The sequence below is a fragment of the Thermobia domestica genome, chromosome 11 (genome assembly GCF_964235325.1).
Source record: "Thermobia domestica chromosome 11, izTheDome1.hap1.1, whole genome shotgun sequence".
In the NCBI taxonomy this organism is placed as follows: Eukaryota; Metazoa; Arthropoda; class Insecta; order Zygentoma; family Lepismatidae; genus Thermobia; species Thermobia domestica.
The window spans coordinates 177,386,347-177,530,525 of record NC_137464.1 but is presented as its reverse complement, the minus strand read 5'-3'; the positions used below and the strand labels follow the sequence as shown (position 1 = coordinate 177,530,525).

At 35.9% G+C, this 144,179-nt stretch overlaps 1 protein-coding gene across 3 annotated transcripts; it reads left to right on the top strand.

Annotated features, from left to right (window-relative positions):
• The first annotated feature begins 78,454 nt into the window (after positions 1-78,454).
• LOC145664576 (uncharacterized) lies at positions 78,455-125,041 on the top strand. 3 transcript variants are annotated; one of them, XM_081731357.1, is made up of 5 exons: positions 78,455-78,589; positions 78,942-79,597; positions 90,751-90,890; positions 98,199-98,281; positions 121,001-125,041. In XM_081731357.1, exons 2-4 carry the CDS (start codon positions 79,190-79,192, stop codon positions 98,275-98,277), a joined length of 627 nt encoding a protein of 208 aa, XP_081587483.1. In that variant the 5' UTR covers positions 78,455-78,589; positions 78,942-79,189; the 3' UTR covers positions 98,278-98,281; positions 121,001-125,041. The 3 variants fall into 3 exon arrangements, with proteins under 3 accessions (XP_081587483.1, XP_081587482.1, XP_081587481.1); XM_081731356.1 differs by having other exon boundaries at positions 78,526-78,629; XM_081731355.1 differs by having other exon boundaries at positions 78,549-78,656.
• The last annotated feature ends 19,138 nt before the right edge of the window (positions 125,042-144,179 follow it).

Genomic DNA, 144,179 nt, shown 5'->3' with positions numbered 1-144,179 from the left:
ACCAGTGTCTTGAGATAATTGACCATTCAAGTGTCCATAACGTAGAAATCCTTTGTTAGCTCATCATAGCTAAATCTAACCGTATTTATATGCAACCCACATGACCGTGTCACTCGGCGGGTTAACATAAATGACAGGCGATATAATGTTAACATTTACTGCAATCTTCTATGGTTTTTATCATATCACTTGAAAGCGAAAAAGTAAAAATTATCTAAGTAACAACGTTTATTGCGTTCCGGGGTGACCGCAGCGAAGCGGGGCGGGTTAACATAAATGACAGGCGATATAATGTTAACATTTACTGCAATCTTCTATGGTTTTTATCATATCACTTGAAAGCGAAAAAGTAAAAATTATCTAAGTAACAAAGTTTATTGCGTTCCGGGGTGACCGCAGCGAAGCGGGGTGAACGCTGCTAGTAAGTAAATAAATAAAAAAAAATTAAAAAATAAAATCTGTATATCTAGTGATAATTCTTGCGGAAGTGGAGAAGAGCATGCTAACGCACTACGTTTGCCCGACCGTAACCAACATACGTACCTATTTGATCAGTGTTACGATCTCAGCGATCACTACACTAAATCTCTTATAAAGCAGTGCATTCACAATGTAAGTGGTTAGCGTAAGCTGTATTGAGAAAAGCTTTCTGTCACCCCTCTAATAAACAAGTAGCAGTGTCATGTGTACACCACGTGAAGGAGTTTGGTTTGTTTGGCGTGATATTTTTCAGCTAATATTGAAGCCAGAAGTTGTATTAGATTTAGTGAAGAGATTAGAGTGTAAAATGGAATATAGTCTTGGAAGACTTACTTAATTTCAGGAAACAATTTCTCGCTATAGTTTTACTGTATTACTGTTTTCACTCTATAGTGATCAACGTTAAAACTGGAAATGATTGATTCCTATCACTTCCTGTGTTTGGATCACCTCCATCAATAAACGGAATCCTAACTTTTCAGCCTCTACATCCTGGCCAAAATTGATGGTGAACCATCAAATAGTTCTGTAGATTTATTAATTTTTATTTATTTATTTATTGGCCTTTTGGACGGAGATAGATAGAGCAAATGCATAAAACAGATGTGATAAACTAAACTCGTTAGAAAATCAATTTTATTTCTCGTGCATGATTTTTAATTTTGCTATACTGTTGTTTCTTCAGCAACACTGAAGACTTACATCACATGATACTACGTATATAACCTATTTATTTATTTATTTATTTATTTGAACAATACTTTCCACATCTGTTGATTAATATTTCCGTTTGATGAAGTTCTATTCAGGTATCAAACACTAGTTAGCGATGAATGATATACAGGACTGAAATGCACCTACGACGCAACTATATTTCTCCTTTGTTAACATGCTACTTAGCAACACTTTTCCGTTAAAAAAAAAAAAAAAAAGGAAAAGGAAAGAAATGTGCTTAGCAGATTCGCAGGAACTCTTCCGTTCAGTGCACCAAATAAATAAATAAATAAATAAATAAATAAATAAATAAATAAATAAATAAATAAAAACGCTAATCATCAGTTGCACAGGGTCAACTTCGAAAAGGGCAAATATAATTTTCGTATACGTACGTCATGTTCACTTTTAGACCTTGAATTATAATAATTAAGTGAATAAACATTATAGTTTTACGCCAATAATTCTCATATGTAAGCTAATGGAAACAATGAAGAAACAATGAAATAGTTAAAAGGAGTGATAATATTGAACCATGAAAACCCACACACATTTGAATTGTGGAACTAAATGCGTATTTGCATGTATTAAGTTCTTCTTTACTATTGTTCTTGACACACAGAGCGCATCTGATTATTTGATTGAAGATTGCAATATTATATATATATATATATATATATATATATATATATATATATATATATATATATATATATATATATAAGTTAAAAATTATTCTGGTATCTTTGATTTACTTGATATTATTATTATTATTATTATTATTATTATTATTATTATTATTATTATTATTATTATTTCGAGTTATCTTTTAGTAGCTTGTACTGTTAACTTTTGAGTTTCGCTATTTCTGAACCTGATTTCCTCACTTTTCCTTGTAATGTGTGACATGTATCACAAATGAGCAAAGTCAAGTTTCCCTTGACCCAAACAGCTGTAGTGTGCATGTAGGTAGAAGAGCTGACGCTGAGTGAGTAACCTCATTCATATGTAGCTTGTTAATGTAACGTTGCATTCATCTCTGTTAGTGTAAACCTGTTCCGTGTTCACAAGAAGTAAGAGAAAGACATCCGCCTACTTTTATCCAGATTTATCATCGTTCGTGGGGCGCCACATTGAAGGCAAGTTACAATACTAACAAATAGCAATATCGCATGTATACCACGTGAAGAACTTTGGTTTGTATGATTAAATTAAATACTTTCTCAATTAATATTGAAACGGGAAGTGGTAATAGATTTTTACCACTTTCGGTTATAGTAGAGAGATTTGAGTGCACATGTATTTTATTCTTGGGATGCTTAATTGATTACACAAGATAGATTTGCGCTATCTATTACCGTTTTTTCTCTACAGCGATCAACGTTAAAACTAAAAGTGGTTGATTTTTGCCACTTCCGGTTTTAAATAGGGATGCGCACGAGACAAGATTTGTGGCTGTCTCGTCTCGAAAATGTGCTGTAAAAGTGATGTCTCGACTCGAAAAATGTATATTTTTCTATTGGAAGAGCCGTATCTCGACTCGAATTTTGCCAGGAAAATCCTGTCTCGACTCGTCTTGTGCGCATCCCTAGTTGTAAAAGATGGAACGCTAAATATATTCCAAAAAGCGGCTTCTCGTTTCTTTTATCATTTTTTTTCTGTAAGTAGATAAATATCGAAATTGTAAGTTGTAGAAGATTTGTATCGCTCCTGGTCTCGATCTAGATCATTAAAGTTGAAGATGAAATGTATTCTTGAGACGTTAATCGATTACAAGGAAATCGCTTCTCGCTATCTATCACCAGCAATCGTTTCGCTTTTGCTCTGTAGTGATCAACGTTAAAACCGGAAATGGTTTAATTCTGCCACTTGCGGTTTGACTATCGCTTAAATCCATGGGCGCACCCCCCCCGGGGGAAGGAGGGAAGAAAGTCCACCGGATACGAATCCTTTCCAAAACTTCGTAACTCAATCTACATTTCTACATTTTCTCAATAAAATTATACTTGTTTGAAAGGGGGGAAAAATAATTGATGTAGCATGAAAATTTGATCTTACACTTCATCTGTACTTTTTCTCGTATAAAAGCAATTTAGTTCTTTCATTTTCATTTCTGCAAATATATGTGGAAGTATTTTACAATTACTTATCGTCTTTTCTGATGCAGAATAATACCCGTTCAATTATGTTGGATTACTTCCAAAGCTTGGACCTCCCCCAACAAAAAATTTCTAGATGCGCATCTACCTCCATCAACGAACTCAATTCCTAATTTCTGACCCTAGACATCTGACCAAAATTGATTGGATCTATTCAGTAATTCTTGAGTTTTTTTATCTGTCTCCCGGATGGACAAATAACGGACAGACATTTTCTTGTCTCCCGAACGGATAGTTGGACGGACATAGACACACACGCATGGGCACCGATTTCTCTGTAAATTTCGGGGGCGGGCATTCAGATGCTGAAGGTATATATATGAGGATTTTAAGAAAAAAATGCATTCAAATTATTCCAAATATTGTATATTCATAAATACAATAGGGGGCCCATATGAGCTTTGCTCCCCCCCCCCCAGGATCGGCGCCCTTGTACACACGGGTAGACAGGGTAAAACTCCTTTAGAGTGGTGTCTATTGTATTGCAATATACATTCGTTTATTTGGCACTAGAGTAGCCTACGAGACATATGAGCCTGAGTTACGTCAGAAAGGTGTCGTGAAATTGATGTTTCCTGTCGTCACGAAAATTCTATTTTTGTATCGCTTAGTGTGGAATTCTAGTATTTTTTTGTTTTTATTTTAGCCCATTAATTTATATAGGGGATAATTTTTTTTTCATCGTTTTCTCTGAAACGAATTGGAATTATAATGGTATGATTATACTACTTTTCTCTTCAAATGCGTTTAAATGTTCCTTATTCTGTGAAAAATTAAAGTTTGTGACACATAATTTTAAAATTAAATAATGACATTTAATTTAAATTTATAGATAGAATACATACGCTTTGGAAAACAAGCGACACTATATAAAATTGAAGAGAACAATTCAGTAAAATCTCATCATTAAATTTCCAATTACAGTAGAGCGTCGATTATCCGAAATAATTGGGGGACATGGGTGTTCGGAAATCTGGTTTGTTCGGATAATCGAACTGTACTGTACTGTACTTCTACAGCCAGTGCCAAACCGACAGAAGTGTGCTGATTGTTGAAACACAGTGACTGGCGGCTTGGCCGGTCAGCAGCGCCTTATGAAGGCTCCATTAGAAGCAATGTTCCGCCAGCGGTGGCTCAGTGCGGCGACTACTGTGGGAAACTTGGTTTGGGAGTGAGGGGGATGATGGACGGTAGGGTGGGAGAGTAATAGGTGCGAGCGAGTACACAGTTCGGTTAAGCGGTCGTTCGGTTGACCGACGTTCGAATAATCGACGCTCTACTGTAATTCAAAAAGAAAACAATAAATAATTTCTCCCGAGTAACACGGACGGATTAACTTTCTGTCTGTTTAGTGTTAGTTATTCATTATACGTATGTTGATAATCGTCGTTCTTGCCTCATATTTCCAACATATTCCATTGTTGGTCATCCACGTGTCATGGTCTTTCATGAACTTTTCCTTGTAGGAACAAATGTGAAATTGTGAGATTTTTATACTAATTTTGTATTTAATGTTATAAACCTTTTCATCTTATAATCGTGTATTTGTGAGTAGATTTCTGTTGCCTTAAAATTAACTTGTCTATTAATGGCAGAAATTACGAATTTATACACCTAAATACTAGTATCTATCTATTAAAATGTGTGGCGGGCCGGCGGTATGCGTTTGCGTAGACCGGCACCCACACAAGAGAGTTTTGTAATTTACCAAAATACTTCTAATTAGTCAACCAAAGTTTCTGCAAAACACCAACTATAACTCGAGCGGCAAAGTTATACTGGAAACAGGAACTCAGCTAACAAAACAGTCTGAAGAATCTTAGTATTACACGGTAGCGTTGGCCTGGGCCAAGACTTAACTTCTAGTGGAAACAATGGAATCGTTATCCTGATTAAGGTTTGATAACCAAACAATCCTTTGGGATATCTCTTGAAACAAAACTCGACAAATATGTTCCTTGCAGTAAGCCTGCAGTTTATTGGCTCTAAGCAAATTACAAGAACCAGAGCCGGGGCGATACTGTAAGTACTGTGTGTATTTATAAAAGAGTTTAACTTACGTGGCGGTGTTCCAAAAGATAGTTCTCAAAAAATAAACTCACTAAATAACTTCACTGATAAAAAAAAAGTTCACAAATAAAACAAAACTGCACTAGACTGGGAGGGCACGAATCAGTCCTAGTGGGTAGGTAGGTAAGAGGTATACTATTTGATCTACCGGTCTGCAGAACAGACATCAAATAGGGTAGGCTACCAGAGGTTAGGAACAGGTTACCGTTTGATCTACCGGTCTGCGAATAGACATCAAACAAGGAAGGTGTAAGGGTTTACCGTTTGATCTACCGGTCTGCGTACAGACATCAAACAGGGTGTAACTATTTGATTACCCGTGTGTTTAGGCCAGCTAAGCAATAAACTTAGAGTCTGTCAAAACACACATCAAATAGGGGTGCGACAGAACTTTAGCCGTCAACTTCCTAAGCTTGCCAGCAGTTTCTGGAGCGAGTCCGGGCTGAAGCGAAACTTGCGGAAGTAGATTGCCAAGTTCGGAAGGAGGTAACTTTAGCCGTCAGTTTCCTAAGCAGACCAGCAATTATGGGAGAACCTTGGCTGAACCGTCTTGCTTTCAGAAACAGATTGCCAAGTTACCGTGAGGATTAGGTAGGGTAGTACTTTGACCGTCAGTTTCCTAAGCCGACCAGCAATTATGGGAGAACCCTGGCTGAGCCATCGAGCTTTCAGAAACAGATTGCCAAGTACTGGGTAAACCAAGAGAGTGAGGTAGGTAACCAAGAGAGTGAGTAGGCAGGCCTCCGTGGAGGCAGAGAGGTTGGAAGGCAGAGGGATGGACAACTAGAGACTTCTTCGTGATAAGTTCCTGAACTGAGACGTACCTAACGAATTGCGTACTCCTTGTAGGCCGCACGTCTCTGAGGGGTTCAGGAGAGGGACGTTGTCCGATGAGAGAGCTCAAAACATGCGTTTTTAAGGGTCTCGATCGGAGGGGCAACCGGCACCAATTTACGGTCTGTGTACAAAATAGTAACGTGAGCAAACGTTGCACCAAGACCGTAAGGTCAGAGGTTGAGCATGCGTGGAGATCTAGAAAGTACCTAGGGCGGAGCCCGAGGGGGACCAGTATCCTGAAAAGGAAGATTATTGGTTTTGCACACGATTTCGGGTGCATAAGAGCTTGGAAGAGTTCCACTCTGAGGGGCGGAGATACTAGCTATTGGAACAAGCCATGCCATTAACATCTAGATTGACTAGAACAAGGTGCCTTGGGCGGAGCCAGGCAAAAGATAAGATTTTGTGTGTGTGCATGTGTTTGCGTGTGATGTGTAGTCGTTGAGTTTAGGTGTGTGATCCCCTTTCTCTGGAAGAATGATTTTACATCGAGATTTTACAGAGAATTGTACAAACAGTATCTTAAACTATAAAACAGATACTAAACATAAAAGATTTCAAGTAATAAACTTGAAAGGTTTTATACATAATGAACTCAAGACCCTTCGACAATTTATCTGCTTGTTTTCTACCAAAGACATACATATATATTTAATGTTTCGAAGAACGAAAAAGAATCTTCTTTTAGAAACAGAAAATGACATTTAAAAGATACACAAAACTATATGGGTTTTCTTAACAGTATTCTACCACTAATAATAATAATAATCTAACTTGTTAAAAGACTACATCAATATAGGTAAAGAACCAGACTTCTGTATAGAACCAAAAAGGGGAGAATGTTTATCTTAACTGCTCTTGACCTACAGGTCAGAAAGGGGGAACTCAAATGCGAGACTTGAAGGCAGACCGGCTGTCTGGCTTCCAGCTAGGAAAGATAGCAGCGAAACTTCCCAACAGAATTCGGAGTTTAAAAGAAGTGAATGAGACGCGAATTCTGTTGCAATGAAATGCAAAGAAAAGAAAAAAATGGGGGGGGGCAGATGTTGAATGATATTTGTGGACGCTACAAATGCTACAAAAGCTATAACAATGCTTTCTTTTAAAGGGTTATGGGAATAGGGTAGCCTATTGAAATCTTTATTGACCAGTTGAGTTTTATCATGAAGAGAAATAATTTCCTACTCCTAGCCATTATAGGGTTACGCCCTCTCTTTGATATGGCTTATAATACCGGTATTTCTATTGATTACAAGATAATGGTATATGGGCAAAGTGCAGTAATCATAAACACAAAGATTAGTAAATGCGTAATAAATTCATAAATTAATATAAAAAATATATATAACAGAAAAGTGCAATATATGTTTGAGGTGCAAAGATACTAATATAAATCACAATACATAATAAATATAATAGAATAAAGAATAATGATGACTATGAAAAATGAGATGAAGTGCTTACACGTCACAAACAGATTTATATTAGCAAGACAGATGCAGGGTTAAATATTCTGTCCCGGGCGGCTCGGGACTAATGAACACATTGGAAAGCCCTTGTTAGTGATGAGGATCTCTGTGCTAAGATGGAAAGATATGAGGAAGATGATAATGAATGACATAAACTTCATATATTTCCCTTTCAGCCGCAGGAAGATGTTCGTGTTTCACATACATATATACGAAAATATTTAAAGATGAGTGTTTGTATCGATATGCTGCGTCGGTGTGAAGAATATTCAAGAATAGTGGATGGCCTGTTTGGATGCGAGAGGTTATGTACCTAAGGCGAAGTTGTGCAAGATGCTCGGTGATCTTTGGAAAGTCTATATATTCATACGTGAGCCACGTTGGGTATGGAAGTTTAATTCGGTATGCCAGTCGAATAGCATGTCGTTCCAGTATGCTGAGCTTTTCATAGAAAGAAACGGAAGCATTGCACCAAGCGGTATTCCCAAAAGTAAAGATCGGACGGAGGAATGCTTTGTAAGTATGAAGCAAAATATCAGCTTTTAGTCCCCAAGTTGTTCCTGTGAGACGTCGCAAAAGATTTAATCTAAAATTGGCCTTGTCCGTTAGTTTTTTCAAGTGAGCATTCCAGGTGAGCTTTGAATCGAAAACCACGCCTAGATAGGTAGCAGTGGTGGAAGAGCGTACAAGGTACATATCAACAGTTAGTCGTAAGAGAGTTGGGTTTCTATGGACTTTGGAACGACGCTTAGGCGTAGAAATACTAGAGCTTGTGTTTTCTCGGAGTTGATCACTAAGTGCCATTTCTTACACCACTTGACGAAATTATCGAGTGTTGCTTGCAAAGCAATGTTAAGCTGCTGCACAGTTTTGCCGAGTGCAAGAAAAGCTGTATCGTCAGCATATTGAAAAATAAAGACGTTGCGTGGTACAGAAGGGATATCGGACGCATAAAGAATATATAATAAAGGACTAAGAGCTGATCCTTGTGGTACACCAGTTAGAGGAAAAATCGTCCAGGAGAGTGCTGTACCAACTGTAACATAAGCAATGCGATTTGAAATGAAAGAATATGTTAACCTGAGATAGCACACGGGAAGTTTGAACGAGTGTAGTTTTTTAATAAGTCCATAATAATATATGATGATGATGATAATGCCAAACCTTATCGAACGCCTTCTCTAAATCCATGAGAATAAGACATGATGGTAAAGCTTTGTTATATTGGTTAGTAATTATTGTGCTGAGACGAAGTAGCTGGTCATTTATGGAAAATCCAGGACGAAAGCCCGCCTGATGGATAGGTAACAGAGAAGTTGTGTCAAGGTACTTATGGAGTCGGCTAACGAAATTTTTTTCCAGTAACTTACTGAATATTGAGGTGAGCTGGATGGGTCTGTAAGAGGTTACTGAATGTACAGGTTTATTCGGTTTGTGAAACATACAAATTTTGGAGTCTTTCCAATCTGAAGGGTAGAAACCAGTTTTAAGTATGAAATTGTATATTGTTACTAGGAATGATGGCGGGGCTTCTTTGATATGTCGGTAAGATATCAAATCGATCCCAGGTGCTGTATTTCTTTTCCGCGCTAGTGCCGTATGGAGTTCATCGACTATGATGGGTGAAGTAAGAGGATGATCTGGGTCAATGACATGCTCCGTGGAAGGTTGTAAGGCAGGAAGACAAGATATATCTGTCCGTTCACAACGTTTGGAACCAGCTGATGGTGTAAAAACGGCCTGTAACTGAGCAACAAATGCATTTGCTTTTTCTGCGTCAGAATAGAGAGGAGTACCGTCAGCTATTAGAGGGTAGGTTATTGCAGTGCTTTTGCCAACAAGTTGATGAAACCGCTTCCAATAGCGAGAAGGATGAGCTTCCTCGGATAAGTTGTTACAAGTTTTTATCCAGTTTCTACGTTTATACGCAACAAGATAGTTACGAACCGCTCTTTGCCATTGGTGATGTAGGCGTAAATATGCATCATTTCCGTTTCTGTAATATTCTCGAAGATATTTTCGCTGCTGTATAAGTGGAATGTAGGTTGGTGGTAATTTCGGTCTGTGCGGATGCACTTGTTCTGTCGGAATATGGTCCTGAGCACTAATTTGTATGGCTTTAGTGATAGTTGTAACACAGGAAACCAACTCAGTGTCATTAGTTGGAAGCGTTTCACAATGAAGAATGTGTTCAAGATCCTGCCGGAAAAGAGGCCAGTTAGCCTTATCATATCTCGGGATATGACGAGGGGCGATTTCTTGGCGTGGTCGTTGTCCTCGAGTTAGTGTGAGTTTTACTGGATTGTGATCGCTCCCAACTGAGTCCAAAACTTCTAGCTGACAGTCTGAAAAAAGATTCAGAGAAGTAATAACAACGTCCGGCGTGGTCTGACTAACAGGTCTAGTGTGCGAAGAAAGGGCATGAAGATGAAGATGGAGATTTTCAGTTAAATACTGTTGAAAATCTGCTTTTTCACGATCACTTCTACTATGGATATTAATGTCCACCATGATAATAATATTTCGATAATTATTGACGATGTATCGGAAATATTCTAGCGGGATAGGTTGACGTGGTCGAATATAAATCGTACTAAAATTGATGATTATAGACGGAAAGTATATGGAGTAAAGAAGATATTCCGGGAAAGTACTGAAAGCTGGCGGATTGTACGCTCTAACTGGATATTTTGGAGAAATGCCTATTGCAACTCCGCCTTGTGCACGAGCCAAGTAATCATGATAGTCTTGGCGTTGTAGTTGATAGCCCGGAATGCGAGCTGGCATGTTTGGTTTTAAAGCGGTTTCGTTAAGTGCAAAGACATTCATATGTTCCTCCAACAACAGTGCTTCTAATAATAGTTTATGTTGCGAAAATGATCGAATGTTAACAAATAAGAAAGTAATACCCATAATGAAGAATACTATGCGGATTGTATTTAACAGGAGTTTCCAGTGATCCAATGTAAAAATGAACATGATTGTTAGAATAAGTTGCATGTAGATTGATGTGAAAGATGGATTTTGCGGCTGAGATAATGTGGTGAAGGATATTGGCTCGCTGAAAGGGAAAGATATTTTGAAGCACCAAACTGATGTAGCGAAGAAGATCTTCGACTGTTAGCGGTGGTAAGATTGATTGGTTAGATTGAATTGTTGTATCGGTCGTTTTTAGTGGTACTGTTAGCTCCGGGTGCTCTGGTTTCGGTACTGGTTTTGCTTTGCAATAATAGCTATATGTAGGGTGATCAACATTGCCACAGGTGTTATATTTAGGTGGTCCTCGTAAGTTGGGACATGCTTTGGTTTCATGTAGGCCCGAGCAATAACCGCACTTAGATGGATTGGAACAAGCTGCTGTTCTATGGTCATTGTATGTCTGACATTTTTCGCAGCGAATAGGTGATGGTCCTTGTGTTTTAGATGGTTCGACGCGATGTATTTTCTTGTAAATGGGTCCACCGAAACGTAACAGGTAATCAGTATGTCCTGTTGCTTAGAAAGTACACGGACCATATACGTCGGACCATTATTATTAATAATACGAATGCATTTATCCACTGAGATCCCTTCATGCTTTAATTCCTCTTGAATTTCCGCATCGGTAAGCTCTGGAGAAACACCTCTAATAACAACTGATATAAATGATGGTTTTCCAGGTGGTGGTGGTTGTTTCTGCCGCTTATCCGTCAGTTTTGTTAGTTTTGCGTTTTTACCGAAGATTTCGTAGGAGGCTTTGTTGCGAATAGTAATTCCAAAATTCCGATCTTTAAATTTCAGAATGTAGCCGTTTTTAGTGGAAACAATTTGAACCAGAGTATCCCGTACCCGTGGAACGTATTTCATAATTTGCAGAAAAATCAGTTTGGGATTAGTGTACTTTGTGTCGTAGTCTGAGAGTATGAAACGATAGAGAGGATCGACATTCGATTGTATTGAGGATGTATCTTGAACCCCAGTAGCAATATTTTTATGCCGTGGAATGAGTTCTACATCCATTGAGACAGTTAGGGACCGTGACCGTATGCGTTTTGCTGACTGTGTTGAATCATTAGATGGATGTCTTTCTCTAGATGCAGACGGTAGTGGTTGACTTCCCCAAGAAAAGTGCCGAGTGCGGTTAGAAGGTGCCTAGATTTGAAGGAACCGTAGCAGGTATTTCCAAATGTTTGCCGAGATTCGATTGCTGGTTAGTGTTGCTAGAGTCCACCATCGTAGTGAAGCAGCCGAGGGCAGAAGCCCAGACGAAGATGAAAGAGATGAACAAGATGATGAGATGAGGTTCAAAAAGCAAGGTTGCCCTTCGAAAGTGAAAACTTCCATCAACCCTCTAAGTGGTGAATGTGTGCTTTGCTTCCAAATGCGTATTGCAACACTTGATCCTCGCTGGTATACTAACTAGCACAAGAGAGGTTAGGCTCCTTGATTCAGTATGTATAACAATGCTTTTTTTTTTGTCGTCTACCCGGTTAACGGGTTGCGCCCTTTCTTCGGGATATATAACAATGCCTGAACTCCAACCTCTAACTTTGGATTTCAAACCTTTGATTTACGGTTATTTGTGATTTCACGTTTAACAAAGACAATATTTTAAAGTATGTGTACTTTAAATAAATTATTATTTAAATACATCTTTTTTATATAAAGTTTATGTTTTAAAGCTATTGTTCAAAGCCTTCGTATTTTAATAAGCCTGTTCCAAAATCAATGCAAATGAATTGTGCTGTCATCTTTGGAGTCCTTTTAAGCTATAAGTTTGTGGGCGTTTATATGTTTGTCGCCAATCCTTTCGACAATGAGATCTCGGAAACTACAGGCTCTAGAAAGATGACGTTTTCACTGATCGATTGCAAATTTTGTGTAGATTGTCCAGTTTTAATTGAATATTTAAAAACATGACAGTTATTTCCTTATTACATTTTTACGGGTACACCGGGAGTGATGAGATAAAAAAAAAAAAACTAAAGCATCACATCCTACGCATTCCAAACACCATACTGTTCCATACTGTATATAGAGGTTGTATATATCTCAGGCGTTTGTTTCATGGCCAAATAATAATGAAAAAGAAAGGATAACCATTTATTTCTCCAGTCTAAGATGAATCTTTATTTTTGGAGTGTTTTGCCCAATGAACACCATATATCACTGACATTATGATTAATTGTGTGCGTAGTGTGTTTGCTTATTACATACTTCATGCAAGAAGAAAGGAAACACTGATCATACATGAATTAAAAACTGCAACCGGAAGTAGGCTCAAATCTTGCAAACGGTGCGAGATATTGAAAAAAAAATAATCGAAAAAATCTCCCTTTTATAGTATCCTTTGCCAATTTTTAGCACGACGTCTTTAACTTTAGTCTGTAAAGGGACATGTATAGATGTTGTGAGGAATGAGGAGAGCTCATATACGAATGATGCGCTGTGTAGAGAGCGCAGGTTCAGCTAGTATTTTATAATTAAAAAAAAAAACTGTACGAAAAGTCAGACGACATATTTTAATTATTAGAATCATACAGTTGAACTATTAGTACGTTCCGTACGTCCGTTACTTCACACGACAACTCTTGAACGAAAAGCGAATTTTTGGATTATGTTTTTTGCAATAGATAGTTGAAGAGATTATCTTGGATGAGTTTTTAATGGGGTCAATCCATTAACACTTTCTCAGATAACAGTGACTTTTATCTGTGGCTATTAATTATGGCTTTCCATATTCCTTTTAACATCTATAGGTAACATTTCCTTAGTTTTTATGCAAATTGCAAAGTAGCAAGAAATGTTTGATGCCAATACTAAAAGAATATGAAATCATATACTATCTTTAGCAGAGTTTAATCCTGTCTTATTTTCCGAGTCTGCTCTACTTGCGATTGTAAAAAATAAATAGTATATATTGTGAGACTTCCCAATAGGCTTTTGAATACTCGGTTTTACACACACACACGAAAATAAAACGAAGGTGAGATGAAATTAAAAGGAAGAAAAGAAGGAAGAAAACATTAATACAATAAATAATAGGTTACAGCAGCGTTTCCCAACCGGTGTGCCGCGGCACACTGGTGTGCCGCGAATGGACCGATGGTGTGCCGCGAGGAAATCGAAACAAAATTATTAATTCTATAGCAACCAAATTGCAAGCCATACGAAAAAATGTATATTTTTGTATTTCACATTACTATGAATTTCTACCATGGAAAAAATTTCTGTAATTGTAATATATTATTCTACATCTATTACTATGTAGCAGGCAGTATTTCTGCTCGTACACATTTCTACGGTTAGCTGCTATGTTACGCTTCAATTGAGAGTTATACTAACACCGAGAAATGAAAGCACTTGTACGGCACGCGTCAAGTGAACGTTCGTAGAACACTCATTCGCACGTGAATGACAGAACAACAGTTTATTCAACAGGTGTTCTGACTTTGAAGTATCGCAAGCTGTGTGATTGCAATAATATGCACCGATTTTGGTAAAAACAGCAAAGTTAAAAGTATAAGACATTTGTTTGTTCGTTCGTTATTTAGTGATCTTCGTTCTTAGATAAAGGTTGGATACAGTTTTCGAAGAAGAAAGCGTATTTTTAAAAATCTGAGTTCTATATTTCATTGCAATTCTTTGCTATTTTAAAATTAGAATAAAAAAATCATCATAATGAATTAGCATAGGGGAAAACCAGTGATCAAGCTTTCATCTCTGTGAGAAGATGATCAGTAATCACAGAAAAGAATTACCATGGTATTTTATATTTGCAAATAATAATAATAATAATAATAATAATAATAATAATAATAATAATAATAATAATAATAATAATAATAATAATAATAATAATAATAATAATCATAATAATAATATCTATGATTGTGCCGCGAGAATTCAAGTTACACCCGTAGTGTGCCGCAAGTTGAAAATGGTTGGGAAACGCTGGGTTACAGTATATGTTTCGGCAAGGTGATAGATATTCCTCGTAACTAACTACAACTAGTTAGTATTCTCGTACATACATACATTAAGAATATGATCCTCCTTTCAACTTCGACATAGTTTAGTGAGAATGATGATGATCTGTTCAACAGTGTTTGTGGTAAATCATCTAAAGAAACGCCGAAGTGACAGCATAAGAGTGTTGTGTATGCTTAATTTAATAATATGACCGTTATTCCTTTGTTATGTAAAATGTTGCTTGACTGATAATAAAAGCATAGCAGGCAAAACAGCACGTGAGCCGAAGCATGATTCCGTCACGCAAATTGCATCACTGTATGATTGTTTTATCTTAAACGTGAGGAAATAACTTTCATTTTTAATAGTCTATTGCTATCCAACTATTTCACGTTCTAGACGTTTCCAGTAAACTTAAATAGACAGAGAAAATGGTTATTTGTAGTTTCTAATTTTAACTTCTAATGGTTTAATTTTATATAATAATAATAATAATAATAATAATAATAATAATAATAATAATAATAATAATAATAATAATAATAATAATAATAATAATAATAATAATAATAATGGGTATGTTTAGTACAAGGGGTCCAGAAGCACGTAAAAAACACAAAATTTACAGGAGAAATGAGTGATGCAAGTACTTACACGTAACAGAACGTAACCAAATGTAACCTAACCTAACATAAACTAACATAAGCTAACCTGAACTAACCTAAACTAACGTAATATTAGTAGAAATAAGTGAAATTCTATCATTTTCTTAGAAAATTATGCGGGACTCCTACACTAATATAACATAAATTAAACTAACCTAACGTAACCTAAACTAGCCTAACTTAACTTAAACTAACCTACCCTACCCTAAACTAACCGAATATAAACAGAAATCAACAAAATTGTAACTTTTTAGAGAAAAGGGCTGGACCCCTTCTCCTAAACATAGGTCAATAATAATAATAATAATCAGGGGTGTAGCCACGGGGGGGCCATCGGGGCCGGGCCCCCCCAAATGATTTCCTGCCCCCCCCCCCAAATGACCAGCTTTTAAAACATTATTGTAAGATTACCTCGCTTCAGTCACTTAAAAATAAGAACGTTTACATATAATTAATAATTTACGGTAAAATAGTATGAAAAAATACTATTTTACCATACTAATCGAAAAATGTATGATATCTGCTCCTTATACCTATCGGAAAACAGTTTTTTTTTTTCAGCAGATTACACAATTTATTGCGATTTATATTTGACACTTTGAAGACAAACGATTCAACAAGTTACTGTAAATACTACCATAAAACAATGGTACTAAACTGATTTGTAAGTAGGCCTGCATCACATTTTTTATATGCTGTAACTAGTATTTTTAAAAAAATCATATTTATATCAGATGAAAAATTTGGTGAAAAACAACGTTTTTCAATATGGATTTCAATTAATCGGTAATTTTCAATTATTTTTACATGTCACCATCCCCCGTAGGAGTACTAATTGGGACTGAATTTGGATTTAAACGGCATCGGAAGTGGCACTGTTCATATCAGCCACTCCGAAAACTATGATTTGACATTAATATTGGTCATTTTCGATCATTTTTGTATACCTTCCCCTTCTCTTCAAAGTGCACCTTCAAAGTGAAGCTATAAAAAATATTCCAGGCTTGAACCTCATCTACGTTGAAAATTTAATCGAAAGCAGTCGGGTGCCTCAAGAGTTGTTACAAATGTAGTCATTTCATTATATATACAGGGTGAACGGTAACTACGTGGACAAATTTGGACGGGTGATAGTACATCTAACAAGAAGCACAAAAAAAAAAAAAATGTCGTAGTGAACATGGGACAAACTTCGGCCCGTTCAGGAGTGACAGAGTGTCGAAAGCGTGAGAACATGAACTTCAAAGACCAACAGCTTAAAAACAATACATCATAGAGAGTGCGGTTAAAAACGTCACTTAGAAAGTCATACCTACTCTGTTGAAAAATGCATGTTTGGAAACGCAGCTATGGGTGCGCACGGGATTCCCCAAAGGAACGGAGGGATTCCCGGACATGCTGTAAAGGAAAGAAGTGTCACACGTTGTTAATCTCGTGCGCACACGTAGCTGCGTTTTCAAATATGCATTTTTCAATAGAGTAGGTATGACTTTCTAAGTGACGTTTTTAACCGCACTCTCCACGATGTATTGTTTTTAAGCTGTCGGCCTCTGAAGTTCATGCTCCCACGCTTTCAACACTGTCATTCCTAAACAGGACGGAATTTCCTCCATGTTCACTAGGACTTTTTTGCTTTTTTTAAGATGTACTATCACCCGTCCAAGTTCGTCCACATAGTTACCGTTCACCCTGTATATATAGATAGATAAATAAATAATTATATTATTTCGGAAAGTTGCGAACTATAGCCTATATAAATTGAATCATACAAAAGTTATTCGAAGAGGCACTAGACACCAGCATGACTGGTGAAGAACCCTGTGTGTATTACAATACAATAAAACTCCGTTTATCGGCTATCGTAGCATTGCATTTACGTCACACGCTTTTCTGGAGTTAGTTGTTAGTGATCGTAACTACCGCTTTAAAATTCCTTCGCGTTCCCACTTGTATCGCTATTTCTGAGAATGTTATTTAAAACTTCTGATTCGAATCATTACCCACTCTTTTCTTCGAAGAAGTTTCGCATGTGAAACAGAAGAAACTTTTTTTTTGTGTGTGAAATATTTTCCGCGACGGAACAATGCACGATTTGCAAACCTAAAGATATTAAAAACCTAATTCGTCGGATATTAATGTCGTACTACTTTTTTATTATTATTTTTGGATTTGAATATTTCAGAAGAAATTGAGTTTATTCGCATTCTGGCACTGGTTTACGAAAAAAGAATTTGTAAAGTGGTAAACTGAAGTCCTAAGTCCAAAGAAGATGCTCAAAAGCTTGTTTACGAACGAGATGTTCCTGTTTCTTCACGTGTGCAGCCAGTTCGAATCTGTGATCGACGAAGAACAGAACTCTGCATCGTTAACACTGGCGAACTTCAAATGCACGAAGCATCCTGGATCTCGGAAGAAGAGGTCGATGTTATTTCTTTAAATTCTGTTTTAACTGCATCTTCCGCAGTACTTTCTCCTTGCCAATCACCGTTGACCTAAAATGATGGATGCGATCTCCTTGGGGAAACGACAGTAGTTTTGAAGAATTAGGATTGGTTAATTAAACAACCTTATGGGGATAAAAGATTATTATGAGTCTACCATTTTCTAATAGTTTGATTTGTTGGCGAAAAACGCTACAAATATATTCACAATAATATAAGCATTTTGTAATAAAAAGTTCTACCATTAAAAATAGTTTTTTTATTGTAATAACCCCTAAAATAATCAAAATAATGAAAAAAAAACAAAGATCAAAAAGTGCTACATAACAAAGGGGAGGGGTTCGACCTTGCGTTACGAAGTGTGACAAGCAGGAGGGAGGGGGTAAAAACTAGTCAAAAATAGCGTTACGTAATATGTGGACGGCCCCTAGAACAGGAAATGAGACATGGATGTTAATAAGATAATTATGTTTTTTTTTAAGTCACAAATAATAACAAATTATTTTTGTCAGGAAATCTTAAAGAAAATAAGTGAAATTTCAAAGAAAATCAGCCTTATGTAGATAGGTTCTGTGTACAAGGGCTTAAACTAAAATAGTTATGCACAAAGGTATAACGTTTGGTCCGGGACAGTAATTATTGGTTAAACATAATAAAAACTACCTGCAATACAATTTATGGTCAAAAAGCAAATAATAATAATAATAATAATAATAATAATAATAATAATAATAATAATAATAATAATAATAATAATAATAATAATAATAATAATAATCTAGAAACCAGTGTTTTTTAGTTTCCCGGAAGGAAACAAAAATTTGCCGGTTTTTTCAGGCCTCAAAAAAACTAGCTGCAACATAATTCCTTTTGGCTTTGTAGCTGGCCCCCCCTCAAAAACGACGGGCCCCCCCTACATAAACCTGCTGGCTACACCCCTGATAATAATAATAATAATAATAATAATAATAATAATAATAATAATAATAATAATAATAATAATAATAATAATAATAATAATAATAATAATAATAATAAAGGCAGTTGCCACTTGCACTCGAGCTTACCGAAAAAAAAAATCCATGTGGAGTTGAGACGTCCACGCGTGTGTACGCCAGGAATTAATCGAGCAGATTTAACGAAACGATCAGGAAAATTTGTGCACAAATGTGCACATAGGGACCGAAGGGGCTAAAATTATCCAGAAAGAACAAGTTTCTACATGTTGCCACACAAAAAAGGAAATGATACCACACGATACAGACCGTAGGAAATGATATCATAAGATACAGACCAGTTTCCTTAATAACATATAATATTTCTACAAGTTATTGTTCCACACTAGAGAAATATTATGATATTTGAAAAGGTTCTTTTTCTAATCCTTATTAATGAACATAAGACTAAAATAAATGTAACAAGTGGTTAAAGATCTAAAATAAAACTTAACTTTATATTTTGGGTATAGACAAATGAATCAGCAGAAAATCAGACGATATTAGAAACTCTTGGGAACTGGCTCTAAAAACAACAATTAAGTAGAGTATTATTGATAGGGTTGCCATAATTTTTTGATCCAAAATACGGACAAGCCTTAAAATGACGACCCATCAAAGATACTGTGCCCAAACGCAGAACAAATAATTTGAAATTTCTTACCTAAAAATCACATTTTTAGACTATCGCACAATTGTTTACTGTAATACTTAACACACTATTGGAAACCAACATGTTTTATATTTTTTCATTAACACAAACATAATAAATAATGCAATTAAATTACGTATATTAAATCTAAACAAAAACCCTGGAATGAAAAAAATGAGACACTTTTTAAAAACAGAACCTACTTTATTAATAGTGACTAAAATATAAGTTATATGATGAAAACACAATTCTTTTCGCCCGAGATTTTAGCGATTCCCGACTCGGAACTTTTCGGGCAACTCCAAAAACTGACATTTTCCTATTTCATGCTTTGTACGATACGGAACAGACACGGACACAAAAATACAAACAGTCCGTACAAAATACGGACATATGGCAACCCTAATTATTGAGTGATTTAGAGTGTAATAGAAATTACGCCACTGGCGTCCCAAATAAATCATCAATGAATAAGGTTAAAAAAAAAAAAAGAAGTGCATGAAATTTTATTGAAGTTCTCACTCGGCTTAAAGCTTTTATAGATGAATATGAAGAAGACCCTTCTTTTAAGAGATTAAACTAAATTTATGGTTTTAGGTCTCATAATTGTGCCTTTTTGCAAAAGTAGACAAATGATCCATGAAAGTGAAAACTTCTGAAAGAACTGGTGGAATGATAATGTGCAACGAAACGGAAGAATATCGAGAAAACTCACGGTCACAGTGTTGTCTATTACAAATTCACATGGTACTATTGGGATCGAACCAGGGGTCCCTTGCAGCCGCGATAAGAGCTCACTAAGCTAATCTGCCTATTGTTGGTTAAGATTTATAAGTTAGAAATTAATCATAGAACTTTTAGACACACACACACACACACACACACACACATATATATATATATATATATATATATATATATATATATATATATATATATATATATATATATATATATATTGTTGAGGCATGTCATTGATTTTATTCAAAAAGATATTATTTTGGTAAAGGAAAGTATATTTAATAAAATTGAATGTTAAGAAACTAAGTGTTATCACGTAATGTAAACACGTGTGTGTGTTTATGTGTTGACATCAATGTTGTGTGTATGTAATGAATGTTCTACGGCTAGACGCTTGGTTGTCAATTTGTAAGATATTGTAATTTGTATTTGTAATGTTTTGAATTGTCATCAGATTGTCACATTGTAACATTGACACACTTTGACTGTGATATAATCGTTGAGTTCGCAGAAATTTGTAAGTCTGAGAATTTGATCACGATGTAATTCGGGTGAAACCAACGTTTTACCAATAGCTGAGATATACAGAAAGTCGACGAGAATGAATTCCAAGATGTCTGGAATCTTCGTATAAAACCTTATAGTTTTTAGAGATTGGGAGCAGTCTCAAGGATCAGTCTCTGAGGAGTAATCTTCGAGCATTTGTCTCAGAGTTCAGTCTAAGAGATCATAGTACGTCGAGTAGTAACATAGTTGCCCATGTCACAGTAGTCACTTCTCTGTGATTCTACGTCCAGTATTAGATCAGGAGATCTAATAGTTCAGCAGACCATTATAGTGGATCATGGTACACAATAGTCAACCATTCTAGACTATTGGCAGCAATATAGAGATCGTCCAGAACATCGATAGCAGTTCCAGTCATCAGCTGTATAAAGGTACGTGTATCTCAGCTATGTTTGAGTTCATCGTGGTTAACTTCCTAGCTGCTTAAAGATATGTGATCTTGCGATTATATTCAGTCGACGATCAATCACAACAATACACAAGCTTAATGAAAATACAAAGTTTTAGTTTAAAGTCAATTAATGTGGTTTCTTTCCGTCATCCTGTACCTACTCATTCTAGATGGTGAGTAGCAGCGATCTTCGACCGTCATTTTACATTTCATCCCCATGCTATATAGGCACGACGGTGGAAGTTTGTTATGGTGGAGATGCTTTCGGTTCGAGACCCGGGATGTGTATTGTAGAGTAGTTCGCACCAGTTTTATGGTGAAGATATTTTGGTTCGATTCCCAAATAGTGCTAAAAGTAGGTCGCACCAAACTTATGGTGAAAATAGCTATGACTCGAATCCCGAAACGGAATAATTTTAGATTTAAGAATATATTTTATTAGGTTATGGTTAAGTTCGGTTTATATTTAGGTAATTTAGTATGTTAAGAGTTTGTATTATAATCGTTCACCACTCAAAGACGAGATATGGTTCGGATCTCGAATGACTAAAGGCAAATTGACTCAAGTAGAATAAGTAATACGTTAACCCTCACCACCCACCCTCACTTCGTAAATTAAAGTTGAATTAAGTATTAAGTTAAATGAATGAAAGAACTGTGTTGACTAGAGCACAGAAAGCGAGTAAGGGAATAAATATTGATGTGAATTTATTTGGTGTGAGGACACCAGAAAGACAAAATACTGCTTGTAGTCACGATAAAGTCGCGAGTCCTAAAATTGTTTTGAGTAAAGAACCAGTTTTTAATTTCCCAAGTAGTCCGGTGACGAAATCTGTATCGGAAGACTTTCCGTCAATCATAACTTTAGATCCGAAATTAGTAAATAGTGAAAATAAGAATTTTACTATGGCGTCTAACATTACGTTTTACGCAGATATTAATAAATTGCCTAAATTTGATCTCAAGAACGATAATGACATCGTGTCGTTTTTCGATGAATTCGACGATGCTTGTCAAATGGCAGGCATCGCCGAAAGCAAACGAAAGGAGTTACTGCCTAATATTTTCAAAGGAGTAGGGAGGCAATGGATGAAGTTGTTCCTGAAACGGAGAAACATGGCAGAAATACAGTATAAACAATTGCAGTCTGAAATAGTAGACGAGTTTACGAAATCTAATGTAACTATAGACATTGAAGATAGAATTAAGGAGCGGTTACAGCATGAAGACGAAGCTGTAATTAATTACGTTTATGACATGCTCGTTCTTTGTGAACGACTAGATTCAAAAATGAATGATACCAAGAAGATAGGTATTATAGTTGGAGGTCTACATCCATACTATATGGAAAAGGTAGGAACGCGTGAATATTCTAGCTTAGACAAATTCGTGGAGGATTTGCAAAAGATAGAAAAGAATAAGTGTAAAATAGCAAAGCGTGTGAAAAAGGAATCCGGCAAAGTTACAATTAAAGATCTTGTAAAGAAAATTAGAGAGCAGGTAGAAGATGAGGAGAGCGGATCTGATTCAGATCATGTGGTTGTAAGAAAACATAAAGAAGAAAGTAAGATTAAACAGGAACCTCCGAGTATTACACAAATCGCGGAATTAGAAAAGAAAATAGACAAATTACAGTTAGCATTGTCGGCAAAAACACAAGACGACGAGAAACAAGAGAATAACGCGAGAAAACAAGGGAAAAATCAGTATTATAGGAATAATAAGCAGAATAGAGGTGGTTATCGAAATAATTACCGTGGAAATGGAAATAGGAATAAGAATTGGCACAGTAATAGTGATAGGAATCAAAACAACAATAGAGGTAATAACCGTTATTACAGTAAGCGTGGTAATCGAGGAAATTTTTGGAGAAACAATAGAGGACGTGGTCAGCAAGGAAACTGGCAAGGGAATTGTCAGAATTCGTGTTGTCACCAGTCTTATAATTTCGAAAACCCGAATCAGCAGAGATTTGTGCAAGTGGTACCGGCACAAGTAAATGGTACTACTTATTATCAAACACCAGGCTCGAGTACTTTAAACGGAACACATCTGTAAATGGGAGAGGCGCATTTACAGGCAATCGAAATGTCCGAATAAGAGAAATAATTGCCTCAGTGAATTTAGACAACAACATGGTATATTTACCATTAGAAATAGATGATAGGAAGATCAAAGCGTTACTCGATAGTGGGTCGCAAATTTCAATTATAAACGAGAAATTAGTGCCACCGAGTGCAAAAATAATCCCACAGCAAACTAAGATCAAAGGGATCACGCAGAACACGCTTGTAATTAACAAATTAGCCATAATTAAGTTCAAAATTTTAAATCAAACGTTTCATCAGGCTTTTAGAATAATAAAAGACTTCCCATATCAAATGTTGATTGGGAATGACTTTTTGCAAACACAAAATTGTAGAATTGATTATGGAGCTAGTAAAGTTATTGTTCAAAGATTTGGGAAACCAATTAAACATTGTCGAAACGATCAGGAAACCAGAACAGTTTCTGATAATGTTGCAATTAGCATTAAATCAAGTTTAAAGCCGAAATGGGTTCTTGGTCATAGGGTGAAGTTGTTACCAAGAACTAGGACAACTGTCGAGGTTAACCTAGTTCATTCTTGGGAGAACAATGAATTTCTATTAGAGCCAGATAAGCTATTAGAGTCTCAATATAACATATTTGTACCTAGAGTAATTTTGTCGAATGAAAATAAGTGTTTAGAAGTTATCAATCCGTCAAATAAGACGATCATGTTGACAAAAAATTTAAAAATTGGAGATGCAGAAGCATGCATGAATGAATCGGAATTAAGAAAAGAAGGATTATCAGAAGATGAAATTGAAGAGGTGTTAGAGGCGAGAAAAAACTACGATAAATCACGGTTAAAATTTGGCAATAATACTAAACCAGAAATCAAAAAGAAATTAGAGAAATTGTGCTATGATTACGCAGATGTTTTTGCGTGGCGAGAAAACGAATTAGGAAGAGTCAAGGGAGTAGAACACAAGATAGAGTTGGAAACGGAAGTTCCGTTTCGACGTCAACAGTATCCAATACCGATAGCTATGAAAGATAAAGTGAAAGAACAGATAAACATTTTACTCGAACAAAACATCATCGAGGAAAGTAATAGCTCGTATAACTCACCTATGTTGTTCGTAAAGAAGCCAAACGGATTGATTAGGGCCTGTTTGGACTGTAGAATGCTGAATCGGCACGTACGGTTCCATTCCGTGGCGTTGCCGCCTATCCATCAAATTCTTACAAGTATGGGTGGTCACAAATACTTTAGTGTATTGGACATTAAGAGTGCCTATCATACGGTAACAATTTCTAAGGATTCTAGGAAGTATACTGCATTCAATATTCCTGGCGTAGGAGCGTATCAATACTCGAAATTACCGATGGGATACGTCCAATCTCCCGCTATATATACAAAGATCATGGCAATGACATTAGCTAATGTTCATCCGGAGGCGGTGTCATTTTACATGGATGATATATTTATATATTTAAATAATCAGGAGAAAATGGTATCTGTGTTACACTCAGTCTTTCAAAGGTTAAGGAAATATGGGTTAAAGTTATCTGTAGAGAAGTGTCATTTCATGGAAGAGAAGGTAATGGCTTTAGGTCACATTGTGAGCGAAGCTGGTTACGAAATCAGTCCTAAAGTGATTCAAGCGATAAAAGCTTGTAAGCCACCTACAAGCGCGAAAGAGTTGAAATCATTCCTTGGTTTGACTAATTATGTGAGGAAATTTTGTAAAAACTACGCGGAAATGACATCTAATTTTCAACAATTATTAAGAAAAAACCATAAATTTGTGTGGACGGAAGAACACCAACTTAGTTTTGAAAAACTAAAAGAATCGTTGATGAGTGCACCTTTATTGGCACCTTTCCGTGAAGAGTTGGGAACTAGAGTGTATACGGATGCATCTACAAAATCAATAGGGGCAGTATTAATGCAGAAACAATTGAATGGAGAGTGGACACCTATAGCGTATTATAGCAGAGTATTGAGACCAAACGAAACACGAAGACATATAGTGGAACTAGAAATTTTGGCCGTGGTTAGTGCTTTCAAAGCATTTAACTATTATTTATACAATAAAGAGTTTGAGCTATACACTGATTGCAGGTGTATAAAATACCTTCAAACAACGCCAAAATTGTCGCCGAAACTGTTGCGGTATAGTCTAGAAATGGCGCAGTACCAGTACACGCCAGTACATTGTCCAGGAGAGAAAAATCCTAGCGATGTATTATCAAGAAACACGAACATCCAACCAACTGATGAAGACATCGATTTAGATGCATTACCAGTCAAGATGGAAGACCTTGAAGTCAACATCACGTTCGACGAAGATGTGAATGTGGCTGAGTTGCAACGGAAAGACCCTTTCTTCGGTTCGATAATGAAGGCTATAGAACATCCGGAAGAAGCAGATGAAAAAGCAGAAAAACAGGCACGCTGGTATGAAATTAAGGACGGAAAACTTTTCAGAACTCAGAAAATGGCTAATGGGAAGAAATTCCTATTATGCATTCCTTTTTCTTTGAGGGAACAAGTTTTCAAAAACTTGCATTGTTCGATATACGGAGGAGGACATTATTCCTACACGAAGTGTTATAATCGAGCATTGAAATCCATCTATTTCCCAAACATGAAAAGATTTTTTCAAGAGAAGGTCAGCCAGTGCATCAGTTGCCAAATCCAGAAACGTAAAGCTGGTAGGACACCACTGCATCCGCAAACATACCCAAGTTATATGCCATTCCAGCATGTAACTATGGATGAGATTGGGCCATTCAAAAGATCGAAGAATCACAGGAATAAATATGTTATTGTATTTGTTGACAGCGCTACTCGATACGTAATTGCAAGAGCAGTTCCTGCTATAACTTCTGAAATTATAGCAGAAGCAATTTTTGAAGAATTAATTACAAAACATGGGATTCCTGAAATTCTTGCGATGGACCGGCATAGCACACACCGGAGCCGAGTGATGGAAGAGATGGCTGAACGGTTTGGTATGCGGTTAAATTTCGCCAATACAGATGCCCATTACCAGATTGGAACATCGGAGAGAGCCATCGGGTCAATTCAACAAATTATGAAGCACTATATAGACCGAGAGTTTACAAACTGGGACGAGATCTTACCTTCAATTGTGTTTACCATGAATACACAGATTCATGACGGGACAAAACACTCGCCTTACTATTTGCTTACAGGGCGTGAACCCAGAACGTTCTTGGAACAGGATCTGGACATACCTTGTGAGTATGTGGAAAACGAAGAGCGGATACGAAATGTGAAGGAAGCAAGGAAGGTCGCGTACCAGAATTTGCAGAAGCTGTTTAAATCCCAAAAGAAACAAATTGAGAAGAAATTCTCTCAACCAAACTTCGACGTGGGACAAAAAGTTTGGATTCGTGAAATGCCAAGAGCAGGCATTCCAGCTTGTTTTGGAAAGCGATATAACATTCGAGGAGTAATAGTGCAAAAGTTGAATAATAACTCATATAAAGTGAGATACGAGACTAAGAAAGGACAAGAGAAGACAGATTCTGTTGACATAAGACGTTTGAAACCATTTGTAAGTGCAAATGACGAAGATTCGGATAGACCAGAAGAAGAATCGGATTTAGACAGTGATGTCTAATAAAAAAAAAAAAAGAACAACGCGTGGGAAAAACCAAAAAGTTTTCAAAAGGACTACATCACGACGGAAAAAAAAACAATTTTTTTTGCAACTACGAAAACACGAATAATTTTTTAGTAAAAGTTTAATATTTTTTTGTTAGGTATCTGCAAACAAGATGTTTTTGTCAGTGAAACAGCGAGGTGGACCGCTGTTTATCAACAAAAGTCCGTGTGCCCGAAATCAAAGTAAATGTTGATTTCCATCAAAAAATCCCTTAACTGGCAAAAGTATATTGTTTACAGAGCATAAAGTGACTAGGAAATTAGAGAATTTTTTTTTTAAATTAGAGAGATATCTAGTAAATATATTTAAATTGGTAAAATAATCCAAGGTACACATACACAGTAAAATAAATAAATGAAAACATAACTGTAAAAAAAAATAATAAGAGATATAGAAATAATTAAAATAAATAAGTAAAATTCAGAATAGTAATTCTAAGTTTTAATTGTTACAGTTATCATCATGTTCAAGATTGTCGTTTGTCTACTACTATTGATTCGTATTGGGGTAGCATTGACACAGAATGCTTATGCTGTTCATGCGACGAACATGGTGTTTACGACCGTTAAAATGCATTTAAATTTTCAAGAATCGGTGCCAGTACACGACAAATGTACTGACGCATATGAGATTTTAAATGATTATGCAGTAAAAGTGAGAGAGTTTAGACAGAATATAGTAAATTTATTGCCATGCCATTTTGTTTATGAAAATGGTATAACAAGATGTAATAATAATCACAGAAATAAAAGGTTTATATTTTCGTGGTTACTGGGATTGTCGTCCATTGGTTTATCGACGTATAATTTAATTCATAATAAACAATTGTCTCAGTCTATTGATAAGTTAAGTAAGCATGAGAATGTATTAACTAATGAAATTAAAAATCTAAAAGAATCATTTAATAATGAGATAACAGTAGTTCACGGGATAGTCGTAAAAGTACAACAGGTGTTGCACGATTTTAAAAATAAAATTCAGGAGCTATACTGTTATTTACATCAATCCCAACGCAGGATAATGGCAAACTTGTTTGTTCATCTTGTACAGGAGAGAGTAAATAAAATAGTAAATAGCATTTTAAATAATGAGTTAACATATCATATATTATCTAATGCTGACGTTAAAAAGTTAATTAATTTTCATGATGTTTTGAAAAATACTATTTATAGGTCAGACATTGGAATGTTCTACCAAATGTCTAGCGTATATTTAGTAAAATACCATTACGAAGATGATAATGTTGATTTAATAATAAAGACTCCGATAATATATGATAATAGCATTTCAATAATGTATGACGTTACATCAATGGGCTACTTAATAAATAACACAAGAATATTTTATCAATTACCAGAAGCAGTCTATTTGGCTGAAGGTAAATTTCACTCATTGGATAAAAGTAAATGCGAGTTTAAAAGTTTTCTATATTTTTGTGAAAGTATAACTATGGACCATGAATCGAGATGTTTGAATAATATTATTTTAAATAAATCTCTAGGAGGATGCCAGCAAAATTCGGAAAAATTTTTGGGGAATGTAATATTCAGATATACACACGCTGGTGTGATGTATTCTTCTATTGAAGAAGCGTACATGACAAAAGTGGGTGTACATCAAGAAGTTACTTCAACAAAACTAGATCAAACCAAAGCTAAATCAAATTTCATAAACTATGATAAATTTGATAATATAATAATTGGAGAGCTGGTCATTCCATCTAAACGGATAATTCAGATTCAAAATAAACACATTAAATTGATCGGTAATTGGACTGAGAGACAAATAAATTTCACCTTGCATACGCAAGAGCTAAATGGTTTAACTGAAAAATTGTTAAAATTGAAAGTCGATACTTCGATCCCAGAACTACATTTAAAAACTGACTATATCATGTATGTAATTTTTGGAGTAATAATATCATTAATTTTGACAACAATATTGTTATTAGTACTGTATTGTAAGCTGTATAGAGCAATACGGAAGTATAAAATTCAAAATCAGGAATAATAATAATAATAATAATAATAATAATAATAATAATAATAATAATAATCAAAAAGTAATAATAAAGAAAGCGTAGTATGTAAATGAGTATTGTATGTGCCTTGGGTTATGAAAAAAAAAAGTTTTTACATTTATGGATATGGAGAAGAATGGAGTTTATGTTGGAAAAAAAAATATCTAAGTTGCAATAAAACCTGAAAAGGAATATTGAATTAACATTTAAAACAATTGGTAATATGTAGACATACTTACCTACAGCATGAGGTAGTTGTGAGTTGAAAAGTCTTTTGGTTGTCATCCTAGATAAAACTAGGATTGGTCTAGTTGAGTCGGTGAAAACGATTAAATCGTTGAATGAGAAATGAAAATGGTTACGTAGAGCTAGTACGACAAAACTCTTTGTTTTTGGTAGAAAAGAAGCAATAGAAAATAAGCATAGATAATAGATCATCATAGACAAGCATAGATAAAAGCATGTAAATAAATAATAGCTAAGTTAAATAACATCAGAATATTAGTGAAATCAGTAGCTTCAAGCTATAGAAAACAAAAGCGAAAAGAAGAAAAATAGAAAAGTTGTCTATTAGTAAAGCTAGATAAATAGACAAATCATAGATAAAGTAGATACTAGTGGTATAAACTAGTTCAAGTAAGCTTACAAATCTACAATAATAAGTCGTTAAAAGTACGGAAAAAGTACGAAAAGTAGGAAAAAGTCGTTGAAAAGAAGTAAATAGTTTTAATAGAAGAGTAGGAAAATCATAGATAAGACACGAGAAATAGTCACAAATAGAATACAATCATAATGCATCATATCAGTAATTATCATTAAGTTGTATGAAAACACATTATTTTTATCAAAATTCATTTTCTAAATTCACGTTTTTTTAAAATGAGAGAGGAATTATTGATTTATTATTATTATCAAATGATCAATTGGTATATAGATTATTTGTATTATAATAAGTTATTGTATTTATGTTATGAGTATCTGTGATATTCATTAAAATACTGTAATCCGTTGAGTAGTTTTCTGTTTACTACTTATGATACGATTGCATCCTGGCGAGGATCCGCGCGCTCAGGCAGCAGAGAGAGGTTGCTAAGGGGCGTGGTTTACGAGAAGATGGCCGCCAGCGTAGCAACAAGTCCCACCCACGGGAGACTAGCTACTTGTATTCACAATGATTTTGATGCTTTATGAATGGATTCTAAGGACAGAGAGTGTTGGAATGTTAAAATAAGATAGATTAAACATCAATAAAGATAACTGTACCTACAAAAAACGTTAAAACTAGTAATAAAGTGTATTTAAGAGCTGAAATATGCACGAAAATGTATGATTTTACGACTTTAAAAAAAAATGACAATAACAGCGTCAAACGAATGAAAATGTAACAAGGATAGCAGTTTTGTATCCGAATAGGTTACATAGTGATTAGAACACTATTCATTATTTAGAATATGCATCGATTATGCATTTTAAAGAAAATAATGAACGATTAATGAACACTAACATTAGGCCTAGGCTGGAAGTATGAGCATATTGTTCAGAAGAGAGTCATAGACCGCGGTATAGTTATATAAGTTTTTAAGAAAAATAAAAACACGATTTCACACTTAGTTATATATTTACAGGTATTATGGAAAAGAAGTTTACCGTAATGGCTATTGCTTTAACAGCGTTAATGACCTTAGTACTAGCAACGTCTATAATTATCATTTATTTAATTATTAAATTACGTAGATTTAGTGGAAAGAAAAGACAGGAAGGAAGAGTAGAGGATAAAAAAGTATATGACGATATTAGTAATGTAGAAAACTGCGGATTATTTCCAATCTATGCAGAAATAAATAAAAACCACACTAAGCACACTATTTGCACAAAACACAAAGTAGATCACTATCTTGAGCAGAAAAAGGAACCACAAGGTAACTTAAACATTACTGGTATGCACTGCACCAAAACCAAAGAGGGATGTAACACAAATCACGAATTATCCGGTTTTGAAGCAGAAAAAACGGATCAACATTTGGTCACAAACTTGAAACACGAAAAACTGTACATGCGTCCTTGCGACATTTTGGTCCTGTGAACATTTTGCCGAAATTTTCACGAACAATGCGGAGCACGTATTCAAAGTTAACTTTATCCATCGAAGCAACGCGGCAAACAGGATGAAGACGTGGAAGTTTGTTCAAGTTCAGTGTCAAAACGTTTGCTGAATTAACATTTTGCGGAAGGAAGTGTATCCAGAGTTGCTAACTCTATAGAGAGCAAACTTACCAAAAGTGAAGTGAAGAATATTTTTAAATTTTATTTTTGTGTTTCAAAAAATCATGCAGCGATAGGAGACGTTGTTCATTAGTGTATTAGTGGTTTACAACAACAAATCTAGTGTATAATGAAGTGCATTATTTTTATGGAAAGCATCAGTGATATGGTCACTGATATTAGTGGAAACTATGCAGAGTCAATAAACACTGAGTTGAACTTTGCGACTAACTTCAGTGGAAAGTTTTCAAGAACGAGAACGGAAAAGTATATATATGAGTAATTCCGAGCACAGGAAATGCAACACAACTTCAAGTAGTTATATATGAAACTCAATAGATGGCAGGAGCTCATACTCTGATGAGGACTCTTGAAAAGTATTTTTTTTTAAAACGAAAACAATGATTGTAAATAAATAATGTTTTGATGATTTCTTTCGAATGTAAAAATGAATATAAAGATATATACAGGGTGATGGTTGAATATATATGATTATTTTATGTAATATATGTAATTCGTTTCGGTCAATTTCAAGGAAGAAATTGAGTCGAGAACGGAGTTCTCTTATTTTAAAGGAGGGGCATGTTGAGGCATGTCATTGATTTTATTCAAAAAGATATTATTTTGGTAAAGGAAAGTATATTTAATAAAATTGAATGTTAAGAAACTAAGTGTTATCACGTAATGTAAACACGTGTGTGTGTTTATGTGTTGACATCAATGTTGTGTGTATGTAATGAATGTTCTACGGCTAGACGCTTGGTTGTCAATTTGTAAGATATTGTAATTTGTATTTGTAATGTTTTGAATTGTCATCAGATTGTCACATTGTAACATTGACACACTTTGACTGTGATATAATCGTTGAGTTCGCAGAAATTTGTAAGTCTGAGAATTTGATCACGATGTAATTCGGGTGAAACCAACGTTTTACCAATAGCTGAGATATACAGAAAGTCGACGAGAATGAATTCCAAGATGTCTGGAATCTTCGTATAAAACCTTATAGTTTTTAGAGATTGGGAGCAGTCTCAAGGATCAGTCTCTGAGGAGTAATCTTCGAGCATTTGTCTCAGAGTTCAGTCTAAGAGATCATAGTACGTCGAGTAGTAACATAGTTGCCCATGTCACAGTAGTCACTTCTCTGTGATTCTACGTCCAGTATTAGATCAGGAGATCTAATAGTTCAGCAGACCATTATAGTGGATCATGGTACACAATAGTCAACCATTCTAGACTATTGGCAGCAATATAGAGATCGTCCAGAACATCGATAGCAGTTCCAGTCATCAGCTGTATAAAGGTACGTGTATCTCAGCTATGTTTGAGTTCATCGTGGTTAACTTCCTAGCTGCTTAAAGATATGTGATCTTGCGATTATATTCAGTCGACGATCAATCACAACAATACACAAGCTTAATGAAAATACAAAGTTTTAGTTTAAAGTCAATTAATGTGGTTTCTTTCCGTCATCCTGTACCTACTCATTCTAGATGGTGAGTAGCAGCGATCTTCGACCGTCATTTTACATTTCATCCCCATGCTATATAGGCACGACGGTGGAAGGTTGTTAATATAGATAGATAGATAGATAGATAGATAGATAGATAGATAGATATAGATATAGATATAGATATAGATATATAGATATATATACTTCTTATTTACTCAACAGTTTGTTCGTAGTGTAAAATAAGGTTATAGTTTATAGTTAATACAAGAAATTATTTCTACTGTAGATTACGTAACTTTTAGATACAAAGAGAATCCCTGTATGCATTTATAGCTCTACCAATGCAAATAGAATCTCTGCTCATTGCTCTGGCTCTACTGTTTGGAATTGGGCTGAACTGAGCATCCGTGAAGGCCCAAATCACTCGTTCAAGAGAGCTGCTTCAAGTAAGCGGCACTGAATCACATACGATGTAACCGAACCGAGTTGATTGACATCACTTGCGCCGTCCTTCCTTATTTATTATGTATTTGCTTTTCCCGTCACTTCAAACAAATGCCCGGTCAATGATCTCTCCCACGCGCTCTTCATTCTATGTATATGGTATTGAATCTACAGAGAGCATTGCACAAGGCTGAATAATAACCTGAAAGTGCTACAATACATATAACCAAGCTTAGTGAAATTAATAACTCATACAGATATCGGCACAAAACATTCAAAAATTCGAAAGATTTATAGATATTTCTTATTTGTTTACAATCTATTTTGTGCTTTCTGGTGTATATACAGTCATTTACAAAAGTATCTCCACTTTTGACTGTTATAACTTCGTTACGTCGTACATTTGCCTTGAGAGATGCAATTCAACGTACGTGTAACAAGTCTAGCAACCTAAGGCAGTCGGTAGACCTAGGGAACAGAGAAACTGGTTTTCGCAATGGAATTGATGATGCAAGGAAAATTGTTTCATTTTAAAATTATCTCTCTTGTTTGGAGTGTGTTGTCCAATTTGCACCTTATATCAATTATAATGTATATTTCACTAAGTACCGGTACTGGATGTAAAGAAAAACACTGATCATACATAAGTTAGGAAATAAACTGAAAATATCGAATCTGGAACAACAAAAGGAAATAAGTTCGTAAACCTCAGTCTCTATTCATTGACCTACTCCAAAAACCGTCATTCTTATATTTGATTTCTTCTCTACAGGAGATCTTGTTTGGCACATTGGGTATCGATTCAAATTCAAATTAAAGCCATTTAAAAAGTTTCGACCTTCCAGTATTTGAATCTGCGTTTGCTGAGTAGACTTTCAATGCAGTAACCACTTATCTACACCAATCAGTGACTTGTAGCACAAAAGCTATCAGCGATTTTAAAAGCCTTTCATATAAATTTAGACGAGATACTGAGACCCATATGAAGAGACGATCATTTGTTGAGTTAATTCATTACCTTCATCAAATTTTATTGTTTAGGTAATTGTTATTGCAATTCTATTATTGTTTTATTATTAGCAATCATTCCAACCTCATAATTTCACAAACTCAACCTGTTTTACATCAGTTATTGTGACGTAGAAGAAAATGTGACTTATGTGAAAAATACTTTTATGCATTACAACAGATATAACTTCCAATTGTTCACCATAAACTCAGTCGTATCTGGCTGTAAACAAAACCTAGTATGGAATACAAAACTACTTTATACAGAGTCAAAAGCTGGATTAAGGTAGGGTAAGAAATAGTTGGTTGAATAGTTTGTTAATCATGTGGTCGTGTGTTCAAATCGCTGGAGTATATTAAGTGTTTTTTAATTGCGTGCCCTTAACCCAGAAACTGAGAACATTTCATAATAGTTTGGCAACTCTCCTTTTTCATTTTCCATTAGAAAACATTATACAAATTGTACGTGTAAAACTTCATAGTTGAAAATAATTTCATATTCCATAGCTGGCTATAAGTATGTTTAGTATTGTATTATTATCCTTTCGAAAACGGGAGATTTGAATCCGATTCTCGGTAGGAGCTTATGAGGTGCAGGTCCCACATTGAGCTGTCATTTTACGCCTCATATAGGCTCGCTCCTGAAGGGAACAATTAACTCTAATTAACCAACAATTATGCTCAGATGTGTAACAAAATCATGCCGCAAGGTTTTCTTAACAAATAGAATACTTCATTTATTTCTTGTTATACATTTTCTAACGTTATTTCTTCTGTTACATTCCCTGGTTCCAAATATATTGAATATTTATAAAGTACACGAGATTACAATGAATCACAGAGCACATTTATGCACTTTTGGATACATACACTTTTCAACATATACCGTGTTTGTTACATTAAAATAATATACATCCAATTCTAACAATATGGTTTTTCGTTCTACCTTTTTCTAGTTACCTTAACAACAAGATAAACAAGTTGTCATAGCAACGAAAACAAGAAATATAGCAATATAATATAAAATATTTAAATTATTTTATATACTTTCTCCTTCTTAATAGCTTGTGCCTTCTAATAGCACTTTTGCCCGTAAATAGAAACAATACTTACAAGTACATATACAATATACATTATTGTTGTATGTATGGCTCCCGAACTATAGGACTTCTTGAGTTGATTACAATTAAAGAAAGAATCCTGGACCGTTAAACAGTTCATATACCTGGTTACCTATATATATATATATATATATATATATATATATATATATATATATATTACAATTCATGAAATAATATATTATTTTCATCTTATCTCAATATCATTCTTATATTTGTCCAATAATCAATTTTATTTTAATTTTATAAAATTATCGATGAGAAAAGACATATTCAAAATATGATAAGTTGGTTGATTATTTAGGTCCTAAATAAATTTTAATCCAATACCATTTATGCTTTTTAACAATAAAGTTGGTGCAAGTTAAAATACAACATAACCTGTTTTGTTTATTCGGATATAATTAGCATGAATTTGATAGATAATATTTTGTATTGATGCATAGATGTGATTGCATAGAATGTGAACGAAGTAAAAATTACAATGAAATCATAACAATATTCAAAGTGAAACAAAGCAAAAACTAATCGATATCACAAAATAATCATACAATAAAGAAATTATTACATTAAGAATTAATCTGAAAACTCGACATTAATATAATTGTAATTAAAACGAAAAAGGTGATTATTATCATTTAAAGGATTTGAAGCATTATTATAAAAGTTTAAATCATTGTTCTTATATTCTTGAGAATAAATGGCTAACGTGGCTTTAATCCTATCCACGTCAACCACATTTAAGTGACATTACCAAATGATTCAATTAAGTTGCATTGAATGGCGCAATCTTGAGTACAGTCCTGTGTTATTTATTTCACCAGTTCTTTGTGTTCTATTTTGGAAAAATCTGCCACCTATGTAATTACTACGAAATCTGGGAGTACGTGAAGAATGAGATCGATTATTTACATTATTTCTAAAAGCTGTATTATTATTATTTCTGTTTCTTCTAAAATTAGGTTTGGTCGTATTGCCATTACGAGAAAATCTAACATTACCTCTCGCATTATGATTACAATCTTCTCTAACATTGATATTTCGAACAAGAATATGACTAGCTTGATTTCTGTTATTACTACCTTGTAACCTAGACTGACTCTCATAATTTTGAACTATCATTATTAAGTGATTAAAGTTAATACACTGCGAAGAGATCAATACTTGCTGTAGCCTAAACGGTAATAATATTCTTATTGATGCAATAATGCGTGATTCCTGCTTATATGGATTGATCTGTTTCACGTCATTATATGCTGAAATTACAAAATCTGTAAGACTTTTGTCCACTTTAGGATCAAAACGTCGGTTTCTAATTTGGGCATCCCGGTCTGCTAACATAAAATCGTTTTCAAAATTTGCTAAAAGCGCATTTTAAAATCTGAATAATTACGCAGACTATCTCTGATCGCTTTATACCATACCGAACAAGGTGGTAACAAAATATGTGGCAATATTTTGAGGAAATTAGCCTTATCTATACCAATTACTTCACATTCTTCTTCATTTTTTCTAAAAAGGTACTCGCTGGGATGTCCTCAGATCTACCGCTGAATTTAGCTAAGGATTTTATTTCATTAAATTTCACGCGATTATTAGTACTAAAATACCTTAGATGCCTAGTTTTTATGTGTGTATGGTTCCTTCGACGTGGTCTTCTTTCTTCGTCCTCGATATTGGAGATGGTGTCCTCCCTTTCAGAATATCCTTCTGATGACTTGCTGTCTTCTTCACAGGGTCTTGATTCAGTTCCCCTATGTTCCTCATACACTACGTTGAGGGCAGGATCAGGATTACACTTTGCTGTTCTGATTTTCTCTTTGATGGTATGTACCTCTTCTTGCAGTCTCCGAATTTGGTTTGTATGTTCATTGGCTTGCATTTCTACTACATCAACGGTACTTTTCACCACTGCAAAACTATGAATAATTTGCTCTATCCTATTGTCGGTTATTTCCAGTTTGGCATTTATCTGCTGCGTTACTTGCTTCAATTTGGAATCCATCTGCTGTCCTATTTGTAGTTTTACTTGTTCCAGTTTGGAATCCAAATTTTGTGTTACTTGTTCCAATCTGGAATCCAAATTTTGTATTACTTGTTCTAATCTGGAATCCAATTTGGAATCCATCTGTTCCAAATTTTGTGTCATGGAATTTATTTGCTGTGTCATGGAATTCATCTGCTGTCCTAGCCGTCGTAAAAGATCCATCACATCCGTTGAAGTCTCAGTTGCTGGAATATTGACATCTTCAACTCCTGTACTGGTGTTCATTTTAGTTCTTCGATATATTTTTCTTTTATTACGTTGTAAAATGTAATCCGTGACGTTGAGATAGTTTACTAAAACTTCTAACTAATCTCAAGGTCTCCACGGTTTCGGCACCATATAAATATGTAACGTTATTTCTTCCGTTACGTTCCCTGGCTCCAAATATATTGAATATTTATAAAGTACACGAGATTACAATGAATCACACAGCACAGTTATGCATTTTTGGATATGTATATTTTTCAACATATACCGTATTTGTCCCATTAATATAATATACATCCAATTCTAACAATATGGTTCTTCGTTCTATCTTTTTCTAGTTACCTTAACAACAAGAAAACAAGTTGTCATAGCAACGAAAACAAGAAATATATCAATATAATACAAAATATTTAAATGATTTCTTTATATACTTTCTTCTTCTTCTTAATAGCTTGTGCCTTTTAAATAGCACTTTTGCCCGTAAATAGAAACAATGCTTATGTTAGAAGTACATACAAAATATACATCATCGTTGTAATTTGAAAATGACAAAATCATAATTTTTGTGGGAATGAATGAAGAAATATGTACGTTGTTTCTATTATAATTATCGTGTATGATATAGATTTTCGTGGAGGGAAAGGAAACTTGAATTAAAACTCGGCTTCTGATTCGTATTATACTTTAAAGTAAGTTCCTTCTTACATAAAACTGGTGCTTTAAACACCCAGTAATCCTAACTAATTAATCAATCGAGTATCCTAACAACGATCATATCGTAACAAATATGCAGGAGTGCCCACAAGGGGGGCTATGACGCAAACTGCGTCATTGAAATATTTGGGGGGGTTAAAAATCTATATAAATATGTTTGAGGGGGTGTAAAAATTAATCGAAAAGTTTTTTTTCATTGTAGAACATCTACGGATAGACGATTGAGGGGGGTGCGTCATGGACATGAGGGGGATGGGCACCACTGAAATATGATACAGAACGTCGTAGAAAAACAAAAGCAATATCGAGTATATGTGAGGTAGGATTTAGGTAGAAGGCGTTAAAAAATATTGAGCCTTTCGAGATCAAAATTGAGCTGAGTCGAGTTGATTTTGAGTTTAATGTCCCTTCCAGCAACGAGGATATATGAGAGGGGACCTACTGATTAACGTGGAACCCGAACCACGAGCTCCCGCCGCGAATCTAATCCGGGTTTCCCATGCTAAAGGAGCGTATGCTAACCGCTTAGCCACGAATGAGATCCTGAGGTCAGAATTGAGAAGGCATTTATTGCTATTTGAAAATAAAATTATAAAACATGAAATGACATATGCACCATTTTGTTGATGATCTGCCATTTTTTCAACAACAGGGTAATCCTGTTGCTGTAGAACTTTTGTTGTTTCTGGTCAAAAATTATGGCACATAGTTCGAATTAACACGAACAAGTATCAGGGTTTTCTCTCACCTTTATAGTTACACTAATACAATGTCGTTGCTGAAGTCCATGAGTGTACGAGTTTCGCTTTGAGGAGAATCTGGAGGTTGGATTGCAGTTCTTTATATAAGAGTTTACGGATATAAGTAGGGGGAGTTAAATAAATTGGGACTCTTGGAATTCGTATTTATTTTACAGATACGAATACAAAATATGAAAGACAAATATGGTCATTGGATACAATCGACATTGTACTAAAATCACATATAAATATTTTTGTACCAAAGAAATGCCAAATGTGCAAAATCATAGTTTGAGACAAAGTCTGTAAATGTCCCATCTTATGAAGCAAGTCGTATAAATTGGTATGCAAGTAATGTATTTCGTGCAAGTAATGAATCTTAAGATAGAATAAGATCTTTACTCCGTGTCGTCTTACTGTACATAAAAGTAAACGTACCCAATTGCATCGGAACACGATAAGTGTGACCAACCTTCACACTGCAAGCACTGAATCCATTTTTCTGTTGAAGTACTGTACGGTTCGCTACACACTAAACAACACCATTCCTCAGATGCGTCAAATTTATCATTTCCGTGGCATTTACGAAGCTTAACTTGAGATGAAGCTTCATGAAAGATAATCTTTCTTTTTCACGCTGTGTTTTTGGAGTAGGTGTTGGTTAATACGCACATGTAGATGATGATGTTTTAACACGAAGACTAGTTTTGTACGGCGATGCAGTTAATACTTGTGCTTCCATTTTCTTTCTACGATCAGTCCTCGTCCCTATTTCTGTAACTTGAGAATAACTTGGAAATGGACTTATCTGCTCAACGCTGAGGTGTGATGATTCAGGCGTAGGGCTAACGCATTTTGGTGTGGATGGTAATTCAATACTATCAACTTTTTGTGATGTCGACACTATCACAACATGATAACCGCGTTACTTGTAGACTGTGTCACAGCAAAGTTACTTTTATGAAGTGATTATGGATTTTAAGAACAGCTGTTGCGGAAATCATTCTCTGAAGTGTTAGTAGAGATACTACGCGAAGATCCACCAAAAGGAGCAAAGAAATCGTGGTCTGCGAAAACAGCACGATCAATAGGACAAATGTTTGTTTTGCGGAAACCACTTGGAGGAATGTCTACCGTAGCTACCTTGCCATATTGAAAGCTTCTGCCTACCAGGATGTTGGTGCTGCCGCATTTGAATGAAAGAGAATATCCTAGTAGCAGTTTATGTTATATATTTTCTTGAAATAGTACATTTTCCCTCTCAGTTTTCGAGATTCACTTTGACTCACTGTATTTTTTTCAGACATATCTGCACGTTCGATGTCAGTAAATCATTCAGTAATGTATTATTGAAACTCTTATAGTCTACCTGTTACAACAATTACATTACCCGGGAATTACTAATAGCGCATATGGCAGAGCAAGGAGTATCACAATTTTAAAAATATTTTTTATTGCAATGCTCTTTATTAGATCACTAACTTCTTCTTCTTCTTCTTCTTCTTATTATTATTATTATTATTATTATTATTATTATTATTATTATTATTATTATTATTATTATTATTATTATTATTATACTTCCAAACTACGCTATGTATAAGTGTCGGAAGTCTTAAAGAACGGCTATGTCCCTCCGTTCCACTGACTCTATCGACAGGTATCAGAGCAAAAACTGTAAGAGATATCGAGAAGCGGTTTTATGCAATTCAGCATCCCAAGAATATCTTCTATCTCCTCCATTAATCCTCTATTCAAAGCAGAAGTTGATCAAATTAATTAGCAATTTTTGGTTTCAACATTAATCACAGTAGAACAAGATTAGTAATTGATAGCAACAAGCTGTCTTCTGCAATCGATTCAGCGTCTGAAGGTAACGTGCTGTCACAACCTTCAACACTTTATCGAAACCGTAAGTGGTTAAAACTTACTCCCGGTTTCAATATTCATTTTCATAAAGTGAAAAACGTAAAAGATATCGAGAAGTGTTTTTATTTATTTATTTATTTATTTTATATTATTTTATTTTATTTTGCATTCTATTCAGCGTCCTAAAAATATGTTCCTTTCCCTCTGTTAACCCTATGCAAACTAAATTGTTCAAATTAACCGTTCTTGGCTCCAATGTTTATCGTCATAGAACAAAAATGGTAATACACAGAGACAAACAGTTTTCTACAGTCGATTCACAGTCTCAAGAGAAAATATCGTCACAACCCAACACACTTTTCCGAAACCGGAAATGCTTGAAGTTTACTAGTACTTCTGGTTTCAATGCTAATTTACATAGAATAAAAACGGTTAATGATATTGAGAATTATTTTTTTTTCAGTCGATTCAACGTCCCAAAAATAGGTTCCTTCCCCTCCATTAACCCTGTATTCAAACCAAAAGTTGTAGAAATCAACTATTTTCGGTTTCAACTTCGTTCAGTATAGAACAGAAACGGTAATAGACGGCAACAAACGACTTCTAACAACCGATTCACCGTCTCAAGAGAACACATAATCAACACTCACAACAATCTACGGAAACCGGTTGAAATTTACTAGTGCCTTCTGATTGCCTATTGATTTGCATTAAGTGAAAACGATAAGAGATATCGAATAATGGGTTTTTGATATGAATTAAGCAGATGAGGAACAGGCTCTATCTTGATCTTATTCCGCAGTTGCAACCAGTAGTTCCAGGTTAATTACTTCAGTATTGAATTCGTAAACTCGATACAGCAATACAAGTTTCGCCCTAGTTTATCATTTTACTGAAAATTATTTCAGTTATTATTTTGCACCCCCAGAATAAGGCTATTATAGCTCCTCTAAAATGTCCATTTTAGGTAAGCCTAAGAGATCTCTGTATCTGAAGATACTTGATTATCTTTCATGTTCTGGGGAATAATAACTACATCCTAACTATATATAAACTACATGAACTGAATAAAATAAAGCGATACTTCCGGTTGACGTGCAAAGTTGAAATTTGGCATAATTATGATTTTCCGGGACTAACCGACAGGAAAATTGCCAAAAGTTAATATTTTTAATTTTTAGAGGGTCTAAAGGGGCGATGAAGAAATTTCCCATGTTATTTAAATTGGCCTTCTTTGGACCTATAATCTCATATTTTAGGTACTTGGAATTGAAATAAAAACGTTTCAATGTATAATTATTGTACGGTAGTAATATTTTCGGAGAGCAAATTGTTCTCTACTAACTATACATCCTATTCCATTATGCAACCAAAAATACTCTGCAGTTGACATGTGCAGTATAACATCCAGGAGACGGAGATTTAGTTTTGTTTCACGTGTGTTTGAACGTGAAAACATATAAACTACAAAATAAGAACCTACAAAGAAAACTCCAGAAAAAAATGACTATAAAATCCACAAGAGAGGACAATATCATTTTTAGTAGAGGCTCAATGAAGAAATGAGTATAAAATAATTATAATGGTTTATAGGGAAGCACTTAGAGCGTCTAGTGCTTTTATAGTCTTACAATTAGCCCCGTTTTTCTTTATTTCATCATTCAAAAACAAAATTCCTACGGTTATTTTCTGTAAGTCTGTAGAGTACTGAATCATGTTGGTTTTTCAGCCATACATTTGTATGGAGAGGCATTCTACTTTTCTTCTTCTCTTAAATAAAACGTGGATTTTAATGGTTTGATATTATTCGATTCTTCCCAAAGTGTATTTAACAGTCTTTTATAATATGAATTTGTTTTTATATATAAGTTCAATTTTTCGAAAATGAAATGAGACTTATAAATAGTACAATTATACACATTTTTTAATTCTCACTAATTAGAGTAGAGGGGGGCAAGAGTACGTGGGGGGTAAGGATACGATTCCCTAAAATTAGGTGAATATATTCGCGTATGACAATAATGCGTCACGTGAAGTTTGATGCTAATGGCGTCTAGAACCTAAACAAGTTTGAGTGTGCTGCGGCAAACTACATGCTTTCTAGGTAATTATTTATGTTTTTTCTAATAGCTTGATATAATATTGGGACATAAGTAGTTAATGAATAACTTACAAATTTTTTTAACGATTTCAAAGTACTATAAAGCGTTAGTTTCTAACATATCCATTGTTTGACAGGATGGAGTAAATTGCCTTTTTTCCAACAGTTGGCTGTACAACATCACGGGAAAGTCAATTGTGTAGTGAGGGGGCAAGGGTATGCATATACCGACGGGGCAAGGGTACGCGTGCGTACTCTTGCCCCTTCTGTTCTATGAAAAAGAATCAAATTTGATTTAGATCTAACAATCAAAAAAGAATGTAGATTCTGTTGTAATAGAGAGTGACGGCAAACTTTACGAATACTGGTTCCCATATGCAGCCTCTAACGTTGAGAATTCTAAAGAATCCTGATATTTTCTTATGTACGAGGGATAAATTTTTATTCTAAATACCACTCCTTACATAAAATATCTAAGGTGGTGTTTGAGTTTTCGAAACAGATAAACGTGTGAGATAGTTAAATCTGCAGTTATTGAATAACATTACGCTTGCTTATTTTATTCAGGTTTCAGAAATGCTACGCTTTGTCCTCTTTTATCTTAAATGTCAGTAGTTTTCAGTAATAAATTTCAATAGGCCTTATGCAGAGTCGTTCTAACGCGTGATTAGTGTCATACTAAAAAGTTCGACTACCATATGTTTCCTGTAGTAGTCAGTCCTTTAGTAATCATACGTTAAAATGACTCTGCATAAGGGGGTACCAGTCCAATGATTGGTATGGGATCCTATAAAGATATATGAAGCTAACCTAACCTAACATTTGACAATATGTAGCTTTATCAAAGATAGGTCGAGAAGTTTTCAAGTTATCCTCGTAGGTGACAAGCATTCTGTAACTGATGGAATAAGCCGAATTTGGAAATATATTTTTATAAAGGGTCTAAATAATATCTGATTTTTATGTATCCTATGCATTCCCATTACTGATATAAGGAGAATTAAGGATTTTTCTTTTCTTTTTTTAAATGAGAATCTGCAACGTCTTTAGGCACAATAAAGCCAGTAGGCCTATTTACTGAAGAAATGGAGAACGAATTAGTGGAATATATCACATTACTGCATCAATTCTTCTATGACTTAATTTTAAAAGATCTAAGAAGAATGACATACAATTTTGCTGAACGTAACTAGTTGCCCCATATCCTTTAGCCATGCGAATCGAATGGCAGGAAGAGATTGGACAGAGTCTTTCCGTCGTAGACATTTAACTATTGCTTTGCGACAGCCTTCAAAGGCTGGTCTGGGGAGAGCTTGTGGGTTTATCAAGTTGAATGTTTTTTTTTTCTTATAATTGTCTAAAAGATCTTGTAAGAGAAAACGGCTTTTCTCTACGGGATATCTACAATATGTACGAAACTGGCATAAATACAGTTCGTTCCTCATAAAGTTCCAAAAGTCGACTGAAAATCAGTTGTGAATAAAACTGTATCTAGTGATTTTGGAGTTAACATAACAGCTGTTTCCTGGTGAGTGTATTTGGTTCCTTTATTCCCCAGATATTTCCCAGAAAACGAATGAAACAAGAATTATTCGATGGCTCGCCGCCGGGTTCCGTGGGAATATCTAATTCTGATTCATCACCTCACAGTTTTTCGTAGAATGGTTATATTACTTACACCAACATGTGCGATCAAATTCGGTTACGAAAAAGGTATTGTTACTTGTTGACAATCAGACCTCTCACATTTCAATCGAGGCGATTGATTTCTGCAGGCAAAATGGGATAGTGATGTTGAGTTTTCCACCGCATACCAGCTATAATTTGAAACCATTAGATCGCTCCTGTTTTTGACCCGCTGAAATCCTGGAATTCAACAGTGTGTGATAAATGGATGATGAATCATCCATCCCGCCTAATTCCAAGTTGCGAGTTTGTTTACTGAGGCTTACTACAAAGCTGCAACCATTGGTATCCAGCTTTCAAGGATCTGCAGTTGTCCCACTCAATCCAGATGTGTTCACTGAAGATGATTTTCTTCCCTCTATTGTGGATGTGGTAGACTTAAATGTAGAATCCAGCTCTGAAGATGGAAGCATTCCTGAAGCAACAAATCAAGCATCAGACCTGAATAGAGCCCATAATCGTTCATCGGATGATTCACTGGAAGTGAAAAGGGGTCCATGCGGCGCATCCAGATCAAGCACTGCTTTCAAAGTTGCTCGTCCTCCTCCATTTGCTACCAAACCTTCAATCAGTAACGCTAGATCCTCACTAGAAACAAGCAAGAGCTCATGCGGACTGTCCACTTCAAACACTCTTCAGCCGGTTGCTCGTTCTCATTCATTTGTTACCAAACCTTCAACCAGTAACGCTGGATTCTCAGTAGAAGCAAGCAGGAGCTCATGCAGATTGTCCACATCAAACACTCCTCTGCCGGCTGCTCGTTCATCTGTTACCAAACCTCCAACCAGTAAACCTGGATCTTCACTGGAGGTAAGCAGGGGCCCATGTAGACCGTCCACATCATGCACTCCTTTGGTGGTTGTCAGTTCTCCTCCGACTACCACCAAGCTCACAACCAAAAATCTTGATCTTCTCAAGGTCAATCAGAGATCCTGACATCCTCTCTTTTCAAGCAGAACTTACTTCTGAAACGGCGCCCTCCAAAGAGCAAAGGCAAACATCAACTTGATCCAAGAAAGCTACAGCCGAAGGTAACTCCTCAGGTCAGTGAGGAAGTAGTGTACGAGTGTTCATTATGCAATATCATCTACAGTGATCCACTAATAGAAGACTGGATCAAGTGCGCAAGATGCCATGAATGGTGGCATGAACAATGCATATCATATGAAGGAGTAGGCACCTTCATCTGTGATAATTGTTAATACTTCTTTTGGGTGCGTACTCTTGCCTCTTTGATTTCGTACTCTTGCCCCACATATAGGGGCAAGAGTACGAATTTGAATGTTTTCATTTTATGCATTATAGTTTCTCCAAGGACAGAGGTATATGGAAGTTGAGTTCACATTTCGTAAAGGAGAGTTCAAGTTTTGTGTTCCATGTAAAAGTTTTCCGTTGTAACTATTTTTTACCAAAATATATAAGTTTAATTGAATTTTGCGTACTCTTGCCCCCCTTTCCTATAAATAGTAGTTTTAGTGATAAAATAAAACCATTAAAATCCTCGTTCACTTCAGAGAAAGAAAGAAAAAGAATATTTTCTCGTGGAAATCAACGACTAAGAAACCAAGATGGCACAGATACTCAACAACCTTAATTCTTTTGATTATACCATTTTTTTAAAAATGAAATGAGCCGAATTAACTGACTTTAGGTGCGATAGCACGATTTAACGGGTCTCCATTGTATATGAGAAAAGAGGGAGACATATCTGGAATTCCAGCGAACTTCATCAACAAGTTCTTCGATACCAAGGCAAATCAGAGAACATATAGGGCATTGAGAATACAAGGAAATTGAGTCCAGTGGCCAAAGTTGTGAGAAATACGGACATAAAGTTTGCACGGAACGATTAAATATATGGAAAATTTATTGTTTTTTACTTATTCAAAAGCAGACTTGATCTGCTTGTGTGTTTTACATTAAATTTATCATCATTTCAGTAAATAAGTAAATAAATTTCTCTCAGAAAGTATACCACAAAGTTAATCACATAAGTTTTAAAGCCCTTATATACATGTGAGGGGGGGGGTAAGACGGGCTTTATGAAACTTTACGCAGAAATAGGTAGAGAAATTAAAATTTTCTAATCCGTCACTAGTTTCCAATAGTATTAAGTATTTATTTATTTATTTGCAAATCATTTGGTTAATCACCAACTCCTTTTAGAGAGTCCCCTTCTGCAGTTCGCTCTGCTTCTTTCTATTTGCGCCATCATTTTGGTGGAGTATGACTTTCTTTACATTCTTTCGACCCGACGTCCATATCTCTATTTGTTTGGCAGATGTTGCACTTAGAAAAAGGAAGCCGGTGAAGCGTCGCGCGACTGCTGCTTGTAAACGACGACGCATTGGAGTTGGATCTATGTTTATTTGAACTTTTTTTCTTGTTTTTAGCTGTAGAATCACCTCCCTAAATTTTTCGGTCTTGTTTCCTTACACCCTGTATATTGGATCAGAGAACACGACTGTGTCGTTTATCAGTATAATGTATGATCTCGAAGAGCAATAGAGGGTACAGTGCTCAGTGGCAGAGACCTCATCCCGAATGTGAGGGATCTCTGGTTTGATTCGAGGCCATATGTGTTTGTGGTGGACAACTCTGCGTCCCTATTCTTTTTCGGACTCTCGTTTCCTCCCACATTCTGGTTCTAGCAATATTCCATACTCATTCACTTTCATTAATCTCTTTTAACGTAAAATGCATAAACAGGGGATTTAAAATTAAAAATGTCATGATTTTGCACAACGTGCTATAGTTCAAAAATCAAGTATGATTAAGATGAAGAGTCATCTACGTATATTATAGAAGTCTGAATTAGCTATCATATTTAGGGTTCTTGTTCATTCAGTCGGACTCGGTTCGGGAGAGTGGTTTAGCCTGATCTGTGGCCGAAGTAAGTGGAACGGTTTATTGAGACACCATTTTTACGGACGTTCATTGGCTGTTTCACCAAATGATCTTAAAAATTAACATAGATTAAATAATATTTGGGTGTTTTAGTAGCGCATCACGTCACTGGTCATCATAGAATTATTTATTTAGTTCAGTAAATCTTTAAAATTTTAGGGATGCTTATTAGTTGAATAATTGTTAGGCATATTGCTGAATGTTAGTGAAACCGGCACGCAATATAGACCTATTTGTAAAATTTTGACTGATATCCTAATGCAGCGTTTCCCAACCTTTTTCAACTTGCGGCACACTTCAGGGTAACTTGAATTCTCGCGGCACACATATTATTATTATTATTATTATTATTATTATTATTATTATTATTATTATTATTATTATTATTATTATTATTATTATTATTATTATTATTATTATTTGAAAATATAAAATACTGTAGTATTTTTTTTCTGATTACTGACATCCTTCTCACAGAGAAGAAAGCTAGACCACTGTTTTTTCCCCGTGGTAAATCATTATGCTTATTTTTCATTTTAATTTAAAAATAGATAACAATTACAATCATATATAGGGCTCAAGTTGTTAAAAATACACTTTTTTTTTTTTTTTTTCGAAAACTGTATCCAACCTTTCATTAAGAAGGAGGATCACTAAATAACGAACGAACAAACGAATCTCTTTTACTTTTAAAACACAAATATAGGTAATTCGTATGCATGTTTACTTTGCCGGAAGGATTGAATAATATTTTAAAATTTCAAGTTACGAAATAGTCTGCAACAATAAAGAAGCAATAATGGTCATAACAATGATAACAAATACTTTTTTTTCAAAATTAGAAATGTACAGAAAAATGTTCTACAGAAAAGTAACACAGTATGAAACTTTAAATTTTAGATTCATAGTAGTAATTTGAAATACAAATATACCTTTTTCTGTATGTCTTGCAATTTGATTGCTATAGAATTAATAATTTTGTTCCGATTTCCTCGCGGCACACCAGCGACCCATTCGCGGCACACCGGTTGGGAAACGCTGTCCTAATGGATTAACTTCTTAGGTCTTTCCAAAGGAAGTTCAGAACTGCCTCTACAAAATTTGCTTTAGTGATTTGCATTCTCTCGTTTATAGCAGATTCTAAATAGTTATTTTAGTTCATAATGAAATTTTCTGAATATGTATTGGCCATATCCGTAGAGTATAGTAGGTATAATAATATTTCTTCTAAAACAATATTTTATGTAGATAACCTATTATGTTTATAATTTGCCTTATGATAGATGTGAGATAGTTTACAAGTTTGTCTGATTCATTATGTAAGAGAAAGATAATCAAATAAATGATCGATTCACTGATTCAATAACGCGTAAAATCACTCAGAGCACTCGTGATAATGTGCACATAAATCGTTTTCCTACACAATACCATGATTTCTCCATGTGTATCGCCTCGTCGCACCGAAGGTGAAAGTTATCATGTATGCGAGCAGTGTTTTGGAGGGAGGAAAAAAGTAAGAAGAAAAATAGGGGGAAATGTGGCAACATTGCAGACTCAGGATGAGTCATCTGTCATTAGAATTCACACAACTCTTTCGTTTACTCGCAGGATTTCTCTCTTTTTTCTTCAATTTCTCTTGTTACCTGGGCCTGCTGTTGTCGCCTGCTCCAAACGTTAGAGACTGATTTATAAAGAGAGGTCTTCGCACTCGAAAACAAATGTAGAGGTTATTGCACAGTACCGTACAATATATGCACACATAAAGCATGTTATTTATGCATCAGTAGACAGCAGTACATAAAGATGACATCGCATTAAAAACATATATTCCAGTCGCATGAGAACGTGTTATTGCCAGCTTCTGAATTTCGTTTTCTTCCATTATTTTTAACCCAGAAGGGACTTCAGTTATTTATAACAAAAGTTTTCATTAGGGATTTTATAAATAAATTAGCAATGCTGTTCGTGCTCTTCATATATCTATTTTCATGCTTAAAAAAAAAATCGTATTTATAAAGTGCAAAAATACGCAATAAATTTGATTTCCGAAATGCGATTTATATCGTATTTGTAGCGTACATGAGTTACTTCTCTAGCTGCCCTTCCTGCTGGTCTAATGGCTAGCCCGGTAGCATGTACACGTGATGCCCGGTTCGATTCCTGGTCAGAGAGCTCTAAAGTTTGAACGCATTACGGTGGTTCGAGTTACACCTAAGGAATTACACTCCAGCGAAATTAAACTACCGCTAATTTAAAAGTTTTTCTGTAATATCTTCAAAATGAATAAAAATATTCGAAAAACAGAAACGTAGTGAACTAGACAATACAATTTTGCATGTGATACCTTTACCACAATTCACCTATCTGCTTTTGGTATTCCGCTATTTACAGAATCCGCAAAAAATGCTAAATCTATCTACAGTTGCAAATCGAAAAGGGATAGATGAGTTGTGATAACGATATAATATGCAAAATTGTATTGTCTAGTTCACTAAGTTTCTGCTTTTCGAATATTTTTATTTGTTTTGAAGATAGTACAGAAAAACTCTAAAATTAGTGGTAGTTTAATTTCGCTGTAGTGAAGACCCTTAAACTGTAAATCTAAGTCTCATACAGCCTCGGGGCTAAAAAAGAGACGATAGACTTTAAAAGTTACTTCTCTTTCCACCAAAGTTAATGTAAAATTTCCGCAGACCACACGAAATATATGTAAATACACAGCATGGAAACCGAAGGGTCAGTATTATCATCTGCTGAGAAGAGAATGAAAAAATCCACAATATTTCAAATAATAAAGGTTAATAAAAGAAAATTCTACCTCAGATTTTTAGTATCACGTAATGCTATAACTGACAATTATCACTTATAAAGCAATATCCACATTTGTGGGCCTTTCCCTTCAAACTTACGCTTTAATTCCCTCTTCAACTAGCTAGCATTTGGACTGAACCAAGCTTTTATTATATCGGTATGTTCCAAATAGATATCATACGGAGGGGAGGAAGAGTATCGGAGTTCAAATTGTTTGCCAAGTAGTTTTACCAGGGGCGGCTTTAGGATTTTAATTTTGGGTAGGCCCATTTCCTCGCTTATGGATACTTATACACAATTGACTGATTAATGGCAGTAGGAAATTACTATTACAGTGGTTGATGCTATTTGTTAAATAATTATCTACCACTAATATAAATAATGGAAAATATATTTACTCTTTATTGTATCTTTTAGCGTTTATATATTTTTCAAAATTTTTGGGTAGGCCCGTGCTTACCCGGCCTACCCGCTAAAACCACCACTGAGAGTTACCAACAGGACGAGAAACAGTCCTGTCATTCAACCGATTTGCATCGATTCGTTTAAAACCGATTGTTAAAAAGTTTCTCAAGTCTATTCACGTCTTTCGAAAAAAAAAATCTGTAGTACTATTTTTGAATATCAATATGCAAAATAAAGATATTATATGACTTAATCCTAGACACTATACTAGTATCATTGTATCCTTGAAATAATAATGATAGTATTCATAGTAATAATAACAGTAATAATATTAATACTAAGTCAACTTCTATACTGATCATATGATAGAACCCATTGTTAAATACCAATAATAGAACTATAATCTGTTTCACATAACCTGATAGGAAAAAGAAGTAGTTTTTCCCCCCACCACGCTCAAGTGCAGGTGAATGTTGGTGTTCGTCTTCCACCATTAGCCCCGCACGCGGAAGTATAAAGTGTATCTAAATATCTCTAACTAATAAATTAAACTTTCATAATAACATACGTATTGGTGGGAGGTAGAGGAGTTTCCTATCAGTTTGCCTGAAACAGACTTTAGTTGCTTTATACTATTCATAGAACCGGTTATTAAATATTAATCATACAACTGGTTGTTAAATACTAATCATAGAACTGCTTATTAAATACTAATCATAGAACCGATTATTAAATACTAATTATAGAACCCCTTATTAAATACTAATCATAGAACTAGTCATGGGCGTCGATAGGGGGGCAAAGGGGGCAGTTGTCCCGCACTTTTTTGAAGTAATCCATTAATATATATAGTATCATTTGGAAATGTAAAGTTTTTGTATGCATTACTGATTCATAGAAAAAATGGTACCATATAATATTTGCCATTGCCTGTAAGTATTGGTTGTCTTCCCGTGGAGTTAAGAAAGGTACATACAAGATTTGCGTTTTAATTGCCACGGAAAATGGCCCAAAAATTAACCTATTGACGGGCAACAATTCCAGCGTACTTTTATTTCATTTCTTCTTACAGGGGTCGTTGTGTTAGTCAGCCGCTTTGAAATTAATTGAGAGAACATTTCGTAAAAAAAGAAAAAAAAACTTCAAAAGTTCTTTAATTGTACAAAAATTGACAGTTCCTAAAATGTCTTTTCCTTTTTCTAATAGTAAGGAATATTGATTAAAAAGACAGTAATAAACAAGTTCTACCTTTTCCATTGTTTTGCAGTGTAATATAGAGTGAAGTGTTGTGTTTAGGGGTGTACGAGTGTGTATACAATTAAATTTAGTGAATTCAGCATAATTATAGGTTTTAGGATTATTTTGTATAACTGAAATATGAAATGATTCTAAGTATTGTGTTTTGATGTGTTTCAAGAAAGTGAAAACGGCACCTAATGCCAACGAACATGTTTTGGGAAGCTGCAAAAACGAATATTTAAATGTCATAGCATATGCTTGTAGTATGTACTGTCTTTCAGTGTCTAAGAGTAATAACGTACATTAAATGGCATGTGTGAAATTAAAAATTAAGTTGTTCATTAATTCCCAGTTTCAATATAACTTCTACAAAACAAGCCTCATTATTCATTACTATAATCAATACTACGCTTCCTATTTTTTTGTTTTGCAAATTTGTTATTAAATAATCTGATCACACAATTTTCCAGACAGAATTTTAAGATGTTCATGAGCAAGGAATCGAATCTCTTCTTACACCGTCGTTGTTTAAGAGTACAAAGGGCTAGTACTTACTTGCGTAGCTTTTGTCAATTTACTTAATAAAATATGAAATACGATATAATGTATTTTAACCGAAAAAAATATAGTATCCTATAAGTTATACAACCTTTCGTTAAACAAAGTGTTAGAAACAACCAGGGAAACTAAGATTGATATGCAAATATTCAGATCATGTCTTACCCCTGCACTTTCAACGTCCAATCGCCGCCACTGGACGTAGTTGTTATATACTACGTATTCATAGAACCGATTATTAAATACTAATCATACAACCGATTGTTAAATACTAATCATAGAACCGGTTATTAAATACTAATCACAAAACCGGTTGTTATATGATTTGAATGCTGACACTGATGAGAAGTGTACAGTATTTTCAAATTCGAGACAAGACAACAAATTTGACAATTCTCGTCTCGTTTACAACATGAGAATCAAGACGAAACTAGAAGTATCATTAAAAAATTCTTGCCTCAACTTCAAAAATTTATGTTCATTTTTTAATCAAAAATTGCTCTGTAGACTAGGTATAATATAACGCTTTATTTTTCGAAGCTCATCGAATATCTAAAGGAGAGAAGGAAATCAGGTAATTGTTTTCTTTGTTGTGTACGTACACTGAGTTTTTTTCTTCTTAGTACGATTGAATATACTATAATCGTTTCTTCAGTTGTGCAATACGACTGAAGTCTTTACATGTGCTACATTACATATGTATATACCATGAGTATATACGAATTTTTAGTAGAAGTGGAATTAAATTTCGTCGCTTGTATATTAACAAAATGCTTTTAGTGTTCGTGTTGGAATATCAAGGTTATAACTAGCTAAAATTCCCAGATGTCAGGTCAACGTTCCGACCAGAAATACGAATCTGGAATCTTGTTACTTTACGGCTAAAACATCAAATTAGATTTGCATTATGATGATGCTTGGTTTTCAGAATTGGTTCATAGGTTAGATTAACATTTTTCGAACAATAGTTATAACTATACCCAGTGCCGGTCTGGCTACGTCGGCTGCTCGGCAATCGCCGAGGGCCCGAAGGGCCAGAGAGCCTTTGGGAGGGCCCGGACGCATAGGAAAATAAATATTTAAAACTTAAAAAATAACTTAATTATCAGATGTTTAGAATACAAAAACAGAATTAACTACTGATTATTTTAAAACACAACAACATAGTTTAATATAATGCTTGAAAACCAGTTAAAAAAACAACCAGTACCAGATTTACACATAACAAGCTATAGCTTAAGGCGCCACTCTTGTAGGGGCCCCCAAAATATTAAAAAAGAAGTTGGATGTAATGACATTTTTTTCTTATCTAACTTTAATTTTCAGTTCACAGTTCATACGGTATCTTCTCTAATAACATTACCTAGATACAGTACCGAAAACTATTTATCTGTTATACTTTTTCCTTTCGGACTTTATAGTTGCCGCACTTTCCTTTTTCATAGTTTTCATAGATTTATTGTTCCTTTCTTTTCGTATTTCTCACATGTTTTCCTAAAATTCTCTAACATTAACATTGTATTAATTCCCGACAGAAACGAGTGAAATAGTTTACTAAACATTTTTTTTTTTTTTAATTCCAAGATATTTTCCTGTGTGTGTTCTCTGCATGTATAACTTCCTTAAAACAGTCATTTAATGACTAGAAAAAAGATTGAAGCGGTAGCTTAGTCTATTATTGGATGTTTAAAGTGGGGTGAGGTCAGCGTTAGCTTGTTGAATTTTCTAAATTCGTTACATTTTTATCAGTATTGTTAGATATGTCAACAGGCAATTTCGATTGCAAAACATTTACAGTGCGTTCCCTTCTAGGACAGTGGTGCAAATTCGAAAATTTGTTTCTAGCTGTTGTCATGTTAGACATGCTTTCAGTTACTTCTCCTGTGTTCATCTTTCTCCAAAGCAAGTCTTTAGACTATGCAAAGGCCTGGCAGTCGGTAGATGCATTATTAGACGAAATTAGAAGAAACAGAAATGACAAAAATTTTTAATGATTGCATGACAAATGTAAACCCCTGGTTAAAGACATCAAAGGTTATTTTAGGAATGGGGAAATTGATGTAGGTGATTTTCCAGAAAAAAGAATTCCCAAGGTGAAGAAAATGCCTTGTGAATAAGTTTCTGACAAGACTAGAAATTTGTCACATGACCAGAAATACAATGCACTATAAATCCAATGTTCTCGGGATTGCTGCCAGAGTAGGTGTTGCTGTGCTGAGCTTTCGTTACCATACAGCGGCAACATCTTCAGAGCTGTGTGTGGAAGTGTGCAAAGTCAAAAGTCAAAGTCAAAGTCAAAGTCTGTTTTCCCAGCATGGGAAGGACGTCTAGCCAATAGGGCTACTTTGTCCATGGTGTTATTTGTGTTTTGTTTTTGTGGTGCGAGTTAGAGGGCCTAGGAATTGGGTATGTGAATAGGAGTTGGGATTGAAGGTATCGGATTTCTACTGGAAGCTAGCGTTGTTCTTTATATTTCTTCTTTGTCTTCCCTGTATCACAGCTTGGTCGTCATCCAGTGTTGAGGCGCTCAAGCCCGCAGGCTCCGCCACTGAGTCCAAAAACTTTTTTTTTTTCTTTCTTTTTTTTTAATTATTTGTTTACTTTTTAGCGATGTTTAGTAGTGTCTCGATAACGGTGTTGGGGTTTTCTGTATTTCTTATTGTTGCGTAGTGTTCTTTGAAAAAATTTGATTCAATCAATCTATTGGCGTACTTTCTGTTTAGGTATGATATGAACTCGTTGAGCTTTTTGGGTTTATATATTTGATATGCCTCATCTTTCTGTGTTTCTCCCATTGTTATTCTTATCCAGTACCTTTCCGTACGTTTGAGTCTTTAACAGAAACAGAAAAGTTAAAAATAAGGACGCCCCTCGGGAAAGCCCGCGCCCTGACAGAGAGTAAGGCATCAACCATCTATCTACATGCCTCTCCTCACATGCAATTAGTAGCCTAAAGCTGGTGTCGGTGGGTGTGTCTCGCGGTTTCTATCTTTAACGAAAGACATTTACACGCGTATCTGTAGTTAAAGTGTAAATAGAAAGAAAGAAGGGTAAAATAGAAGACAGGAAAGCGCGAAAGAAGATTTTATTGTGTTGATAGAGGGACAAAAAACCTGGAAACCAGGAAAAAACCCCCTTTATCGGTCATGCTGCATGCAATAGTATTTACATGGCAAAACCACTTGAGAAGGGTGGTGAAAATCCATGTAAAAGTGTCTGTATTGATAAATTAATAAGTTATAGTTTAATTTAAATTAATAATCCTATCTGTATGTGTTAAGCTATCTGTGTTGTCTGTATTTGGGAGGTGTTTTGTTAGTAGGGAAGACTGTTATTTTTTTAACATGCAATTTGGCCGTCTTCTTGATCCTTTGGTCTGTGCTTGGGTCGTCATCTGTCTGCAGTGGTCACAGCATTCTAGCTCTTCTCCTCCAGCGGTTCTTTTGCTTTCTCGCTGTTCCCCCTGCTTTTTGGCTTCTGTTTTACTGCTTTTGGCTTGGTGATGTACAGCTGACCATTCGTCGTGGTTAATGTATTTATTGTTAGTTGAAAGATGTTCCTGGTGGCTGTAGCTATGGTTTCAGTGAGTTTGGGCCGGGCTGTTGCTGGTGTTGTGACTGTCAGTATTGAGGTGACCCATGTTATAATTTTGTGTGTTGCTTCTTCTATTGCCTTTTCTATTGCTGGTATTGGTGGTGGCTGGATGCATTCTTCTTGCGCCTGTGCGTCTCTGTTGTGTTGCTGGTTGTTGCTTTGGTCCTGTCTCTGAAAAGGGCCGGATGTCTTGAAATTTTCTTCTGTAATGAACCTTTGTGTGTACTTCTGGTTAGTGGCTTTTGGTCGCTCAGGACACTCCCCGCTCCCTGTCCTGTGACCGGATTCCTTGCAGGTAGCACAGTAGTTCTTATTTATTGGCAGAGTACATGGGTCGTTATGGGAGTCACCACATCTGTGACAAACTCTCTTGTTTGTGCATTGATGTTTTAGGTGGCCATATGTATAGCAGTTCCAACAAGGAAGAGGGCGTGCTTGATTCTTCGACTGTTCCACTCTGTATGTACCGGATGCTGTCTTCAGTCCGTGTGTGAGTAAATGGCTTATTTCTTCTGGGTTCGTGGAGAATAGTCGAACAAGTGGCGTTGGGCCATTTTGAGACTTTATTCTAGTTAGTGAACTAAAGTGAATATCTTGTCTCTTCAGTTCTTCTTCGAGATTCTTGAGATCTCTGTTGGCGGGAAAACCTTTTATCACACATGTGAACGTATTCTGCCTCTTTTTTGTGTTATGTGACTTCTTCTTTTGTTGGTGGTTGTTTGGAACAGTGCTTGCTTCTGATTGGTTGCTTGTAGGATGGTAGCTTGAAGGGCTTCTGGTTTTTGATTGGCCTCCCTGTTGGCGGTTATAGGATCCAGTACTGTCTTCTGATTGGTTGGTTGGTGTCTTCTCTATGGTAGCTGTACATTTGCCTTGGTCCTGGTAAGAGCCGGAAAATTTGGTTTTCACCTGTGTGTGTTTAGTTTCTACCTGTGTGTTATTGGTTCTCTCCTGTGTGAGTCTGGCTCTCTCCTGTGTGGGATTTGTGCTGGCTTCTTGACTTGTTGGCTTCTCACCAGTGGTTTTCTTCTTTTTGTGTTTTTTTTGAACAACTTGGAAGTCGTCATCTATTGTTTGTTCAACTGTCCAGAAACAGAAACAGAAAAGTTAAAAATAAGGACGCCCCTCGGGAAAGCCCGCGCCCTGACAGAGAGTAAGGCATCAACCATCTATCTACATGCCTCTCCTCACATGCAATTAGTACACTAAAGAATCTGTCGGGTGTTGATGTATGCCGCGGCTTCTATCTTTTACGAAAGACATTTACACGCGAATGTCATTGTGTGAAATAGAAGGAAAGAAGGGTAAACAAGAAGATAGGAAAGCGCGAGAGAAGTTATTTGTGTTTGATAGAGGGACAAAAAACCTGGAAGCCAGGAAAAAAACCCCTGTATCGGTCATGCTGCATGCAATAGTATTTACATGGCAAAACCACAGCAGAAGGGTGGCAAAAATCCATGTAAACGTGTCTGTCAATAATAAATTATTATGTTATATTTAAAGCCTATCTGATTATGTTATGTACAAATCTGTGTTGTCTGTATGGGAAATGCGTTGTTAGTGGGGATCTGTGTTATTTTTTTTAGCATGCAAATTAGCCGCCTCATCTTCCTTTGTCTGTGCATGTGTCGTCATCTGGCTGCTGGTTTCAGCATCAATTCACCATTTCTGCAGCTGCATCCTCTGTTTCATTGTTCTTCGGAGCTGGTTTGTATTTTGTTCTCGGCTGGTTTCTCTTGGATTTTATCTTGTCTGCATACATGGGCTGGGTGACATGTATTGAACCGTTGGTTGCAGTCAAGGCGTTCACTGTTTTAGCGAAGATTTTCTTTGTGGCTGTTTGTATAATTGTCAACATCTTGGTGCGTTCTTCTTGGTGACTGGTTGCTGTGAGAATGGTTGTAACCCATGTGATGATCCTGTTTGTGGCCTTCTCTATTTCAGATGTAATTTTTTCTTCTATGGCAGTTGGATGATTCTCTGGTATGTTCACTTCATTGGCGTTTCTTGTTTTTTCTGTGGCGGTGTGGTCCTGAGAAGGGCCAGTACTTCTGGTAGGGTGTGCTTCTTCTTCTATTGTGACTTTTGTGTATCTCTGCTGGGGGATGCTTCTTGGTCTTTGGGGGCAGGTGCTGCTTCCCGTTCTGTGTCCTTTTTGTTTGCAAGTGGCGCAAAAGCCATTGTCGACTGCTTTGTTACAATCTTCTTGGTGAGAGTTTCCACAGCGGAAACAGACTCGCTGTTCAGTGCATTGAAATTTCAGATGCCCGTACTGGTAACAGTTCCAGCAGGGCATCGGTCTTGGAGGTTGACGGGAATTCTCTACTTTGTACCTCTTTTCTTCAGTTTCCAGTCCTTGGGTTGTGAGTCTATTGACGTCTTCGTAATGTTTAGAAAAAAGCCTTAACATTGGAGCCGGACCACTATTTGTGTTTATGCGGATGAGGTTGTTAAACCTTATTTTCTGCTTATGTAATGCTTCTTTCATCTTGTTGATGTTGGTTGTGATCTCAACTCCTCGTATCACACATGTATACGTAGGAGTCTTTTTCTCTTGGTGTTTTGGTGCGTGCTGCTGTCTATCTTCCTGTGTCCTGGTTTTCGTGGTTGTGGTTCTCGCTTCTTCTGTGTATAGTTTCCTTCTTCTTCTATGCTGAACCGGCTTGAATTCGATTTCTTGCTCATCTGTTATTGGTTTTTCACCTGTATGAGAAGTGGTCTTCACCTGTGCGTGGTCATTCACCTGTGTGTGGTTCTGGTGGCCCTGAAAAGAGCCAGAATTGTGAGGTCTCTCCTGTGTGAGCTGGTTGGTCGCGATGCTTTGTTCTTGTCCAGTTGATGGTCGTTCTGGTTGGGTTGTAGTGTTCGTGATACGTCCAAGTAAGATTGCTTGTGGGCCAAAGTCGCTGTTTTTGAATATTTTTAGGAAGATCTCTCTTGTGGCTTCTGATTTGAAGTAAGCACGATGCTTCCCTCCACCCATGTTGAGCAGCATGAAATCCTCTGCATCGATCTTTTGTTTGATAATGGCTTCGATGTTGATTTCTTGACTGGCTTTCAATATGCTCACGGGCGGATACAACAGGTATTCATCGTTGAGTGGCTTCTGTGCACCTGGGGGTGTCTCTACTGCTGGGCTGGTTGCCTCCCTCCGGATCTCCCTGGTGGTCGTTTCTGTTTGAGTTTCCCTCCGCATGTCATCATTGGACGCTTGTCTTCTGGTTGGTTTCTTCTCCCTGCTGGGCTCTCTTCTGGGTGTTTCTAATGAACCTCTCCTTTTGTGGCTGGCATCGCGTGGCTTCTTGGTGGGTGTTCTTTTGGGTGGTCTTGGCATTGCTATGTGGTTGGGTGGTCCTGATAAGGGCCAAAGTCACTTTCAGTCACTAATTGGGTTTATGGGCCTGATAAGGGCCAGTTCACTAATTGCTGTGTATTTGCTTCTCTACGCTATCCCAGCGAGATAGTATTGTGATCCCGTCAGCCGACTGTCGGCAAAGCCTGTTCAACCTATATGGCCAGTGCGAATCTTGGTCCACAATAGGGGGTCAAGCTGACGGAAAGCAATATCTATTTCACCAGGAAGCAGTGTGTGTAATGTGTGTGTTTAGCACTATAACTTTATTATCCACAGCTCTTCTCTAAAAACAGGATTATCTGACAAGACTATCCTGTGGCAGATTGTCTGAAGCACTTCTTCACTTCCTGCTGTAAATAATATTCTGTTGCTCTTCTTGTGGGCGGCGTGTAGCGGCTCTAATCAATGGTTGCTTGGTCTAACACCGCAAGGTATCCACAACCATGACGAGCTCCTCTCAGCTTCCAGACCATTCCTCAAGGATAAGATGAGAGGAAAAAATTCAATTGCCAATTGCCTTGTTCAACTGTCCCTGCTGGTCGTACAGATTATATAGTGGTCTTTAAGGATCGCTGTGTTCCTATTGGTTGTTTATGTTGGCCAATGACGTGCTCTGATTTTGCTAGTGGAAACTGTTCTCTGATTGGCTGATGGTTCTTTTCGTACTGAGAAGCTGGAACCAGATGTCAGGTAGATAACAGAGACGAAGGTTATCATCTACCTGAATATAAATCTAGAATAAGCTTCACTTTGTTAGTGCATACCAATATTTTCGTCTTTTTATAGTTATGTGGTCATATAAATGTTGAATACACGTTAAATATTCGTCATTAGTTCTCATAGAACAAAAAAAAAAAAAAAAATGTTTATTACTATATGGGTTTCACATAATTTTGTCATATCAACACATTTCTCTTTATTTCACTCATAGCCTCATTACATCATACAGTACAATGCTGAACTAACGCCGAAACCTATATCATGATTTATATCTACGTTATATTGCTTAAGTATGTTTTACCTTGTCATTTATCGTAACATAGATTTAAAATACTTCAGAAACTTTTTTTTCATAAACAAACCTTTAATCATTGTTGTAAGTACCGAAGACACGCTGTAAGTTTCTCGATCAGGGGGCCCAGAACCAACTTTAGCCGAGGGCCCGTGATTGCTCCAGACCGGCACTGACTATACCTAAGTTGTAAATGCAGGTGCTAAAATACTCATAGAATTGAGTTAAATGTTCAGGGGACAGACAAGACAAGTAACTTGAATAATAGCGTTGCAAAATCGATAATAAACATTTTTTGTTACTTGAAGCACATATCATATACTGATTACTATCTGAAGCAGAAGAGGAACTTAAAGTAGCGGAAAATATGTCACAAAAGTAATTTGTTCAAAATTGTCCCATCAAATTTGAAAATATGATAACTTTACACGAAGTCATGTATGACTTCATCCAAACATTCATACAATACGTCAGTTGCCGTGAGCAGATCAAAAGCTCTTTTTATTTATTTATTTATTTATTTTTATTTTATTTTATTTTATTTTATTTTATTTTATTTTATTTTATTTTATTTTATTTTATTTTATTTTTTTTTGATCTCGGTCAATTTGTCAATCTTTCCACCTTTTCTAATTTCTCCAAATGCCATGCTACAACAGAATGATCAGTGCTAGCTCTCATGTCGTTTTGCGCATATCTGCTTTCAGGTACCAGCTTCAATTCGTTGTCTCCAACAACCTAACAACATTATTGATCTTTGTTATCCCCCAAACGTATAAGTCATCACAACAGTATTTTCGGGACCTGCCATTGTATGTTCGCTCACATTGTCTTAATTTAAGCCTCACTTTTATTAGTGTTTCAAATTATTTGGAATATAAAAATGAAATATTTCAGTTCAATGTCCCATGATTATACACCTTAGGCTAAGGGAAACGGATGGTTAAGGCAAGTGAATGATGTGTTAAAATGGGTGGAATGAAAATGTAGGAGGAAACGGGAGAACCTGAAGATAACTTACGGACACGATGTTGTCCACTACAAACTTCGGCTGGGGATCGACAACATTGTGTCCTTAGGTTTCAGTGGGATCTCCTGTGTCATTTCACATTCCCATTGCACCAATTATTCCATAATCGTTAATTTTCAACTATTTTAGCCTAAATGGCATAACCAGAGAACGTTAGATTACGGATTTCATTTTGTAACTTATTGTTGAACCCCAAATCGCATGTTTTTTTTTTTTTGTTTTTTTTTTTTTTTTTGAACGACATACGTCAATTTAAAAGTGTAGTATACAGTCTTAAATTTTATGAAGATGTATCACATGTAGTGTTAATCAACCCAGAACTGCAAATAACACAAGTCTTTCGTTTGAAGTAAAAGCTGAAAAAAGAAAGAGAAGCTCTAATGAACCGGTAAATACATGGGTAAATAAACATGACTGATGCTAGTGTCATAGAAGCGTCTATAGCTAAACATAACGTTAAACAACACTTGTATTGTTTTGTGACTATTTAGCGCATAAAGTCATAAACTATCAGAGAACCAGGAAGCTTTTCTTTGTCTTTGTCTTTGGTGGAAGAGTCTGGGTCAAATGAGTTCAACGTATTCTCCTTAAAACAAATACTTTTTTAAAAACTTTTTTTTTTTTTTTTAATGCAAGCAGAACATACCCTAATGTATCGCGTGCGCTGTAGATGCGCGGGATACGGTTTCGATTCCCACAGGAGAACTGGAATTTTGGTGCTTTTAAGACGTAACGAACTTTGTTCTAAAAATCAAGAAACAAAGGGGATGGGAGTAATGCGCTGAACACATATCACTCAACCAGGGGCCCACTCCCCTGTGGCGTCCACAGTCTAGACAATACCGGATTTACGTTAAGCTAAACAAACATAGCTTAGGGCCCCATTTCTTGCGACTCCCAAAAAAATAAAGTAAAATAAATAAGTAAATAAAGGGAAAATGGATGTACAGTTTGAAAATATATGATGAAAAATGAATAAAATAAAACCTACATACAGTAACACTGTTCTGTGTTGTGTAGGCTTCCAAGATGTAAGTAATGGGGCCCCTCCTTCTAATCTGCTTCCTAAAATATCATTAGTTTGTTCATTTCTGTGTATAGGGTGCCTAAGTTACGCATGAAATATATATTTTGTCATGAATGTACAAACATCTTCAGGTATCTATTAGGTCCAATAATTACCATGTAGCATATACATATTTAATATTTTTTAAAAATGCGACAATTTGTCATTGAGAAAGGACATCTGGAATATGAATGTCCTCGTTATGTTCAATAGCGTAGGACCTTATCAAACCTAAATCTGGCTCTGGGTCCGGTACCCTCACTAAAAATAAATAAATAAAACTCGTAACACGACATACTCTTGTACACTTTCTTAATAAAACTATTCTTATTCAGCAGAGGAATGGATGATGTAGCTCAAAGACTTGACCTTACACTTCTCTGTACTTTTTAGTTTCTTATAAAAATCAATCTAGTTCTACCATTTTTTCTGAGAATACAGGTGTGATAGTACTTAACAATTACTTATCGTCTTTTAGGGTCTAAAATAATACTGTTCAAATACTATATAGATATAATGTCTTGTAGAAGGTAGTATTGCACCATCTCCCGAACTTTGGACGCCTTCCTAACAAAAAAGTCTAGGTGTGTGCCCGTACCTAACCCAACTAAAAGTTGAGTGGCAGGTCATTCGAGGATTGTAGGTCATTGCTATCCGAGGATTGTACGAGCAATCCAAAGAAGCATAGTTGGAGTTATGGGGGAGCATGGGGGTCATTGCCCACCCCAATTTTTTTTTGACAAAAAATAAAAATTCCACCTATAAGATAATAAAAATAAAAATGCCACGGTTGTTTGAGGATTTGCCCCCCAGGTCTGCCCCCAGAAGTTTAGTTATCTTTTATTTATCCTATTTCTATTGCTGAACCTATAATTCTGTAGGTCATATTGTAAAAAAGAAAAACGAATTAAAAGAAATAAAAGAAGAAAAATAGAAAAAAAAATATGTGCATAAACATCTTTGAGATTTACCTGCGCTCATCAATAAATAGAAATTCCTGCAGATAAAGGTGTTTATTGTTCATTTCTAAATAAAGTTTTTTTGTGCAAGATTATACAGCAGTGGCGATTTCAGATTTCCTCCGGAAAAAAAAAAATCAGTACATGGAAGGTGAAAGCACTACTGCAGAAATACTGGTAACTGATGTTGAGTACGATGGGAGAGATGTTCCAGGGATAATTTTGTACTCCGTGGGGGGGGGGAGGGAATTTATTTTTCGGACCACTTCCTGCAATCATCACTGTTGTACAGGATGGAACAAAAGTAGTTTAAAGTTAACTGCAATCAGAACATCTCAAACATATAAAACACGAACATCAGCAAGTAAAATTACGTACAGCTGAAAGCAATCATGCTTCATTTGAGTTTTAAGGAGTTTCCTATACCATACCTCCGCTATATACAGGGTGGCCCAAAACTAGGTATACAGTCCCATCCTGATCAACTCATTACTTTTTATAGCATTTCTTATTGTTATCCATCAGGTAGACTTAGTATCTTTATTATTTGTTCTTAATTTCTTTTTTTACTTATATCTTAAGCTCGGATCAGCCAAAGCAAATAAACCTATAGGTTAGAATGTTATACTTGATCAATGCAGGAGCGTATACCTACTTTTGGGCCACCCTGTATTTACCCTCTCCGTGTGCCTGTCCATCCGTCAATCCGAGAGAAGAATCTCAAGAATTACACGATGACTCACTATCACATTTGATCAGGATGTAGAAGGTCATCGAATTCACTGATGGACGTGATATTCAAACGGAAAGTGATAATAAACCTTTCCTGTTCTGTACGTTGATCACTATAGGAAAAAAAAAGACAAAGAAAAACGTAACGAGAAACTATTTTCTGTAATTGATTCAGCGTTGCAAGAGTATATTTCATCTCCATCTTAAATTTTCTACTAAAACCGCAAATGAAAGAAATCGACTACAACTTCCGTTTCAATATTGATCTATATAGAGCAAAAAGGATAAGAGGATTTTTGAAATCGATTTAGTACTTTAAGAACAGGTAACGTTTTCTCTCTCTTTTTACCCCCTATTCAAACCAGAAGTGGCAGAAATCAACTACTTCCGGTTTTAACGTTGATCGCTATACAATAGAAACTGTAATAGATAGCAAGAAGAAGTCTTCTGTAATCAATTAAGCGTCCCGAAAATATATTCCATTCCATCTTAACTCTAATCTTTCTTCCTCTCTCTCTCTTTCTTTCCCTCTCTACTGAAACCAGAAGTGGTAGAAATACATTCCACTTCCGGTGACAATTTTGATTGAGAAAATGTCACACGATACATACCAAATTATTTCACTCATGTACACGTGACACTGCAACTTATTACTTTAAGTATAACTTAACAACAAAAGGCTTGTGCACCACACTATAATGTTTAACATATTTGTAAAGTAGATCAAGGCGAGCTCCTTTATGGCTAAGCGATTAGCGTACGTGCCTTTGGCGTGAGAGATCCGTCTTCGATTCCCAGCGGGAGCTCATGTGGTTCGGATCCACGTTAATCAGTAGGCCCCGTCTCATATAGTCTCGCTGCTGAGAGAAACGTTAAACTCAAAATCAACTCAACTCAAGCAGATCAAGGTTTATCACCATGCCAAATTTGATCCAGATCAGACGAGTTTGGTTGAATTCGTACTATATACTGAGGTACAATAACGTCCTGTCATTGATTTTTCATGGAAAAATCAAATAAAGCACGAAAATACACACAGCGCAATACCAAATGCTGGTAGTCTCCACCACCTGTGTTCGCCATCATTATACACAAAATACAAAGGACACGCTGTTAATCTTGTTCAAGATCCGCTTTTAACATTGACACTCTCGTGAAATATGTTGCCACACTATGTTGGGCAGGTAGAAATTGTATTGATTTCTATGCGGCCATCTGTAATGGGGAGACTGAGTTTAGGCGAAGGAGTTGGACTATTTTCTCTTTTCACAACTTTTCAGAAAAACAAATCCATAACCATGATGTCTGGGGAACGTAGAGGCTACTTAATGGTGCTGTGGTGCTCAATCTATCTCCTCGGGAACGTTGAATCGAGGGAATTGCTTAATGAGATGGTACCTCATCTTGCCGAAAAACAGTTTGTCCAAGTTTGGCATAGTCTGCATTTGGGCACCGTCACGTGTGCGTACCCTATTAACTCCGATTAATGGCGCCGACTTTCCATAATTTATGTGGGTGTATATCAATGGCGGGAATGTTAGTCTATATCTTTCCAGGGAAATCTCGATGTTTAATCGATTTATTTTTAGTTAAAATCTTTTATGAACACTGTCATAAAGGGCTGTGCCGTGATAAAGTAAAATATACCGGTACCATAAGAATAAGTTGGGGCTACCCTAGCCAGTTGGTAACACGGCTGACTTAAATGCAGGCGAAACGGGTTCAAACCCGCTCCAAACTAAAAGTCCTGTGGGCGCGACGCACCCACAAGATTATTTGTGTGGGTACCGGAGCTCCGGGGCACCCACACATAGTCGGCGCGCATGACTCCGACTAGAGAAAAACAAAAGCAGGCCCGGGGACCTCTGAGCATGGCAGATCGGTCCGCACTGTGACACAATTCTGATTAAGTTAACTTGTGAGTATCAGACGAGTTATTTGCATCATACATTTAACGGTTATGCATTATACAGTATCTGTTGACATTGTTAATTTCTATTAAGTCCAGAAACTTTGAAGGTAATTGTGCTAATGGTATATAAAGGTGTTCAAAAAATTAAAATAAACAGGAACTTTTGTTATGCTTTTCCATGTTGAACATTTCAGCTATGAGACCCAAATGTTTATAGATTTATTTTTATAATTTTTAAATAAACTCTAAAACATTTCAAACTCCATGGTATACGACATGCAGAATAAAATGACAGCATTTCCCAGTAATGTAATGTAATCAAAAAGTCACATGTCTTCCCAATTAATACGAAGAAAAATAATGAAGAAAAATATGTACATTATTCCTGTAAATAAATGAGGAAAGACCGGAAAAATATTCTAATTTGGAGTTTGCAACCCCGATTGATATCTAGAAGAGATTTGGAAATATAGTGTAAGTCACGATACTTTATATTACTTTTTGTCCAAGTGTTTTGACTTGCTTCTTTCTAGCGATTGCCTGCCGCACAGAAAAAAACTATTTAACATTTATTCTTACATACAACGTAATCATATATCTTTCGCGACAGAGAAAAAGAATCTCTTAATGTCGGCAGATGAGATCGTGGAGAAGAGGAAACAGGATGGAGCCTAAGCTCTCTGCCTGTACTGAAAGAATGATTCATATTCTATCACAGACGAGAAGAATCCGCAGTAGACTTTTCAATCATTATTTGTTTGCGATTCTCATATTCAAAATATTACAATGAACACAATTAGAACACTTTCCAATTTTACACTTACTTTATGATTCCGGGATTTAATGACACCTGATATATTTTTACGTAACTTTTATGGAGGCATTTAGGGAAAGAATTAACATCCTTGAACTACATTTTAAATTGATTACCACTGAAATGTTACTGTGAAAGCAAACATGCGAAGTCACAGATAAATGTGTAAGTGTTACACTTGTAATTCAAAATTATTATAAAATTACTATACTAATAGAGAATTACCAAATGTCAGCTTATGTAGGATAGTTTTAAGCCAAACAACACTCACGGAGGGGCAGTAAATTCGGTCCCCTAGAGGTGGAAATTCAAGCATATTTTTTAAAGCTTCATCGTGTGTATATGGTTTGCAAATGCACCTCCGGCATGGGATACCAGAGTTCAATTCTCGATAATGTTAAGATGCATAAGTTAAGCCTACACACTGAGTGACATATTGTTAAGTGCAGCGTACACATATATGTAGCCCAAAGGAGCTTCTATCGCTGGGTGCGATATTGTTATGTGCACAAATGACGTTTAATAATAAATTCAGTAAATGAAAAGGTAAATATTCAATGAGCCAAGAGAACAACAAGAGAGTGTAGGTGATGATTAACAACACATTTGTTTATCAGCAATAAAGTTATCTGTAAATTTTCACAATTCACCAATCTGTATGTTTGAGATATTTAAATAATAACGACGATAATGCATCTCCTTGTTTCAGACATTATCGACGTGAAAGCTCGAGAACAAGAATTTTCCTATTCGGACTTTACTTTGGGATTCATTTAAACACATCTTCATTGATACTAGTTTTTTTTTTCGGTATTCCAGATTCTGTACAAATGTTGTACAATGTTTCCCTCCTAACTGAGTCGTAGACCTTTCTAAAATCAATAAATAATTGAAGAACCGGAATTCCCATTTCTTTTCGGGTATTTGTCGAATGGTAAATATTTGATCGATTTCGCCTAAATCCTCACTGATAATCTCCAATAATTTCGTCTGGGCATAGGGTCAATCTTGCTAACAGAATGTTCGAGATAATTTTATAAGATGTTGACAGAAGAGAGATGCCTCGATAATTATTACAATCAGTTTTATCGCTTTTCTTGTGAATTAGATCAATGATTGATTATTTTCACTCTTGTGGGAATTCCTCCTTGTTCCAGAGAATAATAATAATGAGTTTCTGTATTTTGTTCCACAATTTACCCCTCCAACTAAAATTAACTCAGTCTGAATTTCGTCTACACCCGGAAAGTTGTGTTTCTTCTTATTATTTATTTATTTATTTATTTATTTATTTATTTATTTACTAGCAGCGTTCACCCCGCTTCGCTGCGGTCACCCCGGAACGCAATAAACTTTGTTACTTAGATAATTTTTACTTTTTTGCTTTCAAATTGCAGTAAATGTTAACATTATAGCGCCTGTCATTTATGTTAACCCGCCGAGTGACACGGTCATGCGGGTTGCATATAAATACGTTTATTTTTACCTATGATGAACTAATAACAAAGGATTTGTACGTATGGACACTTGAATGGTCAATTATCTCAAGACACTGGTAATTAAAAATTAAAGTGATATGATAAAAACCATCTAGGGTCCAAATCCTAATAACCCCCCAAAAATAAAAGAAATTGGTTCAGCCGTATTAGCGTGATGAGCTAACAAAGGATTTGTGCGTTCTCTTTTATAATATAGATTTATTTATTTATTTATTTATTTATTTATTTTTATAGCAATTTCTATTTCTGTTCGGTTAGGCTCTGGAATGTACCATTCTACTGTGTGGATTTCCCTTTCTCCATGATATTGGTTTTTGGCTGCATGTTAAGCAAATCGTCAAAGAAATCTCTTCATCTATTCCAAATGCTATCTGTATCAGTGAGAATTGTTTCGTCATCTTTCTTTGCGATGTTGATAACCTTTCTTAAATTCGTTGATGCCCTTATACATGTCTTGAATGATTTTACTTTCACTGCTAACTTCACTAATTTTAGCTTTCAAAAAATTGCGTTTGAAACTTTCCCACTTGTCAGCGAAATTTTGTATAGTTATATCACGTGTATTTTTTAGGCAACTCTGTTCTGACTGTTTTCTCTTCTAGTGAGCCGTGGTCGTCCATTCCTTGTCGAACCATGGTTGTATTCCTATGTATTTCCGTGTACCCCAACTTTTCTTTTCCTGAAATTTTAGAGTTATCCCTAATTTCAACCCACATGTTCTCAACACTAATGCATTCCGAAGCTTCTAAAACTGAGAATCTATTCGACATTTCAATCTAATATTCCTCTCTCGCCCGGTTCTCCTCTAATTTGTTTAAATTAAACCTATCAGTTTTCGGACGTTGAATATTTCCGTTATTTAAAGATTATGTATCTCTTATTATCGCTGCTGTCAGGTAATGATCAATGTCACAGTCAGCTTCACTAAATGACCGAGCATCAATTATGCTAGTTTTTTTTTTTTTTATCTACTAAAACATAATCAATTTGCTTATCATTTTTCCATTTGGTGAGGTCCAAGTCTATTTAAGAACATCACGATGTGGAAATTTTGTACTCTTCACGATAACGTTTTTGGATGTTGCGAAGTTCACGAGTCTAACGCCGTTGTCATTACTTTCCTTATGTCAACTTTCGTTCCCTATAATCGATTTGAAAATACACTTTCGTCCTACCTTCGCACTGAAATCCCCTAATAGATTTTTTTTTTTATATTGTGTCGCCGGAGTTGGTCAAATATACAGTACATTCTACTTCTTCCTAAAAATTCTCTTTCATACCGTCATCCTTATCTTCTGTTGGGGCATGTACGTTTAGAACAATAATATCACACTATTGACCCTTAAAAGTAACAAAAGAAAGTCTATTATTAAGAAATTTAACCTGTTTAATTGCATTAGTTTGAAGGTTTGAAGGTTGAGAGACAATTAGTCATATTTACAACATAGCCTACATAATTTCCCTATTCCTTATTTTTGAGACAGCAGTAAATGTATATTTTTAAAGAATATTTGTGTGATAAAAGTAATAAATTCAGTTTCTTTGTCTGCAAATAGTTTACTGTTTTTATGTTTTTCAAGACTGTCTGTGTAAGAATAGTAGGCCTAATTAATTCAATTTGTGTTTGAAATATATAGATATTAGTGATGAGCGCAAGAGTCTTGGTCTTGCAGTTTTTGCAAGAGTCTTGCATGCAAGACCAAGACCAAGACCAAGACCAAGACCAAGACCAAGACCAGGAAACCCGATGCAAGACCAAGACCAAGACCAAGGGGTGCAAGACCAAGACCAAGACCAAGACCATACCTGTAAGACCAAGACCAAGACCAAGACTCTTGCGCAAGAGTCTTGCACAAGTACCAACACTACTTGAATTTTTTATAGAATGTTATTCTAAAATATTGGGGCCGCGGTGGCTCAGTGGTAGAGCGTTCAGCTCTGGTGTTTGGTGTGCCGCGTTCGATCCCAGCCCCCGCCAAGTGAACTTTGTGGTGGACTACACCATGTGCGTGGGTTTCCTCGTGGTTCTCCCGTTTCCTCCCACTTTCTTCTTTCCACCATTTTCATTCATTTTTCATCATCACTGTCTTCTTTAGTCTAGCCGGCATAATCGTAGGACGTAAAACTCACAAATTTAATTTCATTTCATATTCTAAAGTATTAAGAGGTTTAATTATTATTATTTTAATTTGTTCTCTCATTTTTGGTTAATATTGCAAAACATATCATCATCGTCATAATAATAGCTTTTCTGCTATTATTGGCAGGTCACTTGCTGCAGCTGAGAAGCTTCGATGACTGTGGTCCTCTTCGTCTTAACGTAGCAATTTTCTGTCTTAATATCTTTCTTCAACTACGATCTCCTTCGCCCCCTCCCTCTAGCACGTCCCTCATAATACAGTTCCTCCTCAACCAATGTCCTCCTCTTCATTACATCTAAAATTCTTCTTTTCTCCCCTACTGCTACTATTTCTAAAACCTTCGCATTCGTTTTCCGTTCAACCCAGCTGATTCTCTCCTTTTTTCTCCATGCCCACATTTCGAAAGTCTAACTGTTTCATCGTTTTTGCGTATGTTCTTATTTCTGCCCCATACAGTAGAATCAGTAAAACAAAATTTCAATATTTAATTGGAAGATTGTTCAATACAAAGATGAGCTAATCGTGGTAGGGAAGAAAAAAATCTGACGCCTTTAGAGTGTAAAATGGTATTTCAGTAATCTGTGCCGTCTTGGTTTTCTTTCGTGCGTCTCACTGTCAGGGATAGCCTCCTCAGTTTGGGAACCAGTGGAGTATTGGATCTGTTAAAACATATAAAAATATTACAAAATGTTGTGATTTATCTTATAAGTAGTGAAGCGTGATCACCCATTGAAAACAAAAGTAAAGGTAATCGCCTATGTTGTACAGTATCATCACACTTACACGAAGGTAAAATAGGTTCTATATTACATTTAGAAACATACATTGTATTTCCCTCACTATTGACGCAATGTAGGATTTATTATCCCTTATATCCAGAGTAAAATTTACTTATGAAAATCATAGATTTCTTAAAACCAAAACTTGCAAGACTCTTGCAAGCAAGACCAAGACTGGGTGTGCAAGAACAAGACCAAGACCAAGACTAGGTGTGCAAGACCAAGACCAAGACCAAGACCGAGGGTTCCACTGCAAGACCAAGACCAAGACCGCATGAGCAAGACCAAGACCAAGACCAAGACCACCCGGGTCTTGGTCTTGGTCTTGCATTTGCTCATCACTAATAGATATTATGTTGTGGTCAATGGTATATACATTACGGTCTTGTAGCTTTGATTTTAAAAAAAGCACGGAAATGAAAATAATTTTCCTCTTCTTCTTACAAACATGTGCCACGATATTTTTGGGAACAGATTCCTCACATAATAATAATAATAATAATAATAATAATAATAATAATAATAATAATAATAATAATAATAATAATAATAATAATAATAATAATAATAATGTTCATATGGACGTGTGCTCAAAAGTGGATAGTTACGGAGTTACATTGTGCCGAAAACATGAAATAAGTGAACTTTAAAAATTCATAGCTCCGCTTTGTGGAACCTATCGTAGTCGGGTCAAGACATCACTGAGAAACTGGTATGTAAACTCTCCAAATATTCATGTTCATGAATCTTCTAGTACTTGCACACCAATTTTTAGAGAGGTAGGTGCAGCACGTATCCAGGGGGGTCTAGGGGGGCCTTCTCCCCTAATTTTTTTCTGCCCCCCTAAAATTTTCACGGAAGGCTTGAAAATGAACTATAATATGGTTAGATCTGCCCCCCTAACTTCAGCCGGCCCCTCCTACATTTTTGGGCTGGCTACCGGCCCGGGTATGTGGAGAGTGATCAAGCACTCTCAAACAGTCTCTTTAAAACTGATTGCGCAAATACCGGAGGTTCTGAAAGATGGATATTTGAATATTTCGCATACTAGTTCTAGGGATGAGCACGAGCGAGTTCGAGCGAGTTTTCTTTGAAATTCGACTCGACTCGAAATAGATATCTCCAGCGGGAGCTCATGTGGTTCGGATTCCACGTTAATCAGTAGGTCCACGTCTCATATAGCCTTGCTGCTGAACGGGACGTAAAACTCAAAAATCAATCAATCAATCGAAACAGATATCTTTGAGCTCAACTCGAGAACTCGGCTCGAAACAGATACCTTTGAGCTCGACTCGAGAACTGGCTCGAAAAATTTCCTCCAACTCGACTCGAAGCTCGACTGACATTCGGTTCGAGTTTCGGGTCGAGTCGAGCCAATCCTGTGTATAGTTTCAAGTACTCTCTTCAGGTATCCTACACAGACAATATAATTATCAATGATACTTCTTCTTTTTCTTCTTCTTCTTCTTCTACTACTACTTATTATTATTATTTTTATTATTATTATTATTATTATTATTATTATTATTATTATTATTATTATTATTATTATTATTATTATTATTATTATAACAACACCATGTATGAACTTGAAAGATAGGTGCTTTGTATCTGAATACTAAAACTAGTTGACTGCCGACCTCGGTAGTCGTGAAGTCTACAAGGTAAGGACATCGTTCATGAGGTTTCGGGTTTATATAAAGGCAACCAAGAAAGTTCTGTCGCTTTTTCACCCACCACCTTCGAACATCAATATGTCACCTAAGGCGTATCAAGAATAATCCCCGTCAACATCGACGACCTTCTGCCAACGTTTTGGAAGGCCATGGATTCCATCGCGAAAGAAATTGGTGGACCGTGCCCGTGAAGCGAAGAAGGTATCAAGTGCATTTTGCACCTCTACTACGAAGTTGGTGTTCTCTACGGTGATTGTCCAAGGAATGGAACAGATGATAATCGGACGGTGCAATGTCCGGGGACTATATCGGATACAATATTGTTTCCCACCCAAGATATAGTATAGTATGGTGTCCCGGGTCATAATAGCCACGTGGGGCGTAGCGTTGTCCTGTAACAGGAGTACTCCTTTGCGATTCAGAAGTGCTGGCTCTAGAGTTTTGTGCTTTTCTTAAACACGGTTCAACTGCTGACAGTACACAGTTGCATTGATGCTCTGACCAGCTGATAGCAGTTCCCGATGCACAATACCGCGAGCAGTCCACCAAACACACAGGAGGACCTTCTTCTAGTGCAGTACTGGTTTCAGCTGTTTTAGAACCGCTTCATGGGATGCTAACCAATGATGGCGACGCCGAGGAGCTTCTCATCACATGTCAACACCCTGTCCAGAAATGGCTCCTTCCTCGGACAAGACAGCAAAGAAATACAGAAGTCTGGTCGTGTTGCCTTCTGGCCTGGAGTCAAATCATGTGAGACCCATCGACCCAACTTGTAGTGGTTGGAAGTTGATGGAGGTGCTGACGAATAGTTTCTCCACTCATACTGAATTGTAGTCCCAGTTCCTCACATATCTGGCCACTGTTCTTAATTGCTGCCTGAAGACCTTCATTTTGTACCTGTGTTGGTCTTCCGATATGTAGTGCGTCTGCGAGTATTTCGTCACCGTCCTTAAACTTGTTAAACTACCGCTGCACTGTCCGCGTACACAACACCCTCACCAAAAGCCTGGCATATCTTTCACCCCGCTGTAGCGGCGTTTGACCCCAGTTTGAACTCGTACAGTACACGCCGTGATGAACGCACTGTGGAGGTCCCATGTTCACTCTGTCCTTACGCAAGTTCACGGTGTAACTGAACTGCCACAACCAGGTAGTATGTTGGATATACCCACACCAACAATTGGCCTTCGTCTTATCTCTATTCGCTTTCAACTCACGGTGTGAGGGCCAATGGAACACAGACCTCCACGAAAAGCGACGGAACTTTCTTGGTTACCTTTATATTTCGGAGGAGCATCAGCCCCTTTGTCAGACGGGGTCAGGGAGTGAACCCTCCCTCAAGGTTAATTGACCTCTCTGGGATTGTCAGTTGTGATAACGTGTGTTTGAGAATTTAATTAAAACATGAATTTACAATAGAAACTAATTTTGCTTTCATGATTACTTTACGTCATATGCAAAATGAAGCAAATCCTACATGTAGTTTTAAGCCCTCTGGGCCAAGAAAAATGGAAGAAATGATCACATGAAGGATTAGGGACACAAGCAAATTCAATGTCCACCCTTCACAGAGCTGACGTTATCATCAAGAAAGAGGAGACAGGTACAAAATGGAATTGAATTAAATTCAATTACAGCAAACTGCATCTTGACTTACGCAGTTGGAAAGAGGTGGATGAAGTTAGCTGCCAGGTCAGAGCTATTTTAATGTACACGATGTTATAAAACAACAGCGACCACGTTTGGGAGGTAATTCATGAGATTAAGATAAGACAAAAAGTATAAACCAACCTGGGTGCAGAAATCCGTCATTTCGGAGTTATAGGGTGCCTAAAATACGAACAAAAAAAATGAGCTTTAAAGTTCCATAGCTCCAATACTACGAGATCTACCGTAGTCAAGTCAAGACTTCACTCAGGAACTAGTATGTGCCCTATCCAAATATCCATGTTTCAAAATCCTGTGGTACTTCCGTAACAATCTTTACGGAAGGAGTTTGGTTACAGTCATATAATTTGAAGCACTCATCCACGCACATGGTGTTTGAGAATTTACACCACAAAGTTCACTTGACGCGAGCTGGGATCGAACCAAGGACTCCATGCACCAGAGGTGAACGCTCTACCACTGAGCCACTGCGCCCCCTGAGCACTGCGAATTCGAGTTGAGTCGAGTTTTAGCCTGACTACGATCGGTCCTATAGCACTGGAACCATGAAGTTTTAAAGTTCATTTTTTCACGTTTTTGGCACTTATAACTTCGAAACTATGCTTTTCTTATTTTGATGTGAGGAATCTATTGCCAAAATATTCTGACAAATTTTTGTAACACCCTGTATATTAAATTTTAAAATAAACAGCAGATGGTAAAGAAGTAATGCGAGTAACAGACTGAAGTGTTAACTTCCCGAAACAATAACGCAAACACGCATATACAAATATAATGTATATTTTGATCCGTCCTATCGGTATCACCTATTGAAATGAGAAATACGACCTTTCCCTTTCTATGATCTTTCTAATATCTACAAAGAAAATTATCGGTTGCAAGACGGATTAGATAAAATAGATCGAACTTTAAAGCACTTGCATAGAATCAGTAGAGAAAGGAAGAACTTTAGTAATAGCATAATTTCATTGACGCAGGCTACTGGTTTTAAAGATATGATAATAATAATAAAAAGAATTACGATATGTTCATCTTCCTAAAGAAGAAATAAAATGAAACAGGGTTGTGAGATTAGGGAGACAATACAAGTCTTTAATCCTTACTGTCTTTAACGTATTGACTTTCATGTAGTTACACAATCCAACGTATACCGGTACTATTGATATACTGATTAAAGATGAGGGTTGGGGAATCCCTTTTACACTTTCCTCCAAGGATTGTGACGTTATAATAGTTTTGGACAAATCATAACTTCTCCTGCGTTATATCTCAGTATTGTGTAAGTTTTGTCCCAAGATAGAACTAGCTCTTGTACATAATTCAACTGTTATATAACCAGAGTAATGAAATCAATGGTGTACTGATATGGGCGGAGTTAGGGATTGTCTGCTGAGGGGGGGAGGGGAAGCACCGTAAATATAAATGAGAATTGAAGTTCTTATAAGTGACATTTTTGTTTTCTCTCAAAAAGTTGGAGGGCAATGCCCCCCTATGCCCCCCATAGCTCCGCCCATGTGTACTGAGAATTTCGTCAAGGGGGTTCAAGCACTCAGTCTCATATTGTTTCAGGACACGTGTACTACTTCATCCACTTCTTTCCAACCCTTTTCTATCTATCTATCACTTAGTATAGTAAATATTAATTATTTACACTTGCTCAAGTGGGGAGTTAAAACTCTTGCGCACGTGGTAACAAATTACTGTATGCTATAATTACAAGTCAGCAGAGATGCCTATACTGACTGGCCGACAGCCTTTCGGATAGGCTTCATAGTAGGGAAGTCTAGTTTTCTGTAGTAGAAATGAAATGAAGGGAATTAATTGGTCTTCCCTCACGGGAACAAACTCCTTTCATAAAGCCTAGACTGACAAGTAAACCTTACGTTTGGGTGAATCGAGTTGCTGACTGAGACACATATGAGAAAGTAGTACTAAATGTGGTCAGTATTACAGTGAAGTTGTAGGTGCGAAGCTCCAGGGGTTTAGGAGATACAGCTACCAGAACATCACATGGAAGTACAGAATAGTCTTCATACAGTCGGAGGTAAAAGCTCTGTAAGACCTCTTGTAACGACAAAAGGTGAATAACAAATATATGGGTATATATTAGGACTAGGGGGAAGTCATATAGTAAGGGTATACCTGACGGCGGCCATCTTGAAATCCGCCATTTTGAATTAAGGTTAAGTTTGTAAAATAGGAATAGGGTCATGTGATACATGATTTAAGGCGCAAATTTAATAAGAAGAACAATGGTCACGTTAATTTTGAATTACGCACAATTGGTAAAAAGTTACAGGGAAATTAAATATTGTTGCAGCATATGTATTAGTCCTTTACCCCACCTTGTAAATTTTGTTTTAATGATAATAATTAAATAAAAAACAGGTGGATAAATATTAGGTCTATGGTAAGAGTTGCCTTGATGGCGGCAATGTTCAAATCCGCCATTTTGAAGCAGACAATAGTTTTAAACAAAACGCATAACATTGACACCTTATTAATAGCAAATTTTACCATAAGTCCAACGGTATAACCATTTTTGCTTTATCATGAACCAGCATTTGTTATCGCATTCACAAGTTGCTAATTTAAGGAAAAATGACCAAAGAGAAATTGATTCATAATTGAACTTGGGTCTTTCTTCCAGAAAAGTCCTCAATTAGTACAATCAATATATAGTTCAGAAAAGAGTGCATCACTTGCACAAATGCTCTGCTCACAGTGAGCACACCTGACAAAGGCAATCGAGTTACACTTGACACATCTGTCGTTAACAATTCCGTCAAAGCAGTAGTCGTAAGGAGCGATCCATTTAATTTTGTGCTGGTTAATGATAAAGCAAAAATGGTTATACCGTTGGACTTATGGTAAAATTTGCTATTAATAAGGTATCACTGTTATGCATTTTGTTTAAAAATTTTGTCTGCTTCAAAATGTCGGATTTGAACATGGCCACCATCAAGGCAACTTTTACTATAGACCTAATATTTATCCACCTGCTTTTTATTTAATTATTATCATTAAAACAAAATTTACAAGGTGGGGTAAAGGGCTAATACATATACTGCAACAATATTTAATTTCCCTGTAACATTTTTCCAATTGTGCGTAACTCAAAATTAACGTGACTATTGTTATTCTGATTAAATTTGCACCTTAAATCATGTATCACATGACCCTATTCCTATTTTAAAAACTTAACCTTAATTCAAAATGGCGGATTTCAAGATGGCCGCCGTCAGGTATACCCTTACTATGTGACTTCCCCCTAGTCCTAATATATACCCATATATTTGTTATTCTCCTTTTGTCGTTACAAGTCTTACAGAGCTTTTACCTCCAAGTGTATGAAGACTATTCTGTACTTCCATGTGATGTTCTGGTAGCTGTATCTCCTAAACCCCTGGAGCTTCGCACCTACAACTTCACTGTAATACTGACCACATTTAGTACTACTTTCTCATATGTGTCTCAGTCAGCAACTCGATTCACCCAAACGTAAGGTTTACTTGTGAGAATTCAGAAGTGAGTATTTAAATGATTTAATTACTCAGGTATTCGGCTGTATAGGTCAAGAGCACATATTTCTCAGGTCGCGTGAGACACGGGGAAATAGTACTTATCTTTATATCATTTAAGTATAAGTTTTAAAAAAAGAGTTACCTCGTACTTTTCTTTTGAGTAAATTTGTTGAAAGACCCTGAGAGAGCGCAGGTGTAAGAGAAGAACCCGTTTCTTTCTTTGATCTTTTTCTTTTGTTCGCAGCAGCTGCAGGTAGTCTTAACACAATGTTGCGATATCGCAGGTTGATGCTCATTTTTCTTGAGCTGCTGAAGCGCTAGCGCCATCTGACGCCATATTTAGCAATGTTGTCTGTGTAGCTGCGAAACGCAGAGGTGGGGTACAGTTCCTTTAATTACGAAACATGATAAATATGTACGTACTTGTGTGCTGTTTGGTTGTGTAAGTTCTTGTTATGGAGAATTTTGATTAAAGATAGTGAGATTAATTTGTAGTGAGCATGTGATTTGTGTAATCCTAATCGATTGTTTGACGCTTTCGTTCTGCTAAGAGGAGGGGAATACCTGTCGTGCCTGTAAACAAAGCGTTGGATAGACAGTAATCGATTTCTCATTCGTGTAAAATTGTGAATGATTGTGTATTATTGTAGGTTAATATAGTGTACTGAACAGCCGAGATATATTTCTTTCAGTCTATAAATTGATATTGTATTATGTTCTCTTGCAGGTGACGCTGTCTATATGGCCTTGACAGTAGTAACTTTTTTGCCGAAATCTGATACTCGGACAATTATTTGGACACGTATGTTTTGCAGTGGTTCCAATAATTTACATTTAACGAGTTCAGAGTGAATTTAATTTAAGTGTGTCAGTTATGTGGATTTCAGTGACTTACAAGTAAATAACCGTAGTGAATCTCAAATCCATTAAAAGTGTGAAATATTTAAGTGATTGAACGACTCAAACGTTATCATCATGCCAGCAAGTGGGCCCGTGTATCAACCTACAACAGTAAGCTATGAACAGCAGAATGATTGGACTTCAGGCTATTTGTCGCAGACTATCAGTAGTGGTGTGAATCGTACACGATGTATTCAGTGGATGATACTGACAACGGGTGTATTTACACTTGGAGCTGGTTTAATAATGACTATTGCTGGGGCAGTAAACTACAGATACGCACAAGAAATTAATACACCAGATGCGGATCCTACGGGGGAGCTAGTGATCGCAATCGCAGGGGCATTTATGATCGCTGCAGGTGTTTGCGTTCTCTTTGCATACATGAGGATGATAAGGAGAAGAAAGGGATTCCCATGCTTTTTGACGAAAGATCAGAGACTTGCAAGGCAACTAAGGGATACTCAGATGCATAATGGACAGGTATGTTGAATGAGCTAAATAACTTTGTTTCATAGTTGCATGTTTTAAAGATATTCTATTACACTTGTAAATCTGTAATCTCATCTAAAAGCTTTTTGAGCAGCTTTATAGCAAACAGATCCCTACGTTTATTACACAGTTCTTTTTGATTCAAATAGTTCGTGTAGTTATTATGTGTGTTGCTGCGATAACACTCTACTCCGTTCTTTTGTATCAAATTCGCATAGATTCTTATCTATCTCCATTAGGGGTTATATCATATGGTGTAAACCAGTCCTATTCAATCTTTTCTTCTCGCGTACCCCTAGACACATTTCGCCATCGAATTTTGTACCCCTGAAGCTGTTTAAAAGAAATAACATCGAAATGAACTTATTAAACTTAATACACATGTTCTGTTGAAAAAAAAAGGGGACAAATAGAGATCCAATAAAAGGATAATCACTGTGCCAATCAAAAGACTATTTACAGGGAAGTTGGGATGATGGTTTCCAGAGTTGCCTGGTTTAAATCAGCTATTTAAAAAAAAAAAAAAAAAAAAAAAAGTTTAAACCAAAAACGTAAAATGTTAGTAAAATCTTGATGTACACACATTTGTGGGTTATCGCGTTTTACTTTCGCATATTATTCGTATTATATTCAGACCTAAATTCCCCATTTATTACTCAAGAGATTATACTAAAAAATCAACTTTTCTTTTATTAGTTTATAAATGTTTCATTTGTGATTTTTTTATAGTTTATTATTGTTATGCAATAACAATCAAAGAAAAATTCTAAATAATGTTTACTATTGATAAAGTGCATCGAAAGGTCAATGTTCCGTTAAGAGAGTCCAGTGTCTTTGACACCACTTCGGGAAGGTTCTAGAACACAGGTCCCCCCATATAGGTTAGTAGCTAGGTTGATTCCTTTCTGTACCGAAGTTTAATATTTGATTCACACAGTATTGCCGAGCGAGCGTTAGCGAGTGAAGGCGGTTTAGAGCCCCGCAGGGCACGTTGTTTTCTGTCTTTATTATAGCTAAATGAGAAGAGGGACCTGTGTTCTAGAACCTTGCCCACCACTTCTTTCTATTGATTTTCGTTCGATTACATAATATAACGTTATATTAGGTTCTATTAGATTAGGTTAGCGTAAGGGGATCCAGTGTAGTTTTGGGCCCCCTTAACGGAACAGGGACCCATCAAAATGCCGTACATTTTTTGGGAGGGGGCATCCAAACCCCAAGAGAGGCATTTATTGAAATCAGAAGATCTTTGGTATCTACGTATCGTATCTTTATTCACTTTTCTTACTGATATGCAAATTAAGTCGTTGTATTTCTTTAACTTGAACTAACAAAGTCGCAGTGAACTAACTTGGACTAAATTAGTTCTTCTGTACTCTGCAGTACTTTGATATTGTCCATATATAATTCTGTATAATGGTTTCACTTGTGCAATTATTTATCTTTTTGTTCTTATGAAATAACTTGACAATTATATTAACGAGTAGGCCTATGTAAAGATCAGTATAACATATTTTTTATCAAGAGTCCTTAGTGAGTGAGTCGGCAGACGTATCGTATCTGTGGCCAAATAGTCCCGGTTTCGAGTTCAAACGAAAGACAATTTCTCTCGGATGTAAGCCCAGAAGCGGTTTGGATTTCGCTAGAAGCTTATGTGATCCATTCCAGTATAATCTGATTGTTGCATAATAACACCAAGGTGAAACAAGCTTATTTCTCTCCATACGTGATATAAAAAGCATAGAGCAAATTATTTAAACCAAAAAACAGTTTGTTTTTCGATAAAAACCAAAGTTTTTGCCAACCCTGATTATTGTTATGCACTTGCAATCAAAAGAAAAATTATAAATATTGATTCGTTTTAATTATGTTTACTATTGATAAAATACACCGAGATGCAATTTCTTTTTTTTTTTTTGGGGGGGGGTCATACAAACCCCACGAGAGACATTTATTGAAATCAGAAGTATCTTTGCTATCTATTTATGTATAAATGATCAGAGCCAAAGTGGACTCTAATAATTCGTGTCTTTATTCACTTTTCAGGTTAACTTTACAACGCCCGCTCCAGCAGGTATACTCAGTCAGAAACAAGAAAGTACACACTAATAATTTTATGAAAATGGATCAAAACTTACTTAACCTTAAGCTAACCCCTCCCCTACTCTACTCTACCCTACCCTACTACTATACTTTTTAAAAGGGCCCTAGGGTAACCTTTACAAGACACGCTTCAACTGCGCATCGATAAGTAGGGCCCTTTTAAAAAGTAGAGTAGAGTAGGGTAGGGTACGTAGAGTGGAGTAAGATAAATAAGTAGGGTAGGGGTTAGCTTAAGGTTAAGTAAGTTTTGATCTATTTTCATAAAATTATTAGTGTGTACTTTCTCGTTTTTGAGTGAGTATACCTGCTGGAGCGTGTCTTGTAAAGTTTACCCAACTTTTCTTACTGATATGCAAATTAAGTCCTTGTATTTCTTTAAAAGTCATAGTGAACTAACTTGGACTAAATTAGTTCTTCTGTACTCTGCAGTATTTTGAAATGTCCCATATCCAAACTTATTTCTGTCCATATATGAAATAAATACATAAAGCAAATTATTTTAACAAAAGAAAAGTTTTTTTTTTTTTTTGTTTGTTGTTTTTTCAATAAAAACCATGATTTTTGCCAACCTTGATCGTTTCCAAAACCGTGGGATAATATTTACAGAGGGTATATATATATATATGCGTGTGGAAGAAAAGATTCTGAGACTGTATGCAATAAATGTTAACCGATCCGATTACTTATACATGCTTGACGCCATCTCAAAAATTGTCCATTGGAAAGAAGATATTTTCTCCAACTATGATCATTCAATAAATATTGGAAATATGCTTATTTTAGGGTTACGTACTCGCAGGGGCACGCGTACCCCCAGGTAAATAGCACTGGTGTAGACTAAGTTGTCTATTTCGCTTGTGGTACCGGTACTGAAAGAGTCTTCTTGTCGTTTTGACCACTTTGTCTATTTGTATTTTTGTACATCGAATGGTTTTGCAGTGCGGGGACAGAGTTATAGGTAACAGTTTAGAGGTGGGGGCCAAAATTGGCAATTGATATTTGAGTAAAGTGTGGTGAAAATTTTTACTAATTAAGCGCTAGACTACCAATTTTGAACTTTATTGTGACTTATGTGGGAAAGGAAAGGGATCTAATCATAACGAAGTCAGAAAACAACGTTCCCTGCGGCGTTCTAACCCTCCTTCACACGGTAACGCTCGCTCGGCTATACTATGTGAGTTAAATATTGGTACCCTAATCTAACCTAATTTAACGTATGGAACCATAAAACGACCGAATCTGAGTAGAATCGCAAAAAAGTAGGTGGAAAACTGGCCACTCATCGCTAAACAAAGGCTGAGTTATATAACTGTGAAGCTGTTGGTGGATATAGTAACCTCATGCTTTCTATATGGTACTCTTCGTTTGATAGCGCATGCGAATACCCCACTTGGGACTGGTAAAGTTGAAGGATGTCGCAAGAAATATTTTTTCTAATTTCTTTTAGGCTTACTTTGTTGGCGACTGTCAGGGTTTGAAAAAACCCGGGTATTTTTGAAAAAACCCAACCCACCTGGGCCCATGTGGGTTTTTTCGGGTTTTATTGGGTTTTTTCGGGTTTAATTGGGTTTTTTCGAAATATTTCAATCTCTTTGGGGTAAAAATGTTAAAATATGATTTATATTTCATGAGTGTCATTGTCACAACTTGCAACAACTTTCTGTTCACTGCTGTTTTGAAAAAAATGCCGCCATTTTGAAATTTTATATTGGATCGTCGAAAAAATGTATACAGCAAATTTAGAATGTCTTGTGCTTCTACCCTCAAAATATCAACTTAAGAAGTCCGAAAATTGCACCTTGCAGAATGGATACCCGCTATTTTGAAAAATGGGCGCAATTTTGAAATTTTATGCCGCCAAAATATATACAGCTAATTTAGTCTCTCGTGCTTCTACTTTGAAAATTTCAACTTGAAAGAACTAAAATCGCGCTTTGTAGCGTGGATATCAGCAGCGGCGCAAATTTGTCTTCAACATTGGGGGAACGGGTAACGGTATATATATATATATATATATATATATATATATATATATATATATATATATATATGCGATGTACAAAATATTTATGAAGGCGAAAAACAATGCTGAGGAGGATTACCCATGTCGATCTCGGCGTCCTCCACAGGGACATAAAATATGATGACATTATTATTGCTTTATAACTTTAAAATTCGCCCGGCAACATTGAAAACTGTTTACAAGGGATGATCCAAATATGATCATTCCCTGTAAACAGTTTTCAATGTTGCCAGTCTGATTTTAAAGTTGTAGAGCAATAATAATATCGTCATATTTTATGTCCCTTGTGTGGGACTCCGAGACAACATGGGTAGGGGAGCAGAGTTGTCTTCAACATTGGGAGGCGGTCAGATTTGAGGCTTATTCTGGGAGGTATCAATTTCATCTCACTTTCCTTTGTGACAGTTGGACACAAATCATCACATTTCTTTCTAAAAGACACATTTCTAATCGGATTATTGGGGGGACAGTTCCAAGATTGTAGGGGATATGTCCCCCTCATCCCCCCGGGATTTTCGCCAGTGGATATCAGCTATTTTTTTTAAAAAAAAAAGCGCGCCATTTTGTAATTTTACGTTGGTATGCTGCCAAAATCTAAACAGAAAATTTAGAGTGTCTCTGGTTTGTATCCTGAAAATTTAAAAGACCGAAAGTTGAACACTGTGTGGTAAAGGCAGACAAACTAACAAATGTAGATAGTCATCCTAGGAGCCTCAGTAACGTTCGCCAAATATGAATACCAAATAGCTATATTAATTTAAAACAAAGACATAATTCATCAAAATGTCTTAAATATTTTTCAACGTAAAATAAATGGTCTTATTGTTGAAGTTCACTTTCGATGCTTTATGCATTCAATTACGGGAATTACCCGAGCAGTTGTTGCAAGACCGTTCTTTTTCGAAAATTAATTTAAAACAATTAACAAAGATAGGCCTATAATTCATATTTTATAACGTAAATGTTTCAAAATGTCTAAAATGAAATCAGTGATGTGCCGTAAACTATAATTTTACGTGTACGCGATTGTCTACTGTAATCTATACGTAATCTACATTACACCTTTTCCCGTGTAGACTATGTAGACAACCACTATCAAATGTAAGGAACAATTTCGTTGCTCGTTTGTTCATATTTCCTCATTCTGTTCAGTTGTTTTGCTTCGGTGCAGCGAAAGATTAGGGAAACGACTAACATATAAAAAGTAGAGGGAATTATCTAATCTGTATGTTTACTCTGCTCTGCACATACCACTTTCTTATATTTTCCACTTCGAGCACTGCTTTTATAATGAAATTTACAAAACTAATTCTCACCTGTGGGCTTTCAGTCTTGAATCTGTTGTATTTGCCAATTTTTTCTTGCATATTTTACAAAATGCATAATATTTTTCATTTTCCTTCATCAAGACGAAACTAAGTATTCGAAAGTTACTATTCGCTGGTCTAGGCATTTTATTTTGTACGCAATTTCGCAAGGTAACGACAAAATAAAGCTCCTTTATTGTCCACGATACCATATTAAATTACGTGTTGTTGACATATTCTACATAGTCTACGTTGTTTATATTGTCTACACATAGTTGATACGTAAACGTAAACTATCGTTTTTTACGCGTAGACGCACATCTCTGAATGAAATGAAATATCCTCCAGCGTAAAATAAATAGATTTGTTGTTGAAGTATTCACTTTCGATGCTTTGTGGGTTCAATTGCGGGAATTTCCCAAACACTTCTTTCACGACGGGTTTTCCCTGAAAATGCAGCTTGCTTTACTGTACATCGAAACTTCCATTAAAACTGAAGTTTGAATGCAGCACTTGAAATAGTAAGCGTTACGTACTCTTCGGAGCTTCGAGCATTAAGCTTCTTAATTTTGACAAGAATTTTTTACCTTATTGCTAGTGTTGATTCTACAGAATGCTTATTTGAAGGTTAGCAACAAATGACAACTTAACTGTTGTTGGAAAACCAAATTTTACTGAATACTTTTGTTACCATCAAAGGTAAGAAATAATACTAATAGTTTTACTAATGTATTTACATATTTACTGTTAATACCGGCACCTATGACCTTAAACCCGTCAACGTATGAGGGATAGCGTCCCTCGGCGGCGCCGAGTCAGGAAACACACTATTCACGGAAAGTATTTTCTAAAATATACAATCGCTTACTTTACTTCAAATAGGCTATAAGCATAATCCGCACGTTAATTTGTTCTACAATTATCTTAAGCTAAGGTGAGGTTTTATTTATTTATTTATTCAGTGCACTTAGAGCTTTATAAATGTCTTATGTTGAATATTGTTGTCTATCTTAACATCTTAACATGAAAGCATATAATTCGCCCAAAGAAAGTTTAAGATCTGATAAAAATAACTTTCAATGTGATCACCTTAGTTGTACCAATAATACACTAACAAAAAAGTCAAAAACCCAGGTGGGTTTTAAGGTGGTATCTTAACATCTTAACATGAAAGCATATAATTCGCCCAAAGAAAGTTTAAAATCTGATAAAAATAACTTTCGATGTGATCACCTTAGTTGTACCAATAATACACTAACAAGAAAGTCAAAAACCCAGGTGGGTTTTAAGATGGGTTTTTTCAGGTGGGTCCAACCCGAAAAAACCCGGTGGGTTTTTTCGGGCTGGGCCCACTTGGGCAAACCCTGGCGGCTGTCCATCAAGTTATTACAGATTTATAATGTCTGCAGCCATTTATGTCATTAAAGCCATCACCCCTAAGAAAAACGTGCATCAACTTGTGTTAGTCGGTCACAAAAGATAGCATTGTGACTTTCGATTCAGGGCAGGGCAAATTTGGAGACCCCTTACGGGTGAGGTAAGATGGGTATGCGCATGAACGAACATAAGTGCAAAAATTATGCACCCATATGCCTTAGATGTTTCTATGCTCACACATGGCTTTACCCTGCATGTTTCCTAACTCCATAATTAGGTTCGATAAATGTTGTTATTCCTTTCTGAATTAACAGATTTTATCTGTAGATTTTAATAAAACATGTTCCTGTGTTCTTAATTTGTACGGATGAGTAGCTTGTTTTTAGTCACCGTATAATGGAGTTAGTAGCACAGTCAAGAAGTTGGGAACTAGAGAACAAGTACGCAACATCTATTTAACAATATAGTTGTTCACCCTGGCAACTTTTTGACTGGATAACGACGAAATTTTTGGAATGCATCGGATCAGCAACATTCCTATAAGATCGCTTCGACAAAGCACAAACTATTCTTGGGACACAAAATTTCACACGTTCAGTGCTTCATCAAATTCGATGTGAAGTTTCAGTGGCGGACCTAAATCAATAGATAACAGCAATCTATAATAACAGGTACTAGCTAGTTCAAATCCACGATAGGGTGATCGTGCGATCATCAGCCTAATAATGCCTTTAGACTTTTTGTGATGTTTCCGGCTGAAGGAGACATTATAGAGGGTAGGTAGTCAAGGGCGCCGATGTCTCTGTAAATTTGGGGGGGGGGGGGATCATTCAGATATATATGAAGATTTTAAGACAAATTGCGCTCAAATTACGCCAAATATTGTATACTCATAGGGCCCCCTTGGTCACCCAGGATCGGCGCCCTTGTAGGTAGTTAATTACTGGGAGTCTTGATAAACTTACTGTATTAGGTGCTGAAATCAATCTATTAATTTCTTTTGGACTGTCATTTCAGAGATGATAATAACAATGCATGTAATTGGGATGCTGATATCTGATAAGGAAATTGAGTTGGGCGTAAATAAACCGCTTACCTCGGATGCCAATCGAGTTCCTGGTTCGGTCCCAGGTCATGAGTATATGATAGATTAGATCGTGTTCGTAAGTTTTCTTTCGTTTATCCCGTTTCTTCATACTTCTGTCTTTTATCATCATTCGTTTACATTGATCGTTATTTTGTTTAGCCAGCAGAATATAATTGATAGACATTAAGATATTACTAGTATTCGTCGTGACAGAATACTAGTTGGAGATATGTTAATTTATTATTATTCATTCATGTCGTGTATTCAGGAGAAGGACATTTTCTTAGTGTGCTGATTTGATAAGATACGTATTATCTAAGTAATAAATCCAATTTTGAGTATTTTTTCATGGATTATGTAAATCAATTTTTAAGTTGAGAGGAAATTCTTTTTCTGAACAAAGTGGAAATGCTTATTCTCTAAACAAAGTGCAAGTGCTTACAACGTTATACTTCCATTGAATTTTATTAATTTTATACGGATTTGACATTGAGATTGTTCTGAGCTTACTCAGCTGTCTTTGACTTTCCAGCTGTCTTAGCCTTATCATCATTTCGAATAAATGGGTGCATCTTGAAGGGACATTATTGATATTGGATTTCTGTTTAAACGGCAATGAAGTCTATCATTGCGAGTTGAGACATTTGATTCTATTTCATGCCAGTGTAGTAAATCGTTGGACTGATTAATTATCTATTAAATGAAAACGAAAGTGATCTTGTTTGTCATCGAATCAAGGGAAAACGGCTGAACCGACTGATAATGGCTTCTTTCATTATTATTATTATTATTATTTACTTCGAACTAGATCTTTATAATGTTACTTCAGTTAAAATACATATCCTAAGGGAAGGAGCGCAGACGTCATAATTTATGCGAAAAATTTATTATCTCGCGAACTGCTCAAGCTAGAGGAACATCAATCTTTGTACGTAAAATCCTCATTAAAAATAGACAGACATGTGTTGCAGCGTTTATAATAATTTATCCTTTAAAAGGGTGGGTGATTTTTATATTTATAAATGTGTGTACTCCAACATAACTGGAACGTCTGGAAAAAATTCCCAAACTTGGTACAGTTCGCAGCAAAAAACCTGCAACATGAGCATGTAAGTTTTTTGCGAAACGACGAAGTCTTTTGCTCCAGAATAAATGTGCGGAGGTTTCTTCTGTCCTGATTCTTGCCACTTAGACGTTATGATAATTCCGTGGGTTGTTAGGCGTAGTTTCACAATAAACTTACATGCTCATGTTGCAGGTTTTTTGCTGCGGACTGTATACATATGACTTACAGTCTGTAAGCAAATATTGTAGGAGTACAGATACCCGTGAGAGGGGGGGATGACGTTAAAATATTAAAAATGATTGATATTAGTGTCGAATCCATAATTTACAGAGTCAACGAAGCTGATTAGTAACGGTCCCGCCCGATGACATAAACCTAAGTTTAAGCAAGAACGGACACGTGAACTGGCCCGGGAATTGATAGGGTAACACTGAATGTGTAAAAATAATCGAAAATGACTTATATTGGCTTCTATAATTTACGGGATTACTGAGATGCATAGTGACACTCGATGCCGTTTTGGGGTAAAACACCTAGCACTTTTTAGTATTGTGCGGGAAGGGAGTGACATGCAAAGGCAATCGTAAAGACCGATATTAGTGTCGAATCTAAAGTTTCCGAGGTCTTCGAGATGAGAAGTGACACATCTAACGAAGGTGGGGAGGGATGGAGAATAAAATGTTCAAAGTGACTTAGGTTAATCTCAAATTCATAGTTTTTGGGGTCGGGAAATCGACTGACTGTTAAACACCCACCTCAAGCTGGGTTTTTACGTCATTTTGATTAAAGATCGTATTCTAATGGGGTACGGTGTTTCAAAATTAGTGGACTAGCTTATGTATTTTTATCATTACAGTTTCATTGAAATGCGTACCCAATGGGGGGAGGAGATTTACTTTTTCCTAAAACCTATTCTCCCCCTACATAGAACGGACATTTCAGCTAGTAATTAAATATTCCGTTTCTGTTTCCGGTAATAAGTATAATAAAAGTCTGTGTCACGTGTTTGTTTAAAGATAGAATCTTACGAGGCCACAAGTTCATGCTACGTTTCCATCGTAGACCTGGTTTAAATTAATGTAATGAGTGTTTGCTTTAACAATACTAATGTTAAAGTTCGCACTGATAATCGAATTAAGGTTCGTCCATATTTTGAGTATGCTATTTGGTTTAATAAGTTCAGTTGATTTACTTTTCTATCTGCCTATTCTAAGAAACTTCTTAACTTAAGCAATCTCTATAAGTGACCTGGTGACTCCATTTCTACATAAAACTTTTTTTTTTCTTTTAAAGAAAATATCTTGCACAGTTGATTTCACTTTCCATAGGTAAAAGTAAACCAAAGGTTAGCTGAAGATACCATTCTAGTAGTGATGATTTAAAAAATGTAATTGTGTTGAAATACTTAGCTTAATTCTCATACAGGACAGTCCATTAATGGGATATTATAAAACATATTTCCAGTATATGATTATAATTTTGCTGGTAGTAGCTGGTATGCTGGTAATTTGACTGGTAGTAGCTTATTTTGAAAATTCCTATAATGGATTGTGCCCTCAAAGATTAGCAGTGGTCATTGTTTTAGCGTGGAATCTTAGATTATCATCGTGTTTCATATAATTCTGGATATTTTTCCCTATAAACTAAACTTTCTGCGAGAGTAAAGAAGCTTGATGAAGTTAGTGCAGGTTGTGAGATTCAGGAGAACTGCTCATTCTGTAGCCTTATTTATTTGTTTATTTTATTTTATTTTTATTTATTTATTTATTTGCATTATTTCGTTCTTAACTTAGGTTGTTAAAATCTTCCTTTACTTGTAGGCCTGTCTCGACACTTGTACAATAACAAAGAACTTTCACTCTTAATTTGTGAGATTTACGAAAGTGTGATGATAATTCTAGTATCAGTAGTGTCGTTTTGAGGCCAAATTATGCATTTTACACTGGATTTTCTCAACTGTATTATAAAATCAACTTCATAAAATTTTCACAAGGGAACTTAAACTCGTTTTTCAACCAGGTTCAGTTCGAGTACTTGCGCTTGCCGAAACTGGAAATTAGAATATCTTTTTATTTCAAGTTACTTTGAGAAGTACGTTTGTAGTCCGGTTACGCAAAGAAAAATACAGTCAAATTCCATTACTGTTGAATTAATTGACATTTCTTAACTTTTTTCTTTCAGATTCTTACTTTAGGCCCATCAACTACTGACTTGTTGGTCACAGCACAGTATGGACCCGTTTCTGAAATCGCATACCAACCACCTGCTGTAACTGAAGAAGAAGAAACGAGAGAGTTAATGGGGAGTGAAAATAAAGAATGGTAATTTGTATGTTAGTACGTAGACTATAACATAACTCACATCATTACTAAATCTCGAAGGTAGCTTTTGTGTGTTAAATGTTTAGTGGACAGCCACGAATTCACATTCGAGCTTTATTACGAGAAGTTTAGTTGCTAGTTTTTACGTTAACTAACAATCTTAATGGAACGTTCTGTGTATTTTCTTGAATTGGAAAGTAAACTGGAGAATACTAGCATTTCGCACTTACTTATATTTATATGTTAAACTGTTTATTACAGCAATCTGTAGACCTTTTCAGCTATAATGCGTGCTCATGGAATGTTACACTTCAATTTCTGATGAGCAGATTCTTATAATTCAAGCTAAGTAATCGTTGTATTGTGGGACATGGAGTCTATGATAATGGGAAAAGAGACTTTGATAATATTTCATGTATGGAAGGCACATGAAGTCTGCAGAGCTTATGAACTTCTATCTATGTACAGAAGGCTGTTTCATCCTTATGGTAACAATTTGCAGTCGCCACCAGAGGCGCTAGTTTCGCGTCAGCAACGTGACGCACGCAGTACGAATTAGCCTTGTGTACAAGCCGTGCAGAGGAGAGACGTGTGTGAGCAGAATGCCGCCGAAAATCGACCCTTTTTGGGAGGGCTACATCGTAGCACTTTCTGATATGGGCTACAGCTATAGCCGAATAAGAACACAGTGCAAGAAGAAAAGTTTCACAGTGTCTGATAAGGGAATTAATGTAGCCATCCATCGCAATGCAAACCATTGCCATGCGTCGTCAAAAGGGGGCAAGAGAAGCAACCGGCTCCACAACGCAGTCAAGACGTCATTGCCAAGGTCCGCCGGTTTGTGACCCAGGAGAATCCACCCACCCAACGTGACATAGCGAGACGTGTTGGACGGTCAACTGCAACTGTACACCTAATCATACGCGACAATTTGGGACTCAGAAGTGCACACAAGCGGCGGGTCCATGTTCTGAAGCCAACACACATAGGATAACGGTGGGTGGCATGCAAAAGGCTGTATGAAGGTTACCTGGCAGGTGACAAATGGCGTTATGTGATCACCTTAGCTGAAGCATGGGTCTATTTGACAGGATCCCAGCAAATGCGTGCGATTTACTACCGCCGCAGTGATGGAACCGATCATGCAAAGTGGGTTCGCTCCTGCAAGGAGAGTTTTCCAAAGGGATTTATGGTAGTTGCGGGTTTCTGTGCAAAAGGAAAGCTTCCGATACACCAGGTGTCATCAAATGTCAAGGTGAATGTAGCGTATTATATCAAACATGTACTGAAACCCATCTATCGCCAACATGCCCCGGCTTTGTATGGCAATGACACTGACAGTGTGTTCATCCACCAGGACAAGGCCAGCAGCCATACTGCCAAACGAACGGTGGCCTACATGACACGTATGGAACAGGAGACAGGTGTAAAAGGCTATCCCATTTCGAGATATCTCCGTCAAGTCACCAAATGCATCCCCTATGGGCTTCTGTGCTTTCGGCCTCCACAAACGGAACATCAATAAGCGTCGTCCAACCACACTTGGTGGCCTTTAGAAAGTGTGCAAGGAGGAGTGGGCGAAATTGGATCAGGCAGTGCTCAATAGCTAGGTCTTCAGTGGAAACTACGATGTCGTGCAATCGTTCACCAACGGAGCTCTCACATCGAACATGGTCGCTGGTGGAAATGAGGTTTTACGCCCTAGGGCCCGGGTCTGTACTTCACTACCATAATGCTGAAACAGCCTTCTGTATAAGTAAAAATTAATGTAATTACTATGTTTGCGAACTCTTAGACCGCTGTGTGGCTCAGTTGTAGAGCGTTCACCTCTGCATGGGGTCCCTGTCTCGATCCCAGCTCGCGCCAAGTGAACTTTGTGGTGGACAAACACCGTGTGCGTGGGGAAAAATGGTTGACCCACAGCTGATTTCAGGAACATACTAGGTAACCAAAAAATTCGTGTCGTTTTTAACGTTCCATTAATCATGACTCATAAAGAGGAAGCGAAATGATGCACATGGCTGCCGAGCATTCAGGAGTTAGTCTGACCATCTTCCTTCAGTAATACAGGCACGTTTCACACAAACAGCAGTCATAGCTCTTCCAGTGTTGAAGAGAAATTGAGCTATCGGAGCAGCTTGTTCGCGTGTGTTGTATGACTTTAAAGTCGACCTGCCAGCTGCCATATTAAGTCGCCGTATATGTCAGGCATTTGGGGAGAATGCCATGAACGAACTGCCAAGCATTAGTTCCAGAAATTTGTGTCTGGAGAGGTGAGTCCGATAAACCTCGCAGTGGACGACCACATGTGTTGGATGACGAGGCTCTGGAAGTAGTTATCGAGGGGGACAGTGGTCTAACGTGTGATGAACTTGCAGAAAGGTCCCATGTTTCCACTGAAACAGTCACTCTGCATCTGCATGGAATTGGGAAGTCATACAAATTAAGCAACAGGATACCCTACTTGCCGGCAGCGAACAACGGACAGCGAATGACAACCTGTTTGTTCTTGCTCATTCGGCAGCTGAACATACCCATCTTCGATCGCTTGCTCACTTGTGACGTAAATTGGGTCCTCTATGACACTTTTAAGCGTACCAGACATTGGTTGTCGCCACGTAACCGTGTTCTTCACACCTCAAGATACTTATGCACTCATGAAAGGTTTTGCTCTTCTTATGGTAGAATTGTCGGCAAATGGTACTTTACGAGCTCCTTCCACCTGATCAGACCACTGCTGACCTCTACTCTCAGCAGGTGCAAAGATTGCACCGTGCATTGCTGTAAAAGGAGCTAGCATTGGTGTGCTGTTCCTGCACGACAATGGCAAGTGGCATGTGGCAGAGAGGACCCGGGAGACCCTTCAGCAACTACGCTCTGAGACACTGGCATACACCATATTCACCGGATCTTGCGCCATCAGATTACCATCTGTTTCATTCCCTCGACAACTACCTCCATGAGAAATCCTTCGTAAATGGGGAAGACTTCTTTGCATCCGTGACCGCCGAGTTTCATCGCTGATATTGTGCAGCTGCAGGAACGTTTGCAATAAATGTTGAATGCGGAAGGAGATTACTTCGAAACCTAGAACTACGTGCCGTCCACTATATTGTTCTTTGTTTATTACTGCTCTAGAACGGCAAGAACATTTTTCTGGTTACCTGGTAGTACGCGCCTCAAGCTGACTTTTTATCGTGCTATTTTGATTAGGTAGGGAGTTTCAAAATTTATACCAAGGTAGATCTTAATGGATTTTTTCGGTACATTTTCGTTGAAATCCATATCAAAGGGCGAAAGGGATTATAATATTTTTCATAAAGCTAATCTCCTCGTGCGAAAGAATGGGTATTTCAACTAGTGAGTTATAAATTGAACTCCTCTTTCTCTAATAGTAAATTTATCGGAGCCGTGATTTCATAAATGATTAACTGTTAAATGAAGTCAGACGCGAACGATTAATATTGGAGATGAATGTGAGTGTGTAAGTATTATTTTGGTGAACATTAGATTGTGTTTTGGGGCGCTCCTTGGTTGATGGTTACACCTACTTCTTTATTTTGCAGAGGGAACTGCGACTCGGTGATGGAGCGCTTAGCTATGGTGCGAGGGGTCCCTGGTTAGATCCCAGCCCATGTGAGTTTTGGTAGACAACATCGGTTTTTATGAGTTTTTTCGTTTCTTCCCACATTCTCATTCCAACAGTTCTTCCATAGCCATTCACTTTCATTAATCCTCCATCTCCTTTAGCGTAAAGGGCATAATCGTGGGACGTTAAAGATTTATTTGTTTTACAACTATCCTATACGTATAAAAACTCACATGTAAGGAGGGAGGCTTCTTCTAATAAGTTTAATCGGGAATAATTTTGTGTAATTAGGCCTAGGAATCTATGGCAGAATTGGTGATGTCAGGTTATGCATAAGCTATACTTATACTGATTTTGAAGATTCATTTTCGTAGGTACAGTTGTTATAGTTTTTGTTTTGTTGGCCTCTGATGTATTTAGTTGTTGATTTTCTTTTCTATTCTATCCTCCAAAGAAGATGAAACTGGCAGATAATTTATTAGTATGTAATTCAACAAACTCTTATCAATTCTCTGTGCTGGTCTAGTGGTTAGCGCGCGCTTTCTTTACAAACACGTGTCCTGGGTTCAGTTCCTAGTGGAAGAGTATTGAACGCATTACGGTGGTTCGGATTCCATTTAATTTGTAGGTCCGATTCTCATATGGCCTCGGTACTGAAAACGGACACTAAACTTCAACAAACATCACCCATTATAAAAGCATGAACCCACCTTAATGCAGGGTGCAAAATTTCAAATTCAAACGCACTCGCCAATCCAAAAATGATGGTCGCCAGTATATCTCACGTACAAATTATGAGTGTTCTCCCCTTCTCCACGTCCTTTGGTTTGACAAAGAAAAAAGATTACATCTCTCGCGTTGACGCTGCAGGAAGCAAACCATTTTGATTTACGGTGGGAAAGGAGGGGCGAATTACAACGTTATGAAGACTTCACATTCTGTATTTTCTCTCACTCAGTGACAATTGTTTTCGTGCGAAACAAATTGCGCAGCCCTGTGAGTTTAGGTACAAACCATTCCTACTGAACACTGGTCGCCAGCTCTAGATTTCTAGTCGCCAATGACGATCTGGCGACCGGAAATTTTGCTCCCTGCCTTAGTGTGCTATTTTCAGTATTTTCGTTGCTGATAATTTTGGCGAAGTCTATGAAACGGACAAAACGGAAACGAATTCAAATATATAGAGTAGAAATGAATTGCAATCGCTTTGTTCCTAGTGTTAGTTTCAAGTCTCCTGTTGATGCCAAGGAATCATTAACTATAGAAAGGCTACCTTATAAGCCAAGATATCTGTTCTTGGAGGAGGAATTTTTCTTTTGGACACTCACGTACTGACTAAGCAAAGTTTGGAGATATCTTATAATACTATCAGAGCGAGAAAAGTAGTAAATAATTTTATAATTAACTACGATACTACCAGAAGTTTCCCATTGTTCACCACCTCCTGACTATTATGCAAAATTGAAGAATGAAACCAAACCAGTAAGAAACGAAAAAAAAACAAAAAAAAAAAAAAAAAACAAGACAACCTGAAATGAAAGCAAACAGGAAGAAATCTAGAAAAAGAAAAAAAAAAATCGAAGCAATTACTTAGAGAAGCTGACATACTGAAAGTACTGGAAATTGGAAAAATAAGTGAATCGAAGGAGAGGTTGAAGATAGCACTTTTAATTTCTCAAAGTTCGAAGCGTTCGTTCGAAGCGAAGAAGAAAGTTCGAAGCGTATTTCTCAGTCTCTACTCAATTGTGTCTATTGAAGTCTGAAAAAGACAATGAGAGACTGTAATACTTATTGAGTGGTATGTTGGCCATTTTGTATTCAAACATATAATAATAGTTAAAGAATATCAACAAAGAAACATGTTACATAGTGGCCAGCATACGCGAAAAATTGGAATTAAAGGGAAATTTCATTATGAATTGTGTATTGGAGTCGGAAAACGAAAATGAGAGACTAATACTTATTTAGATGTGTGTTGGCCATTTTTACAGTGAAACATGTTATAGAATAGTTATTGAATATTAAAAAAATGTTATATAGTGTCCAGCATACGAGGAAATTGAGAATTATACGGAAATTTCGTTATGAAACTGGAATTAAGCATAGCCATTGGCCCGTTGCGCTAATTTTAAATGTGAAATAAATAGTGCAGAAGAATAAACACATATATTCTAAGTGCAAGTAATACATATTTTATAGTGTGTTAGAATGAGAGTTTGAACAAAATATCACAAAAGTAACAAATGGATATTGTCTTATGTTTTTTGCAATAATCAATGCGGGGAAAGTCCTTTCATATTATTTGACATTTGTATTTATAGTCCATTCTATTGCCAGAGAAATGGATTAAAGACTGCATTTCAAGGCTTAGATATGAGAGAAATTTTGCAGATGTCCATGAATAGACCCAACGTCCACTTTTAAGTGTTAGGCTTTTGCAAGAAGACTTATCCTCTGAATCAACTAACCAACAACAACTTCTTGATAGTGGTTCTTGTCGGCTTCATAGTGTATATTGTGCTTTCAAAAATGCAGTAAAGTCAACGGAGTGGAATCTGACTAATTTTCTATGATCAATGTGTTTCTCTTCAAAGATATTCCTTCTAGAAGAAAGGACTTCATTGCCGTTACTGAAATAGACCTGTTTCCTTTAAAGTTTTGTTCAATTAGATGGCCTAGACCGTAGAAGTTGCACCAGGAACAGTTTACTTTTCACCTCACCTATAGAAGTACGTGACTGAAGTGAAAGGAACATTCAAAGAACCAAATATCTGTTTCTCTGTTTTGGAAGATGGATTAAAAAAACAAATTGTTAAAAACTGATATAGCTTTTTTTCCTCTCTGACTGAGGAAGTTCCGTTTCTAAGAGTTTTAGTCGGGTGATCTAGCACCTTTTCTTTACGATTCACTGTTTACATTGTTAAAGAACATAGTTCAGCGCATCATAAAGACAGGTGTTGTAGAGAAGAGATCACCTCCCAAAATTGATCTTGATAAAGACGAAAATCCAAAGCAGATATTGGCTTTGATACATAGAGCAAAATCAATAAGAGGTAGCAAGAAATGGCATTTTAATTTTGGTTTAGCGTCCCAACAATAAATTTTATCTCCACTTTTATCCTTCTAGTTAAGCCGGAACTGGGTCATTTGTGGTTTTAACCGCCGTAGTGAAAAATGTTAATGAATAGGAAGAGAGAGTTATTTTTAACAATACAAGAATATGTTCTATCTGAGCTTAGCCCTCTATTCCAACCGGAAGTTATAGATTTATTACTTCCGATTTCAGTGTTCAATTGAAATAATTTGGAAGTTTATCGTAATCTATTCACTTGTTCTAAATAAGACTATAACCATATTGTGTTATTGGAAAAAGAAAAAAAAAACTAAGATGTATATTCGTATGTTATTTCTGTGTATAAATTAATTTTCTTTATACATTGATGTCTTGTTTTCTATATTAATATGTTATTTATGATTAGAAGTGCAGTGATAAAAAAAAAAAAAAAAAAATCTTGTAGTTAATAATTCTATTGTGTTGTGAAACTAATATGCTTGTTGCTTAACAATTTATCAAAAAATACTTAACTTCATAGGTTTACACAGGATATAGCGGCATGATTTCAGTAACAGAACATCTCTTTAAAAAATAAAATTAAATAAAATAGCAGTATAGTTTATGTTAACTGCATGTTTTGATTGTAACCTGAATGTTCTTTCAGTGTAGAAGAAAGTGAACGCATGTTAGAGGCTGATCCTCGAATAGTACTTCGCCCTCTGAGCCATGTGGATGAACATTAAAAAGGTAGTATGCTTAATTATCACTTAATATGTCATTTATATAGTTATATTCTTATAATGCTGTTTTATTTTTATTGTTTGGTAATGTTTCTATAATTTTACGTATACAGTGTGTCCGTAAAGTTGCGCAACCCAAAGTTTGATTGCGTATATTTTTTGATCTAAGAAAGATAAAGACCTGAAGCATGTTCTTCGTAGATATTTTCGCGATTATGACCAATGCTGGAACTTTTAATGTTTTTATGTAGTAACGAAAGAAATTTGTGTAGTAACGATATCGCAAATTTTTGCATAAAAATTCATATTATCAATTATGTGCAAATTCTCATTGCTTATCATTAATTAACGTAAAACCCACCTGTTGGAGTAATTTTACGAAAACAGTGTTGCCAGGGGCCGCGTTTGTCAAAAAACACCCATTTTACGGACTTAAATTAAATAGCCTTTATATATGGCAACAGTGCAAAAACCTTGTCACATTTTCACACCAATGGGTAAATGTTGATGCATACTGTACATATAAACCTGCAGGAAATTAGTTTTCTGCAACTGAATATTGATTGTCTTCATTATTGTCATATATTATCACTATGGTAATTTCTTTCGTTACTACACAAAACATAACAAGCTCCAGCATTGGTCGTGATCTCGAAAGTATCTACGTACAACATGCTTACATTTGCTTTAAGTCAGGTCTTTATCATTTTTAGATCAAAAGATGTACACAATCAAACTTTGGGTTGCAAAACTTTACGGACACACTTTATAAATATAAAGAGATGTTAATTTTTATATATTATGTTTATGTTCAGTTTATGTTTATTCATTTCTTTTTTAACTTCAGAAAACAATGTGACTTCTCAACCAATAGATAAAAAGACACTGAAATTTTACATGAAGCAAGCACCGATAGGGGAAAATCGTTTGATATACTCCGCAGTAACCCAATATACGGTTGTGTTTTCAAATAGTACTACATTAGCTTATGACATTTGCAAATTTACATGTTCAACGGTAACTTAGAATACCCTATTTATTACACAGTGTTGCAAACTAAGAACGCTATAGTATCACAAACATCCAAATTTTGGAAACTTCTATCTCTATCACAACTGATACGGATTGGGCATTGCATATTCATGGTACCTTGATGATGGATACATGAGCATGATATGACGAATTTCCAATCAATTGGAACGAAGTTAAATTTTGTTGAAAATTTTGACTTTTTTCTTTTCGAAAGACTTCATTTCGTAAAAAGATGCTTATATAATTATTACGTTTAAGTACTATAAAGTTTTCAATGCACGAACAGATGATTTTACGATTTACAGCAATTTGGTATTTCAGACCGTTCCCGGAGATTGATTAACACTTTAGCAACAGTACTTAAAATTATGTAATTGCGAGAACTTGTACTCTGAAGATAATTAAAATTAACAAAAGCTGTAGTGTTATAGAAGCAAAGGAAAACAACAGTCGTTATAAAAGTTTTCCACAAATACACCATTTTATGTGTAAGTTTAGAAGGAGTATGTTAGAGTAGTTTACACTGAACCTGTGCAAATGTATACTGTCCACGCGCCACTAGAACTGTGACGTAGTTGTATCACAGGTGTCCAGGCTGTCGATTTCACTGGAAAGGGGGAGGCTATTTCATTCGGACACAAGACATCGTATGATGAGCATTCTGTACTCAAAAACAGATTCAAGGTTGCTACGTTATGAGCAATTGTTAAGATTTGGAAAAATAAAACATACCGGTAACAAGTAATATTGCATTTAAAAAGAACCATCGATTACATTTTAGCGAGACTTTTACTCGTACATAGCTTAGAATAGAAGTCAGCTTGAAAAATGGCTACTTTAAGAGACTCTTTCAAAAAATCCCTTCTGGGGGTAGGGGAATATTTTTATATTCAAGAAAAAACTGATATGTTACACATGCTGATTCCTGGTCTTTAAAAAATTCTGGGGGAAGGGAATCTTACCGTCTGGAGTGATATCTACGAACCAATGCTCCTGAAAGAAACTACTTTTCCTATGTTTCCCAGAAGATAAGAGTCATTTCTTTCATCTGATTCTTTGCGAATCTTATTAATTGTAGACAGAAATACTTATTGCAATTACTGCACGTTCGTTTGCAGGAGTGATAGGGAAAACGAATTGCTTACTTTTAGCTTCATGGTTACAGAAGTCGATAATTTTAGTAATGATTTCCCTCCCTTTCCTGTGCATTGTTTTGGTTTTCTCCATGTTCTTGCAAAGATTCGTGACACACGCAAATTATTCAACAAAATCACCACAATAAAAAATAAATAAATAAATAAAATGTCACCATTAGCAAATTAACACTTAACAACAGCAATAATAGAAGCACGAACAAATAAAACCCAATCTAGAATAATAGTACCGCAACTGATACGACAAGTACTAATGTGTTGAACTGACAACCTACTGCGACAGTAAACTAAATTTCTAATATTATGTCCCTCTCAATACCTTTCTAACAGCTCAGGGTTCTTACAAATCTGGAAAACTGGGAAAACAGGAAAAAGTCAGGGAAAATGAAACGAAGGTCAAATGTCAGGGAAAATGAAACGAAGGTCAAATGTCAGGGAAAATTGAGGATTTTTCTCAGGAAATGAAACTATTGTCTGTCTTACCTATTTGTTAAGATAAGCCAATAATTCAGTCATTATTTGTTGAAAGAAGCACTACAAATAAATGATTTTCGTTGAGTTTTAGGAGGTCCAAGGGTGGACCGTTTATAAAGGGTGGTCCAACTACAATGCACGATGTTAATTGTAAATAAAACGCAAAGTTTTCAGAGAATAATCTTAATATTATTTATTATGATAGAAGAATCTATGACAATTATGTGTCAAACAAATTATCGGCCAAATGCTCGCCACGGCTTCGGTGGCATCCGATGGTCCATATTTTCAATGACTCTGAAACATAATTGAGGTTCAATATCATTAATGTGCCGAATTATCGCATCCTTTAGCTCTTAAATTGTTCTTGGCTTATTGAAGTGCACTTTTTCTTTTAAATATCCCCACAGAAAAAAGTCCAATGGTGTCAAATCACATGATCGTGGCGGCCAGTTAACATCGCCACCACGTGAGACTACACGGCCATTGAATTTTTCGCGCAAAAGAGCCAATGTTTCGTTGGCTGTGTGGCACGTGGCACCATCCTGTTGGAACCACATATCGTCCAGGTCCTCAATTTCTGGCCACAAGAAATCCGTTATCATCTCGCGATAGCGAACACCAGTCACGGTAACTGCTTGGCCGACCTCATTTTCAAAAAAGTACGGCCCGATGATGCCACCAGCCCATAACCCGCACCAAAGAGTCACTCTTTGTGGATACATCGGCTTTTCAACAATCACTCGTGGATTCTCATTTGCCCAATTGCGGCAATTCTGCTTGTTAACGAATCCACTGATGTGAAAGTGTGCCTCGTCGCTGAAGATGATTTTCTTTGTGAAGTCACCATTCACTTGGGTCTGTTCAACCAACCATTCGGCGTATTGACGACGCTGAAAATGATCAGTAAGCTTCAGCTCTTGAGTCAATTGAACCTTGTAAGTGTGTAAATTCAAATCTTTCTTCAAAATTCGCATCAGTGATGTTCGTGAGATATTCAATTGTTGGGCACGACGACGAGTCGAGGTTGACAGCTCTTCTGCCACACTATCGCGAACAGCAGCAATGTTTTCCGCAGAACGAACTTGGCGAGCATGCACAACTGTCTTCACATTTTCTACAGACCCTGTTTTCTGAAATTTGCGCACAATTCTCCCGATTGTTGACACATTTGGTCGATTATGCTGACCAAAAACATCACGAAGTGCACGAAATGCATTTTGATTTGAACGTCCATTTTCGTAAAAGGCTTCAATAATCTTCTCGCGTTGCTCAATTGTGTACCTCTCCATGGTTGAATTTGCCAAACCCTGAAACAAAGAAATGTCAAATTAAGTTGGGCAAAAACTTTGACGTTACGGTGTGACACATAATTAATATCGTGCATTGTAGTTGGACCACCCGTTAGTATGTAAACTTTTTAAGTAAAGTAGTTACTACTTCATGTACAGTTGTACACATTATTTCTAATACTAAGAATGTAATTTATGAAGATATTTTGATTTGTTACACTTCACGTTATAAATGGTGGCATTTCTTTCTGTTGGGAACATAATAGTGTAGAAGTACTGTTCAGTAAATGAGGTTAATGTGCTACTACTCAATGCTTTTTCACACCGTAATAGACTGCAAACATTAAAATAATAATAATAATAATAATAATAGTAATAATATAAAAATAAAAAAAAATAAATGAGACTGAGGGCAAGCTCTAGAAGTTAAAAGTAATCTAAAGCCCCAAAGAACGTAGATACGGGATTCGGGGCAGAAAAAATGCATTGGGAAGCTTAAAGATGTGAAGAAAGTTGACAAGTGCAGTTTCTTTAGTGATCGTCAACAACTTTTAATAGGTACTACTGAAAAAATACTCGAAAAATGTCCTCTTAGATATCCTCTTACTAGTGTCATTTCATGCCTTGATCCTGAGGTTTTCTTGCATAAACCTAAAATTGACCGGATAAGGATGACGAAGTGCTTGGAAATACTCCGTCAGTCGTTTCGTCTTGATGATGGTAAAGCAGAGCTAGTTCAGAAAGAGTTCGAATCTTTTCTTCAGCCGTCTAAAAATGTGTTGGCGTCCTATTTTAATTCAGATGGAAGCAAAACAAATCTTAATGAGTTTTATAAATCAGTTCTAAGTGACAAAAGTGAATTCAAACACTTGTGGAGTCTTGTGAAAATGACATAGATTATTTCACATGGAAATGCAAATGTAGAGTCTGGTATTTCTATTAACTGAAGTTTATTGGTAGAAAATTTGCAAGAGGCTTCTTCAGTAGCCCAACGACAACTGGTAGATTGTTTGGCCTACATACATGGAATTAGATGTCTCAGTGCTTCACATCCAGAACTCTTAACATCTGTAAAAGGCTCGAGAACAAGATACAATTCGGCTTTGGAAGAAAAGGGAAAAGAAAGAGGAAATGAGAAGTCTCAGGCAAATACTTAAACGGAGGAAAATGGCTAAGTTAAAAGAACTAGAAAAAAAGAGAGAGGACTTAAGAAAAAACATTGATTGGAATCAGAAGAAATTCAAAGTGAGATCAAAATTCTAAAGCAGTCAATCTAAGTAACTGAAACAAGTAATCGTAGCTACCGGTATTATTGTTTCTTGTGGTTCACTTCTTCCAGACTGTTTCTGCTCTCTAAAGGTATCCAATCACAATAAACCACAAACAAATAATAAAAATGACCATGAAATATTATGGGTTGTCTTATTCTCAAATGAAAAATTAGTCTTGTCAAGGTAAATAAATATTTATTTATGTAATAAATTAAATTGAAAAATGATTCGACGAAATTCCTTAAGGTAAAATTAAAAAATCAGGAACTTTCACTTCAGAGCCCTATCCCCTAAATCAGATGATCATCACTTCGACCAACAGACTCCTACAAATTTACTTAGTCAGACTCCACCGATCCGTCACTCCCTCACAGTTTTGTCTGACGCTTACTGCTATCAGGAAAGCCTGACTACAACTTTCCGTCTATAAATGTAAGAGACCTTGCTGTCAATGGACATCACTTAGTCCAAAGACTGATTCTCTTTCTTTAAAGAGAAGGCAATCACTCAGGCTTCTCTGGCCTAGAAAAGAAAGAAAAGAAAAGAAAAAAAAAACCTTAAAGTGTTTTCTGCCTCTAAGGTTAAAAAAAATTATAACCTACTTCTCCTAACTAGAAGATAATGGGAATCACTTATCCCGATAAGCTATCATTCAAGTTTATCACCAGGCTAGCTAAATGTTATCAAAACTTGGTCATCACTCAAACCGAAGGAAATCACTCATTCCTTGCTTTAGCCATCGCTTAGGCCAGTCCCTACTTATTTCCTTATAAAATCAGAAATTCTAACGCCATCACTCAGGCTCCAGAGAAAGCATTTATTCTCTGTCATCGGTCATCACTCAGACCGTTCCCTACAAGACAGGAAAGTTTTAAAAAAAAGCTAGGCAGGACCTTCAACGTAGAACGGCTCACAGCCATAGTCATGCAGCCCCCTATGCTCCGAGAGGCTTCCTTTTATATGGTCGAAGACTCTTCTCTTTTTTAGTTTACTTAATTTTATTTTCGCTTAAAAATACGCAAAAAAGTCTTTTGAATGCGAACAACCGTCGCCAGCCTCTGGAAAATTCCATCGATCACTATAAGAAAAAACTATATAGAAAAAACTTGAATGTTGAGTTCGTTAAATAAGCTGAAAGCAAGAAATACACAGATTAAGCAGATATACACGTACAAATACAGATGGTGATCAGAAAAATGGAAACACCTGTAGTTGGCAACACGTCAGATGTATGGGTTGGCAGTGGTGTCGTGGCGCCCGCAGCGCCGGACCGCTGGTGGTGGTGTGTTAGGTCGGTCTCCATACTACGTCAGGCGCAGTGGAACAGCAGTGTCCAGTGGCTGCAGCAGACGGAGATAGTGTAAAATGGGAGACACCTCAGATTTTAATTTTAAAGAGGGCAAATTGTTGGTGCGCGGTTATGTGGAGTGAGTGTGACGGCAGTGGCTATTGTGTTAGGTGTGTCGCGTGGGACAGTGTCGAAGGTGATGACGGCCTACACAACACACGGGAAAACCACATCGGGGAAGCGGAACAATGGGCGGAAGAAAATCATGAGTGACAGGTCACGCCGGGTATTAAAGCGCATTGTCACGCAGAACCGTCGTGCCACTGCGGAGCAAGTGACGGAGGAACTCAATCAGCACCTCCCCCACCCTATTTCGACAATCACAGTCCGCCGCGAATTACATGACATGAATTTACGGAGTCGTGTTGCACAGGCCAAATCGCTCATCAGGGACCATAACGCTTTCGCACGCCGCAAATGGTGCCGCGACCATGCAACTTGGACCGTTGAGGACTGGAAACGTGTGATGGTCGGATGAGTCATTCTTCACCCTATTCTCAACCACGGGCCGTGTTTATGTGTGGAGAACGTCCAAAGAAGCTTATGATCTGCAGTGTCTCCGCCCAACTGTGAAACATGGCGGCGGCTCGGTGAAGCTGTGGGCCGCCATATCATGGTTTTCATTGGGTCCTGTGGTCACACTTAGCGGACGAATCACTGCCAACGATTATGTCGCAATTTTAGGAGACCACGTGCATCCTATGGTCCGGATGTTGTTCCCGGACAATGACACCATCTTCCAGGATGATAATGCACCCATTCACACAGCTGGCGTTGTTGCAGCGTGGTTTGAGGAACATCGGGATGAAGTTCAACACCTCCCCTGGCCCGCCCAATCCCCAGATCTCAACATAATTGAACATCTGTGGTCCGTCTTGGAAACACGACTCCGGTGACGATTTCCACCTCCATCCTCTGTCACAGAACTGGCCGATGCCCTGCATGAGGAATGGTGTAAAATTCCACTTGCTACCATTCACGACCTCTATGCCTCCATCCCACGTCGCATCAAGGCTGTTCTGAAGGCGAAAGTTGGCCCGACACCATATTAATCTGGTAAGTTGCAATTTCGTTCAGGTGTTTCCATTTTTCTGATCACCATCTGTAAGTAAGCAATAACCAAGATGAAATTATAAATATATAACACATAATACATATATATGTAATTAAATATATATGTCTGGCCAGACTTACCTTTATCAGTAACAAAATTATATACGCTTTTACACTAATCCCTTATTCACAAAAAATAAACACAGTAAGAGCGAACACTCGTCTTTACATGTTAAAAGCTTTTAAGTAGTGTTTCTACTTACTTAATATCATTTAAGTTCATTCTGGATCAAAAGATCCAATATATTTCAGGCAAAAAATGTCTTGTAGGTCTTATATCTGGAGAACTATATATAGGGTAGCCAAGCCAAAACTATCACTTAACATCAGTATGATGTGCTTATTCCGTAAAAAAATAAGAAAACTTGATTTAGGGTCCGTTCAAAAATGTTGTGACCCCCTGATCCAAAAAATCCAATATATTTCATTCAATCAAAAATTTTCTTGTACGCCTTATATCTCAAGAACTACATATAATGTAGCCAATCCAAACTATCACTTAACTCAGTATGATATGCTTGTTCCGTAAAAAATACGAAAACTCGATTTAGGGGACGTTCAAAAATTTTATAGCTCCTGATCCAAAAACTAATTATCGGCCAAGATCATAATCTTTTGATGCATTTTTTTTTTTTTTTTTATCATTCCTAAAATTCTTGTTAGCTTTTAATATGTTGTATAATATGTATAACATCGTTATCACAGTTTTATTGTGATAACAATTAGAATCTATTGCGATGACTGAAAAAAAAATCGGTACAAGAAAATAGAGGTTAGGGAATTTGCATGGGCAGCTGTAATGTTCGCTTCCCATAACAGAAAGTTGCTCATCTTTTGCAGTACATAGGTTGAGAATCACTGGCCCAAGTCTTTATTTAACTTTTACAGGCATTCATCATCAGTACACCATTATCTTATTAAGTGTCACGGGTCAGGGAAAATGGTTGGTCTTGCACTTGGAAATCAGGGAAAAGTCAGAAAAAATGATAAAAGTAATTTTGTAAGAACCCCGCAGCTTGACAGTTATTTTTAAGCTTGCCGTCGTGGGAAGTCAGTAGCACGAGATTTGATGTACCGAATTATTTATTTTTCAACAACAATTTGTTTCAACTACTATGTTCACTTACTTAGTTATGCATAGTTTCTGAATTTTGTAAATAAAGAACAATGTACACAGAAAACAGTCCCTCATTGTTTGAAAATATGAATGGAGTTCTCGATTGGTACTTTACGGATGCAAATTTTCGAAGGTCAATGTACTGTAAATTCACTGCACCATGCTGACGACCCTTGATACCCCATTCCTTCCACACGGAAAGGGCAAGCATAAACCATTTTTCACTTGAAGATGCTGAAAATAGATTCTTCCTTTTTGCCACTCCTTACTCCGTCACCCCTCTGCACAGTTTTCTTGTAGCGCGCGGGCTATAGTTGATAAATATGATACGTTAGTAGTCCAATGCTTTTATTGCTGTATATTTGTTTTACTTTGGCAATAATTGCATATTACAATCTTCTGAAAATAATAATAATACGCAAAATGCGGTGGAATGAAAAGCAAATATACATAGAAATTCTTAATTATGCGGGATTCATAAATTGTTCTCAAGACCTGAAATAAATATGAAACCAATATCATTGCTTGATTGATGGCAAATATATTACAATTGCTAGATCTGTATTCTTATAAGCAGGGCTTCAGAGATACACTCGTCTGCTCGCCAGTGGCGAGTACTTTTTAACATTTGGCGAGTAAAGTCTGTGTAAACACCGTGGCTACAAAATGGTCTGGCTAGTAGATTTTTTTGGCTGGCTAGTATTTGGAAGCAAGATTTTTCAAGCCCTTGCTTATCAGTCTGTTAAATTCCACTAGTGTGCAGTGTGTTCAGACTCAAGGTGTATAACTAAAAGTTATTGAAAGAAAATGACTGGCCTAGGAATTTTAAACATGATTCCATATAAAACTTAGGGAGAGAAATAAAAGCAGTTATACTGAATAAGTAGATGTTTTATACGGCTAGTGTTTTAGTGAGCAGAATAACAGATAAACTAGTTCATAGGAATTGCCTCTCCCCACACTTTGTTTTCGTATACTGGAGTAAATTACTTTCTAATTTAGTTTTTCCCCTTTATTTGCTGTGTTTACTTTTTTCTTTTTCGTTTTTTATTTATTGTTTTTGTGTATATAGGTTCTCTAAAAGTCGGGCTTTGTAGTCATCATTTATCTTATTATTCTTTAGGTTGTAAGTGGAATGCCATGACTCCACATGAACGCTTTAGAATTACTATTCTGTTCTTTAATAATCATTTTCCCTTTTTCTTCTTTGCTTTCCGTGTCTGATTAAATGCTTAGCCAAATTGCTTATAGTGTACCTTTTTACTTTCGAGTGACGAAAGGAATGAAGAAAGTACGGTGATCGTGAAAAAAAAAAAAAAAAAAATCAAATTCGAAATTTCAACGGATTTACGTTTCATGGTCCATAGATTCCGAAAAAAATGATTTTTCGATATCGACGTCTGTTCGTCCCAATGTACACTTGCTTAGAAACCATACTGTTCAACGTATCTCAACCAAAGTTCAAACTTGAGTTTTTTTATGTGATCTTCCAAGAGTTTTTTTTTTCTTTCGAATTTTCTTTCTACCTCTAAAAATTAACTGAAAGGTAAGGTAGTTTACTTAAAGACAAACATTAAAAAAAAAAAAAAAAAAAAAAAAAAAAAAAAAAAAAAAAAAAGCTATTTTTCCTAAAACAGCTCTAACGATTTTGTTTAGATTTCGTAAATCAATTTTCCAAAAACAACCCTATCATGTGGTATAAATCACTTCTCTGAAATGTCGAGATGGGGTAGTTTATTTTATTTATTTATTTATTTTTGATGACTTTCTCAAAAATAACTCAGGCGATCTTCTTGATATTTCATAAATAAATATTTCATTAATAGCATGACAGTATGGCATAACTCATTTGTTCTGAAAATTGTACGAGGAGTAGTTTATTCTAGAGAGTGTGTGTTTCGGGCGAATGTCTCAAAAACGACTCAGGCAATTTTCTTATTTCATTAAAGGAGCAGTTCAAGTTAAAAACAAGTTTGGTGCAGTAGAAAGAGTTTTAAAAAATGAGAGACACGTATTTATTTTAAATCTTGATAGGCTTTCTCATTCAGCTTCTATACGCGTTTTTGATGAGTCGCAAATGCTGACGTCACCTGTAGGCTAGCGAGGAACTCAATGTGAGTCAGCAACCACTCACTTGTGCGCAGCTGATGAAACTTTAATAGTGCAGTGGATTAAATAGATTGTTTTGGGGTCTTTAGCAGTCTTGCTTTGTGTTGAATTCTTGAGGAACGTTTTTGTTAGTTGTTTTTTATACGGCATTAGTACAAAAAAGGAGAGAGAGAGAGAGAGAACAGTGATTACGTAGTGTTGTGCGAAGCACCGTTTCTTCCAGACATGTTTTTGAATGGGGCAGTCTCCCGGAACTCTGACAGTGCCTCCCTGGAGGAGACCAAAGAATACATCTATAATATAATAATAAATAGAATACAGGTTGTTCAGTCAACATTTGGTCAATTTCGACTTACCTAAAAATTTAGAAGAATCCATCTGGCGTGTCGCGACAAAACGCTGTAACTTTGGCGGAGCAGTTTTGCGAAAAAGAGCCGTAAAGTTTTCATCCGAAAATGTGATCTGTATCGTGTAGAACCACTGTATCTTGACTTTGGAAACACGTGGTTACATGTAATGGTACGTAAATGCATGTTGTGTGATTAAATTTGGTGAAAATTGATTGGTTGACCATTATTGCCTAGTTACACTGGTTCTACACGATACAGATCACATTTTCGGATGAAAACTTTACGGCTCTTTTTCGCAAAACTGCTGCGCCAAAGTTACAGCGTTTTGTCACGACACGGCAGCCATGGCGCCAGATCCGTAAGTGCTCGATGTGTTTCCCTTGGTTCCTAACGATAGCCCGACAGCGTAATTTCCACTGTAATTATCTTTTCTGAAGAACTGGCAGGGGAATCTTGTCCCATTCCCTTTGCACAGCTTTCCAAAGTCCTTCCACAGTTGTCACACACCGTTTTCCCAAAGCCCACTTCAGCAATCCAAATTCACAATAGTCCATAGAACTTGCATCTGGAGATTTACCTGTATACCACTTGCCTCCTCTATCTCCCTGTAGAATGCGAGGGACTATCGTGAGGTATGTGATGAGGCCTTGTTCATGTGAATGCGCACCAGATTGGCGTCATTTCCGTACATTGTTGGAATCTCATGCTCGTAGATCGGCCGCATGCTCTGCTCCTGAAAATACTGCGAATTTATTTTGCAGTTCTTCGCCACCCTACGAATCTTCAGTTTACCTCGGTAACAGTAGCCAGTAACGACCATAAACTTTGGTTTTCTCAGTTTTGGGAAGGATTCTTTACAGACACGGACCCACCTTCTGAAGTTCTTGGCGCCTTTCTCTCGGTACATGATGGCTCTCGGTTTGCCGCAGTAGGAAAGATAAATCCATGCTTCATCGAGCGCTACGACGTACATCCACCTTTGTTTTGCCAGATGCTGTTCGTACAGCTTCCGGGCGTTACACTTTCGTTCCTTTTGGTGAGTATCCGTGAGAAGATTGCCGCAAGCTTTCATGACTTTTTTCCACCTTGAGTTCATGGTGTAACGTCCGGCTCACAGTTCCCAAAGACACATCAAGACGATTAGCCATACACCTTTATGTTGGCGGATTTTCTTACATTGCCATTTTGCGAAGTTTCCTCTGCATGGTGGAGGTGGCCTTCGTGCATTCCCGCTTCGTAAGCAACTTCGTTGGTGATCCAAATGGTGGAGATTCGTTGCCCTTGTACTTTTTAATAACATTTTTTATTCCACTTAAACTGATGTTGCAACCATTCTTCTTGCACTGTTTTCTAATGACAGATACACTAAAGTGGGCGTCATAAAGAGCCGCAACATAGTCTTCCCAAAACTGGTTTAGTTTGGGCGGCATTTTGGTCACAGAGCGGAAACCCACACACTTAGAAACAAATTTAACACAACACTCACAACAATGGTCTTGTTTTGTGCGTTATTGTCGTCCGCGCGGAAAAACAACTCCGTTCCTAGGAAGCCACTGCACAACACTGCAGGACGCAACGAGCCAGGTCAGGTGAGTTCATTCTGCCTGGGAGGGGGAAGGAACGAAATCAGCCAAATGTAATCTGAACAACCTCTGTAGTACCGTGTGGAAATATGTGCCCCTCCAAATACTAAGTGTGTCCCCCGGAAACATTTTTCCTGAAATACAGGTGCAAAGTAGAAAACACGTGTTAGTATAGCGCGTGTTGTCTCTGTGAACTGAGGTAGACGTGCTGTGTTTTCGATTGCAATTCTCGTGCGATTAGAGCTGAAGGACATAAAGTATCTTTTTTACGTTTCCAAGTCGTAAGAGATCATCATATCATATAAATTGTAACTCAAGAAAATCAATAGGAAAAGTTTTGTGCCAAATAAAACACTCGTGTTTGTTACAAACATCTTGACGAAATAGTCATGTTTACTGAAAGAAAAGTTAATGCCAGGAGAATCATTTACACGCAATCTGAGAAAGAATGCTGTTCCAAATATATTATTGAAAGGTGTAGAATCCGAGCCATTGAACAAGCGCCGATGTATGTCCAATTACCAAGATAAGATAAGATAAAAAAAAAAAGAAAACAGAAAGAAAAAAAGAACGGTTATGGTCAAAACGGGGCATTAGAGGTTAATAGCGACGGTGTCACTCATGATTCTGAAGGTACTCTTTTAGAAATAAATGTAAATAAACTGCTATACAATGTGAATTATGGAGTGAAATATATCTGCTTGTAGAAAGAATCAGTGACGATGATAATGTTCTTCAAGACATTGATTTATCGTTTAATTTTTCTGTACCAAGTGACAATGATGATGAAACGGGTGACGAGAGTTGTTCCGCGGAGAGCGATGCGAATAAAACAAATTTATCCGGTAAAATATTTTCGTATTCTGGCAACAGATGTTATTTCATTTTTGACGCATATGCCACGCTCCTGTACAAACCTTGAAGCACAAAATTATAGGGTCGTCATTAAATGTAGCAACAAAATGTGAAAATGAACATACCTACGTTTTGGAATCGGGAGCATGTTTAAAGAAAAGATACTTAGGTGTTATGGCAATCTCGTCCGCTGTCTATTTAAATGTTATTGGTTTTACAATTTTAGTTCCTTGTGTAAAATGCTGAACTTATACTTTGTAGGTAAAACTGCGTTTCATAATATTACAATAACACACACACACACACACAAAAAAAAAAAAAAAAAAAAGTGCTGCCCACCATCAGATATCGTTATTTTCTATATGCAGGTGACATTTCTGAGTCTTTGCAGTCAGTTCTGGAAAAGGAAATCGCACATTAGAAAGTGCCACCGCAGCACTCACAAACGAAATGCTTGGCACTGTGTGTGTGGAAGCCTGCTGTCACAACTTGACCACGGATGACGTCATTACAAAATCTTTTTTTTTCTCTGTTACTCGCTAACGACTAAACGTATCGCGATCAAACACTATTCCATTTAGAATTTTCAACTCTACAATTGAAAATAATTTGTAAAAAATGCATTTCTAAATCAAACTGCTCCTTTAATAACCTGACAATAGTGTATAACTCATTTGTGTTGAAAAAAATCTACGACGGATAGTTTATTCTTTGGGATATTTTTTTTTCGGATGATTTTCTCAAAAACAATTCAGGCTTTTTTTTTCATACTTTATAAATGAATATTTCATTAATAAGAAGACAATGTGACAAGACATTTGTCTTGAAGAAATGTACAAGAAGTATTTTATTCTTGGGGGCGAGTTTTTTCGAATGATTTTCTCAAAAACAACTCCGGCGATTTTATTCATATCATAAATAAATATTTCATTGTTAAACTGACAATATGGCACCTTATCAGTCCTGAAAAAATGTACGTTTTTTTAACGATTTTATAAAAAAAATCATGTTATTTTGTTCATTGTTTCATCAAACACACTATAATGTTGTGAAAATTATTCCTTGTGAAAAATATAAGAGGAAGTTTATTCGTAGGGATGAGTTTCTTTTTCGACTGCTTTCTCAGAAACGACACGGGTGATTTTGGTCACGTTTTATAAATAAATATTTCCTTATTATTATTCTTATAATGTTGCATAAATCACTTCTATAAGAATATCCACAAGGGGTGTTTTTTTTTTTTATTTCGACAGTTTTTTTTATTTTTTTTTATATATATATATATATATACAAACCACTCATGCGATTTTGTTATCTTTAAAACAAATGTTTCATTAGTAACTCCTATATAATGACATAAGTTATTTCTTATGAAAAATCTACATGGGGTAATTTACTTTTGGAGATAAGTTTTCTTTCGGTGAAGTTTTTCGAAAATACTTTATAATTTTGTGCGTATTTCACACGAATATGTTTCATTATTAATTGCAGCATGACATCATTTAGTTTAAGGAAGTTTAATGCGGTGACTCGTATTGTGTCTGTGTGTGTGAGTCCCAATAACCGTATGATAAATGCAGCATCTTATTTCACACCGTGTCTTAAGTAGAGTAAATTCAATAAAATTTGGGGCTATATGTTTAGCGTGCATGCCTTCGGCTCGAGAGATGCGAGGTCGATTTCCGATGGAAGGTCATACAGTTCTCGGACCACACGTGAAGTTGTAGATACACATTTTATATAGCGTCGGTGCCTCATGGGACGGTAAGATCCAAATCCACCATTCGATAAAATTTGGAATGGAAAAGAAATGTGATTGGAATGGATGGAACAGGGTCACGTGGCGACAACCAATGTTTGGTACGCTTGGCAGTGTCATAGAGAACCCCACTTTCCCGTTACTAGTGAGCAAGCGATCAAAGATGGGTGTTTGCAGGTGCCGAGTGAGCAAGGACAAACAGGCAGTCACTTGTCGTTCCTTATTGGCTGCCGACAATCTGTGGGGTACCCACTTGCTTAATTTGTATGCAGTGTGGCTGTTTCATCGGAAACATGGAACCTTTCTCCAAGTTCATCACACATTTGATCACTGTCTCGATGGTTGCTTTCAACGCCTCGTCATCCAAGACATGTGGTCGTCCAGTGCGAGGTCCATCCGAAAGGCTCACATATCCGGAATAAAGTTTCTGGAACCAATACCTGACGGTGCTTTCGTTCACAGCATTCTTCCCAAATGCTTGGCGTATGCGACGGCCGACAGCTGACAGGTCCACTTTAAAGTCATACAACAAATACATTCAAACAAGCTGCTTTGATACTTCTATTTCTCTTGGACACTGGATGAGCTATGACTATTGTATGTTCGCAACGTGCCTGTATTACTGAAGGTCGATGGTCAGACACTCCTGATCCCTTGGCAGGCACGTGCGTCATTTCCTTTCCTCTCTGTGAGCGCATGATTAATGGGACGTCAAATTACGGCAAGAACTTTTGGTTACCTTGTACTTACTTTCTTAAAGTATAAGGTTCTTTTTACTGAATTTTTATACTGTGCAATTTCGAAACCTGAGATCTTGTTATTGACCAAGGTCTTGCAGCAACGTAAAAGAATCACTCTGTAGTACCCTATGCATCGTGCGAACAGTTTGTAGCTGTAGCAAACATCAAGTTGCTAATATGTAGTTGCTTTAAGTAGTGGAAGTACTAAATTCGCTATAACGAAGATGTTTGTCAGGAATTACGTATTCGATCAAGTCACGAGACGAGTGACAGAAAGGGTGTTCTTGTCTTCTTTCGGTTGTAGACCAGGGAATGATACGTGTTGTATTGCATCACTTCGGAAATTAGTTTGCCAAAAACCACTTTTGTGAAAGCAGATCTGTGTATTACTAGCAAAACAAAAGAACAAATTAACGATGTAGAAAGAGTTAGTAGATATATCAGATTAAAGATTATTTTTAATCGTGTAATATTAAAAGTGAACATTTTGAAAGTGGGTTTGGTCGGAAGATTAACAGTTTATCCTAACTTAATATAGAAATCATCACTACATCTGTTGAAAACGACTTATGAAACCGAAGGTTTCATTCGTAAAAGTTTTCTTTTTTCGATTTTTTTTTTTTTTTTTTTTTTTTAATTACATCGAAAGAGGGTTGAAACTGCACTATATGTGAATATTTCAGACTTTAAACGTGACTCTAAAATAATAAATAAATAATAATAATATTTATACATTGAAATAGTTTTGCCATATAATTCATATTTTAAAATTAAAATCTTACCGTAGAAATCCTAAATGGGAGCACCGATTAGGTTGCAAGGTAAGATATTAATTTCACACTCTGAAGTTCATGATGATTTAAAGAAATAAGCTTATTAACGTAGTTAGAAAGGGTAACTCACTCAAAAATATTTTATAAAATATTGTAAATTCTGAAGTAGAGCTTATTAGGTGGTAAAATACGCTTTCCATACGTAAGAGAGGAAGTTTACATTTATTTATTTATTTAATCCAAAAAGCAGCCATAAATGAATTTTCACCTTGATACGATTGTAGGATTTGTTTATTTATTTGTTCACGTTTCATAAGGCATTGAGATAAGAACATAACAATAAGCTTTAGAAGGGATATTTGTAATTATAAAAAGTAATTCTATATTAAAGCACAGAAAGGATATAAACAATGTAACATCATCTTCATTAGACACGTTATGAAAGATCCATCCAAGAATAACAACTTAAATATAAACAAAGTGAAAAGAGGTCATGCTTCTTCAATGAGTGCCCACAAGGGTTTTTCCTTTGCTTTTTATATCCACGTGTACAAAATGTAAATTCTTAATTAAGTGTTCGTCACATATTTTCCGCAATTATTTGCACACCTGTTCTAAATACCTGCATTCGACAATGTTCGCTAAGTTTATTAGTTCTTTTTAATTCTTTCCATCCTATTTTGTCCAGCACTGCGTTCCATAATTCATTAATTAGGAATCCGCTCGTCTAATTCAGTACCTCTTTGCCTTTCTCTAAATCCACTGAGCTCCTCTCCACTTCGATATCACATTTCTCTTTTCCCTGTAATTACAGTCATTCTTCTTATTTCTTAATCTGTTTCATGTCCGGTTTCTTTGACGTACTTATATATAGCATTATTCTCTCTTCTTAATATGACGTCGTCTTTGTGTAGCCGTGTTCTTTTTTCCAATCTCTTTCCTATTTTTCGTATGTGTTTCATATTACATTCTCTACAATTTATTCTATATACTACTACTACTTCCTCTTCTGTCTTATCTCGTTTTCGTTCTTGTTTCCCTTCTTTCTAACTCTAAAATCTTCTCCCCTCCTTTTCTATATGTTTTAATTCCTCTTTTCCTCAGCAACGTCTTAAAAATATGTTTTATCTTCTAAATTCTCAATTCTTAACCACTTTCTTTTCTCCCTTTTCTTCCTTTCTGTCTCTTCTCTCTCAAGTCCTTTTTGTATCAATTTCCTGTCAATACACAGAAATAGGAAATACAAAGGGAAGAAATGACTTAAGAAAAGAGACAGAATGGAAGAAGGAAGATCGTGATTCGGAATTGAGAGTTTAGGTGATAAAACATAGATTCTGAGGACGTTGCTGAGGAAACGAGTTAAAACATAATAACAAAAAATGAGGCAAGAGGACTTTAGACTTATAAAGAAGGAGAAGAGGAATGAAAATAAGATAAAGGCAGAAAACGAAGGAGTATATGAAATAAGTTGTAGAGAATGTAATATGAATAACAAGAGAAGCAGAAAAAAATTAGAAGAATAAGGTAACACAAAGATGACGTCAGGTTAAGAAGAGAGAACAATGCGATATGGAATTACGTGAAAGAAGTAGGACATGAAATAGATTGGGAAACAATAGAAGGGCTGTGGAGTAAAAAACAGAAATGTCATGCAGAACTGGAAAGAAGCTCAGTGTATTAAAATACATGGCAAGGAGGTAATTTTGATAAATTAGACGAATGGACTTATAATTCGTGAATTATGGAATGTATTGCTGGTAGAAGAAACGTGAAAAATATTGTCCAATGTACAGGAGTCCGGAAATCAGAACAGTGTCCGGTGTGCAAATAATTGCGAAAAATATGACAAGCACCTAATAAAAAATTTATGTCTTGTACATTAGGGTGTATCGAAAAAAACTTTTTTTCGAAATCCGGTTACGGCTAGTGCGGATTTTTGGCCAAATGGCATCAATAAAACGTGTAAAAAATCTCAACTCGATCAGACAACTCCTTCTGCTGCCGAGTAGAGCCCAAATATTAGAAAAATCAACAAAAGATTCACTTTTCAACTGATTTTCCAAAAAAATATTTTTTAAATATTTCCTATATTTTTCGGTCTTTTAAATTATTGAAATAACATTGGAAAGAAGAAATGAATACATAAAACAAATTTATTACGGTTATTTCTGTACACCATAAGCATAAAATCCTAGTTAATTATTTGTAAAAATGCACTGATTTTCTGGCGTATCGTACAATTAAATTTTAATATAAAATTATTGAAGTCTCTTGAACAACGAAGAAAACACTTTAGTGCTAAATTCTAAGAGCAGTAATAGTATAAATAATTGCTCCCAATGCCGTATGCATCTGCTTATCACACTATATCACCTGCCGCCCACCTCTCCCCGAACGCCTCTTCTTTTGTACTTGCCCAGCTGAAAGGATATGTCTTATCAGTCGCCAGTAGTCAACCAGCTGTGTCGAACGTGATTGTCGCTGCTTGAGTTATTTATTAGTGCTGTAGGAAATTTTAACTAAATAATTTGTTTTCGTGTGAAGTGCAGTATGCAGAAGTGAGAACAGTGTTTCAGTTGTGTTAAGTACTTTTTATTAGGAAGAGAGTGACAGATACGCTGCCGTTATGGCATCGACAAGTTTGTTACGGTCTGACGTTAGGAATATCATTATTGGCACACCCAAGGAATTGGGTAGAACCCAGCTACCAACCGTTGAAATGTATTGAGACAATACCTATGGGAGCGAGAAGAAAAAATGAGAATTTCGGGATCCCGGAAAGAGCCTTCAACAAAGGATTTATCTTCTATCGTCGCCAGGAAGATTGTAGAAAATTGAGATTACGCCTAAATCTTGTGGTTCTTTGATCTAGAAGAAAAGGCACCTCTAGCACTGGCACTTTTCTTCCTTTTTCGCAGTTGCAGGCAAGAGGATCGGAACACTTAAAAAAGGGCTATATCAAATGAAATATTTTTGGCAGACTGTTGAAAATCAGCAATTCGTTTCGCAGAAGTTTGGAAACCGGAGTTTTGCAAGTCACGGGCAATATTATGGTACTTCAATATCATTGCAACAATCCTTCTGGCACTGAAAATTGCTTCGCCGCTGATTGAGGCGTAATCTCAATTTTTCACATTCTTCCTGGCGACGATAGAAGATAAATCCTTTGTTGAAGGCTCTTTCAGGGATCCCGAAATTCTCATTTTTTCTTCTCGCTCCAATAGGTATTGTCTTAATACGTTTCAACGGTTGGTAGCTGGGTTCTACCCAATTCCTTGGGTGTGCCAATAATGATATTCCTAAAGTCAGACCGTAACAAACTTGTCGATGCCATAACGGCAGCGTATCTGTCACTCTCTTCCTAATAAAAAGTACTTAACACAACTGAAACACTGTTCTCACTTCTGCATACTGCACTTCACACGAAAACAAATTATTTAGTTAAAATTTCCTACAGCACTAATAAATAACTCAAGCAGCGACAATCACGTTCGACACAGCTGGTTGATTACTGGCGACTGATAAGACATATCCTTTCAGCTGGGCAAGTACAAAAGAAGAGGCGTTCGGGGAGAGGTGGGCGGCAGGTGATATAGTGTGATAAGCAGATGCATACGGTATTGGGAGCAATTATTTATACTATTACTGCTCTTAGAATTTAGCACTAAAGTGTTTTCTTCGTTATTCAAGAGATTTCAATAATTTTATATTAAAATTTAATTGTACGATACGCCAGAAAATCAGTGCATTTTTACAAATAATTAACTAGGATTTTATGCTTATGGTGTACAGAAATAACCGTAATAAATTTGTTTTGTGTATTTATTTCTCCTTTCCAATGCTATTTCAATAATTTAAAAGACCGAAAAATATAGGAAATATTTAAAAAATATTTTTTTGGAAAATCAGTTGAAAAGTGAATCTTTTGTTGATTTTTCTAATATTTGGGCTCTACTCGGCAGCAGAAGGAGTTGTCTGATCGAGTTGAGATTTTTTACACGTTTTATTGATGCCATTTGGCCAAAAATTCCCACTAGCCGTAACCGGATTTCGAAAAAAAGTTTTTTTCGATACACCCTATTGTACATGTAAAAGATAAAAGCCTGATGGGCTAGGTAAGTGAGTGTGATCTCCTTTCACTATTTAAATTGTTGTTCGTGAATGGATCTTCATGACGTGTCTGATGGTGACATTTCTCAAACTGTTCACAAGTATTATTAATATATGTGTTGCTTTGATTAGTTTTGTTTTTATTAATACATATTAAATATTTCCAAATCTATAATGAACAGTATACAATGTTATACAATATTGTTTCGTTTATATATATACGGACGCATTACGAAGAATTATTTTGTCCAAACTATCGATCGCTGCGCCTCGGCTCGGCTATTGGAGAAACGAATACATAGTCTAGTTTATATTAATAGCCGCTAGATGTCAGTTGTCTTCTGTTCTGCTTGGTAACCGTCATATGTTTAAAATGGCTACTCCGCAGCAGAAATCATTTTGTGTTCTCGAGTTTGCGAAGTGCAATTCCGTGATTACAGTGCAAAGACGTTTCAGGTTGAGGTACCAAATTGATCCTCCGAATGGGTGGTATCGACAGTTTGTAGATACAGGATGTGTAAGTAAAGGAAAGAGTCCTGGCCGCCGTCGTGTTCTTGAAGAAAATGTTGCACAAATTCAAACTGCTTTCCAACGTAGTCCTTCAAAATCAACTCGTCGTGCCAGTCGGGAGTTACAAGTGCCGACAACAACAATTTGGCGTGTTTTGAGACGTCGGTTGGTTATGAAGCCATACAAGTTACAGCTGTTACAAGCACTGCGTCCTGATGACAAACGCAAACGTGTGGCATTTTGTAACGAGATTCTGGATCCCATTGACAATGAAAACAGTTTTACACAACGCATCGTGTTCAGTGATTAAGCGACTTTCCGTGTTAATGGTCAGGTAAACAAACAAAATGTTCGAATTTGGGGCCTACAAAACCCACATGCAGTCATTGAACATGTACGAGATTCGCCCAAAGTCAGTGTGTTTTGTGCGATATCCCGATCATGCTTCTTTAATGGAAACACGGGTAACAGCCAGCAGTATCTCGCTATGTTACAAAATTGGTTGTTTCCGAGGCTGCACTAAGACAACTTCATTTTTCAACAAGACACCCCTTCCCCCCCTCTCACTGGAGTCGCCAAGTGCGTGAATATCTGAATGAAATTCTACCGAACCGTTGGATTGGTCGTCAAGGAGCTGGCGACTTAGCATGTCTTAGCTGGCCTCCACGGTCACCGCATTTAACACCCTGTAACTTCTTCCTGTGGGGTTTCGTTAAAGACAACGTTTATGTACCACCACTCCCACAGAACCTGGAAGAGTTGAAGAACCGGATCCGTACTGCCATAACATCAGTGACGCAGGATGCTTGCCGATTATGGGAGGAATTTGAGTATGGATGTGATATTGTTCGTGTCGCTGATGGAGGACATATTGAACATTTGTAATTTGAACTGTAATTTGAATTTGAGAGGTTCGTAAATATGTGTGTAAAATTTCATATTCATATGTCTTAAAGTTTAATAAATATATGCATTCGAAATACGTATATTCTTTTTGAAACAGGGTGTGTATATATATATATATATATATATATGTGTGTGTGTGTATTGTGAACTATTTTTTATTAATTCAATTGAAATGTATATTTTGTAAAAACAAGCAAACAAGTCAATGATAATATTTTTATTTATTCCAGTGAGATCTCGGAAATAGTTGACGAGGAATCTAATTTGCGAGCTCCTTTGGCAACAGTAGAAGAAGTTACTCCTTCGCTACGTTCTTCATTTGCAAGTGTGTATTATGATGTAACACCCTTTGATTCAGACCTGTCATTAAACACAGTTTGCAGTGAGTAGAAAGAGTAATGTATAATATATATATCTTTTACGGTTGATTCTGTGTTCTCTACTGTGTGGAAGCCATACTATATTATCAGTTATTCTTGAGCAAAATATAGTACGAGTACCTTCATGTGTGGCTTTTTGTTTTATGTTGCTTTTCCTCTCTGTAAGATTAAGGGGGGGGGGGCGAAGTGAATTTTATCAATGTACATGACATTATGGTGTAGTTATTAAGCACGTAAATAATGATTGTTAGTGATATTGTTGCTTAGATAGAATACACATATATATATATATATATATATATAAAAATCAGATAATTCATGCTATATAAATGTGTATAATTTAAGTAAAACTATATATTGTTTTCTATGTTAGAAAATGATCTGAATTTAACTACATATGTGTGAGAATATGTAATATTACTGGATTAGATCTGATGAACTCATAATAAAAAGATTCTTTGTAAAATTCACACATAGAGTAAATGTGTGTAACTGCATTTATATTGTTGTTATTGTGGATCTGTTTAAAACGTCAAATGAAATTAATTAAATTTCAAAGTAGAAAATTATTTTAATGAACATAGAATTTCTCCTATTAAATATCAAAATAAACCGTCTGTGATGTGTACGTTTTAAGTGTGATTTTTAAATTTGTTTTGAAGGATGTTCGGAGTAACATTATACAGTTGCTTGCAGCCTGTTAATGCCTACGTATAACGCACTGAACACTATAGTAAAGTAACGCTCGCTGTACTAAAACATCTTTATTATTTTGATGGTTGTGACTTTTTAATGTTATGTATAGATATTAAATGAAGAGAAATTATATTTCACAAGGTTCATTTATAGGAGGTAGGTGTAAAATAAATCAAGAGTGTAGATCTCGAATCTTTTAATAACATGAGGGGGGGGGGACATATCAAAGAAAAAAAAAGTTCGATAGAATTCTGTCAAAAAGTAACGTGGAGTGTTAATTTTATTGTTGATTTTGCATGGTTCGGTATTTATGCGACCATGATGTCCTTAGATGTTACGGAATTAAAGAGATGCTTCTGGGTTAAGCTTCGAAGAATTCTTCGCATATTCGATGGTATCGATGTTAAACGTTAACTTATATAGATAAAAAACGTGCTTGCTTTTGCGTTTGTGTGCAGGTTTATAAAACATTTATTTGGGAACAAGATGTATTTGTATTATACGTTCAAATAATTTTTCGTAGGTAATTCTTTTTCGAAAATGAATTTTGTTCTATTGAAGGAATCGTTAATTTAATGTTGAATCATTTAAAGGTTTTTCACGGGGAAGAGTGTATACTTAAAAGAAGTATGAAAACAAACGTGAAGATTAAGCTGGTATGTGTAAGATTTATAGGTTGCTTTATTTATAACAAATTATTTCTCTAAATTTTTAACATTGCTTCACTTTGCGTAATAATCGGCACACGTAGTTCCGCTATGGTCATTATAAAAAATTGCAGCATAGTTGTTTCCATTGTGTATTAGTCTCAGACAACCTGCACGCTGAAAATACAGCATGCAGTATGTTAGTGGATGTTACGTTAATATTTCTTGTATTTCTGTTTAGAAACCACTGTCAAACACAACGAAAGAACACTTTCCAAAGAGACTTTAACATACGGTGGATAATTCTTTAATTTATATATAAAAACGATTTACATCAAAATATGCGAACAAAATTCCAGGGTCTGTTTTTGAAGTGAGAACCCTGTTAATAAATTTGCTTCAAGCAAACACTATTCAATAAATGTAAATTCCGATTTCAGTGAAAAATTGAATTTTGCAGTTCGACAGGGGGTGTAATTGACGATTATAGTTGTTGCTGTCACGTTTTTTTGTTTCATGTTGTATACTTTGCGATATACTACACTGAATCTATGCACTGATAGCACAATTTAATACGAATGTACATTAGAAGTAGTAAGAGATATGTGCACATCATAAATTAGTGTATTACGTTAATGCAAGAAGGATTTCGACGTGGCATTTGCTGTTCAGGTGTTCTAAACCTTCAAACTAGCGTCGTGTTCATCAATACATGAGAATTAGAAATATAAGACCGTCCGTTTTCCTTCCATACCTACTGTAGTATTTCAATTCCAAAAGTACTAAAGGGAAGCTTTTACATAGATTTAAATTATTTCTGTTTGGGAGTAAATGGCAATTAAGTTTTCATGTATATGTGTTGGGTGTACTTTTGAATATTTTCAAGCTATTAAAGATCAAAACCAAAATCTAACGAAAGGGAGAAAAAGGGAAGCATTACTCCTACAGCTGATATATAAGTTACTTAGTTGGAACTGTGTGTACGAGTTGGAGCGTATAGTATTGTGGAGAGGTATTTGACACTTTAAAAGGTAATGTTGATCTTACGGTAAACGATCCTGTGCGTTATATGTAGTACATGCGTTCTGTTACATGTATTCCGTTTCTTAGTTTCTCTTTTTAATTATTCTGTGTGATTTGATACTTTGAAACAAGCTGGAATACAGTTATCATTCATAGGGAATCAAGAGGGGTCTTTGTGTGAAACTTTTATGAAGCGATACCTGTCCATATAATGATACTCTTTTAGTTTTAACGAACATCTGGTATTTTAATCTTAACTTGAATATACGAGCAAAATTTTTTGTAACATCCTTTCGAACCAGGTATACTAGTTATTGGGCTTACGGCAACTTTATTTAAATATTTGATAGCAATATGTTTTCGAGTATCCATTGTAATGTAAATCTCTTGAGCAATCTTATCAGTAAACTCGGATACTCATTTTCGTTCCTCCAAATTCTAAATCATTTAAAAAATAGTATTGATCGTCGGCTGCCAGCTGCTATCATTGTCAAGACCTCTGTACGGAACATCATTTGCTAGAGATAAGATATTTGAAAATTAATTTACATAAGGAGTTTAAACATTCCTATCCTTACCAAATACCATTCCTTACTAAAGTCTGACAATGCCGACAGTTGTCAGCGAAAATTCGACTGTTTTTTAAGACGATTTAGAAGAATTTGGAGGAGCAAAAGTAAGTATCTTTGATTTTATTGATGTTTAGAGTACTTTTAAAACTAACAGTACTAAGAAAGTGCATTTGTTCATATCATTCTAAGATTGTAAATGTTTGGTAAATTGTGAAATATATATGTACATATACTGTTCTAATAAGAGGTGATAAAAGTACTGTGTTCGAGAGTGCCGAACACAAGAATGTTGCAGTTATACATTAAAAGAGAAAGTTTTTATATAAAGAGATAAGATAATGAAAGTATCAACTACGAGTGTTGTATTACATTGTTTGGAAGTTCTAACTTTGCATTTAACCAAGAATAAAAGATGAGCAAGAGTGAATCTACATTTAAAAGAAAGTTTATGTATAAGTTTATATAAGAGTTACCTTTTTATATAAATATATAAAAATGTACCCATTTACTATATATTTTTATGTATTGAAACCATTTTATTTGTGTGCATTTAAACTTTTAGTAAAGCTTTATATATAAATTGAAATACTATTCTATAAATTGAAATACTGTAATTTGCTAATGTAGAGCATACAAAAGATTTTATAAAAGAAGTTTAAAATAATTGTATTAGTACAAAACATTTGAATATTTAAAGAGGAAATCACATGTTGCTTAGCATAACATTCGCGTTTTTGAAGATATGCATTTTAACACCGATAGAGCTGCAATGATTCGAATCCTTAAGTTGTAGCTACTCGTTTTTTCAAACAGTAAGTGAATACCTAAAAATTGATGCAAGAGAGTTTCGAGACTAGTTTCAAAGTGTAACTATGTTTTAAGCCGAGATAGAGCCACGATTTTATCTATTTGTGTGTGAACTTATTAATGAATTAAATAATTCTCAGTTCAGACACTGTTTTTATTATTTAAAAAATTGAACACCTAATACTAGTGTTTTGTATATTGTACTTGATTCTTTTTAAAGAAATTATATAGATGAACACAAAGTATTTTCATATTCAGTTTTATTTTAAAGAAAATTCATTTATTTTTAAAAGCTTTTTGTTCTCAGAAAGTAAATTTGTGTTACAGAAGATAACTTTAATTTGCTGCAGAGCTGTGTAGTTATAAGGGTGTAGAGCTTCTGAAATATAATTGGTTTTCTAAATTTTTGTCATGGCTGTATATACCAATATTGAGTTATGAAAGATTCAGCTCAGTAGCTTTGATGCAGGATTCGTGGTTTGGTCACCTTCTATTTCTCATATAAAAGTAATGAAATCAAACATATTATTTTTCCAGGATACACAAATAAGAGATACACGATCCTGCTGCTTAAATGTCCTTTCAAGGTAATTATCGTGTATTTCTGAGTCCAAGACGAGTTTCTCTTCTTTCGCAATTTCATGCTCAAAAATATGGGTTTTTCTTGCTTTAGCAACATACAATGTGGAGTGTTTCTTTATTGAACAGAATTATCAGTTTCTATAAATACTAACTTTACTCTTTTTCTCGCGTACCGCTTGACGCGTTAAACGTTCGCAGAATCGGTGGATGTTTGCAGTAAAGATTAAAAGAGATCTGTTCTGATTTTCAGTATAGTTTTATACTAAATTCTGAAAATATACCCAATGGGATGCATCTGTTCATATTGGATACAGGAATACACGGTATTCGTTTAGTTTCATATCACTAATGGTTCGGTTCTCTGATATTTCCGTAAGATAAAACAACTCTATGGAACCACAGTATTGACACTTGTGTATACCACTGATACTGATATATTGATGAATTAAAAACTCGCTTTAGCATTCATGTACAGATAAACAAATCATCCGTATACATTTCAAGAAATGGACTATCCCCTACCTCAGGTATTGAAGTGTGCGCAAGATAACATCCTCATTCTTTCCCTTACATGATTTACGAAAACCCTTGATTACTTTCAAAAACAATAAGTAGACTTACTGTTACAATACTGTTGCTACTATAGCTTCTAATTACAATACTGTTCTTAGAGTGTATAGTTCGTATATTAGTAGCAGTGAGCGACATACAATCGATATTGAATCAATTCACCAATGATGATAGCTTAAAAATTTTGAAATTTTTCTGTTCTGTTTTAATCATTGATTTAACTCATGATTAATATTTCTGCGTTTAGAAAATAAATTCACAAACATTTTTGCTTTCTCTTCCGATGTTATTGTTATTTTGCACACACACCAATATTATCTATATTCATGAAATTCATTTTCGTGACAGAGAAACCAAGTTGTATCTGTCCGAAAAATTTAAAGGTAGCATAAACCGTTTAGTAACGTGACCACTAAATACAGTAAGAAGCAGAATCCATTTTAAGGCGGAACTTAATCGTATTGTGGCTATGCGATAAACACTTTCATGCCAATGGTATTTAAAACTTGTTATTATGTGGTACTATAATTTTATGTTCATTTTGCCTACTTAATTTCTTCAGATTATTGTGCTAGCAACTATATACGTGTTACTGTGATACAACATAAGCTTAGTTATTTCTAAAATATTTTCCTCCTATGTTCGTAAAATATACTAGAGAAATATAAGAAAAGAGGTTGTTTCTAAAATATAAATAAATTATTTATCGTTACTGCAAATAATTTACATACATTACGAAACTAAACGTGCATTTTAATTTTCTCATATTTTAATTTTAAATTAAAAGACAAAAGGTTTGAATACGTAAAAGAATGTTAACTTTTATTGTAGATTTAATTAACCTTGTTGAAGTGCGTAACTTAAAATACGTAAATATTTTTATTATTATTATCATTTTAAAAATTTTATGTACTGTAAATCTAATTTGAAACAATAATGATAAGCAAAATAAATAACCAAACTCTATTATACAGCCTTGGTTGAGCCCAATCTCGTGTTTCGAACAGAATAACGGTGATTAATTGAAAGAAAATTTGTTCAGTGGACTTTTCATTTATACAATGAAGTTTTTCAGTGGAAGAAATGTGTTAGTCCTTCATAGAGTTTTTACATGAACTGTGGAGGATATCAACTGTAAAACCTACGTAAACGAAGTTAAAAGATAACTTATCCTTCTTTTGTTCGATTGATTAATTGAAGTTTAATGGATACGTCGGTACTTTGAGAGATGCATTTAAAATACTGCTCCTTACTGTACTCCAGCCCTTAAAGTACGCTAATTACATATTGAGCTTGTGGAATACATTATAATATTTCAAGTTACTGATCTACTAATGTTCCTTGGACAAATTTTCTTTCAATATTTCAAGTGTTACAATCGGGCACTCATCTTCGGGGGCACACATTGGTTTAAGTCTTCTTTTTCACATTGTTCTTTTTCGGGACCGCGATGCCTCAATGGTAGAACGTTCACCTCTAGTGCATGGGGTCCTTGGTTCTATCCCACCTCGCGCCAATGAGCCTTGTAGTGGACAAACACCGTGTGCGTGGGTTTTCTTGAGGTTCTCCTGTTTCCTCCCACCTTCATTCCACCATTTCATTCATTTCTCATTATCACCGTCTCCTTTAGCCTAGCCAGATAACCGTGGGACGTAAAACTTACAGATTTCATTTTACATTGTTTTTTCTCTCCTCAGCAGTGGAAATTTAAGAATATTACGGATATTTTATCACTACTTATGGTCACTTGCTTTTCCCAGTATATTGTAGATTTTCACTGTAGTAGATAATTAGTTACCTGCTACTACAGAAATTCTGTCTTACTTCCACTCCCAAGTTATTGGGATATGTATAATTAAATACTTACCACAAAATTGTAGTTTGAGGACAAAATATGTATATTTTATCCAGCACCCTGTCGTACTCAGTTATTCACACAGATCCAGCTTATCGTAATTTGTTCAGTATTATGTCCTTATAGTTATAGAATCGTTCGCAGATATATTGCTTGTTTGAAAATAAATGTTGAACATTCATCACTACCTGTTGAATAATTTAAACGTTCTTGATTTCTTCCTTTCTTTATAGATTGATTTTTTTTAATATTTTGTTTTTAAAATCTCGTTTTACTAAATTGCAACAATAAATAGTGAAAGAAAATACATATTACTACTATTTTTTTAAAAGTATTTTTCCATGAATTGTATATTTGTAATTGTGTGTTATAAGAGTTAATACAAGCAGAGTAATGCGTTCTGAGTCTACAACTAATTATTAAAATTTTATCTGTAGTTACTCTGAAATGCAAATTTTAAATAAGATTCTAAAATATTAAGTAAATGAAAGTTTTTTAAAAAATAATTATTGTTGTTATATTTTACATTTTTTTAAAGTATACTGTGTTTTGTTTTGCGCATTTATACAGTAATATTTCTGACTCAAAGTTTGTTGGATTATATACAAATACACACTATGAAGTTTGTTTCAGGAATACTTTAGTGCATAAATGGTTTAATAATAGTGTAAATGTTTGCAGGAGCCTCTGAAATAGACTGCCATAAAGAGTGCCATTGCTTATATGGTCTTCAATCCAGTGTTTGTATTGTAGAATCTATACATATAAAAAGAAAATCTGACACAGTTGGAAGTTTGGCTGACGGAGATTTTCGTCCCGTTCAGCCCCGAGGCTAAGGTATGTATCAGAAATAACGGCACAAATTGCAACCCTTTATTGCAAAGAGGGGAAAGAAAGACATTATGGCTTATTTGTTGCAACATGCACTTTAATATACAAACGGAATAGAATTACGTCTCCCAACGCTACACCAATCGCGATAATATTGCCCATACCCTTTCAGTTGAATGAACTTGAAGTACATTGGATGGGAAGATGCAAGATCCGGCCAAAATACGATTTTATCCTGACGACGATGTCTGTCGATGAACAAATGCAGTTTTGGTAGATATTTTGAATATACGTGTTCGTGTTCATAGTTTTTCCGTTTACGGGAAAATGCTGGAGATACCTATTACGGAAATCTGACACCATGTTAAGATCTCTGGCTCAAATTTCGATTTCTGAATTTACTTTACACTCATGGGTGTTGTTGACTTGTCCTCAACGTAAAAACCCTGGTTTGTGACATCATTACTGTTAGTAAACGAAAAGTACTTTTCTACATCCATAGTGATGACAATATCACCCTTCATCGTTCTTGGGCGAATTTCTTGCAGTAGTTTGACGGTATATCTCTTCAGGCCAAGTTTCTTCAAAACGCGGCAGACTGTGTGCTTCGATAACCCGAATTTGGATCCCAGCACTGAATCCTCTCCGATTTTCTGTCACTTTCTCTAATTTTTGACTAATTCTAATTTTGCTGGTTCAAAATGAGGTTCTTCCCAGTTTCTTTTTACTTTCAGAGACAAACGTTCTTTTTGTATATCGCAAAAACGTTGTATATTGTTCTCCGACTGACACCTCCGTAAAGAAAATGCCCAATATTGTGCAGACTACGTGGCGTAAACTTGTTTGTTGAGCAACTCTCTCGTCATGCACCACACGGTACTTACTGCATTTAGCATAAAACTAGATACACCAGTCAACACCACTACCTGCATAGCATTGTCCAGCGTCGGTAACTCCTCGTTCTGACTGTTTAGATTGTGCCACTACTTGTGATACATATCCAAATCAGATTAGCTCCCACCAGGAATCGAATCCGGGTCTACCATGCCAAAGGCGTGTACGGTAACCATGTAGCCGTGAATGTTCGCCGCTCAGTTGGAAATATTATTATATAAATGGGCTTCAGTACGAAGATTGAAGATTGTGATTGAAAGGGATGTATGCAGTTATTTTTTATACAGTATATCCTGTGGAATAAATACATTAATACTCACTGGCACTGTTATATCGCCTCTTTCTAACTGTGAAAATGAGGAATGACATTGTATACTGTGTTGTGGTACAAGTAACTGTGGCCGGGTATAATAGAATTACTTTAGTGGCTATATGTTTCTAGAGTGCAAGTTGTGTTTGGTGGTTATGGAGCATATGCAATTTGTGGTATATTTTGGGCGCATTTAGAAGTAAGGCTTTTTCAGAATAAATTGATTTGTTATAGGACACGTTTAACTGTTCGGGATTTGTCCTTGTTTACAAACTCTCCGTGGGATTTTATATTGTTAAGTGGATGCTACGATGCTACCTTGAATTTCAGTCTATAAGAATGGTTCCATTCATTAACTAGAAATTAAGTAATTGTCGTAACTTCCTGTTAAAAGTAGTTTCAGTACTCCAATAACTCCTCCTGCGTAATTAGTCCATTATTTATTGAGAAATATTTATATATTATTTACTGTCATTACCTACAAATATGTAAAATTTAATTCGTTTTAGCAATTATCGTTATGCAGATATCAGATGTTTACATGAATTTAATTTGTTAAAGTACAGCTTTCATTGCAATATGAGTAACGAACAGATTTACCGCCCTACAGTTTCAGGTCTAAATGTTTTTTTTCTAGGAAGAGTTTTTGAAAGTGAATGAGACATTGAATAAAACACCAAAATAAGTAGGACCTATCAAAAACAGTGTATTAATTTCATTTTGTTAAGAAGATGCATTGCGAGCTCAGACCCTTGCTTTCTTAAAGATATGTGCATTCAATATATACGGTAAAACTGATTGAGATATTAAGTTTCAATGAGAAACATGAAAACAATATGCCATTGCACAGAATAATATCCAGAGGCCATAAAAACTTTTATATCAATACGGTAACCAGTAAAGAGAACTTACAAAATAATCTCCAATGGAACAAACATTGTATCAGATTGTTCTCATACACTTGGGCATTAGTATTTTTCAGCTTCCTCATTATAGATGTTTTTGCACGATTGTTATTTTCTATATTTTTCTGATGTTACCAAGCTCAGATAGAGCCTGTAGTTCCTAAGCATGATCCTCACTATAGTTCTACTCCGTATCAGTTATTAAACAGTCGCTCTAGTACGTGGAGTAAATGCATAAACTCTCTCATCTTTTTTCAAAGTATATTTAGGTGGCTTTTGTGTCAAAATTTAAGGGAGAATATTTGAATACCACTATATCATGTATGTATGTATGTATGTGCGTAATATTCATAGTAAAGTAATCTCTGCTTCAAAATTTGGTTATCCTAATAAGTAATTGAATGCAAGATTTTCAAATTACGAACATTTTGCTGAAAAACAGAATGTATTCTGTAATATTTTGCTAAGTTGAATTGTAAAATATTATTGATTGTATTAAGAGTTGTATGATATTAAAAGGAAAGAAATATAATTTTCTGAACTACTATGTTTATCTTCATTTATGCAGATTGTAATAATTTATATCCAGGGCTATTACCGTATTTCCGTGAAACTAGCAATGTGAAAGTTAGTCTACATCTTTAAGGGAATCAAGAATTCTTGATAGCATTACTGCTACTTTTCATTCGTGTTATTCTTTTGTGAAATTATTTTCCTGTATGAAAGGCGAGAATTCAACCACAAAGGAGCCTCACTGTCTAACTAGAAGATTTATACACTTGATGTCTCTTAACGGCTTCCCTTAGAACAGTTACTTATGTTGGGTATCCCATAATCCTCCACCACTTTTCAGCCAGGTACTGAATACTGTGCCGATAGAACTCGCGAATTGTAGTTTAAACTCAAATACAGTATTCCGCACATCTTCAGCATCATGCAGTGTCTTTCCTCAAGATGGTTGATGTGAAGTCCGGTGAGTACAGTGTGGGTAGTAGAAGTTTCTTTAACCCAAATTCTGCATCTTGGCGAGATCATTTTTGCAGTGCGTGAATGGATGAGCATACCCTTGCGATTGACCAGTACAGGACGTTTTTCCATCAATGAAACCTATAACCGTTTCAGGTTTTAATGAATCCACCGTATAGCTCTAATCTGGCACCATCAGATTCAGTCTCTGCATAACTTCCTGGATAGTGTTAAGTTAGTTTCAAAATAGGTCTGTAAAACCCCATGTGTTTTTTTTTTTAAACAGAAACTACAGGAGTTCTAAAGTGACGGGATTATTGTATTACCAGAAAAATGATAGAAGGTCATCGAACAAAATGGTGGATATGTGGTTTCATGATATTTTGAAATAATAATAAATGTTTTCTCAATTCTGATCTCCAAAGGCTCAATACTTTTTAGACAATTTAATAAAATAATAATAGTAAGAACAAAAGAATAATCCTCAAAAACTTATCAGCAATTCCAAGAATCTTACAAAATATTGGCATCGACTTTTAGCGTTGATAGGAATTTCCCTTCCTAGTATGTAAGCAAGTGCATTAGTAACTTCCTACATCTTTTAATATCATTTTCTTGCGAAGAGTACAGTTTTTACACTGGGTATAAGTTTTCGATGTAATGACTATGTAAGGAAGTCGTGTCGCTGTGGAGACTGAAGGGACTGATAATAAATTTAAATGACGTGTGATAAGATAATTGGTTAATTGGTTGCATGAAAATACTGGAACAAACTGGAGAATATCGAAAAAGATCATGGATGTCCCCGTACGGTTACTTGATCTGAGATCGAACATATGACCCTCTGCATGAAGGTGGCTTATTTAACTTAGCTATTTAGTTATGAAACATACGAAATATACCTTTGAGTACTAAGAATTCGTATTTCTTGAAGTATCATTACATTTTGAAAGCTGATTAATTTTCAGTAACTAAAGCTGCTGCTTTTGCTTTCGTCTGAGCTTAGGGTAGTATGGGGGGGGGGGGGTTGGAATTATATAACTAACAAACATTCTTAAATAATTTGTTACTTGAGTAAAGAAGTTTTCAAATCTTTCCAGGATGTACTTCTCTTAAATAACCATTGCGATAGTAGCTTTGGTATTTTCTACGGAACCAAAGTTTAAAATTTTAAAAGAATAGGAATTTCGAGCTAAGGTTGTGTAAGTGAGCAAATCGTACAACCTGCTCAATAAACACAGATAACTTGTTAGTATAATAAGTTGTATGATCTTTGAAATGAGGATCAAATAGCAACATTAATTGAAGTTCCGATCGTTACGTCTTAAAGGAAAAAAATCTAGATACAAGTGATTGTATTTTTAAAAAGTGGATATTGAAAATATGTACCACATACAAGTGAGGAGAAAGAAGGTACCATTTTCTCGAAAAGTACGTAAGTAACTAAATAAACGAAATGAAATGAAACTTTATCAAAGTAGATGTACAGCTATGGTAAATTACTTCAAAATTTTCACATTGAACTTTACAAATATACTTAACTGTAAAAAAATAATACATTAATGCTCAGTTGCACCAACCGCGGATTTCTCTGTAGGTAGGGATAAAACTGAAGTTTAAACAATATCATAGAAGTGAGGATATTGTTTTGCGCCAACACTGATCTAAAGATTGCTTGGACAAATCATCGGATTAGGATAAATTGTCGAAAACGGGAGATTAATCCGTGATGAGGGTTTTGGAGGGTATCCAGCTGCAAGTTAATTGTTATCGTGGTCAATATAATCATCCCTAAAGCGAGAAAGAATGACATTTGTACTAATAATCTGTCATGAACAACAATATAACGATCAAAGTATTAAATTTGCATTACTTTATTATATTATTTATTTTATTAATTTAGTATGTGAATTGAGGAAATTTAGTTTTCGGTGGACACCTAGTACAGGTGGGAACAGCAGCTTAATTTACGCTACATTTAAGGTGATTATGAGATTCTACTCTACTACATACCATTCTTTTGGGCTCAATTATATTTTATAGCATACACAGTTCGATTTGTTCATTAAACAGACCTGTTAAAAGAGTTTTGAATCTTTATAAGTTTGCTTTATTGGAGTTGAAGATGCCTTTGTATATTAAATACTGTAGGATTAAACGTGAAATTAAATAAACCGGAGCAGTTAACTGTGTATCATAAACTAGTCTTGCTCCTATCCTTGCACTGAATTTGCTGGCACGTTCTGCAAATTTTACCCAGATTTTTCAATAAAAAGTATTGCTTGCTGATGTATTGTTGATTGAAAACAGAACACGGAATGCTATCATGCTTTCAACAATGAGTCAACCAATAACTTTATTCATTACCACCATTATGTAATTACTTGATGTGTATAGTTAACATAGAAAAGTGGTCAAATTTAGATTAGCATTGCCAATTGGTGATTGTAACATTGTGCAAACTCGACAGGGAATTACTAAAATAAACTTTGTTTACTTAGTTACAAGGGCCATATTTACCTGAACCAATGTTATTTGTTCGAGTGGAGTCAAACCAACTGGAGATGCAAATGTTAATTTAAGCTAGAATTTGAGTTTTAAAATAGTTGAACCAGGGTTGTGGTGGGGATTTCTTGTTGCTTAACTATTAAATAAAGTGTCATGGCGTGATGCGGTGAGCTAATGTAATCAAGCTAGTCTCTACATTTGAAAATAGTGGCTAAATATTGAATGTAAGGTAAGCTGCGCTACCCTAACTTACATTTGAAAATAATGGCGAAACATTAAGCTACTATAACCTAACCTGTTCTACATAACTTTACCCTACCATACATTACCCTAATCCACTCCACTCTTTCCTGCCCTACCCTATACTTCAGTGCAAAAGCCAAAAGTAGATTTAAGAGAGACAGTATTTGTGTGAAATTTAGTGTAGTTTATGGCCAAACATTATGTAAGAAAAGAGAGTTGTTCGCTTGTTCCTCTCAACCCCCACCCCAACCCTGCCTTGTTGAGCATGTCGCTTGAAAGACCGGTACAGAAATGTGATCAGCTAGAACAAAAAGCTTATTTTATTTTATTTTTTTTTAACTTTTTACTCTTAATGTCTGGACCCCATATATAAATACATCCATAAAACTAAACTGAGCACTCCTAATACTGATATATGAAATATTTTTTTTCTTTCCTTCTTTCCAATATTTGATACGGTATTTCTTCTTTCAGGAATATCTTTGTATTTGTCCACCAGCATTAGGACATATTCGCCTTACCGAAGAATGAAGGCAAATACGCGTATGTCCTAATTTTTATGTTCTTCGCTCGCTTTCTTCCCGTATCTAGTAACAAGCGTTACCACATGCTACGTGAATCAGTTTTTAGTTGTTACTTTTTTTTTTTTTTCTTTTTAAGCCAGTCAAACGTACGATATTACATGACATCATGTCGTAACGTATACGTCATAGTTTTATGCAACTTCCGATTATTCGTGGTTAAGTTAATCCTTCCGCACAAACTATTGGTACAAATGTAAGGCTTTTTATGCAAAGATAAAAATAATCAACGAATTATCTTATCCGATCGTAATCTTGATTGGTGTAACTGAGAATAAGTTTAAAATTTATTTATGCTTTTTTATATACATTTATATTATTGTCATTGTCTGTCTCCTAGCTACATAACTGCGTTGTCAAGGATTTTATTTTTAAGCATATGAAACTTCCATGAAGTCGGCATTTGGAATCGATAAATATATGTACCCAACAATTCGACATTAATGTACATCAGACTGCCGCAGAGTTTATTTTACTTGCTACAGGATTCACTTTCTTTGTAATTATGATTTCGCCAACAGGAAATGTTATAGTAATTGAAGTCCATAGCAACAGTTGATCTATAGATGATTCCTTCCAGTTCATTTGTTGACATGGAGGTCACTTACTAGTATGGCATAAACGAATACGAAGAATATGTGAAATCAGCAGTAACCTCTGTTCTTTCTGTCTGACTGCGACAACGAAGACGTGCTTTTTATCAAATTCATTAACGGAAGTCATGGCTTCTGACATCAAACCTAGCTTTGATACAACTAAATGGATGAAAGATGCGCCTTCAACATAACAGGAAGTTGACTCCGCTAGTAGATATGACAACATTTCGACTGAAAGAATGGTGCCTTGTCTATTTGGAGTAACTTTACTACTGTCGGTCTACCTGATGTATGGTATTAAATGATATGGATGGAACTGATTGTATTGGTACAATGCGTGAAGGTGATGCAGAACGGAAATGATAGGACATCAAGATAAAGTCACAAAGATCAAACAACCTCTAGTGGTTGGTGCAGATTCTATCCTGGCTGATCACAAACAAGTCTTATGAGTCATATGCGAAAATTTCGTGAAGCAAATCTGAAGAAGTTCGTGATATGAACAACTGCGCTTTTCTTATTCTCTTCCTAAGTCAAGCGATTTACCAAAAGTCCAAATATTTGCAGTAATACGCATAGTTCTCTACCATCTACAAAATTATGGAAGTTGAGGGAAAAATCACTACTGCCCAAAAATTTTATTTGTACTAATTTGGAGTTCGAGCTTCGAAATTAATGTTAACTCCGAAACCTGTTTGTATAAATTTGCAAGGAATAATTAAATATATAATTCAAATCCTTAAAATCATAGCTTTTTATTTGTATGCTTGTATGTAGTAGCACATAAGAGTAGGTTTATGCTGTAGGCTATGCAGAACATAATAGCATAGACAGGAAATTTATAAAATAATTATAATCCACATTATATTAGCGTTTAACGAAAAATCCAAACATCAAACATATACCAATCCATAGATCTAATCAAAATTAATAAAATTTCATAAGTAAGCGCAAATTCTCATAAGTAGTTGTCGAGAAAAAGGAATTTTTATGGCCTTAAAAACTATTTCATTCGTTGCTAATAATTGACGGATTTTCTTCCTCTAGATCAAGTAGCAGATTATATCTATTGTTGTTTCTCTTCGAACAGTGACACGCATACTTCAAACATAGACACACATTTTACTTGTAAATCAATGGCGGATCTAGCCTGGGACCGAGGGGTCCTAGGTTTCCCCAGTTTTTAAGTGACAAAAATAATCTAAGCTATTATTTATTGTAATGCGCTAACTCTCACTAACTCCCTACATACCCAGACCTCATTAACTGTTCCAATGTTTTCATTTTATACCGCAGTACTTCCATTTTCTTGCCGTTGACGACTTTAAAGATGTTGCATCAGAATCCTTTACTGCTTCAGCAAGACAGACAACACAAAACCGCATTCAACGTGCAATGAGTCAGGCGCTAGCATAAGAAAATATAGGCGCAGAATCCTCTACGAGAAAATGTTCCATTCTCACATTCAAAGATCTGAGCCTATGGCCTAGTAATGGAGTCGCTGTTGTTCCCTAGGTCCGTGGTGAAATGAATGTACAGCCCTCAGGAAAAAAAAAAAAAACTGCAATATGTGCATGTAAGTTTATTGTGAAACGTCGAAATCTTCTGCTCCAAAATAAGTGTACAGGGGAGGACGTTTATCCTGACGTGATTCGTGCCAATTAGACGTTATGTTGTTTCCCTGCACTGTTAGGCGTAGTTTCACAATAAACTTACATGCTCGTGCTGCAGTTTTTTTTTTTTTTTTTTTTTTGCTGCGGACTGTACGTACAGGGAATCTAAAATTCACAACGCTCTGGCAAATGGATTTACTAAATGTTCCAAAACGTAATCAAAATGAACTAGTTGATACAAAAATCATACAACGTTAACTAAACTTAATTTCTAAGAGCTTTTTAATGATTCTGTACACATTATATCGTTGAAATGTATACTGTGGAAAGGAAAGGAAATACAGTAATAGTAACGTTATGAATAATAATTCCATATCATTAAGTTTGTCAAGTAATTTTCTGGTTGTACGTGTGCTTGCATGTACTAGGATTAGTGTTTAGGTTAAGTTACTTTTCTTTCTATTACATGTAGTTACGAGTACATTTATAGCTCGTTTTTTCTTTATAAAACTCACTCTGGTTTTCTTGCTTGTGTATATCTTGCAATAGTTCATTTATTTTTTATTTTCCATCTCAAACACTGATTGGTATTGCCCGACGTTCTTACACTCACATACATCAAATATTTGAAGTTTAATCTGGTCATATTCTAAAATGGTAATAGTATACAACAGCTCCTCATCGTGTTCCGTACTCGAGGATAGTTCTTACTCTTGCACCACGTACAGAAATGGTGGTATGTCATGTGCAAGTGGTAATAGAACACATAAGAAATCCGGATCATGTTGTACTCACACTGGAATATGCAGTATGAGTACACCGTGATCTGCGTTTCGTATGTGTGCTATTACAATTTCTACATGAAATACCATCACGTTTGTACGTAATGCAACAGTAAGAACTATCCACGAGCACAAGACATGCAATATGCATTCAAGTCCCTCCCCCCCCACACACACACATAGTGAAATATAAAGTACAAGGGCACTACAGAGGCGCATATAAAGTGCACCGTACTCGAGGATAGTTCAAACTCTTGCACCACGTACAGAAATGGTGGTATGTCATGTACAAGTTTCAGTCGATAAGTAAATGAAAGTCGCTTTGTTACCCCATTTTCAAGTTCCTAGGTCCTCAATGAATAATCCGTAAAAGACTGAACTTCGTGAGTCCTCGGGAAATGATGAGGACCTGTTGTATACTATATCCATTATCTCTTTTATACTTTCATTTATACATATCTATTTATACCACAGTACCTTCATTTCTAACTTTCTTTTTTCTTATTCTTAATACAATTGATGCATTTACTGAGCTTTCCGAGAATCGTCATGACACCATCCACATTTATAAATTATAAAACCTATGCAAGTTAAGCAAAGGCCGTGTCCAAAAGATACACGTGCACATTTGAAGTACGCTTATTTCCGGAAGTGACGTCACCTAGTGTGCGTCAAAAGGTCCAAGTTCACAAGTGTGCGAGTGCATAGTGCGTAGTGTGCGAGGATGTACACTACGTTAGTATACTTGTGTGCTTAATATGGCGATTTCTCGTAGAATGACCTAATAAAATTTTAATAGGCATATTCTTAATATTTTTGTTTAAGTAAATATATTTGTGGACTGATTTTATAATAATTTACTTGATAAACATACAAGTTAGTGATTTTACAAGTCGAAAATAAAAATATTACGCAAATAACAAATGTATTTACGTTATGTTCTTTGAGTATGCAAATTTAAAATAGTATAGGGAAAACAAACAAATAGTTTCTTTAATAATGCTATAAAGACATTTGTGCTTAAATATTACATGGTTTATGTAGCTTAATTGAAATAGTTGCACTATCGGTAATGCGGCTATTTGCACGTAAATGACAAATTTTAATGGTGTATGAATATATTAAGTTCTAGCATAGTATACATAGATTATTCATTTCTCTATAGCTACAGCTACAGCCGCAGCCGCAAATGTTAATTCATAGACACATAAGCCTAATTTTATAGTTTTGATTCTAAACGAATTCCTTTCAACGATACCATATTTCCTTGCACTTGAGAGAGACTGTAATATACCAATTACCGTACATTGTGTATTTTTGACAGGTACCGAAAAGTGAAATACAGATCAAAAATTCCTTTCTCCACATTTATCAAAGATTTCACAAATTACTCCTTGTAAGTCTTTACTATGGTCATTTCATTTTTTTTATTCTTCGATTTAGCGATTTGATCTCTCGGTTCCGGTTTTAAGAACTTGCCTCTTCACCCATATACTGTATATAAGGTAGTAGCTAGGTTGGTTCCTTTTTGTACCAAAGTATAATATTTAATTCACATAATATTGACGAGCGAGTGTTAGCGAGTGAAGGCTGGTTGGAACCCCGCGGAGCACTTTCTTTTCCGTCTTCGTTACGAATCGGTTCATTGAACGATTCATTGAAAGAAATGTCCAAAGTAAAGACTTGCCTTCCTCTTAATTCATATAATCCCATTACTGTACCCAGTATTAAAAGATTATGAACAAATAATTTCTTCCGTATAGTTGAACAATGAGAGCCATTACATTACGTACTGTATTTTTTCATAAAACCGTCTCTTAATTTTCATAAAATTCTTATTATATTTTTAGTAGTTTATTTTACGTTTATATTTGGACGAGGGGATTTGTTTCGTTACTGAATAACCATTTTCGCAGTGGGAAGCATGTAGGAGAGTATATTTCAGGAGAGATGTAGGGCGCCGAAAGCGTAGTAAAATGCACGTAAATGTTGAAGTGTATACAATATACAGAACTCCATTCAAGCAGGCTTATAAGATAGTAATCTCACTTTTTTGTTGTTATTTTTACCATACTACTTTAATTAGGGTTATCCGCCTTGAGTATGCATTATCCTTATAAATTGGTATTTCATAGCGACATAATAGCTTTTTCCTGTAATTTTGGTCCTCATGTTGTTCAACTTTACCATTTCTTTCCTTGTCATCCTTCTATGTGTTAACTTTTGCTGTAGATTAAGAATACGGAGACACTATTTCGATGATTTCCAGGTAAAATCAATAAATTCACAGTGAAAGAATAACATCTAAGGAACTTCAATATTAGCGCAATATGGTAGAAAGAGTTCAATCAGTATGCCTGAACTGAAAGAATACAGTAGAACTACAACAATTATACTGTCATTGTTGTGTAATCTACCGTACAGGAAGCAATTATACTCAGTATCAACCCTCTCCCAAAGTAGTTTTGTGCCATATTATTGTAAATACCGCTCCCCTCGGTGTCCTAACGCTCTTGTACGTTGCTACTTTCAGTTGCAATAAAATTCCTAAACTAATTCGCAAAAGTGTCTTCAGCGCCCTAATCCCCAGTGCTACTCTTCTTTCGGGAGATTATTAAATATTTCCTCCGCAAGCATGCCTAATAAAGTAGAATATCGCCAATAGTTTAGTGTTTTTTATGCTGTTACGAGTTTATTGTGCACATAAGACAACGCACACATATATTATATATGTATTGCATTTATGCTCCGCTCTTGTTAATCTGCGCGTGAAATACCCAAAATGACAAATATTTGCAGGCACGGCAAAGCTGAAGGTGTTGGCATACATGAAAAAAACTCTTAAATCATTTTATGGTTACCCCATATAGTCAATCTGTACGGTTTATTTATCTTTAATATAACTGGAAAGTCATTCATTTAAAGAAAAAAAAGCATGCTAATTTTTTCTAGTACGCGAAATTCTCCCTTCTTTTGTCATCAATGTTCCATATTCCACCACAACGAGGCGCTGTAACCAAGTGATGATCAAAAGCTAATTTTACGAAGTGTACACTATTTAGTGTGCACTCCATTTGTAGACTTCGAGTTTGCATCCTCGAAGTGTGCACTATGCACTTTTGGACACGGCCTTTATCTTACAAATATTTATATTTCATATAGACTTGATGGTGTTTAGAAATTTCGAGAAGAGATGAAATCCCCTGAGTTAAATAATAGCTTCAGAAATCCATTATATTTTATTCATGCCTTACTGTAAAGTAATTCTCAACACTTATTGGAAAGTTAATTAAAATTTAGCACAATAGTTTCGAATTTTCAAACCCTCGTCACTATAACATTAAATCCTTAAAATAATTCGCAGGTTCCATTTTATATTCTCTATATTCTTAAAACATTTTTAAATTCATAAACTATTTGGTTTGTTTCAATTTCGATTCGAAAAATGTATCTTTATTTAGATTTAAATAACCGGATACAGATCAGGATGCAAATCGCCACCTCCGGCGCAGGTATAAAGTAGCGACTCATTACATCTTTCTGGAAGTTTATAGTAAACTAATGATATAAGGTAACTGCAGATATATACGCCAGTGCAGCTAAATACGCCAAGTGTTCAGTGCAGGGACGTTTCCGACGAAATCCGCTTTAAAAAAATGCGCCTTCAATATGTTCCACGGTCTTGGACAAATCCGATTTGACGAACACTCCGGGGGACAGCGCTGAGACCGCCACGCCGTGCAGTGTTGTTTGCTTCGGGAAGGTTCCCTGGAAGGACGTTATTATTTCAATAGAGGTAAGAATCCCTTATTAGTACCGTTCTAACTCAGAACATTGCCGATTGTTTACAGCAATACACGCCTTATTTCGTGTCCGCCTAGGAACATTTTGTTTTGTAAGTGTAATTTCAGTATTTGTGATTCCATGGCTACTAAATCAGTACCAAGCTTGGTGCAGCGAAATACGCCAGGGCTTGTGCAGAACTGAGTGCAGAAGCAGAAGCCAGATGTTTTCATTTGTCCTACATGTTCTATGTAATATCGATGTAGTTTTTTAAAGTCTCAGTACAATGACACTGTTTGTTTATCTTCTTATGGACTAAAACTTTTCAGTTTGGAACTTCATTTCAACTTTGGAGATTATCGTTTTTAAATTTTCTCTTTTTATCTTCATCTTGCACTTTGTTTATTCTATTTTTTGCTTCAGCCATGTTGTGTAGTCATATTTGAGCTCGTATAATACTAATGATGTAAGGAGTTGCAAGATTTATTACAGGTTTCTAGTAGTATCCTAGACTTGGCGTAATTACTGCACGTGTTGGTAAAAACGCCACTTTGTAACACTTTTTTTTTTTTTTAATCTTGGGTACAAAATAGAAGTGAGTAGCATCATTGCCACATTTTTTCCTACACGCGGAAAAGGCTACTCTGCAACGCACATGTCTTGTTCTTTGTGTTTAATGAAAATTAAGACCATAAAAGAATCCAATATGTGTCTTTAACATGGCGTATTTACCTGCACCTACCTTACTTATCATAGCCTGGGTTCTGACTGTCCGCCCAGTTTTTACCGTCTAGATCCGCCATTGTTGTAAATCTCTGGGAATACACTAAAAATCAACTCAAGTTAGTTAAAAACAGGGGCGTCATTTAGGGGGGCAGGGAGGGGCATTTGCCTCCCCCCTGAGTTTGAGATTTATATAGATTTTATCAGTAGAATAGTAGTATGTCAGTGAAAAACGCGAAATTTTACTTATATCAAGGGGCTTTGCCCCCCCCCCCAGCCAAATCTGAAATGACGCTACTGGTTAAAAATGTTAGAAATAAGTCGGTAGTAGTGGTTTTTGTTATCTTCAAAAATAGGTATCAAATATTTTTGTTGTCTTAACATGCTATAAAATTTTATTGTATACAGATCTAAAGAGGGGAGCGTGCAGTTTTACTATATGGATCCATAGTATAAGTAGTACTAGTAGTAGTAGTAGTAGTAGTAGTAGTAGTAGGAACGGGTTATAAGCCCCGCAGGGATTGGGTTCAGTCAGTTCTCGACATGAAATAGGCAAATTAAAGACTTGCCCAAATTCTTCTGTTCATTTTACAACCTATGGATGGAGAGTGTTGTAGCATGCCATCCTGTGCTTGAGGGAAGGTAGGAAATCACACGAAGCATCTTTATATATATAAGTTTAGATTAATATATAACTTTATGTTTATTAGTTGGTGAACTATAAATGTTTTCAGAAAAAAAGTCCCCAACTCCAGGAAACGTTCGGAACACTCACATGATCTTTTAACAGTAAACAGAAAATGCTTTTAACCTTGAAACATGTGCAAGCACAAGTAAGAAAATAAATACAATATAGACTATATAAACTACATTTTCATGTTTCTAAAACTATTTTGCTGTGATATGTATTGAGTAGCCTAAAAACTAAACTTCGATGGGCTTTATCTCAAATACAGGATTAAAATAAAAGACTGATCTCGCACAAACTATAAAGTGAAGTTCATGCATAAAGGAAAATATGCTTGAAAGAAAAGCATTTACTATCACGAATACAGAAATTGCAGCTGCAGATTTTTTTTTTAAAAAGTAAAATAAAATTCGAAGAGGAAACAAATTTTGAAGATGAAAGCCGGTATGAATTCAGACAATAAACGTTGATATTTTTCCCCCCTCAAATATCAGAAGTTAACAAGCATAATTGCTCAAGTTATCAAACATCTTAAGTCAAGAAAAACTAGTTTTGGTAATTATTCAAATTTAAAGCAAATCTGTTCTGGATTATGATGAGAATCATAAAAGAAAAGAAAAAGGTCTCATACCATGTCTCAATATTCCAACATGAAACTTGGGGAAAAGTATCTGCTATCAATGTGTGCTTGTTAGAATAGAAGAATCAAATCAATTGTGGAAACTCATAAGATAGTTATATTATTAAAGTCTTAATGGAAAAGTAAACCTTATTATCAAATGCCAGTTGGTCTGTTCTCCCACTCACAATTTCTTGCTCCCAATTTGTTCCCTTTCCCTTGCAGCTTAATTTTT

Bases quoted from the DNA above. Each gene is read 5' to 3' on its own strand.
- LOC145664576 (XM_081731357.1), top strand. From the start codon at position 79,190: ATGCCAGCAAGTGGGCCCGTGTATCAACCTACAACAGTAAGCTATGAA. The intron at 79,598-90,750 runs GTATGTTGAATG...TTTTTCTTTCAG, and splicing joins CTCAGATGCATAATGGACAG to ATTCTTACTTTAGGCCCATC. The intron at 90,891-98,198 runs GTAATTTGTATG...ATGTTCTTTCAG, and splicing joins GGGAGTGAAAATAAAGAATG to TGTAGAAGAAAGTGAACGCA.